Source organism: Oncorhynchus masou, unplaced genomic scaffold (genome assembly GCF_036934945.1).
Source record: "Oncorhynchus masou masou isolate Uvic2021 unplaced genomic scaffold, UVic_Omas_1.1 unplaced_scaffold_1732, whole genome shotgun sequence".
Lineage (NCBI taxonomy): Eukaryota > Metazoa > Chordata > Actinopteri > Salmoniformes > Salmonidae > Oncorhynchus > Oncorhynchus masou.
In genome coordinates this window covers 1-117,586 of record NW_027007463.1, presented here as the reverse complement: position 1 = coordinate 117,586, position 117,586 = coordinate 1, and the positions used below count along the sequence as shown (strand labels likewise).

At 48.2% G+C, this 117,586-nt stretch overlaps 1 protein-coding gene across 1 annotated transcript; it reads left to right on the top strand.

The window, feature by feature from the left end:
* The first annotated feature begins 780 nt into the window (after positions 1–780).
* LOC135532116 (TBC1 domain family member 30-like) lies at positions 781–75,088 on the top strand. The gene is made up of 16 exons (XM_064959741.1): positions 781–1,361; positions 3,321–3,352; positions 3,423–3,587; positions 11,170–11,231; positions 11,343–11,408; positions 14,376–14,501; positions 14,861–15,046; positions 15,701–15,869; positions 17,804–17,972; positions 19,359–19,464; positions 26,016–26,119; positions 26,486–26,625; positions 33,598–33,801; positions 39,250–39,590; positions 40,162–40,578; positions 74,960–75,088. Exons 1-16 carry the CDS (start codon positions 781–783, stop codon positions 75,086–75,088), a joined length of 2,997 nt encoding a protein of 998 aa, XP_064815813.1.
* The last annotated feature ends 42,498 nt before the right edge of the window (positions 75,089–117,586 follow it).

Genomic DNA, 117,586 nt, shown 5'->3' with positions numbered 1-117,586 from the left:
GGGTTAACTGGTCTGGGAACAGTGGGTTAACTGGTCTAGGAACGGTGGGTTAACTGGTCTAGGAACGGTGGGTTAACTGGTCTAGGAACGGTGGGTTAACTAACTGGTCTAGGAACGGTGGGTTAACTAACTGGTCTAGGAACGGTGGGTTAACTGGTCTAGGAACGGTGGGTTAACTGGTCTAGGAACGGTGGGTTAACTAACTGGTCTAGGAACGGTGGGTTAACTATCTGGTCTAGGAACGGTGGGTTAACTGGTCTAGGAACGGTGGGTTAACTGACTGGTCTAGGATACAGTGGGGGGAGTTTAGCGTAGATGATGAGATTATTATGAATGAGCGCGAGAATATTGTATTTGTCAAACGGCAGTCGATCATCATGTCACGAGACTCTCTATTGAAAATCGGCATCAAACTCATAGCGTGCACTTTGAATACCCTGTGAAGTTGATCATCATGTATTTTAATCTGTAGCCTAAGAAACGACATGGTCGTAGTGGAGGACTGCACACCTTATTATCACTCCCACATTTGATCTGAGCTTTATCTTGGCCAGGTGGCAGTTTTAAATGAGGACTTCTTCTCAGCTAGCCTACCTGGTTAAATAAAGGTCAAATATAAATGTCTGTATAAATGTCTTTGTGTATATAGGCGTTTCCACGGCCATATCTCGCATAATACATTTACACAAAGGTCCCATGTAATATGAACATGATCTGTAACCATTTTATAAAATTGTACTGAAATGTTGTTAATTTTTTGTATGGTATGGCTTTACTGGCATGAAACCTGTGTCTGGAAACGTGGTCTACAACGGGCCGCAGAGTCTACAACGGGCCGCAGAGTCTACAACGGGCCGCAGAGTCTACAACGGGCCGCAGAGTCTACAACGGGCCGCAGAGTCTACAACGGGCCGCAGAGTCTACAACGGGCCGCAGAGTCTACAACGGGCCGCAGAGTCTACAACGGCCGTAGAGTCTACAACGGGCCGCAGAGTCTACAACGGGCCGCAGAGTCTACAACGGGCCGCAGAGTCTACAACGGGCCGCAGAGTCTACAACGGGCCGCAGAGTCTACAACGGGCCGCAGAGTCTACAACGGGCCGCAGAGTCTACAACGGGCCGCAGAGTCTACAACGGGCCGCAGAGTCTACAACGGGCCGCAGAGTCTACAACGGGCCGCAGAGTCTACAACGGGCCGCAGAGTCTACAACGGGCCGCAGAGTCTACAACGGGCCGCAGAGTCTACAACGGGCCGCAGAGTCTACAACGGGCCGCAGAGTCTACAACGGGCCGCAGAGTCTACAACGGGCCGCAGAGTCTACAACGGGCCGCAGAGTCTACTACGGGCCCTACTACGGGCCGTAGAGTCTACTACGGGCCGCAGAGTCTACTACGGGCCCTACAACGGGCCGTAGAGTCTACAACGGGCCGTAGAGTCTACAACGGGCCGTAGAGTCTACAACGGGCCGTAGAGTCTACAACGGGCCCTACAACGGGCCGTAGAGTCTACAACGGGCCCTACTACGGGCCGTAGAGTCTACAACGGGCCGTAGAGTCTACTACGGGCCCTACTACGGGCCGTAGAGTCTACTACGGGCCCTACTACGGGCCGTAGAGTCTACTACGGGCCCTACTACGGGCCGTAGAGTCTACTACGGGCCCTACAACGGGCCGTAGAGTCTACAACGGGCCGTAGAGTCTACAACGGGCCGTAGAGTCTACAACGGGCCGTAGAGTCTACAACGGGCCGTAGAGTCTACAACGGGCCGTAGAGTCTACAACGGGCCGTAGAGTCTACAACGGGCCCTACAACGGGCCGTAGAGTCTACAACGGGCCCTACTACGGGCCGTAGAGTCTACAACGGGCCGTAGAGTCTACTACGGGCCGTAGAGTCTACTACGGGCCGTAGAGTCTACTACGGGCCCTACTACGGGCCGTAGAGTCTACTACGGGCCGTAGAGTCTACTACGGGCCCTACAACGGGCCGTAGAGTCTACAACGGGCCGTAGAGTCTACAACGGGCCGTAGAGTCTACAACGGGCCGTAGAGTCTACGGGCCGTAGAGTCTACAACGGGGCCGTAGAGTCTACAACGGGCCGTAGAGTCTACAACGGGCCCTACAACGGGCCGTAGAGTCTACAACGGGCCCTACTACGGGCCGTAGAGTCTACAACGGGCCCTACTACGGGCCGTAGAGTCTACAACGGGCCGTAGAGTCTACTACGGGCCCTACTACGGGCCGTAGAGTCTACTACGGGCCCTACTACGGGCCGTAGAGTCTACTACGGGCCCTACTACGGGCCGTAGAGTCTACTACGGGCCCTACAACGGGCCGTAGAGTCTACAACGGGCCCTACAACGGGCCGTAGAGTCTACAACGGGCCCTACAACGGGCCGTAGAGTCTACAACGGGCCCTACAACGGGCCGTAGAGTCTACAACGGGCCCTACTACGGGCCGTAGAGTCTACAACGGGCCCTACTACGGGCCGTAGAGTCTACAACGGGCCATAGAGTCTACTACGGGCCCTACTACGGGCCGTAGAGTCTACAACGGGCCGTAGAGTCTACAACGGGCCGTAGAGTCTACAACGGGCCGTAGAGTCTACAACGGGCCGTAGAGTCTACAACGGGCCGTAGAGTCTACAACGGGCCGTAGAGTCTACAACGGGTCAGAGTCTACTACGGGCCCTACTACGGGCCGTAGAGTCTACTACGGGCCCTACTACGGGCCGAGTCTACTACGGGCCCTACTACGGGCCGTAGAGTCTACTACGGGCCCTACTACGGGCCGTAGAGTCTACTACGGGCCCTACTACGGGCCGTAGAGTCTACTACGGGCCCTACTACGGGCCGTAGAGGTCACAACGGGCCCTACGGGCCGTAGAGTCTACAACGGGCCCTACTACGGGCCGTAGAGTCCAACGGGCCCTACTACGGGCCGTAGAGTCTACAACGGGCCGTAGAGTCTACTACGGGCCGTAGAGTCTACTACGGGCCCTACTACGGGCCGTAGAGTCTACAACGGGCCCTACTACGGGCCGTAGAGTCTACTACGGGCCGTAGAGTCTACTACGGGCCCTATTACGGGCCGTAGAGTCTACTACGGGCCCTACTACGGGCCGTAGAGTCTACTACGGGCCGTAGAGTCTACTACGGGCCCTACTACGGGCCGTAGAGTCTACTACGGGCACTACAACGGGCCATAGAATCTACTACCGGCCGTAAAGTCTACTACAGGAAGAGTAGCTGCTGCCTTGGCAGGAAGTAATGCCATATATCTATAATATCTATATCTGTAATATCTATATTGTGTTTCAGCACCAGAAGAGTTGAGCTGTATCATAGGAGAGGTACGCTACAGGACCGGTCTCCAGTCAGCCAAGCTGATCTATATATCTATATATCTATATTGCATTTCAGCACCAGAAGAGTTGAGCTGTATCATAGGGGAGGTACGCTACAGGACCGGTCTCCAGTCAGCCAAGCTGCTGCGCCAGCTGAAGAGGAGAGACCGCCTCAGTCACAAGCTCCAGAAGAACTATGACATCATCACCGCCTGTCTGCAGGCCGTGTCCCAGAAGAGAAGTAAGGAGTAGTGTCATGCTTCTATTGACTGTGTAGTGTCATGCTTCTATTGACTGTGTAGTGTCATGCTTCTATTGACTGTGTAGTGTCATGCTTCTATTGACTGTGTAGTGTCATGCTCCTATTGACTGTGTAGTGTCATGCTTCTATTGACTGTGTAGTGTCATGCTTCTATTGACTGTGTAGTGTCATGCTCCTATTGACTGTGTAGTGTCATGCTCCTATTGACTGTGTAGTGTCATGCTTCTATTCCCTGTGTAGTGTCATGCTTCTATTCCCTGTGTAGTGTCATGCTTCTATTGACTGTGTAGTGTCATGCTTCTATTGACTGTGTAGTGTCATGCTCCTATTGACTGTGTAGTGTCATGCTCCTATTGACTGTGTAGTGTCATGCTTCTATTGACTGTGTAGTGTCATGCTTCTATTGACTGTGTAGTGTCATGCTTCTATTGACTGTGTAGTGTCATGCTTCTATTGACTGTGTAGTGTCATGCTTCTATTCCCTGTGTAGTGTCATGCTTCTATTCCCTGTGTAGTGTCATGCTTCTATTGACTGTGTAGTGTCATGCTTCTATTGACTGTGTAGTGTCATGCTCCTATTGACTGTGTAGTGTCATGCTTCTATTGACTGTGTAGTGTCATGCTTCTATTCCCTGTGTAGTGTCATGCTTCTATTCCCTGTGTAGTGTCATGCTTCTATTGACTGTGTAGTGTCATGCTTCTATTGACTGTGTAGTGTCATGCTCCTATTGACTGTGTAGTGTCATGCTCCTATTGACTGTGTAGTGTCATGCTTCTATTGACTGTGTAGTGTCATGCTTCTATTGACTGTGTAGTGTCATGCTTCTATTGACTGTGTAGTGTCATGCTTCTATTGACTGTGTAGTGTCATGCTTCTATTGACTGTGTAGTGTCATGCTCCTATTGACTGTGTAGTGTCATGCTTCTATTGACTGTGTAGTGTCATGCTTCTATTCCCTGTGTAGTGTCATGCTTCTATTCCCTGTGTAGTGTCATGCTTCTATTGACTGTGTAGTGTCATGCTTCTATTGACTGTGTAGTGTCATGCTCCTATTGACTGTGTAGTGTCATGCTCCTATTGACTGTGTAGTGTCGTGCTTCTATTGACTGTGTAGTGTCGTGCTTCTATTGACTGTGTAGTGTCGTGCTCCTATTGACTGTAGTGTCGTGCTCACTGTTCCCTGTGTAGTGTCGTGCTCCTATTGACTGTGTAGTGTCGTGCTCCTATTGACTGTGTAGTGTCGTGCTCCTATTGACTGTGTAGTGTCGTGCTCCTATTGACTGTGTAGTGTCATGCTCCTATTGACTGTGTCGTGTCGTGCTCCTATTCGCTATATTACCCTGACCACAACCTCCAGACGGTGTGCCCGGGCCCTCCAGGCGGTGTGCCCGGGCCCTCCAGGCGGTGTGCCCGGGCCCTCCAGGCGGTGTGCCCGGGCCCTCCAGGCGGTGTGCCCGGGCCCTCCAGGCGGTGTGCCCGGGGCCTCCAGGCGGTGTGCCCGGGGCCTCCAGGCGGTGTGCCCGGGGCCTCCACTTTTTCCACATTTTATTGTTACAGCCTGAATTTAAAATGGATTCAATTTAGGTTGTTTTTTTGCTGCGTACCGGTGTTCCCTATATTTATATATTTATAGTTATATATTTATAGTTATATATTTTTATATATTTATAGTTATATATTTATATATTTTTGGGGGGCAATGAGCACATTTTATGTCTTGTGAGCGGAATCTCGAACATTGAGAATGTTCAGTGTTAGACAGTAGCCAATAGGCTGTACCCTTACAGTTTCAGTAGCCAATAGGCTGTACCCTTACAGTTGTAGACAGTAGCCTATAGGCTGTACTCTTACAGTTTTAGACAGTAGCCAATAGGCTGTACCCTTACAGTTGTAGACAGTAGCCAATAGGCTGTACTCTTACAGTTGTAGACGGTAGCCAATAGGCTGTGCCCTTACAGTTTTAGACTGTAGCCAATAGGCGGTGCCCTTAGTTTTAGACTGTAGCCAATAGGCGGTGCCCTTAGTTTTAGACTGTAGCCAATAGGCGGTGCCCTTAGTTTTAGACTGTAGCCAATAGGCTGTGCCCTTAGTTTTAGACTGTAGCCAATAGGCTGTGCCCTTAGTTTTAGACAGTAGCCAATAGGCTGTGCCCTTAGTTTTAGACAGTAGCCAATAGGCTGTTGTGGCTATTTGAGCATAATGTAGTCCTACCAACAAAACCAATGGAACAAATTCCATAACATGTTCACATGCCGATAGCTTCTGATTTCTACGGCCTACAGTCGTCTGTCTATATGTGGTGTTCAATTCAGGCCTACGTTGCATGAGACTTTTAAAAACGTTTTTACATTTTGATGGGCTTGACATTAATGATAGATTTTACTTGATCTCTAACGCCATGGGTCTGTACATTGTGTTGTATGATGCGAGAAACCACGTTACAAAATTAAATGTATTGTTATTACCATGCAGTAAAGTAGACGACATTGTGGGCTACACTTCCGCCTATTGGCTTATTTGCATATTCAAGCCTGTCTCAAAACACTGCCCCTTTAAGACGTAAGCTTGTTTACGTCGACTGTCTTTTCAGACTGCTTGAAATGTAGCCGACACGTGTTGTGCTTTGGAAGCAGTAACTCCCCATTGCTGATACTTATCTATACTTGGGCTAATAACTCGCTAACTAGCAAAGAATATCGACGATAGTGCACTGGTCTGAATAGCGCATTCACTCGCTGGTGATGGGAAGACCGCTGGTGGACAACCCCCACCAATAGAGTTGCGCTCTGCCTACAACAACATCGCAGATTCAATCTAGCGAAGTTACATTTGTTTTGTTTCATTGAAAAGGGCCTGATTTTATTATGTTGATTTGATCACAGAAAAAAATGGTTGATCTGCAAACTAATGGAGTGAATTTCCGTCTCTTGCGTCTCTGCGTGCAGCATGGCGTTAAACCAGCAGTCCAGGAGGAAGTGCGCAGCCGCATTGTTGCCTACAACAAACAATACGCCATAATGTCAACGGGATAATGCTTTTTGAAATTTTTACAAATTACTAAATGAAAAGCTTAAAAGTCTTGTCATAAGTATTCGATCCCATTGTTATGAGAAGCCTAAATAAGTTCAGGAGTAAACATTTGCTTAACAAGTCACATAATAAGTTGCATGGACAATAATAGGGTTTAACATGTTGTTTTTAATGACTTCCTCATCTCTGCTTTCCACCAGACACTGGGAGATAAATTCACCTTTCAGTTGGACAATAACCTGAAACGAGCTCAGATCTACACTGGAGCTGCTTACCAATTAGACAGTGAATGTTCCTGAGGGGTCTAGTTACCGTTTTGACTTAACTCTGCTAGAAGATCTATGGCAAGACTTGGAAATGGCTGTCTAACAATGATCAACAACCAACTTGAGTTTGAACATAAAAAAACAAGTTTTCAAATGTTTTATAATCCAGCTGTAGAGCTGAGATTTACCCATAACGACCCACAGCTGTAGAGCTGAGATTTACCCATAACGACCCACAGCTGTAGAGCTGAGATTTACCCATAACGACCCACAGCTGTAGAGCTGAGATTTACCCATAACGACCCACAGCTGTAGAGCTGAGATTTACCCATAACGACCCACAGCTGTAGAGCTGAGATTTACCCATAACGACCCACAGCTGTAGAGCTGAGATTTACCCATAACGACCCACAGCTGTAGAGCTGAGATTTACCCATAACGACCCACAGCTGTAGAGCTGAGATTTACCCATAACGACCCACAGCTGTAGAGCTGAGATTTACCCATAACGACCCACAGCTGTAATCGCTGTCAAAGGTGATTATGTATTGACTCGGGGGTGTGTATACTTATGTATTCAGATTTGTTTTCATTTTCCAAAAAACGTGCTAACATTTCTAAAAACATGTTTTCACCTTGTCATCATGGGGTTTTGTGGGTAAATGGGGGGGATTAATGCTGTAACACAACAAAATGTGGATTAAGTCAAGGGGTATGAATATGTTCTGCTGTCTGTTCTCTGCCCCCACACACCCAGTTGACCCCCCCCTTCAGTTGGTGATGTCATTATCTTCAGGGTGGATGGATGTCCCCCCCCCCCCTTCAGTTGGTGATGTCATTATCTTCAGGGTGGATGGATGTCATTGTCTTCAGGGTGGATGGATGTTTCCCCCCCCTCAGTTGGTGATGTCATTGTCTTCAGGGGTGGATGGATGTCCCCCCCCTTCAGTTGGTGATGTCATTGTCTTCAGGGGTGGATGGATGTTGGCTGTGCAGGTTTGCTCTTATTAACCAGGAAGTGGTATGGGTGTTTCCCCCAGAGAGCTGAGTAGACGAGCATGTTCCACGTCTCAGCACCATATTATAACCTACATACACCATTCCTCAATATCCTGCCCAGTGCCCACCCAGACGGGGATCTAAGTCTGCTTGGATAGGTTGTTTTCACACAGTACTTTCCAGCAAGGCTCCATGATCTACAGTAGATGTGGAACTGTAGACAGGCAAGTGCAGGATCTGTACATCTGGTTACTCCATTCTTACAGCTACTTTTCTTAATGTCTTTCTCTGTTTGATCAACATGCAGCATGGCACCTACCATGGAGGTATAGTATGTAGGAACAGGGATCAACATGGCACCTACCATGGAGGTATAGTATGTAGGAACAGGGATCAACATGGCACCTACCATGGAGGTATAGTATGTAGGAACAGGGATCAACATGGCACCTACCATGGAGGTATAGTATGTAGGAACAGGGATCAACATGGCACCTACCATGGAGGTATTGTATGTAGGAACAGGGATCAACATGGCACCTACCATGGAGGTATAGTATGTAGGAACAGGGATCAACATGGCACCTACCATGGAGGTATAGTATGTAGGAACAGGGATCAACATGGCACCTACCATGGAGGTATAGTATGTAGGAACAGGGATCAACATGGCACCTACCATGGAGGTATAGTATGTAGGAACAGGGATCAACATGGCACCTACCATGGAGGTATAGTATGTAGGAACAGGGATCAACATGGCACCTACCATGGAGGTATAGTATGTAGGAACAGGGATCAACATGGCACCTACCATGGAGGTATAGTATGTAGGAACAGGGATCAACATGGCACCTACCGTGGAGGTATAGTATGTAGGAACAGGGATCAACATGGCACCTACCGTGGAGGTATAGTATGTAGGAACAGGGATCAACATGGCACCTACCGTGGAGGTATAGTATGTAGGAACAGGGATCAGCATGGCACCTACCGTGGAGGTATAGTATGTAGGAACAGGGATCAACATGGCACCTACCGTGGAGGTATAGTATGTAGGAACAGTGTGTAAAGTGGGACTTGTCTTCTCACAGGACCAGCAGCATGTTACAGTACCTCTACCTGAAGTCATCTGGCTGAGACATGCCTTGTTATCTAGTGATGTAGCAGCGATGACTCTCTCTCTCATTCACAATGGCTCTCTTTTTGGGGTTGTTGCTCTGCCGAGCTTCCCCTCTCCACCCCTCCCTTTACATTACTTCATCACGGCTTTCTTCTCCTCCCGCCACCATACCGCATCCTTTCCTCCCTCCCTCCCTGTGACGCTGGGTAGGGGTGTATACCCAGGCAGCAGCTCCTGAGACCGCTGCAGAGCCGCATCTCCTCCGTATGGTTAGAGGGAGATCTGATCATCGATTAAGACAGATCTATATATTCTAGCAACTCTTGAATCAATGTTTTAAAGGCATAATTGCGCGCCATTTCCTCCTGGATGGATCGGACATCAAGGCCATTTCCTGTGTGCGCGAGACTGTTGACAGTTCTTGGGTTGGACCGGAGACGGAAAGATCAATGTGATTGATCAACCTCCCTGCTCCCTGGAAGACATCGGGCTGTCGTGGAGCAGCTGGGTAACGGGATTCGCGTGGGACGGAGGGAATAACGGACATTTTTAGATTGAAGCAGCGCACAAAGGGGAATAAACATCAATGTAGTCTACCAACAATAACTTTTAGACTACACGGTGCGTGTTTCGGTTTGATTGGGAAATGAAGCAGGCCCGGTTTAACGCGGGGAGGAGGGCCCGGTCTGGGCCGTGTGTGTTGCGGCAGGGTTCGAGCGGTGTCGGTAACATCATCAGTAACGTCCTGAAGAAAAGGAACGGAATCTCCCGGAGAGCGCCCCGTCTGCTCTGCACGCTCGAGCCAGGTGACCGAACGGAGCCCGTTCAGCTCCAGCCTGATTGATACTCTGTTCGTTTTTGTCTCAGGGGAGGGAACGCTGTGGTCTTGTCTGTACAGAATAACATGTCACTGCTAGTTGTGGTGGCGTCATGGGGGTTGTAAATTCATTGTGGTTCTGAAATCATGGCGCTAGTTTACAAGGCGTTTCATTCATGTGATTCCCTATCAACCTTGTGTTAGGGCTGATATGACTGATATAACTAAAGCCCTGTAGTTGAATTCCTTCATGTCGTATTGGATGCTGCTGTCCGATGTAGCCTAGCTACATGTAGCCTAGCCCATAGGTCTAGTCATATCTATCTCTAGGAGGAGGGTGTCAGGGTCGCTGTAATGTAAACACAGTGTCGGGGCGACTCTGGTGGCCAGCTATAGAAGACCTGACCAGATCTCAACATGGAGGAGACAGACAGCGCTCAGAGAGACCCAGGTTGGAGCTATACTCTAAACTGTATAAAAGGTTAGTGTAGGTGGGGAGAGTTAGAGAGACCGGTGTGAGCTGGTAGCATGAAGCCGTGCGGGGCAAATGGCGGCTGTGTGGTCGCTGGCTGGCCGCCAGACAGGTTGGGGCTGGAGGAACGGGTTCAGTCTGAATCATTCTCTTTCCCGTTTGTTTCATTTAAGGATGCTCTGATCTGGGTTATAGTTTCGTTACTTCCGTTGTGTGAGTTTCAGAGCGTCAGGTTGTGGTCGTTAGGACTTGTTGTAGTGTAACTCGAGAGCGAAACCGGAAAGGATTCAGCACCACAGTGGCGGACAGCAACATCTAATAAAACCACAACTTGGGGTGAATTCGTCATGGAAACGTTTACCGTTTAAGAACCAAACGGAGACAAACAGAGCAAAACGATAGTTTTTATTGGACAAATCCGGGTAGATGCCACCCTGTTTTAGTTCTGTTTGCTCCCGTTTTAAGAAACGTTTTGCAACAGAATTAGCTTAATGAATAGCCCCAGAGAGCCTAGCACCTCACAGCTGTTCGGTGGTGCTGAAAACAGATTAAGAGTAAATCATTGGAAGAACGCAAAGTCATTGTCACTAATATATTTCCACATCGCCATGTGCCCAGGTGCACACGGATAGCAGTGACGTCATTACATGTGATTTGTTGAGCCCAGGTGCACACGGATAGCAGTGACGTCATTAGTAATGGACGCGCTTATTTTCCTCCCCGCATGTCACTGTACTGAGACTGATGATATCATGTACCTGATTAGTCAGTAGGCCTCGTTAGAGAGCTTGTGTGTGGTGACTGACCGGTCTGCTACTGTGGAGTTCTTTAGTCTGTACATTGTTCTCTGTAGGAGTGGACACCAGGTTAAAGTTCACCATCGAACCTTCTCTGGGCAAGAACGGCTTCCAACAGGTCAGTATGGTCGTGTCCCATCACACCTTTAGCCCCGTTTCAGGTGTCTGTGTATCATATTTATGTGGATCTGATCTGTGTGAATCTGATCTGTGTGTTCTCTCTCCCCAGTGGTATGATGCTCTGAAGGCTGTGGTCAGACTTCCTACAGGCATCCCTAAAGAGTGGAGGAAGAGGGTACGTCATTGTAGTGCTACTGATATAACCGATGTGATGGTTCTTCCCATCTCTCTAGTGCTGTTTATTCTGACTGTCCAGCCAGGGGTCCCAGTTGATTGGTGTTTATTCTGACTGTCCAGCCAGCGGTCCCAGTTGATTGGTGTTTATTCTGACTGGCCAGCCAGCGGTCCCAGGTGATTGGTGTTTATTCTGACTGGCCAGCCAGCGGTCCCAGTTGATTGGTGTTTATTCTGACTGGCCAGCCAGCGGTCGCAGTTGATTGGTGTTTATTCTGACTGGCCAGCCAGGGGTCCCAGTTGATTGGTGTTTATTCTGACTGTAGACAGAAGGAAACATATCAGATGTGCAGGACAAGCAGTATTTTGATGGCTGTAGGTTTGTCTGTTACCATGGCAATACCTGTGCATTAGCTAGGTGGTAATGCAGCCATTACAACTCGAGCATGCTAGCTAACTCCTGTAGAACACTGTGAGGGCCCACTGGGACAGGCTGAATTTCTTCAGCTTCCTGAGGTTGAAGAGTCGCCGTCGTGCCGCCTTCGCTACGGTGTCAGTGTGGTTTGACCATTTCAGCTCCTCTGAGATGGGTACGCAGAGGAACTTGAGGTTTTTTGACAGTCTTCACGGATGCCGAATGATGAGGACGGGGACATGCCCAGCCTGGTACCTCCTGAAGTCCACAATCAGCTTCTTTGCTGATGTTCAGGGAGAGGTTGTTTACCTGACACCACACCGTCAGACTGCCTACCTCCTCTCTGTAGGCCGTCTGGTCAACCAGTTTAGTTAATTATCGCTTACCCATTTATTACATTGATCAACGCTGAGAAGGCTTCTTGACCTGAGTTCTAATCGTGCCTACCTCTGAACTAGTGGAATCATGAATGGTTCATGCATGCTCATTATGTTCGACTGCTCCCTCTGAATCATGAATGATTCATGCGTGCTCATTATGTTCGACTGCTCCCTCTGAATCATGAATAATATGTGCTCGTTATGTTCCCCTGGATTTGCCTTGTTAGCAGGTCAATCATTCACCACTCTGTCCGACAGGAAACGCCGCCCACGACATACAGTAGGCAGAGAGGGGAAAAGAAATAGCTTAGTCCAGGCCTAAAGTGTCAGATAGTGGGGATTTTTAAAAACTGCCCTTGACACTATCACATCTATTTTGTGAAGTGCACCAGTCCCTCCTGCAGCAAAGCACCCTCACAACATGATGCTGCCACCCCCGTGCTTCACAGTTAGGATGGTGTTCTTCGGCTTGCAAGCCTCCCCTTTTTCCTCCAAACATAACGATGGTCATTATGGCCAAACAGTTCTATTTTTGTCTCATCAGACCAGAGGACATTTCTTCAAAAAGTATGATCTTTGCCCCTATGTGCAGTTGCAAACCGTAGTCTGTTTTTTTATAGTGGTTTTGGAGCAGTGGCTTCTTTCTTGCTGAGCGGCCTTTCAGGTTATGTCGATTTAGGACTCGTTTTACTGTGGATATAGATACTTTTGTACCCGTTTCCTCCAGCATCTTCAAGGTCCTTTGCTGTTGTTCTGGGATTGATTTGCACTTTTCACACAAAACTACATTCATCTCTAGGAGACCGAACGCGTCTCCTTCCTGAGCGGTATGATGGCTGCGTGGTCCCTTGGTGTTTCTACTTGCGTACTATTGTTTGTACAGATGAACTTGGTACCTTCAGGCATTTGGAAATTGCTCCCGAGGTTGAACCAGACTTGGGGGGGTCTACAATTTTTTTTCTGAGGTCTTGGCTGATTTCTTTTGATTTTCCCATGATGTCAAGCAAAGAGGCACGGAGTATGAAGGTCAGCCTTGAAATACATCCACAGGTAAACCTCCAATTGACTCAAATTATGTCAATTAGCCTATCAGAAGCTTCTAAAGCCATGACATAATTTTCTGGAATGTTCCAAGCTGTTTAAAGGCACAGTCAACTTAGTGTATGCAAACTTCTGACCCACTGGAATTGCGATACAGTGAATTACAAGTGAAATTATCTGTCTGGAAACAATAGTTGGAAAAATTACTTATGTAATGCACAAAGTAGATGTCCTAAACGACTTAGGAGCCTCTGCCACAAACGCCTCGTGTCCGACCCGCTCAATTGCTCCTCCACTTTGTCCTATACTTCTGCTTTGCCATCTTGATCAATCTGCGTAGGTCATATTTGTTCTGTTTAACCAAACTAGTGTCCCTGGTCACCTTGCCCGAAGCACCATCTCTCTCCTTCAGAGACGGCCCCTGGCTTCTTCACCTGCGGGGTCGTCTTAGACCAGCCGAACAACTGATGAAACTGAGGAGTATTTCTGTCTGTAATAAAGACCCTTTGTGGGAACAGAGTAATTCTGATTGGCTGGGCCTGGCTCCCCTGTGGGTGGCACTATGCCCACCCATTGCTGTGCGCCTGCCCAGTCATGTGAAATCCATAGATTAGGCCCTCATTTATTTATTTCAGTTGACTGATTTCCTTCTGTGAACTATAACTTGTTATGTTTTGTATTTTTATGTATATCTACTGTGTGTCTCCTCTGTCAGGACTCTTTACTGTGTGTCTCCTCTGTCAGGGCTCTTTACTGTGTGTCTCCTCTGTCAGGGCTCTTTACTGTGCGTCTCCTCTGTCAGGGCTCTTTACTGTGCGTCTCCTCTGTCAGGGCTCTTTACTGTGCGTCTCCTCTGTCAGGGCTCTTTACTGTGTGTCTCCTCTGTCAGGGCTCTTAACTGTGAGTCTCCTCTGTCAGGGCTCTTTACTGTGTGTCTCCTCTGTCAGGGCTCTTTACTGTGTGTCTCCTCTGTCAGGGCTCTTTACTGTGAGTCTCCTCTGTCAGGGCTCTTTACTGTGTGTCTCTGTCAGGGCTCTTTACTGTGTGTCTCTGTCAGGGCTCTTTACTGTGTCGTCTAAGCACTAGTGTGTACAGTATTACTGTGTAAATATGAATACTCTGTGTTCTCCAGGTATGGCTGACTCTAGCTGATCAGTACCTCCACAGTATCTCTATCGACTGGGACAAAACTCTCCGCTTCGCTTTCAACGAACGCAGTAACCCTGACGATGACTCACTGGGCATCCAGATTGTTAAGGTAACACCCAGACTGATGTTTGTGTAGCAGGATATTTGTACATGGAATGCATCATGGAAAACAACAGCTGTTCCCTCCTTCCCTTGTTCAGAGAGAACCATGAATTAGCAGGACAAGGTCCATACCCCTCTCCTTTCTGTCTCTCCTTTCTGTCTCTCCTTTCTGTCTCTCCTTTCTGTCTCTCCTTTCTGTCTCTCCTTTCTGTCTCTCCTTTCTGTCTCTCCTCTCTGTCTCTCCTTTCTCTGTGTCTCTGTCTCTCTGTCTCTCTGTCTCTCTGTGTGTGTGTGTAAAACTGTGTTGTGTTATATCATTAAATGCAGTCCTCTGGTTTGGATGAATAAAGTCTTGTTGTTCATTAGGACCTACACAGGACAGGTTGTAGTTCATACTCCGGCCAGGAGGGGGAGCAGGACCGGGTGGTGCTGAAGAGGGTACTCCTGGCGTACGCTCGCTGGAATAAGGCTGTAGGATACTGTCAGGGCTTCAACGTACTGGCAGCGCTCATACTGGAGGTTACAGAGGGCAACGAGAGCCACGCACTCAAGGTACACAACAACACTGCTGTGAAAGGGGATGATTTATTACACTCCAACACTGCTGTGAAAGGGGATGATTTATTACACTCCAACACTGCTCTGAAAGGGGATGATTTATTACACTCCAACACTGCTGTGAAAGGGGATGATTTATTACACTCCAACACTGCTCTGAAAGGGGATGATTTATTACACTCCAACACTGCTGTGAAAGGGGATGATTTATTACACTCCAACACTGCTCTGAAAGGGGATGATTTATTACACTCCAACACTGCTCTGAAAGGGGTTGATTTATTATACTCCAACACTGCTCTGAAAGGGGATGATTTATTACACTCCTACACTGCTGTGAAAGTGGATGATTTATTACACTCCATCACTGCTGTGAAAGGGGATGATTTATTACACTCCAACACTGCTGTGAAAGGGGATGATTTATTACACTCCAACACTGCTGTGAAAGGGGATGATTTATTACATTCCAACACTGCTGAGAAAGGGGATGATTTATTACACTCCAACACTGCTCTGAAAGGGGATGATTTATTACATTCCAACACTGCTGAGAAAGGGGTTGATTTATTACACTCCAACACTGCTCTGAAAGGGGTTGATTTATCTGTTGTAGTCATTCTAACTGATCCTCCGTCTCTCCTCCAGGTGATGATCTACCTGATAGACAAGGTGCTACCAGAGAGTTATTTTGCCAACAACCTGCGTTCTCTGTCTGTGGACATGGCTGTGTTTAGAGATCTCCTGAGGATGAAGCTGCCTCATCTCTCACAGCACCTACACCTCCTGCAGAAGACTGCTGATAGAGAGGCTGGAGGTGGGTCTGTCTGTCTCTGTCATACGGACCTCTACAACTCCCCTGACTAATGCCAGTATGTGACACGGACCACTACAACTCCCCAGACTAACACCAGCGTGTGATACGGACCTGACTAACGCCAGCATGTGATACGGACCTGACTAACGCCAGCATGTGATACGGACCTGACTAACGCCAGCGTGTGATACGGACCAGACTAACGCCAGCGTGTGACACGGACCTGACTAACGCCAGCGTGTGATACGGACCACTACAACTCCCCTGACTAACGCCAGCGTGTGATACGGACCTGACTAACGCCAGCGTGTGATACGGGCCACTACAACTCCCCTGACTAACGCCAGCGTGTGATACGGACCTGACTAACGCCAGCGTGTGATACGGGCCACTACAACTCCCCTGACTAACGCCAGCGTGTGATACGGACCAGACTAACGCCAGCGTGTGATACGGACCTGACTAACGCCAGCGTGTGATACGGACCTGACTAACGCCAGCGTGTGATACGGACCTGACTAACGCCAGCGTGTGATACGGACCACTACAACTCCCCTGACTAACGCCAGCGTGTGACACGGACCTGACTAACGCCAGCGTGTGATACGGACCACTACAACTCCCCTGACTAACGCCAGCGTGTGATACGGACCTGACTAACGCCAGCGTGTGATACGGGCCACTACAACTCCCCTGACTAACGCCAGCGTGTGATACGGACCTGACTAACGCCAGCGTGTGATACGGACCTGACTAACGCCAGCGTGTGATACGGACCTGACTAACGCCAGCGTGTGACACGGACCTGACTAACGCCAGCGTGTGACACGGACCTGACTAACGCCAGCGTGTGACACGGACCTGACTAACGCCAGCGTGTGATACGGACCACTACAACTCCCCTGACTAACGCCAGCGTGTGATACGGACCAGACTAACGCCAGCGTGTGATACGGACCTGACTAACGCCAGCGTGTGACACGGACCTGACTAACGCCAGCGTGTGACACGGACCTGACTAACGCCAGCGTGTGACACGGACCTGACTAACGCCAGCGTGTGACACGGACCTGACTAACGCCAGCGTGTGACACGGACCTGACTAACGCCAGCGTGTGACACGGACCTGACTAACGCCAGCGTGTGACACGGACCTGACTAACGCCAGCGTGTGACACGGACCTGACTAACGCCAGCGTGTGACACGGACCTGACTAACGCCAGCGTGTGACACGGACCTGACTAACGCCAGCGTGTGACACGGACCTGACTAACGCCAGCGTGTGACACGGACCTGACTAACGCCAGCGTGTGACACGGACCTGACTAACGCCAGCGTGTGACACGGACCTGACTAACGCCAGCGTGTGACACGGACCTGACTAACGCCAGCGTGTGACACGGACCTGACTAACGCCAGCGTGTGATACGGACCACTACAACTCCCCTGACTAACGCCAGCGTGTGATACGGACCTGACTAACGCCAGCGTGTGACACGGACCTGACTAACGCCAGCGTGTGACACGGACCAGACTAACGCCAGCGTGTGACACGGACCTGACTAACGCCAGCGTGTGACACGGACCTGACTAACGCCAGCGTGTGACACGGACCTGACTAACGCCAGCGTGTGACACGGACCAGACTAACGCCAGCGTGTGACACGGACCAGACTAACGCCAGCGTGTGACACGGACCTGACTAACGCCAGCGTGTGGTTCGGACCAGACTAACGCCAGCGTGTGATACGGACCACTACAACTCCCCTGACTAACGCCAGCGTGTGATACGGACCTGACTAACGCCAGCGTGTGATACGGACCACTACACCTCCCCTGACTAACGCCAGCGTGTGATACGGACCACTACACCTCCCCTGACTAACGCCAGCGTGTGATACGGACCTGACTAACGCCAGCGTGTGTCTTACAGGCAGCTACGAGCCTCCCCTGACCAACGTGTTCACGATGCAGTGGTTTCTGACCATGTTTGCTACGTGCCTGCCCCCCAACACCGTGCTAAAGATCTGGGACTCTGTGTTCTTCGAAGGTTCTGAGGTTCTGCTGAGGGTGGCTCTGGCCATCTGGTCTCACCTAGGGGAGTGAGTACCCTAACCCCTACACACTGTATCCCTAACCCCTACACACTGTATCCCTAACCCCTACACACTGTATCCCTAACCCCTACACACTGTATCCCTAACCCCTACACACTGTAACCCTGACCCCTACACACTGTAACCCTGACCCCTACACACTGTAACCCTAACCCCTACACACTGTATCCCTAACCCCTACACACTGTATCCCTAACCCCTACACACTGTATCCCTAACCCCTACACACTGTATCCCTAACCCCTACACACTGTAACCCTGACCCCTACACACTGTAACCCTAACCCCTACACACTGTATCCCTAACCCCTACACACTGTAACCCTAACCCCTACACACTGTATCCCTAACCCCTACACACTGTATCCCTTACCCCTACACACTGTATCCCTTACCCCTACACACTGTATCCCTTACCCCTACACACTGTATCCCTTACCCCTACACACTGTATCCCTAACCCCTACACACTGTATCCCTTACCCCTACACACTGTATCCCTGACCCCTACACACTGTATCCCTAACCCCTACACACTGTATCCCTAACCCCTACACACTGTATCCCTTACCCCTACACACTGTATCCCTTACCCCTACACACTGTATCCCTTACCCCTACACACTGTATCCCTTACCCCTACACACTGTATCCCTTACCCCTACACACTGTATCCCTTACCCCTACACACTGTATCCCTTACCCCTACACACTGTATCCCTTACCCCTACACACTGTATCCCTAACTCCCACACACTGTATCCCTTACCCCTACACACTGTATCCCTAACCCCTACACACTGTATCCCTAACCCCTACACACTGTATCCCTAACCCCTACACACTGTATCCCTAACCCCTACACACTGTATCCCTAACCCCTACACACTGTATCCCTAACCCCTACACACTGTATCCCTTACCCCTACACACTGTATCCCTTACCCCTACACGCTGTATCCCTAACTCCTACACACTGTATCCCTTACCCCTACACACTGTAACCCTAACCCCTACACACTGTAACCCTAACCCCTACACACTGTAACCCTAACCCCTACACACTGTAACCCTAACCCCTACACACTGTATCCCTACACACTGTATCCCTTACCCCTACACACTGTATCCCTAACTCCTACACACTGTATCCCTACACACTGTATCCCTAACCCCTACACACTGTATCCCTAACCCCTACACACTGTAACCCTAACCCCTACACACTGTAACCCTAACCCCTACACACTGTAACCCTAACCCCTACACACTGTATCCCTTACCCCTACACACTGTATCCCTTACCCCTACACACTGTAACCCTAACCCCTACACACTGTATCCCTAACCCCTACACACTGTATCCCCCAGGCATATAGAGTACTGTCAGACAGCAGACGACTTCTACAGCACCATGGGATGGATCACTCAGGAGATGTTGGAGAACAGCCTCATAGACTGTAGCCACCTCATGCAGGTGAGAGATGTTGGAGAACGGCCTCGCAGACTGTAGCCACCTCACGTGGGTTGGAGATGAAAAGCCGAAATATCTAATTTACATAAGTATTCACACCCCTGAGTCAATACGTTGTCTTGTTAGACTTCAGTGCAGATCTTGACATGATTGATCATAGTCTGCTGCTGGAAAGACATGTGTTATGGCTTTACACCCCCTGCTATAATGTGGATGAAGAATTACATGTTTAACAGAACACAGAGGGTGTTCTTTAATGGAAGCCTCTCCAACATCATCCAGTTAGAATCAGGCATTCTCCAGGGCAGCTGTTTAGGACCCTTGCTGTTTTCAATGTTTACTAACGACACGCCATTGACTTTGATTAAAGCCTGTGTCTATGTTTTCGGATAACTCAACACTATACATGTCAGCTACGACAGCGACTGAAATGACTGCAACACTTAACAAAGAGCTGCAGTTAGTTTCAGAGTGGGTGGCAAGGAATAAATTAGCCTTAAATATTTATAAAACTAAAAGCATTGTATTTGGATCAAAACTCTCACTCAACCTCAACTAAAACTTGTAATATATAATGTGGTAATTGAGCAAGTTGAGATGACTAAACTTCTTGGAGTAACACTAGATTGTAAACTGTCATGGTCAAAACATATTGATACAACAGTAGCTAAGATGGGGAGAAGTCTGTTCATAATAAAGCTCTGCTCTACCTTCTTAACATCACTATCAACAAGGCAGGTCCTACAGGCCCAAGTTTCAACCTTCTTAACATCACTATAAACAAGGCAGGTCCTACAGGCCCTAGTTTCTACCTTCTTAACAGCACTATCAACAAGGCAAGTCCTACAGGTCCTAGTTTTGTCGCACCTTGACTACTCTTCAGTCATGTGGTCAGGTGTCACAAAAAGGGACATAAGGAAAATTACAAATGGCTCAGAACACAGCAGCACAGCTGGCCCTTGGATGTACACAGAGAGCTAATATTAATAATATGCATGTCACTCTCTCCTGGCTGAAAGTGGAGTAAAGATTGACGACTTCATCACTACTTGTATTTATGAGAGGTATTGACATGTTGAATGCACCGAGCTGTCTGTTTTTAAACTACTGGCACACAGCTCAGACACCCGTGCATACCCCACAAGACATGCCACCAGAAGTCTCTTCACAGTCCCCAAGTCTAGAACAGACTATAGGAGGTGCACAGTACTACATAGAGCCATGACTACATGGAACTCTATTCCACAGTACTACATAGAGCCATGACTACATGGAACTCTATTCCACAGTACTACATAGAGCCATGACTACATGGAACTCTATTCCACAGTACTACATAGAGCCATGACTACATGGAACTCTATTCCACAGTACTACATAGAGCCATGACTACATGGAACTCTATTCCACATCAGGTAACTGATACAAGCAGTAGAATTACATTTAAACAGATAAAATACACCTTATGGGACAGCGAGGACTGTGAAGCAACACAAACATAGGCACAGACACATGCATACACACACACACGTATGATAACATACGCGCTATGAACACACGTACACATGGATTAAGTACTGTAGATATGTGGTAGTGGTGGAGTAGGGGCCTGAGGACACACAGTGTGTTGTAGATATGTGGTAGTGGGGGCCTGAGGACACACAGTGTGTTGTAGATATGTGGTAGTGGTGGAGTAGGGGCCTGAGGACACACAGTGTGTTGTAGATATGTGGTAGTGGTGGAGTAGGGGCCTGAGGACACACAGTGTGTTGTAGATATGTGGTAGTGGTGGAGTAGGGGCCTGAGGGGACACAGTGTGTTGTAGATATGTGGTAGTGGTGGAGTAGGGGCCTGAGGGGACACAGTGTGTTGTAGATATGTGGTAGTGGGGGCCTGAGGACACACAGTGTGTTGTAGATATGTGGTAGTGGTGGAGTAGGGGCCTGAGGGCACACAGTGTGTTGTAGATATGTGGTAGTGGTGGAGTAGGGGCCCGAGGGCACACAGTGTGTTGTAGATATGTGGTAGTGGTGGAGTAGGGGCCCGAGGACACACAGTGTGTTGTAGATATGTGGTAGTGGTGGAGTAGGGCCTGAGGACACACAGTGTGTTGTAGATATGTGGTAGTGGTGGAGTAGGGGCCTGAGGACACACAGTGTGTTGTAGATATGTGGTAGTGGTGGAGTAGGGGCCTGAGGGGACACAGTGTGTTGTAGATATGTGGTAGTGGTGGAGTAGGGGCCTGAGGACACACAGTGTGTTGTAGATATGTGGTAGTGGTGGAGTAGGGGCCTGAGGACACAGTGTGTTGTAGATATGTGGTAGTGGGGGCCTGAGGGCACACAGTGTGTTGTAGATATGTGGTAGTGGTGGAGTAGGGGCCTGAGGGGACACAGTGTGTTGTAGATATGTGTTAGTGGTGGGAGTAAGGGCCTGAGGGCACACAGTGTGTTGTAGATATGTGGTAGTGGTGGAGTAGGGGCCTGAGAACACACAGTGTGTTGAAGATTAGTGGTGGAGTAGGGGCCTGAGGGCACACAGTGTGTTGTAGATATGTGGTAGTGGTGGAGTAGGGGCCTGAGGGCACACAGTGTGTTGTGAAATCTTTGAATGTATTGTAATGTTTGGAAAATTGTATAAACTGCAATAACTTTGCTGGACCCCAGGAAGAGTAGCTGCTGCTTTGGCAGGAACTAATGGGGATTCATAATTCAACCCACACCTTTATTTAAATTTTTTAAATCTTTATTTAACTAGGCAAGTCAGTTAAGAACAAATTCTTATTTTCAATGATGGCACTAGGAACAGTTTAGCTACCTTGTTCAGGGGCAGAACGGCAGAACGTCAGCTCAGGGATTCGATCTTGCAACCTTTCAGTTACTAGTCCAACGCTCTAACCACTAGGCTACGCTGCCAAAAAATACAAATACTTTGTAGAAGCACCTTTGGCAGCGTTTACAGCTGTGAGTCTTTCTAAGTGAGATTCTAAGAGCTTTGCACACCTGGATTGTACAATATTTGCACATTATTCTTCAAGCTCTGTCAAGTTGGTTGTTGATCATTGCTAGACAGCAATTTTCAAGTCTTGCCATAGATTTTCAAGACAATAAAAAAATTAATATTTAATTTATTTTTTATTCTTTTATTTTAAGTCAAAACTGTAACTAGGCTGCTCAGAAACATTCACCACAATGTCTTCTTGGTAAGCAACTCCAGTGTAGATCTGGCCTTGTGTTTTAGGTCGTTGGTGAGCAACTCCAGTGTATATCTGGCCTTGTGTTTTAGGTCGTTGGTAAGCAACTCCAGTGTATATCTGGCCTTGTGTTTTAGGTCGTTGGTAAGCAACTCCAGTGTATATCTGGCCTTGTGTTTTAGGTCGTTGGTAAGCAACTCCAGTGTATATCTGGCCTTGTGTTTTAGGTCGTTGGTAAGCAACTCCAGTGTATGTCTGGCCTTGTGTTTTAGGTCGTTGGTAAGCAACTCCAGTGTATGTCTGGCCTTGTGTTTTAGGTCGTTGGTAAGCAACTCCAGTGTATGTCTGGCCTTGTGTTTTAGGTCGTTGGTAAGCAACTCTAGTGTATGTCTGGCCTTGTGTTTTAGGTCGTTGGTAAGCAACTCCAGCGTATGTCTGGCCTTGTGTTTTAGGTCGTTGGTAAGCAACTCCAGCGTATGTCTGGCCTTGTGTTTTAGGTCGTTGGTAAGCAACTCCAGTGTATGTCTGGCCTTGTGTTTTAGGTCGTTGGTAAGCAACTCCAGTGTATGTCTGGCCTTGTGTTTTAGGTCGTTGGTAAGCAACTCCAGCGTATGTCTGGCCTTGTGTTTTAGGTCGTTGGTAAGCAACTCCAGTGTATGTCTGGCCTTGTGTTTTAGGTCGTTGGTAAGCAACTCCAGTTTATGTCTGGCCTTGTGTTTTAGGTCGTTGGTAAGCAACTCCAGTGTATTTCTGGCCTTGTGTTTTAGGTCGTTGGTAAGCAACTCCAGTGGATATCTGGCCTTGTGTTTTAGGTCGTTGGTAAGCAACTCCAGTGGATATCTGGCCTTGTGTTTTAGGTCGTTGGTAAGCAACTCCAGTGTATGTCTGGCCTTGTGTTTTAGTTCGTTGGTAAGCAACTCCAGTGTATGTCTGGCCTTGTGTTTTAGGTCGTTGGTAAGCAACTCCAGTTTATGTCTGGCCTTGTGTTTTAGGTCGTTGGTAAGCAACTCCAGTGTATTTCTGGCCTTGTGTTTTAGGTCGTTGGTAAGCAACTCCAGTGGATATCTGGCCTTGTGTTTTAGGTCGTTGGTAAGCAACTCCAGTGGATATCTGGCCTTGTGTTTTAGGTCGTTGGTAAGCAACTCCAGTGTATTTCTGGCCTTGTGTTTTAGGTCGTTGGTAAGCAACTCCAGTGGATATCTGGCCTTGTGTTTTAGGTCGTTGGTAAGCAACTCCAGTGGATATCTGGCCTTGTGTTTTAGGTCGTTGGTAAGCAACTCCAGTGTATTTCTGGCCTTGTGTTTTAGGTCGTTGGTAAGCAACTCCAGTGGATATCTGGCCTTGCGTTTTAGGTCGTTGGTGAGCAACTCCAGTGGATATCTGGCCTTGTGTTTTAGGTCGTTGGTAAGCAACTCCAGTGTATGTCTGGCCTTGTGTTTTAGGTCGTTGGTAAGCAACTCCAGTGGATATCTGGCCTTGTGTTTTAGGTCGTTTTAATTCAGTGGCTTGTTGGAAACAGGATGCATGTTCTCTCCACTCTGTCTTATCGATTACTATTGTGGAGTAACTACAATGTTAATCCGTCCTCAGTTTTCTATCACAGCCATTAAACTCTAACTGTTTTAAAGTCACCTTTGGCCTCGTGGTGAAATCCCTGAGCGGTTTCCTTCCTCTTCGGCAACTGAGTTAAGGATGCCTGTATCGTTGTAGTGACTGGGTGTATTGATACACCATCCATTGTGTAGTAACTACACCGTGCTCTAACGGATATTCAATGTCAGACTGAGTTAAGGATGCCTGTATCGTTGTAGTGACTGGGTGTATTGATACACCATCCATAGTGTAGTAACTACACCATGCTCTAACGGATATTCAATGTCTGCTTTTTATTTTTACCCATCTAACAATAGGTGCCCTTTGCGAGGCATTGGAAAACCTCCCTGGTCTTTGTGTTTTGAAATTCTGTGCTTGACTGAGGGACCTGACAGATAATTGTATGTGTGGAGAACAGACATGAGGTAGTCGTTCAGAAATCATGTTGAACACTATGCACACAGAGTCCAGGCAACTTGTGACTTGTTGAGCACATTTTGACTCCTGAACTTATTTAGGCATAAATCAAATCAAATTTATATAGCCCTTCGTACATCAGCTGATATCTCAAAGTGCTGTACAGAAACCCAGCCTAAAACCCCAAACAGCAAGCAATGCAGGTGTAGAAGCACGGTGGCTAGGAAAAACTCCCTAGAAAGGCCAAAACCTAGGAAGAAACCTAGAGAGGAACCAGGCTATGTGGGGTGGCCAGTCCTCTTCTGGCTGTGCCGGGTGGAGAGGAACCAGGCTATGTGGGGTGGCCAGTCCTCTTCTGGCTGTGCTGGGTGGAGATTATAACAGAACATGACACAGGGGTGAATACTTATTGACTGAAGACATTTCAGCTTTTATATATATTTTAACGTAATTTGTAAACATTTCAAAATATATAATTTGTCTGACTTGTTGTGTGTGTAGGCCAGTAATAAAACCTTTATTTCATCCATTGTAAATTCAGTAGTCATCTATCTATTCTGAACACACTGTGTATCCAACACAAAGCCTTTATTTACATCCACAAATGTTACATGAGTCATTTAGCAGACTCTCTTATCCAGAGTCACTATAGTATTGAGTCATTTAACAGACTCTCTTATCCAGAGTCACTACAGTAGTGAGTCATTTAGCAGACTCTCTTATCCAGAGCCACTACAGTAGTGAGTCATTTAGTAGACTCTCTTATCCAGAGCCACTACAGTAGTGAGTCATTTAGTAGACTCTCTTATCCAGAGCCACTACAGTAGTGAGTCATTTAGCAGACTCTCTTATCCAGAGCCACTACAGTAGTGAGTCATTTAGTAGACTCTCTTATCCAGAGCCACTACAGTAGTGAGTCATTTAGCAGACTCTCTGATCCAGAGCCACTACAGTAGTGAGTCATTTAGCAGACTCTCTTATCCAGAGCCACTATAGTATTGAGTCATTTAACAGACTCTCTTATCCAGGGCCACTACAGTAGTGAGTCATTTAGCAGACTCTCTGATCCAGAGCCACTACAGTAGTGAGTCATTTAGCAGACTCTCTGATTCATAGCCACTACAGTAGTGAGTCATTTAGCAGACTCTCTTATCCAGAGAGACATTTTCATATTTGTTGGTACTGGTCCCTCGTGGGAATCGAACCCACAACCCTGCCGCTGCAACTGCCAACTGAGCCACACGGGATCAATCAGAATGCATGGATGTAATATCGTAGGAAAAAGCCCTTTCTCCTCCTATGTGTTTCCCAGCTGTTTAAGCTGCCACCCTGATCCCTCTTTTCTCTCCAGACGGTGTACTCCATGGCTGTGTTTCCATTCCCTCAGCTGGCTGAACTCCGAGAGAAATACACCTACAACATCACCCCCTTCCCCACCTCCAACCCCAACGGCAGGTTGGTTAATGTCCCTACAACATCACCCCCTTCCCCACCTCCAACCCCAACGGCAGGTTAGTCAATGTCCCTACAGCATCACCCCCTTCCCCACCTCCAACCCCAAAGGCAGGTTGGTCAATGTCCAAGGTCTCTGGGGCTGGTAAAGTGATGATGATGATGTATCCTAGAGGAGGTCTCTGGGGCTGGTAAAGTGATGATGATGATATATCCTAGAGGAGGTCTCTGGGGCTGGTAAAGTGATGATGATGATGTATCCCAGAGGAGGTCTCTGGGGCTGGTAAAGTGATGATGATGATGATGTATCCCAGAGGAGGTCTCTGGGGCTGGTAAAGTGATGATGATGATGATGATGATGTATTCCAGTGGTGGTCTAGGTGGCTGGGAGGGTGATGAAGACGAGGATGAAGATGAAGATGCAGTGGTGACAGCAGCGTTGGGATGTTTGGGTCCTCTGGGGGGGCTGTTAGCTCCAGAACTACAACGGTACCAGAGACACATTAAAGGTTGGTCTGACTCCTGACCTCTTACCTGTTATCATGTACAGGACCCATAAGTCAGCATTTCACTGTTAGTTGTACCAGTGTCTCTCTACCCCTGCTGGCCTGCACAGAGCCCTGACCTCAACCCATCGAACACGTTTGGGATGAATCGCCCAACATCAGTGTCCGACCTCACTAATGCTCTTGTTGCTGAATGGGAGCAAGTCCCCGCAGCAATGTTCCTACATCTAGTGGAAAACCTTACCAGAAGAATAGAGGCTGTTATAGCAGCAATGTTCCAGCATCTAGTGGAAAGCCTTCCCAGAAGAGTGGAGGCTGTTATAGCAGCAATGTTCCAGCATCTAGTGGAAAGCCTTCCCAGAAGAGTGGAGGCTGTTATAGCAGCAATGTTCCAACATCTAGTGGAAAGCCTTCCCAGAAGAGTGGAGGCTGTTATAGCAGCAATGTTCCAACATCTAGTGGAAAGCCTTCCCAGAAGAGTGGAGGCTGTTATAGCAACAATGTTCCAACATCTAGTGGAAAGCCTTCCCAGAAGAGTGGAGGCTGTTATAGCAGGAAAGGGGGGACCGTCTCCACATTAATGCCCATGATTTTGTAAGGAGATGATGGCTGAGCAGGTTTCCACATACTTTTACAGTGCAGGGTATGTAGACCTAGAGTCCTGCTCTCTCCTCCAGCCAGGTCCATTAGTTTAATATAGACAGGACTCCAGCCAGGTCCCATTAGTGTAATGTAGTGGTAGACAGGACTCCAGCCAGGTCCATTAGTTTAATGTAGTGGTAGACAGGACTCCAGCCAGGTCCATTAGTGTAATGTAGTGGTAGACAGGACTCCAGCCAGGTCCCATTAGTTTAATGTAGTTGTAGAAAGGACTCCAGCCAGGTCCATTAGTTTAATGTAGACAGGACTCCAGCCAGGTCCCATTAGTGTAATGTAGTGGTAGACAGGACTCCAGCCAGGTCCATTAGTGTAATGTAGTGGTAGACAGGACTCCAGCCAGGTCCATTAGTGTAATGTAGTGGTAGACAGGACTCCAGCCAGGTCCCATTAGTTTAATGTAGTTGTAGAAAGGACTCCAGCCAGGTCCATTAGTTTAATGTAGACAGGACTCCAGCCATGTCAATTAGTTTAATGTAGACAGGACTCCAGCCAGGTCCCATTAGTTTAATGTAGTGGTAGACAGAACTCCAGCCAGGTCCCATTAGTTTAATGTAGACAGGACTCCAGCCAGGTCCATTAGTGTAATGTAGACAGGACTCCAGCCAGGTCCCATTAGTGTAATGTAGTGGTAGACAGGACTCCAGCCAGGTCCATTAGTTTAATGTAGACAGGACTCCAGCCAGGTCCATTAGTGTAATGTAGTGGTAGACAGGACTCCAGCCAGGTCCATTAGTGTAATGTATTGGTAGACAGGACTCCAGCCAGGTCCATTAGTGTAATGTAGTGGTAGACAGGACTCCAGCCAGGTCCATTAGTTTAATGTAGACAGGACTCCAGCCAGGTCCATTAGTTTAATGTAGTGGTAGACAGGACTCCAGCCAGGTCCATTAGTGTAATGTAGACAGGACTCCAGCCAGGTCCATTAGTGTAATGTAGTGGTAGACAGGACTCCAGCCAGGTCCATTAGTGTAATGTAGTGGTAGACAGGACTCCAGCCAGGTCCATTAGTGTAATGTAGTGGTAGACAGGACTCCAGCCAGGTCCATTAGTTTAATGTAGTGGTAGACAGGACTCCAGCCAGGTCCATTAGTGTAATGTAGTGGTAGACAGGACTCCAGCCAGGTCCATTAGTGTAATGTAGTGGTAGACAGGACTCCAGCCAGGTCCATTAGTGTAATGTAGACAGGACTCCAGCCAGGTCCATTAGTGTAATGTAGACAGGACTCCAGCCAGGTCCATTAGTGTAATGTAGTGGTAGACAGGACTCCAGCCAGGTCCATTAGTGTAATGTAGTGGTAGACAGGACTCCAGCCAGGTCCATTAGTTTAATGTAGTGGTAGACAGGACTCCAGCCAGGTCCATTAGTTTAATGTAGTGGTAGACAGGACTCCAGCCAGGTCCATTAGTGTAATGTAGTGGTAGACAGGACTCCAGCCAGGTCCATTAGTTTAATGTAGTGGTAGACAGGACTCCAGCCAGGTCCATTAGTGTAATGTAGTGGTAGACAGGACTCCAGCCAGGTCCATTAGTTTAATGTAGACAGGACTCCAGCCAGGTCCCATTAGTGTAATGTAGTGGTAGACAGGACTCCAGCCAGGTCCATTAGTTTAATGTAGTGGTAGACAGGACTCCAGCCAGGTCCATTAGTTTAATGTAGACAGGACTCCAGCCAGGTCCATTAGTGTAATGTAGTGGTAGACAGGACTCCAGCCAGGTCCATTAGTGTAATGTAGTGGTAGACAGGACTCCAGCCAGGTCCATTAGTGTAATGTAGTGGTAGACAGGACTCCAGCCAGGTCCATTAGTTTAATATAGACAGGACTCCAGCCAGGTCCATTAGTTTCATGTAGTGGTAGACAGGACTCCAGCCAGGTCCATTAGTTTAATGTAGACAGGACTCCAGCCAGGTCCCATTAGTTTAATGTAGTGGTAGACAGGACTCCAGCCAGGTCCATTAGTGTAATGTAGTGGTAGACAGGACTCCAGCCAGGTCCATTAGTGTAATGTAGTGGTAGACAGGACTCCAGCCAGGTCCATTAGTGTAATGTAGTGGTAGACAGGACTCCAGCCAGGTCCATTAGTTTAATGTAGTGGTAGACAGGACTCCAGCCAGGTCCATTAGTGTAATGTAGTGGTAGACAGGACTCCAGCCAGGTCCATTAGTGTAATGTAGACAGGACTCCAGCCAGGTCCATTAGTGTAATGTAGTGGTAGACAGGACTCCAGCCAGGTCCATTAGTTTAATGTAGTGGTAGACAGGACTCCAGCCAGGTCCATTAGTTTAATGTAGTGGTAGACAGGACTCCAGCCAGGTCCATTAGTGTAATGTAGACAGGACTCCAGCCAGGTCCATTAGTGTAATGTAGTGGTAGACAGGACTCCAGCCAGGTCCATTAGTGTAATGTAGTGGTAGACAGGACTCCAGCCAGGTCCATTAGTGTAATGTAGTGGTAGACAGGACTCCAGCCAGGTCCATTAGTGTAATGTAGTGGTAGACAGGACTCCAGCCAGGTCCATTAGTGTAATGTAGTGGTAGACAGGACTCCAGCCAGGTCCATTAGTGTAATGTAGTGGTAGACAGGACTCCAGCCAGGTCCATTAGTTTAATGTAGACAGGACTCCAGCCAGGTCCATTAGTGTAATGTAGTGGTAGACAGGACTCCAGCCAGGTCCATTAGTTTAATGTAGACAGGACTCCAGCCAGGTCCATTAGTGTAATGTAGTGGTAGACAGGACTCCAGCCAGGTCCATTAGTGTAATGTAGTGGTAGACAGGACTCCAGCCAGGTCCATTAGTGTAATGTAGTGGTAGACAGGACTCCAGCCAGGTCCATTAGTGTAATGTAGTGGTAGACAGGACTCCAGCCAGGTCCATTAGTTTAATGTAGACAGGACTCCAGCCAGGTCCATTAGTGTAATGTAGTGGTAGACAGGACTCCAGCCAGGTCCATTAGTGTAATGTAGTGGTAGACGGGACTCCAGCCAGGTCCATTAGTGTAATGTAGTGGTAGACGGGACTTCAGCCAGGTCCATTAGTGTAATGTAGTGGTAGACAGGACTCCAGCCAGGTCCATTAGTTTAATGTAGTGGTAGACAGGACTCCAGCCAGGTCCATTAGTTTAATGTAGTGGTAGACAGGACTCCAGCCAGGTCCATTAGTGTAATGTAGTGGTAGACAGGACTCCAGCCAGGTCCATTAGTTTAATGTAGACAGGACTCCAGCCAGGTCCATTAGTGTAATGTAGTGGTAGACAGGACTCCAGCCAGGTCCATTAGTGTAATGTAGTGGTAGACAGGACTCCAGCCAGGTCCATTAGTGTAATGTAGTGGTAGACAGGACTCCAGCCAGGTCCATTAGTGTAATGTAGTGGTAGACAGGACTCCAGCCAGGTCCATTAGTGTAATGTAGTGGTAGACAGGACTCCAGCCAGGTCCATTAGTGTAATGTAGTGGTAGACGGGATCCAGCCAGGGTCCATTAGTGTAATGTAGTGGTAGACAGGACTCCAGCCAGGTCCATTAGTGTAATGTAGACAGGACTCCAGCCAGGTCCATTAGTGTAATGTAGTGGTAGACAGGACTCCAGCCAGGTCCATTAGTGTAATGTAGTGGTAGACAGGACTCCAGCCAGGTCCATTAGTGTAATGTAGTGGTAGACAGGACTCCAGCCAGGTCCATTAGTGTAATGTAGTGGTAGACGGGATCCAGCCAGGGTCCATTAGTGTAATGTAGTGGTAGACAGGACTCCAGCCAGGTCCATTAGTGTAATGTAGTGGTAGACAGGACTCCAGCCAGGTCCATTAGTGTAATGTAGTGGTAGACAGGACTCCAGCCAGGTCCATTAGTTTAATGTAGACAGGACTCCAGCCAGGTCCATTAGTGTAATGTAGTGGTAGACGGGACTCCAGCCAGGTCCATTAGTGTAATGTAGTGGTAGACAGGACTCCAGCCAGGTCCATTAGTGTAATGTAGTGGTAGACAGGACTCCAGCCAGGTCCATTAGTGTAATGTAGTGGTAGACGGGATCCAGCCAGGGTCCATTAGTGTAATGTAGTGGTAGACAGGACTCCAGCCAGGTCCATTAGTGTAATGTAGACAGGACTCCAGCCAGGTCCATTAGTGTAATGTAGTGGTAGACAGGACTCCAGCCAGGTCCATTAGTGTAATGTAGTGGTAGACAGGACTCCAGCCAGGTCCATTAGTGTAATGTAGTGGTAGACGGGATCCAGCCAGGGTCCATTAGTGTAATGTAGTGGTAGACGGGATCCAGCCAGGGTCCATTAGTGTAATGTAGTGGTAGACAGGACTCCAGCCAGGTCCATTAGTGTAATGTAGTGGTAGACAGGACTCCAGCCAGGTCCATTAGTTTAATGTAGTGGTAGACAGGACTCCAGCCAGGTCCATTAGTGTAATGTAGTGGTAGACAGGACTCCAGCCAGGTCCATTAGTGTAATGTAGTGGTAGACAGGACTCCAGCCAGGTCCATTAGTGTAATGTAGTGGTAGACAGGACTCCAGCCAGGTCCATTAGTGTAATGTAGTGGTAGACGGGATCCAGCCAGGGTCCATTAGTGTAATGTAGTGGTAGACAGGACTCCAGCCAGGTCCATTAGTGTAATGTAGTGGTAGACAGGACTCCAGCCAGGTCCATTAGTGTAATGTAGTGGTAGACAGGACTCCAGCCAGGTCCATTAGTGTAATGTAGTGGTAGACAGGACTCCAGCCAGGTCCATTAGTGTAATGTAGTGGTAGACAGGACTCCAGCCAGGTCCATTAGTGTAATGTAGTGGTAGACAGGACTCCAGCCAGGTCCATTAGTGTAATGTAGTGGTAGACAGGACTCCAGCCAGGTCCATTAGTGTAATGTAGTGGTAGACAGGACTCCAGCCAGGTCCATTAGTTTAATGTAGTGGTAGACAGGACTCCAGCCAGGTCCATTAGTGTAATGTAGTGGTAGACAGGACTCCAGCCAGGTCCATTAGTGTAATGTAGTGGTAGACGGGACTTCAGCCAGGTCCATTAGTGTAATGTAGTGGTAGACAGGACTCCAGCCAGGTCCATTAGTGTAATGTAGTGGTAGACAGGACTCCAGCCAGGTCCATTAGTGTAATGTAGACAGGACTCCAGCCAGGTCCATTAGTGTAATGTAGTGGTAGACAGGACTCCAGCCAGGTCCATTAGTGTAATGTAGTGGTAGACAGGACTCCAGCCAGGTCCATTAGTGTAATGTAGTGGTAGACAGGACTTCAGCCAGGTCCATTAGTTTAATGTAGTGGTAGACAGGACTCCAGCCAGGTCCATTAGTGTAATGTAGTGGTAGACAGGACTTCAGCCAGGTCCCATTAGTGTAATGTAGACAGGACTCCAGCCAGGTCCATTAGTGTAATGTAGTGGTAGACAGGACTTCAGCCAGGTCCCATTAGTGTAATGTAGTGGTAGACAGGACTCCAGCCAGGTCCCATTAGTGTAATGTAGTGGTAGACAGGACTCCAGCCAGGTCCATTAGTTTAATGTAGACAGGACTCCAGCCAGGTCCATTAGTGTAATGTAGTGGTAGACAGGACTCCAGCCAGGTCCATTAGTGTAATGTAGTGGTAGACAGGACTCCAGCCAGGTCCATTAGTGTAATGTAGTGGTAGACAGGACTCCAGCCAGGTCCATTAGTTTAATGTAGTGGTAGACAGGACTCCAGCCAGGTCCATTAGTTTAATGTAGTGGTAGACAGGACTCCAGCCAGGTCCATTAGTGTAATGTAGTGGTAGACAGGACTCCAGCCAGGTCCATTAGTGTAATGTAGTGGTAGACAGGACTCCAGCCAGGTCCATTAGTTTAATGTAGACAGGACTCCAGCCAGGTCCATTAGTGTAATGTAGTGGTAGACAGGACTCCAGCCAGGTCCCATTAGTGTAATGTAGTGGTAGACAGGACTCCAGCCAGGTCCCATTAGTTTAATGTAGTGGTAGACAGGACTCCAGCCAGGTCCATTAGTGTAATGTAGTGGTAGACAGGACTCCAGCCAGGTCCATTAGTGTAATGTAGTGGTAGACAGGACTCCAGCCAGGTCCATTAGTGTAATGTAGTGGTAGACGGGACTCCAGCCAGGTCCATTAGTGTAATGTAGTGGTAGACGGGATCCAGCCAGGGTCCATTAGTGTAATGTAGTGGTAGACGGGGTTATCTGGGAAGGTGTCATGTCAACTGCTGTTGATGTCAGACCTGAAAACACAGGAACAGCTGTGTCTCTCTACATGGTGTCAACACTGAGGTCATTTCCGCTTGGGCTTTCCGAGGTGTGATATTTGAATCTCTCCTCTCCAGACCAGCGTGGGGGGGAGCCGGGCGGGAACATGGCAGACCTGAGTCCCGGGGCGGTGGATGGTGGCGGCAGAGCGGAGCATCAAGCGGCCATCAACAGCATGCTGCAGGAGAGGATGAGTACTGACATCAGCGCTCTGAAGAAACAATACTCACGAATCAAGAGACATCAGCAACAACAGGCCAGGCAGCTGTACATACACACAGGTAACACACTGTCAACTCTACACAACAACAGGCCAGGCAGCTGTACATACACACAGGTAACACACTGTCAACTCTACACAACAACAGGCCAGGCAGCTGTACATACACACAGGTAACACACTGTCAACTCTACACAACAACAGGCCAGGCAGCTGTACATACACACAGGTAACACACTGTCAACTCTACACAACAACAGGCCAGGCAGCTGTACATACACACAGGTAACACACTGTCAACTCTACACAACAACAGGCCAGGCAGCTGTACATACACACAGGTAACACACTGTCAACTCTACACAACAACAGGCCAGGCAGCTGTACATACACACAGGTAACACACTGTCAACTCTACACAACAACAGGCCAGGCAGCTGTACATACACACAGGTAACACACTGTCAACTCTACACAACAACAGGCCAGGCAGCTGTACATACACACAGGTAACACACTGTCAACTCTACACAACAACAGGCCAGGCAGCTGTACATACACACAGGTAACACACTGTCAACTCTACACAACAACAGGCCAGGCAGCTGTACATACACACAGGTAACACGCTGTCAACTCTACACAACAACAGGCCAGGCAGCTGTACATACACACAGGTAACACGCTGTCAACTCTACACAACAACAGGCCAGGCAGCTGTACATACACACAGGTAACACACTGTCAACTCTACACAACAGGCCAGGCAGCTGTACATACACACAGGTAACACACTGTCAACTCTACACAACAGGCCAGGCAGCTGTACATACACACAGGTAACACACTGTCAACTCTACACAACAACAGGCTTGGCAGCTGTACATACACACAGGTAACACACTGTCAACTCTACACAACAACAGGCCAGGCAGCTGTACATACACACAGGTAACACACTGTCAACTCTACACAACAACAGGCCAGGCAGCTGTACATACACACAGGTAACACGCTGTCAACTCTACACAACAACCGGCCAGGCAGCTGTACATACACACAGGTAACACGCTGTCAACTCTACACAACAACAGGCCAGGCAGCTGTACATACACACAGGTAACACGCTGTCAACTCTACACAACAACAGGCCAGGCAGTTGTACATACACACAGGTAACACACTGTCAACTCTACACAACAACAGGCCAGGCAGCTGTACATACACACAGGTAACACGCTGTCAACTCTACACAACAACAGGCCAGGCAGCTGTACATACACACAGGTAACACGGTCAACACGCTGTCAGGCTGTACATACACACAGGTAACACGCTGTCAACTTTACACACAGGCCAGGCAGCTGTACATACACACAGGTAACACGCTGTCAACTCTACACAACAACAGACCAGGCAGCTGTACATACACACAGGTAACACGCTGTCAACTCTACACAACAACAGGCCAGGCAGCTGTACATACACACAGGTAACACGCTGTCAACTCTACACAACAACAGGCCAGGCAGCTGTACATACACACAGGTAACACGCTGTCAACTCTACACAACAACAGGCCAGGCAGCTGTACATACACACAGGTAACACGCTGTCAACTCTACACAACAACAGGCCAGGCAGCTGTACATACACACAGGTAACACGCTGTCAACTCTACACAACAACAGGCCAGGCAGCTGTACATACACACAGGTAACACGCTGTCAACTCTACACAACAACAGGCCAGGCAGCTGTACATACACACAGGTAACACGCTGTCAACTCTACACAACAACAGGCCAGGCAGCTGTACATACACACAGGTAACACGCTGTCAACTCTACACAACAACAGGCCAGGCAGCTGTACATACACACAGGTAACACGCTGTCAACTCTACACAACAACAGGCCAGGCAGCTGTACATACACACAGGTAACACGCTGTCAACTCTACACAACAACAGGCCAGGCAGCTGTACATACACACAGGTAACACGCTGTCAACTCTACACAACAACAGGCCAGGCAGCTGTACATACACACAGGTAACACGCTGTCAACTCTACACAACAACAGGCCAGGCAGCTGTACATACACACAGGTAACACGCTGTCAACTCTACACAACAACAGGCCAGGCAGCTGTACATACACACAGGTAACACGCTGTCAACTCTACACAACAACAGGCCAGGCAGCTACACACACAAACGTACGTATATTGATCCGTATACCACGGGTATTACAAAGCATTTGATTTATACTGTTATAATTACGTTGGTAACCAGCAACACATCTGTATACATCTATACAGACAGATGGTCACATCTATACAGACAGATGGTCACACCAACACATCTATACAGACAGATGGTCACACCAACACATCTATACAGACAGATGGTCACAGCAACACATCTGTATACATCTATACAGACAGATGGTCACACCAACACATCTATACGACAGATGGTCACAGTAACACATCTATACAGACAGATGGTCACATCTATACAGACAGAAGGTCACACCAACACATCTGTATACATCTATACAGACAGATGGTCACATCTATACAGACAGATGGTCACAGCAACACATCTGTATACATCTATACAGACAGATGGTCGCATCTATACAGACAGATGGTCACACCAACACATCTATACAGACAGATGGTCACGGCAACACATCTGTATACATCTATACAGACAGACGGTCACGGCAACACATCTGTATACATCTATACAGACAGACGGTCACGGCAACACATCTGTATACATCTATACAGACAGACGGTCACGGCAACACATCTGTATACATCTATACAGACAGACGGTCACGGCAACACATCTGTATACATCTATACAGACAGACGGTCACGGCAACACATCTGTATACATCTATACAGACAGACGGTCACGGCAACACATCTGTATACATCTATACAGACAGACGGTCACGGCAACACATCTGTATACATCTATACAGACAGACGGTCACGGCAACACATCTGTATACATCTATACAGACAGACGGTCACGGCAACACATCTGTATACATCTATACAGACAGACGGTCACGGCAACACATCTGTATACATCTATACAGACAGACGGTCACGGCAACACATCTGTATACATCTATACAGACAGATGGTCACACCAACTGTAGATGGAGGATGTGGTGGTGTCTATAGATGGATGCTGCTAGCTGGTCTGGGGTGAGGATCTGCCGTTAGCTGGTCTGGGGTCAGGATCTGCCGTTAGCTGGTCTGGGGTCAGGATCTGCCGTTAGCTGGTCTGGGGTCAGGATCTGCCGCTAGCTGGTCTGGGGTCAGGATCTGCCGCTAGCTGGTCTGGGGTCAGGATCTGCCGCTAGCTGGTCTGGGGTCAGGATCTGCCGCTAGCTGGTCTGGGGTCAGGATCTGCCGTTAGCTGGTCTGGGGTCAGGATCTGCCGTTAGCTGGTCTGGGGTCAGGATCTGCCGTTAGCTGGTCTGGGGTCAGGATCTGCCGTTAGCTGGTCTGGACTGAGGATCTGCCGTTAGCTGGTCTGGGGTCAGGATCTGCCGTTAGCTGGTCTGGGGTCAGGATCTGCCGTTAGCTGGTCTGGGGTCAGGATCTGCCGCTAGCTGGTCTGGGGTCAGGATCTGCCGCTAGCTGGTCTGGGGTCAGGATCTGCCGTTAGCTGGTCTGGGGTCAGGATCTGCCGTTAGCTGGTCTGGGGTCAGGATCTGCCGCTAGCTGGTCTGGGGTCAGGATCTGCCGCTAGCTGGTCTGGGGTCAGGATCTGCCGTTAGCTGGTCTGGGGTCAGGATCTGCCGCTAGCTGGTCTGGGGTCAGGATCTGCCGCTAGCTGGTCTGGGGTCAGGATCTGCCGCTAGCTGGTCTGGGGTCAGGATCTGCCGTTAGCTGGTCTGGGGTCAGGATCTGCCGTTAGCTGGTCTGGGGTCAGGATCTGCCGCTAGCTGGTCTGGGGTCAGGATCTGCCGTTAGCTGGTCTGGGGTCAGGATCTGCCGCTAGCTGGTCTGGGGTCAGGATCTGCCGTTAGCTGGTCTGGGGTCAGGATCTGCCGCTAGCTGGTCTGGGGTCAGGATCTGCCGCTAGCTGGTCTGGGGTCAGGATCTGCCGTTAGCTGGTCTGGGGTCAGGATCTGCCGTTAGCTGGTCTGGGGTCAGGATCTGCCGTTAGCTGGTCTGGGGTCAGGATCTGCCGCTAGCTGGTCTGGGGTCAGGATCTGCCGTTAGCTGGTCTGGGGTCAGGATCTGCCGTTAGCTGGTCTGGACTGAGGATCTGCCGTTAGCTGGTCTGGGGTCAGGATCTGCCGTTAGCTGGTCTGGGGTCAGGATCTGCCGTTAGCTGGTCTGGGGTCAGGATCTGCCGCTAGCTGGTCTGGGGTCAGGATCTGCCGTTAGCTGGTCTGGGGTCAGGATCTGCCGCTAGCTGGTCTGGGGTCAGGATCTGCCGCTAGCTGGTCTGGGGTCAGGATCTGCCGCTAGCTGGTCTGGGGTCAGGATCTGCCGCTAGCTGGTCTGGGGTCAGGATCTGCCGTTAGCTGGTCTGGGGTCAGGATCTGCCGCTAGCTGGTCTGGGGTCAGGATCTGCCGCTAGCTGGTCTGGGGTCAGGATCTGCCGCTAGCTGGTCTGGGGTCAGGATCTGCCGTTAGCTGGTCTGGGGTCAGGATCTGCCGTTAGCTGGTCTGGGGTCAGGATCTGCCGTTAGCTGGTCTGGGGTCAGGATCTGCCGTTAGCTGGTCTGGACTGAGGATCTGCCGTTAGCTGGTCTGGGGTGAGGATCTGCCGTTAGCTGGTCTGGGGTGAGGATCTGCCGTTAGCTGGTCTGGGGTCAGGATCTGCCGTTAGCTGGTCTGGGGTCAGGATCTGCCGTTAGCTGGCCGGGGGTTGGATGGTGCTGGTCTGGGGTTGGATGGTGCTGGTCTGGGGTCAGGATCTGCCGTTAGCTGGTCTGGGGTCAGGATCTGCCGTTAGCTGGTCTGGGGTCAGGATCTGCCGTTAGCTGGCCGGGGGTTGGATGGTGCTGGCCGGGGGTTGGATGGTGCTGGCTCTTCTCTGTGACTGACAGGAGAGTGTCAGTCTGTCTGGCCTGTTGGCTCCCCATCTAAACACGGCATCACCTAATGGGAATCTACTACTTGTGTAACAGACTTCCATTGGATTTGGCTCCAGAGCTTCTATTCCCCAAACTATTTTTCTAACTCCCAGATGCGTCTGTCTTCAGTAATCAGGACTCAAAGCTCCTTATAACGCAAAGCAGTATTTTATGTAACTCTGTAAGCTTCTTCATCTTGTTCCCATGATAAATGTAAGCTCTGTGCTGAGGTCTGAGGTTGGGGCAGAGCCAGATTGTTGTCGTAATGCTAGATGTTTCTTATTGCTACATGTGGAATCCTCTTTATATTCACGTCATGCTACGGTGTTATTATTGTCCTGCTGCTGCAGTAGGCAGACAGAACATTGACCTGTGTGTGTTCTCTCTGTAGATCGATGTCCAGCCACCAGCGTGTTAGCATCTCAGCTACATCCTTCTCCTGTCGTCAACCACCTGTTGCTAGGCAGGAAGCCCAGGAACAGCCTGAAACACCCTCCCTCCAGCCTACGAGGTGTTCCCCTGCCTCAGGACAGCCCTGCCACCCCTGGCCCCGCCCCTAACCCCGCCCCTAGCGGGGAGAGGGGGAGGAACAGCCTGAAACACCCTCCCTCCAGCCTGCGAGGTGTCCCCCTGCCTCAGGCACAGTCCAGCCCTGCCACCCCTGGCCCCGCCCTAACCCCGCCCCTAGCGGGGAGAGGGGGAGGAACAGACTGGTATCTCAGGCTGAAGACTGTCAGAGCAGGGTGGGGTCCCCTGGCGCGCCCACGTACGTGCCCACCGCAGGAACATAGCCCGGGCACGGGTACAGCTAGGGTTTGGAGACATGGAGGAAAGACACCCTCGTCAGGGGAGGAGGACAGACACCCTCGTCAGGGGAGGAGGACAGACACCCTCGTCAGGGGGAGGAGGACAGACACCCTCGTCCAGGGGGAGGAGGACAGACACCCTCGTCAGGGGGAGGAGGACAGACACCCTCGTCAGGGGGAGGAGGACAGACACCCTCGTCAGGGGGAGGAGGACAGACACCCTCGTCAGGGGGAGGAGGACAGACACCCTCGTCAGGGGAGGAGGACAGACACCCTCGTCAGGGGAGGAGGACAGACACCCTCGTCAGGGGGAGGAGGGACAGACACCCTCGTCAGGGGAGGAGGACAGACACCCTCGTCAGGGGGAGGAGGACAGACACCCTCGTCAGGGGGAGGAGGACAGACACCCTCGTCAGGGGGAGGAGGACAGACACCCTCGACAGGGGGAGGAGGACAGACACCCTCGTCAGGGGGAGGAGGACAGACACCCTCGTCAGGGGGAGGAGGACAGACACCCTCGTCAGGGGGAGGAGGACAGACACCCTCGCCAGGGGGAGGAGGACAGACACCCTCGCCAGGCGGAGGAGGACAGACACCCTCGCCAGGCGGAGGAGGACAGACACCCTCGCCAGGGGGAGGAGGACAGACACCCTCGCCAGGGGGAGGAGGACAGACACCCTCGCCAGGCGGAGGAGGACAGACACCCTCGCCAGGCGGAGGAGGACAGACACCCTCGCCAGGCGGAGGAGGACAGACACCCTCGCCAGGGGGAGGAGGACAGACACCCTCGCCAGGGGGAGGAGGACAGACACCCTCGCCAGGCGGAGGAGAGAGATGGGGGGGGTGAGGGGAAGGCTGATGATGATGAGGGTAGTCACCTCCCTGTGTCTCCTGCCCAGGCCTCCAGTAAGGAGGTGCCAGCTGTGGTGGAAGAGGAGGAGCACCTGTTATCTCTAGAGCTGGACTCTGGATCAGAACTAAACCAGACCCCACCTCCACTACCCTCCTCTCCTAGAGAGACTGACCCAGACACACTACCCTGCTCTCCTAGAGAGACTGACCCAGACACACTACCCTGCTCTCCTAGAGAGACTGACCCAGACACACTACCCTGCTCTCCTAGAGAGACTGACCCAGACACACTACCCACCTCTCCTAGAGGGACTGACCCAGACACACTACCCTCCTTTACCACCATCCCAGAGCTGCCTGTCCTGCCTCCTCTTCCTCGACCACCCTCATCACACCACCACCACCATCAACAGTCTGACCCTTCATTCTCCTCTCAGAACATCTACTGTATGAGACTCTCTCCTGGTAGCCCTGTTACCCTCTCTAACCCCCCTCCCCCTGTTACCCTCTCTAACCCCCCTACTCCTGTTACTCTCACGAAACCCCCACCCCCTGTTACCCCCACTAACCCTCCTCCTCCTGTTACCCTCACTAACCCCCTCCCCCTGTTACCCTCTCTAACCCCCTCCTCCTGTTTCCCTCTGTAACCCCCCTACTCCTGTTACCCTCTCTAACCCCCCTCCCCCTGTTACCATTACTAACCCCCCACCCCCTGTTACCATTACTAACCCCCACCCCCTGTTACCCTCACTAACCCCTCCCCCTGTTACCCTCTCTATCCCTCCTCCCTCTCTAACCCACCTACTCCCTCTCTAACCCCCCTACTCCCCTCACTAACCCTCCTCCTGGTACCCTCTCTAACCCCCCTACTCCCCTCTCTAACCCCCCTACTACCCTCTCTAACCCCCCTCCCCCTGTTACCCTCACTAACCCCTCTCCCCCTACTCCTCTCTCTAACCCCCCTACTCCCTCTCTAACCCCCCTACTCCCCTCTCTAACCCCCCTACTCCCCTCTCTAACCCCCCTACTCCTCTCTCTAACCCCCTACTCCCCTCTCTAACCCCCCTACTCCCTCTCTAACCCCCCTACTCCCCTCTCTAACCCCCCTACTCCCCTCTCTAACCCCCCTACTCCCCTCTCTAACCCCCTACTCCTGATACACCACTATCCCCCTCCCTCCCTCTCTCCTGCCCCCTCCCTCCCTCTCTCCTGCCCCTCCCTCCCTCTCTCCTGCCCCTCCACGCCCCCAGGACCAACCCGGGGCCACCCCCAGCAGGTGTTCTCTCCCTTCCCGAGTGTGAAACAGCACAGGAGGTCAGCTGCAGCCCGTAACCTGGGTCTCTACGGTCCCACAGCCAGAACCCCCACAGTTCACTTCCCTCAGCTCAGCCTGAACCGTCCCTCCTCCACTCTCCCACCAGGAAGCGCTAGAGGCCACGCTTCACTGACTGACTGGCTCTGGAAAATATACAGCCTGATTCTCTCTGATGGTCTGGATCTGTGGCATTGGGACAGGGGACTGTCCCTGAGAGGAACAGGCAGGGACAGTATCAGCTATGGTCTGATCCACTGCTGTAGTTAGGCCCTTAACTCTTCACAGTGTAGGTCACTCCCCTCTCAACCACTGGGAGAGGTAGAGCTGCTATGAAACCCACTATGTTGTAGTCATCTCCCTGCAGGAAGCTGTAAACTGGGTCTGGCTGAATGTCATCATGGGACGTCTCTGTCCACTCACCTTCTCTTCCAGGTTCTCTTCACCATAACACAATGTTGAACCCTTAAATCTCCTTCCTCCTCTCAGCTGATTTCTGTTTCCACTTCCTGTCTGCCTGTTACTTCCTGTCAATGTCTCTCCACAGTAAGACTCCATACTAAAAGATCCATAGACCATATCATGCCAATGATCTGATTGTATTGTTCTCTACACTCTGTCATTGATCTGATTGTATTGTTCTCTACAGTCTGCCATTGATCTGATTGTATTGTTCTCTACAGTCTGCCATTGATCTGATTGTATTGTTCTCTACAGTCTGCCATTGATCTGATTGTATTGTTCTCTACAGTCTGCCAATGATCTGGTTGTATTGTTCTCTACAGTCTGCCAATGATCTGGTTGTATTGTTCTCTACAGTCTGCCAATGATCTGATTGTATTATTGGTAAATGAACCCCCACCATCCTGGTGTCAGAGGTCACTGCACTCCTAATAAAGAAGGTGAAAGGATGCTGTTGGCTCTTTCATTTCATCTTGGTAAGAGCTCCATTCAATCTGCCTATGAAATGTCAATGTTCTGAGACGAGAACGCAGACCTTCCATGCTGCAGGTTGACCGTCTCGCCCGGTTTCACTGCTTTAGAGAGCTGGAAATGAACAGGTACTTTCCCATTGAGCAGATATATGCAGCGTGTACCGTAAACGCTGTCTCCACTAACGCTGTCTTTAAACTTCAATAACAAGTACTTTCCCATTGAGCAGATATATGCAGCGTGTACCGTAAACGCAGTCTCCACTAACGCTGTCTTTAAACTTCAATAACAAGTACTTTCCCATTGAGCAGATATATGCAGCGTGTACCGTAAACGCTGTCTCCACTAACGCTGTCTTTAAACTTCAATAACACTGTAGCTCTGAACTCAGACCATATAACACTGTAGCTCTGAACTCAGACCATATAACACTGTAGCTCTGAACTCAGGCCGTACGGATTGAATCGAGCCCTCCGTCTCCTTGAGATCTATTGCTTCAACCTGGGCGACTATAAAAAGGTTCAGGCCAAAAGGAAGGTACAGATTTACCAGTGATTGGATAGGTGGGATAGGTGTACCAGTGATTGGATAGGTGTAAGGCTCTGTGATTACCTCCGAGAAGGTAGGATGCATTTAATTAGTGATGTATTGAAACAGAACCCTGGTAACTGTTTCCAACCCAGAATGATACGTCGCTGCTGTTTAAAAATACTGGTGTTTAGGACGGAACACCACAACTACAAAGCACATTCCTGTCCGAGCCAGGGTGGTCTAGGGGAGGAGCCAGGGTGGTCTAGGGGAGGAGCCAGGGTGGTCTAGGGGAGGAGCCAGGGTGGTCTAGGGGAGGAGCCAGGGTGGTCTAGGGTAGGGGCCAGGGTGGTCTAGGGGAGGGGCCAGGGTGGTCTAGGGGAGGGGCCAGGGTGGTCTAGGGGAGGGGCCAGGGTGGTCTAGGGGAGGGGCCAGGGTGGTCTGGGGGGGAGCCAGATGGGGACAGGAGAAACATTAGCAAGAGGAACTTCACAGGGGAAAGGGTGTGTGCCAGTGTGTGTAGCATTTCGTAAACCAAAGGAATGTCCCATCTAGATGATGAGGGGTCATTAAACATGGAAAGTCATTAAGCTCTTCTGTCCACATACTGGTTATAATGGATATTACTGCTGTACTCTACATGGTTATAATGGATATTACTACTGTCCTCCTCATGGTTATAATAGGTATTACTGCTGTCCTCCTCATGGTTATAATGGATATTACTACTTTCCTCCTCATGGTTATAATGGGTATTACTGCTGTACTCTACATGGTTATAATGGATATTACTGCTATCCTCCTCATGGTTATAATGGGTATTACTGCTGTCCTCCTCCTGGTTATAATGGGTATTACTGCTGTCATCATGGTTATAATGGGTATTACTGCTGTACTCTACATGGTTATAATGGATATTACTGCTGTCCTCATGGTTATAATGGATATTACTGCTGTCCTCCTCATGGTTATAATGGGTATTACTGCTTACCAACAACGACGTGACGGCCTACAGGGAGGAGGTGAGGGCCCTCGGAGTGTGGTGTCAGGAAAATAACCTCACACTCAACGTCAACAAAACTAAGGAGATGATTGTGGACTTCAGGAAACAGCAGAGGGAACACCCCCCTATCCACATCGATGGAACAGTAGTGGAGAGGGTAGTAAGTTTTAAGTTCCTCGGCATACACATCACAGACAAACTGAATTGGTCCACCCACACAGACAGCATCGTGAAGAAGGTGCAGCAGCGCCTCTTCAACCTCAGGAGGCTGAAGAAATTTGGCTTGTCACCAAAAACACTCACAAACTTCTACAGATGCACAATCGAGAGCATCCTGTCGGGCTGTATCACCGCCTGGTACGGCAACTGCTCCGCCCTCAACCGTAAGGCTCTCCAGAGGGTAGTGAGGTCTGCACAACGCATCACCGGGGCAAACTACCTGCCCTCCAGGACACCTACACCACCCGACGTTACAGGAAGGCCATAAAGATCATCAAGGACATCAACCACCCGAGCCACTGCCTGTTCACCCCGCTATCATCCAGAAGGCGAGGTCAGTACAGGTGCATCAAAGCTGGGACCGAGAGACTGAAAAACAGCTTCTATCTCAAGGCCATCAGACTGTTAAACAGCCACCACTAACATTGAGTGGCTGCTGCCAACACACTGACTCAACTCCAGCCACTTTAATAATGGGAATTGATGGGAAATGATGTAAATATATCACTAGCCACTTTAAACAATGCTACCTTATATAATGTTACTTACCCTACATTATTCATCTCATATGCATACGTATATACTGTACTCTATATCATCGACTGCATCCTTATGTAATACATGTATCACTAGCCACTTTAACTATGCCACTTTGTTTACATACTCATCTCATATGTATATACTGTACTCGATACCATCTACTGTATCTTGCCTATGCTGCTCTGTACCATCACTCATTCATATTTCCTTATGTACATATTCTTTATCCCCTTACACTGTGTATAAGACAGTAGATTAGGAATTGTTAGATTACTTGTTGGTTATTACTGCATTGTCGGAACTAGAAGCACAAGCATTTCGCTACACTCGCATTAACGTCTGCTAACCATGTGTATGTGACAAATAAAATTTGATTTGATTTGCTGTCCTCATGGTTATAATGGGTATTACTGCTGTCCTCCATGGTTATAATGGATATTACTGCTGTCCTCCTCATGGTTATAATGGATATTACTGCTGTCCTCCATTGTTATAATGGGTATTACTGCTGTCCTCCTCATGGTTATAATGGGTATTACTGCTGTCCTCCTCATGGTTATAATGGGTATTACTGCTGTACTCTACATGGTTATAATGGGTATTACTGCTGTCCTCCTCATGGTTATAATGGGTATTACTGCTGTCCTCCTCCTGGTTATAATGGATATTACTGCTGTCGTCCTCATGGTTATAATGGGTATTACTACTGTCCTCCTCATGGTTATAATGGGTATTACTGCTGTCCTCCTCATGGTTATAATGCATATTACTGCTGTACTCTACATGGTTATAATGGGTATTACTGCTGTCCTCATGGTTATAATGGGTATTACTGCTGTCCTCCTCCTGGTTATAATGGATATTACTGCTGTCTTCCTCCTGGTTATAATGGGTATTACTGCTGTCCTCCTCCTGGTTATAATGGATATTACTGCTGTCTTCCTCCTGGTTATAATGGGTATTACTGCTGTCCTCCTCCTGGTTATAATGGGTATTACTGCTGTCCTCCTCCTGGTTATAATGGATATTACTGCTGTCCTCCTCCTGATTATAATGGATATTACTGCTGTCCTCCTCCTGGTTATAATGGATATTACTACTGTCCTCCTCATGGTTATAATAGGTATTACTGCTGTCCTCCTCATGGTTATAATGGATATTACTACTTTCCTCCTCATGGTTATAATGGGTATTACTGCTGTACTCTACATGGTTATAATGGATATTACTGCTATCCTCCTCATGGTTATAATGGGTATTACTGCTGTCCTCCTCCTGGTTATAATGGGTATTACTGCTGTCATCATGGTTATAATGGATATTACTGCTGTACTCTACATGGTTATAATGGATATTACTACTGTCCTCATGGTTATAATGGGTATTACTGCTGTACTCTACATGGTTATAATGGGTATTACTGCTGTCCTCATGGTTATAATGGATATTACTGCTGTCCTCCTCATGGTTATAATGGGTATTACTGCTTACCAACAACGACGTGACGGCCTACAGGGAGGAGGTGAGGGCCCTCGGAGTGTGGTGTCAGGAAAATAACCTCACACTCAACGTCAACAAAACTAAGGAGATGATTGTGGACTTCAGGAAACAGCAGAGGGAACACCCCTATCCACATCGATGGAACAGTAGTGGAGAGGGTAGTAAGTTTTAAGTTCCTCGGCATACACATCACAGACAAACTGAATTGGTCCACCCACACAGACAGCATCGTGAAGAAGGTGCAGCAGCGCCTCTTCAACCTCAGGAGGCTGAAGAAATTTGGCTTGTCACCAAAAACACTCACAAACTTCTACAGATGCACAATCGAGAGCATCCTGTCGGGCTGTATCACCGCCTGGTACGGCAACTGCTCCGCCCTCAACCGTAAGGCTCTCCAGAGGGTAGTGAGGTCTGCACAACGCATCACCGGGGGCAAACTACCTGCCCTCCAGGACACCTACACCACCCGACGTTACAGGAAGGCCATAAAGATCATCAAGGACATCAACCACCCGAGCCACTGCCTGTTCACCCCGCTATCATCCAGAAGGCGAGGTCAGTACAGGTGCATCAAAGCTGGGACCGAGAGACTGAAAAACAGCTTCTATCTCAAGGCCATCAGACTGTTAAACAGCCACCACTAACATTGAGTGGCTGCTGCCAACACACTGACTCAACTCCAGCCACTTTAATAATGGGAATTGATGGGAAATGATGTAAATATATCACTAGCCACTTTAAACAATGCTACCTTATATAATGTTACTTACCCTACATTATTCATCTCATATGCATACGTATATACTGTACTCTATATCATCGACTGCATCCTTATGTAATACATGTATCACTAGCCACTTTAACTATGCCACTTTGTTTACATACTCATCTCATATGTATATACTGTACTCGATACCATCTACTGTATCTTGCCTATGCTGCTCTGTACCATCACTCATTCATATTTCCTTATGTACATATTCTTTATCCCCTTACACTGTGTATAAGACAGTAGATTAGGAATTGTTAGATTACTTGTTGGTTATTACTGCATTGTCGGAACTAGAAGCACAAGCATTTCGCTACACTCGCATTAACGTCTGCTAACCATGTGTATGTGACAAATAAAATTTGATTTGATTTGCTGTCCTCCTCATGGTTATAATGGGTATTACTGCTGTCCTCCATGGTTATAATGGATATTACTGCTGTCCTCCTCATGGTTATAATGGATATTACTGCTGTCCTCCATTGTTATAATGGGTATTACTGCTGTCCTCCTCATGGTTATAATGGGTATTACTGCTGTCCTCCTCATGGTTATAATGGGTATTACTGCTGTACTCTACATGGTTATAATGGGTATTACTGCTGTCCTCCTCATGGTTATAATGGGTATTACTGCTGTCCTCCTCCTGGTTATAATGGATATTACTGCTGTCGTCCTCATGGTTATAATGGGTATTACTACTGTCCTCCTCATGGTTATAATGGGTATTACTGCTGTCCTCCTCATGGTTATAATGCATATTACTGCTGTACTCTACATGGTTATAATGGGTATTACTGCTGTCCTCATGGTTATAATGGGTATTACTGCTGTCCTCCTCCTGGTTATAATGGATATTACTGCTGTCTTCCTCCTGGTTATAATGGGTATTACTGCTGTCCTCCTCCTGGTTATAATGGATATTACTGCTGTCTTCCTCCTGGTTATAATGGGTATTACTGCTGTCCTCCTCCTGGTTATAATGGGTATTACTGCTGTCCTCCTCCTGGTTATAATGGATATTACTGCTGTCCTCCTCCTGATTATAATGGATATTACTGCTGTCCTCCTCCTGGTTATAATGGATATTACTGCTGTCCTCCTCATGGTTATTATGGGTATTACTGCTGTACTCTACATGGTTATAATGGATATTACTGCTGTACTCTACATGGTTATAATAGCTATTACTGCTGTCCTCTTGGTTATAATGGGTATTACTGCTGTCCTCCTCATGGTTATAATGGATATTACTGCTGTCCTCCTCACTGTTATAATGGGTATTACTGCTGTCCTCCTCCTGGTTATAATGGGTATTACTGCTGTCCTCCTCCTGGTTATAATGGGTATTACTGCTGTACTCTACATGGTTATAATGGGTATTACTGCTGTCCTCCTCCTGGTTATAATGGATATTACTGCTGTCCTCATGGTTATTATGGGTATTACTGCTGTCCTCCTCATGGTTATAATGGTTATTACTGCTGTCCTCCTCCTGGTTATAATGGATATTACTGCTGTCCTCCTCATGGTTATAATGGATATTACTGCTGTACTCTACATGGTTATAATGGGTATTACTGCTGTACTCTACATGGTTATTATGGGTATTACTGCTGTACTCTACATGGTTATAATGGGTATTACTACTGTCCTCCTCCTGGTTATAATGGGTATTACTGCTGTACTCTACATGGTTATTATGGGTATTACTGCTGTACTCTACATGGTTATTATAGTTATCACTGCCGCCCGTCTAGCATCACTACTCTGGACGGTTATGACTCGGTTCTGAAGATGTGGAGAACTACAAATACCTAGGTGTCTGGTTAGACTGTAAACTCTCCTTCCAGACTCACATTAAGCATCTCCAATCCAAAGCTAAATCTAGAATCGGCTTCCTATTTTGAAACAAAGCATCCTTCACTCATGCTGCCAAACATACTCTCGTAAAACTGACTACTCCCTAGAAAGGCCAGAACCTAGGAAGAAACCTAGAGAGGAACCAGGCTATGAGGGGTGGCCAGTCCTCTTCTGGCTGTGCCAGGTGGAGATTATAACAGAACATGGCCACGATGTTCAAATGTTCGTAGATGACCAGCAGGGTCAAATAATAATAATCTCAGTGGTTGTAGAGTGTGCAACAGGTCAGCACCCCGAGTAAATGTCAGTTTGCATTTCATAGCTGAGCATTGAGAGTATCTCTACCGCTCCTGCTGTCTCTAGAGAGTTGAAAACACAGCAAGGTAGCACGTCCAGTGAACAGGTCAGGGTTCCATAGCCACAGGCAGAACAGTTGAAACTGGAGCAGCAGCACGGCCAGGTGGACTGGGGACACCAAGGAGTCATCATGCCAGGTAGTCCTGCGGAATGGTCCTAGGGCTCAGGTCCTCCGAGAGAAAGACAGAGAGAGAACTAGAGAGAGCATACTTAAATTCACACAGGACACCGGAGAAATACTCCAGATATAATAGACTGACCCTAGCCCCCGACACATAAACTACTGCAGCATAAATACTGGAGGCTGAGACAGGAGGGGTCAGGAGACGATACCCCCGGACAGGGCCAGGCAGGATATAACCCCACCCACTTTGCCAAAGCACAGCCCCCACACCACTTGAGGGATATCTTCAACCACCAACTTACCATCCTGAGACAAGGCCGAGTATAGCCCACGAAGATCTCCCCCACGGCACAAACCCAAGGGGGGCGCCAACCCAGACAGGAAGATCACGTCAGTGACTCAACCCACTCAAGTGACACACCCGTCCTAGGGATGGCATGAAAGAGCACCAGTAAGCCAGTGACTCAGCCCATGTAATAGGGTTGGAGGCAGAGAATCCCAGTGGAAAGAGGAGAACCAGCCAGGCAGATACAGCAAGGGCGGTTCGTTGCTCTAGTGCCTTTCTGTTCACCTTCCCACTCCTGGGCCAGACTACACTCAATCATATGACCCACTGAAGAGATGAGTCTTCAGTAAAGACTTAAAGGTTGAGACTGAGTCTGCGTCTCTCACATGGGTAGGCAGACCATTCCATAAAAATGGAGCTCTATAGGAGAAAGCCCTGCCTCCAGCTGTTTACTTAGAAATTCTAGGGACAATTAGGAGGCCTGCGTCTTGTGCCCGTAGCGTACGTGTAGGTATGTACGGCAGGACCAAATAGGAAAGATAGGAAGGAGCAAGCCTATGTAATGCTTTGTAGGTTAGCAGTGAAACCTTGAAATCAGCCCTTGCCTTGACAGGAAGCCAGTGTAGGGAGGCTCGCACTGGAGTAATATGATCAAATTTTTTGGTTCTAGTCACTAACTGAAGTTTATTTAGAGCTTTATCCGGGTATCTGGAAAGTAGAGCATTGCAGTAGTCTAACCTAGAAGTAACAAAAGCATGGATTAATTTTTCTGCGTAATTTTTTGACAGAAAGCTTCAGACTTTTGCATTGTTACGTAGATGGAAAAAAGCTGTCCTTGAAACAGTCTTGATATGTTCGTCAAAAGATAGATCAGGGTCCAGAGTAATGCCGAGGTCCTTCACAGTTTTATTTGAGACGACTGTACAACCATCAAGATTAATTGTCAGATCCAACAGAAGATCTCTTTGTGTCATGGGACGTAGAACAAGCATCTCTGTTTTGTCAGAATATAAAAGTAGAGCATTTGCCGCCATCCACTTCCTTATGTCTAAAACACAGGCTTCTAGGAGGGCAATTTTGGGGCTTCACCATGTTTCATTGAAATGTACAGCTGTGTGTCATCCGAATAGCAGTGAAAGTTAACATTATGTTTCTGAATGACATCACCAAGAGGTAAAATATATAGTGAAAACAATAGTGGTCCTGAAACAAAGCCTTGAGGAACACCGACATTTACAGTTGATTTGTCAGAGGACAAACCATCCACAGACAAACCAATATATATATAATAGTGGTCCTGAAACAAAGCCTTGAGGAACACCGACATTTACAGTTGATTTGTCAGAGGACAAACCATCCACAGACAAACCGATATATATATAATAGTGGTCCTGAAACAAAGCCTTGAGGAACACCGACATTTACAGTTGATTTGTCAGAGGACAAACCATCCACAGACAAACCGATATATATATAATAGTGGTCCTGAAACAAAGCCTTGAGGAACACCGACATTTACAGTTGATTTGTCAGAGGACAAACCATCCACAGACAAACCGATATATATATAATAGTGGTCCTGAAACAAAGCCTTGAGGAACACCGACATTTACAGTTGATTTGTCAGAGGACAAACCATCCACAGACAAACCGATATATATATAATAGTGGTCCTGAAACAAAGCCTTGAGGAACACCGACATTTACAGTTGATTTGTCAGAGGACAAACCATCCACAGACAAACCGATATATATATAATAGTGGTCCTGAAACAAAGCCTTGAGGAACACCGACATTTACAGTTGATTTGTCAGAGGACAAACCATCCACAGACAAACCGATATATATATAATAGTGGTCCTGAAACAGTGCCATGATGGGGTCGAAAACCAACCAAAACATTGTTTGTCTTCAGGAAGGCAGTGAGTTGCGCAACAGCTTTTCCTAACATGTTTGAGAGGAATGGGAGATTCGATATAGGCTGATTAGTTTTTTATGTTTTCTGGGTCAAGGTTTGGCTTTTTCAAGAGAGGCTTTATTACTGCCACTTTTAGTGAGTTTGGTGCACATCCGGTGGATAGAGAGATGTTTATTATGTTCAACATAGGAGGGCCAAGCACAGGAAGCAGCTCTTTCAGTAGTTTAGTTGGAATAGGGTCCAGTATGCAGCTTGAAGGTTTAGAGGCCATAATTATGTTCATCATTGTGTCAAGAGATATAATACTAAAACACTTGCGTGTCTCCCTTGATCCTAGGTCCTGACAGAGTTGTACAGACTCAAAACAACTGAGCTTTGGAGGAATACGCAGATTTAAAGAGGAGTCCGTAATTTGCTTTCTAAGGTTCATGATCTTTTCCTCAAAGAAGTTAATGAATTTATCACTAATGAAATGAAAGCCATCCTCTCTTGGGGAATACTGCTTTTCAGTTAGCTTTGCGACAGTATCAAAAATACATTTTGGATTGTACTTATTTTCCTCAATTAAGTTGGTAAAATAGGACGATTGAGCAGCAGTGAGGGCTCTTCGGTACTGCACGGTACTGTCTTTCCAAGCTCGTCGGAAGATTTCCAGTTTGGTGTGGCGCCATTTCCGTTCCAATTTTCTGGAAGCTTGCTTCAGCGCTCGGGTATTTTCTGTGTACCAGGGAGCTAGTTTCTTCTTTTTTGTTTTTAGGGGTCTGCATCAAGGGTATTGCGCAAGGTTAAATTGAATTCCACAGTTAGGTGGGTAACTGATTTTTGTCCTCTGGCGTCCATGGGTAGACAGAGGGAATCTGGAAGGACATCAAGGAATCTTTGTGTTGTCTGTGAATTTATAGCACGACTTTTGATGTTCCTTGGTTGGGGTCTGAGCAGATGTTTTTGTTGCAATTGCAAACGTAATAAAATGGTGGTCCGATAGTCCAGGATTATGAGGAAAAACATTAAGATCCACAACATTTATTCCACAGGACAGTGAGTAGGTCCAGGGACATGTTGGACAAAACCCACTGAGTCGACGATGGCTCCCAAAGCCTATTGGAGTGGGTCTGTGGATTTTTCTATGTGAATTTTAAACTCACCAAAAATTTGAATGTTATCTGCTATGACTACAAGGTCTGATAGGAATTCAGGGAACTCAATGAGGAATACTGTATATGGCCCAGGAGGCCTGTAAACAGTAGCTATAAAAAGTGATTGAGTAGGCTGCATAGATTTCATGACTAGAAGCTCAAAAGACGAAAATGCAGTCTTTTTTTTTGTAAATTGAAATTTGCTATCATAAATGTTAGCAACACCTCCGCCTTTGCGGGATGCACGGGGGGTATGGTCACTAGTGTAACCAGGAGGTGAGGCCTCATTTAACACAATCAATCAGGCCAATCACGTCAAGATTATGATCAGTGATTAGTTAATTGACTATAACTGCCTTGGAAGTAAGGGATCTAACATTAAGTTGCCCTATTTTGAGATGTGAGGTGTCACAATCTCTTTCAATAATGGCAAGAATGGAGGAGGTCTTTATCCTAGTGAGATTGCTAAAGCGAACACCTCCATGTTTAGTTTTGCCCAACCCAGGTCGAGGCACGGACATGGTCTCAATGAGGATTGCTGAGCTGACTACTGTACACTGACTGTGCTAGTGGCAGACTCCACTAAGCTGGCAGGCTTGCTAACAGCCTGCTGCCTGGCCTGCACCCTATCTCATTGTGGAGTTAGAGCCCTGTCTATGTTGGTAGATAAGATGAGAGCACCCCTCCAGCTAGGATGGAGTCTGTCACTCCTCAGCAGGCCAGGCTTGGTCCTGTTTGTGGGTGAGTCCCAGAAAGAGTGCCAATTATCTACAAATTCTATCTTTGGGTGGGGCAGAAAACAGTTTTCAACCAGCGATTGAGTTGTGAGACTCTGCTGTAGAGCTTATCACTCCCCCTAACTGGGAGGGGGCCAGAGACAATTACTCGATGCCGTCACATCTTTCTAGCTGATTTACACGCTGAAGCTATGTTGCGCTTGGTGATCTCTGACTGTTTCATCCCAACATCGTTGGTGCCGACGTGGATAACAATATCTCTATACTCTCTACACTCGCCAGTTTTAGCTTTAGCCAGCACCATCTTCAGATTAGCCTTAACGTCGGTAGCCCTGCCCGCTGGTAAACAGTGTATGATCGCTGGATGATTCGTTTTAAGTCTAATACTGCGGGTAATGGAGTCGCCAATGACTGACTAGGGTTTCAATTTGTCAGAGCTAATGGTGGGAAGCTTCGTCGTCTCAGACCCCGTAACGGGAGGAGTAGAGACCAGAGAAGGCTCGGCCTCTGACACCGACCCGTTGCTTAATGAGGAGAACCGGTTGAACGTTTCTGTTGGCTGAATGAGCGACACCGGTTGAGCGTTCCTACAGCATTTCCTTCCAGAAACCGTGAGAAAGTTGTCCGGCTGCGGGGACTGTGCCAGGGGATTTATACTACTATCTGTACTTACTGGTGGCACAGACGCTGTTTCATCCTTTCCTACACTGAAATGACCCTGCCTAACGATTGCGTCTGAAGCCAGGCTTGTAGCACAGCTATCCTCGCCGTAAGGCGAGTACAGCGACTGCAATTAGAAGGCATCATGTTAATGTTACTACTGAGCTTCGGCTGTTGGAGGTCCTGACGAACCATGTCCACATAAAGCGTTCAGAGTGAAAAAGTTGAATGAAAAAAAAGTTGAGCGAGTGGAAACAATAAAAATATAAAACGGTAATTAATAAAGTAAAAACTGTAAAGCTGGCAGTTAGCAAAGTAATGTTAGTAACAAACCTCACAGCAGCACGTAAACATGGGTAGAACTACTACCATCCTGTCTGACTGATGGGTAGAACTACTACCTCCCTGTCTCACTGATGGGTAGAACTACTACCACCCTGTCTGACTGATGGTAGAACTACTACCACCCTGTCTGACTGATGGTAGAACTACTACCACCCTGTCTGACTGATGGGTAGAACTACTACCACCCTGTCTGACTGATGGTAGAACTACTACCACCCTGTCTGACTGATGGGTAGAACTACTACCACCCTGTCTGACTGATGGGTAGAACTACTACCACCCTGTCTGACTGATGGGTAGAACTACTACCACCCTGTCTGACTGATGGGTAGAACTACTACCTCCCTGTCTGACTGATGGGTAGAACTACTACCACCCTGTCTGACTGATAGTAGAACTACTACCACCCTGTCTGACTGATGGGTAGAACTACTACCACCCTGTCTGACTGATGGGTAGAACTACTACCACCCTGTCTGACTGATGGGTAGAACTACTACCACCCTGTCTGACTGATGGTTAGAACTACTACCACCCTGTCTGACTGATGGGTAGAACTACTACCACCCTGTCTGACTGATGGGTAGAACTACTACCACCCTGTCTGACTGATGGGTAGAACTACTACCACCCTGTCTGACTGATGGGTAGAACTACTACCACCCTGTCTGACTGATGGTAGAACTACTACCACCCTGTCTGACTGATGGGTAGAACTACTACCACCCTGTCTGACTGATGGGTAGAACTACTACCACCCTGTCTGACTGATGGTAGAACTACTACCACCCTGTCTGACTGATGGTAGAACTACTACCACCCTGTCTGACTGATGGGTAGAACTACTACCACCCTGTCTGACTGATGATAGAACTACTACCACCCTGTCTGACTGATGGGTAGAACTACTACCACCCTGTCTGACTGATGGGTAGAACTACTACCACCCTGCCTGACTGATGATAGAACTACTACCACCCTGTCTGACTGATGGGTAGAACTACTACCACCCTGTCTGACTGATGGTAGAACTACTACCACCCTGTCTGACTGATGGGTAGAACTACTACCACCCTGTCTGACTGATGGGTAGAACTACTACCACCCTGTCTGACTGATGATAGAACTACTACCACCCTGTCTGACTGATGATAGAACTACTACCACCCTGTCTGACTGATGGGTAGAACTACTACCACCCTGTCTGACTGATGGTAGAACTACTACCACCCTGTCTGACTGATGGGTAGAACTACTACCACCCTGTCTGACTGATGGTAGAACTACTACCACCCTGTCTGACTGATGGTATAACTACTACCACCCTGTCTGACTGATGGGTAGAACTACTACCACCCTGTCTGACTGATGGTATAACTACTACCACCCTGTCTGACTGATGGTATAACTACTACCTCCCTGTCTGACTGATGGTATAACTACTACCACCCTGTCTGACTGATGATAGAACTACTACCACCCTGTCTGACTGATGGGTAGAACTACTACCACCCTGTCTGACTGATGGTATAACTACTACCACCCTGTCTGACTGATGGGTAGAACTACTACCACCCTGTCTGACTGATGGTAGAACTACTACCACCCTGTCTGACTGATGGTATAACTACTACCACCCTGTCTGACTGATGGGTAGAACTACTACCACCCTGTCTGACTGATGATAGAACTACTACCACCCTGTCTGACTGATGGTAGAACTACTACCACCCTGTCTGACTGATGGTAGAACTACTACCACCCTGTCTGACTGATGGTAGAACTACTACCACCCTGTCTGACTGATGGGTAGAACTACTACCACCCTGTCTGACTGATGGTATAACTACTACCACACTGTCTGACTGATGGTATAACTACTACCACCCTGTCTGACTGATGGTAGAACTACTACCACCCTGTCTGACTGATGGGTAGAACTACTACCACCCTGTCTGACTGATGGTATAACTACTACCACCCTGTCTGACTGATGGGTAGAACTACTACCACCCTGTCCGACTGATGGGTAGAACTACTACCACCCTGTCTGACTGATGGGTAGAACTACTACCACCCTGTCTGACTGATGGGTAGAACTACTACCACCCTGTCTGACTGATGGGTAGAACTACTACCACCCTGTCTGACTGATGGTATAACTACTACCACCCTGTCTGACTGATGGGTAGAACTACTACCACCCTGTCTGACTGATGGTAGAACTACTACCACCCTGTCTGACTGATGGTATAACTACTACCACCCTGTCTGACTGATGGGTAGAACTACTACCACCCTGTCTGACTGATGGTATAACTACTACCACCCTGTCTGACTAATGGTAGAACTACTACCACCCTGTCTGACTGATGGTATAACTACTACCACCCTGTCTGACTGATGGGTAGAACTACTACCACCCTGTCTGACTGATGGGTAGAACTACTACCACCCTGTCTGACTGATGGGTAGAACTACTACCACCCTGTCTGACTGATGGTAGAACTACTACCTCCCTGTCTGACTGATGGTAGAACTACTACCACCCTGTCTGACTGATGGTATAACTACTACCACCCTGTCTGACTGATGGTAGAACTACTACCACCCTGTCTGAATGATGGGTAGAACTACTACCTCCCTGTCTGACTGATGGTAGAACTACTACCTCCCTGTCTGACTGATGGGTAGAACTACTACCTCCCTGTCTGACTGATGGTATAACTACTACCACCCTGTCTGACTGATGGTAGAACTACTACCACCCTGTCTGACTGATGGTATAACTACTACCACCCTGTCTGACTGATGGTAGAACTACTACCTCCCTGTCTGACTGATGGTAGAACTACTACCTCCCTGTCTGACTGATGGGTAGATCTACTACCACCCTGTCTGACTGATGGTATAACTACTACCTCCCTGTCTGACTGATGGTAGAACTACTACCACCCTGTCTGACTGATGGTATAACTACTACCACCCTGTCTGACTGATGGTAGAACTACTACCACCCTGTCTGAATGATGGGTAGAACTACTACCTCCCTGTCTGACTGATGGTAGAACTACTACCTCCCTGTCTGACTGATGGGTAGAACTACTACCTCCCTGTCTGACTGATGGTATAACTACTACCTCCCTGTCTGACTGATGGTAGAACTACTACCACCCTGTCTGACTGATGGTATAACTACTACCACCCTGTCTGACTGATGGGTAGAACTACTACCTCCCTGTCTGACTGATGGTAGAACTACTACCTCCCTGTCTGACTGATGGGTAGAACTACTACCTCCCTGTCTGACTGATGGTATAACTACTACCTCCCTGTCTGACTGATGGTAGAACTACTACCACCCTGTCTGACTGATGGTATAACTACTACCACCCTGTCTGACTGATGGGTAGAACTACTACCACCCTGTCTGACTGATGGTAGAACTACTACCACCCTGTCTGACTGATGGTATAACTACTACCACCCTGTCTGACTGATGGGTAGAACTACTACCACCCTGTCTGACTGATGGTAGAACTACTACCACCCTGTCTGACTGATGGTATAACTACTACCACCCTGTCTGACTGATGGTAGAACTACTACCACCCTGTCTGACTGATGGTATAACTACTACCACCCTGTCTGACTGATGGTATAACTACTACCACCCTGTCTGACTGATGATAGAACTACTACCACCCTGTCTGACTGATGGGTATAACTACTACCACCCTGTCTGACTGATGGTAGAACTACTACCACCCTGTCTGACTGATGGGTAGAACTACTACCACCCTGTCTGACTGATGGGTAGAACTACTACCACCCTGTCTGACTGATGGTAGAACTACTACCACCCTGTCTGACTGATGGGTAGAACTACTACCACCCTGTCTGACTGATGGGTAGAACTACTACCACCCTGTCTGACTGATGGTAGAACTACTACCACCCTGTCCGACTGATGGGTAGAACTACTACCACCCTGTCTGACTGATGGGTAGAACTACTACCACCCTGTCTGACTGATGGTAGAACTACTACCACCCTGTCTGACTGATGGGTAGAACTACTACCACCCTGTCTGACTGATGGTAGAACTACTACCACCCTGTCTGACTGATGGTAGAACTACTACCACCCTGTCTGACTGATGGGTAGAACTACTACCACCCTGTCTGACTGATGGTAGAACTACTACCACCCTGTCTGACTGATGGGTAGAACTACTACCACCCTGTCTGACTGATGGTAGAACTACTACCACCCTGTCTGACTGATGGGTAGAACTACTACCACCCTGTCTGACTGATGGGTAGAACTACTACCACCCTGTCTGACTGATGGTAGAACTACTACCACCCTGTCTGACTGATGGGTAGAACTACTACCTCCCTGTCTGACTGATGGTATAACTACTACCACCCTGTCTGACTGATGGGTAGAACTACTACCACCCTGTCTGACTGATGGTAGAACTACTACCACCCTGTCTGACTGATGGGTAGAACTACTACCACCCTGTCTGACTGATGGGTAGAACTACTACCACCCTGTCTGACTGATGGTATAACTACTACCACCCTGTCTGACTGATGGTATAACTACTACCACCCTGTCTGACTGATGGTATAACTACTACCACCCTGTCTGACTGATGGGTAGAACTACTACCACCCTGTCTGACTGATGGGTAGAACTACTACCACCCTGTCTGACTGATGGGTAGAACTACTACCACCCTGTCTGACTGATGGGTATAACTACTACCACCCTGTCTGACTGATGGGTATAACTACTACCACCCTGTCTGACTGATGGGTAGAACTACTACCACCCTGTCTGACTGATGGTATAACTACTACCACCCTGTCTGACTGATGGGTAGAACTACTACCACCCTGTCTGACTGATGGGTAGAACTACTACCACCCTGTCTGACTGATGGGTAGAACTACTACCACCCTGTCTGACTGATGGGTAGAACTACTACCACCCTGTCTGACTGATGGGTAGAACTACTACCACCCTGTCTGACTGATGGGTAGAACTACTACCACCCTGTCTGACTGATGGTATAACTACTACCACCCTGTCTGACTGATGGGTATAACTACTACCACCCTGTCTGACTGATGGGTAGAACTACTACCACCCTGTCTGACTGATGGGTAGAACTACTACCACCCTGTCTGACTGATGATAGAACTACTACCACCCTGTCTGACTGATGGTAGAACTACTACCACCCTGTCTGACTGATGGGTAGAACTACTACCACCCTGTCTGACTGATGGTATAACTACTACCACCCTGTCTGACTGATGGGTATAACTACTACCACCCTGTCTGACTGATGGGTATAACTACTACCACCCTGTCTGACTGATGGTATAACTACTACCTCCCTGTCTGACTGATGGTATAACTACTACCACCCTGTCTGACTGATGGTAGAACTACTACCTCCCTGTCTGACTGATGGGTAGAACTACTACCACCCTGTCTGACTGATGGTATAACTACTACCACCCTGTCTGACTGATGGGTATAACTACTACCACCCTGTCTGACTGATGGGTAGAACTACTACCACCCTGTCTGACTGATGGTAGAACTACTACCACCCTGTCTGACTGATGGGTAGAACTACTACCACCCTGTCTGACTGATGGGTAGAACTACTACCACCCTGTCTGACTGATGGTAGAACTACTACCACCCTGTCCTCTTTCTGAGGATCTCTTCATCTCACTAACCTTGCCAGTCCGTCTGTTCTGTTCTGGAGGATTCTTTACTGAGATCTAATTAAACCATTAATCTGTTTCTAATCTGACTCACACAGCCCGAGATAGCTCCTTGCCAGTCACACACAGCCCGAGATAGCTCCTAGGCAATCCCGCACAGCTCTAGATAGCCCCTAGCCAGTCACACACAACCATAGATAGCTCCTAGGCAGTCACACACAACCCTAGATAGCTCCTAGGCAGTCCCGCACAGCCCTAGATTGCTCCTAGCCAGTCACACACAGCCCTACAGAGCTCCTAGCCAGTCCTACACAGCCCTACAGAGCCCCTAGCCAGTCCCACACAGCCCTACAGAGCCCCTAGCCAGTCACACACAGCCCTACAGAGCCCCTAGCCAGTCACACACAGCCCTACAGAGCCCCTAGCCAGTGAGACACAGCTCTACAGAGCTCCTAGCCAGCCAGACTCCCAGAGACAGCATCTAGCTAGTCACACAAACACACACACCCTTACATATTCCCACAACCCTGAGTGGCCCCTAGCCAGTCCCATCCAGTAAATATCCCGTAAAGACCTGACTCTGGAGGGGAGATGGTAACAGAGAGGCATCAGGAGTCTCATGGGAGAGCTGTCTCCAGCTGTTTCTCAAACATTTAACAAGACTCCTAGACACTCTCACATAGAGAGACATAGTGGCACGGAGGGATGCAGATATCTACAGGGAAGAGAGACTACACCCAGACCAGACATACATTACTGTGTTCTACTCTACTGTCTCCATACACTACTGTCTCCGTACATGACTTTGTTCTACACTACTGTCTCTGTACATTACTGTGTTCTACTCTACTGTCTCCATACATTACTGTGTTCTACACTACTGTCTCTGTACACTACTGTGTTCTACACTACTGTCTCCGTACATTGCTGTGTTCTACACTACTGTCTTTGTACATTACTTTGTTCTACACTACTGTCTCTGTACATTACTTTGTTCTACACTACTGTCTCTGTACATTACTTTGTTCTACACTACTGTCTCTGTACATCACTTTGTTCTACACTACTGTCTCTGTATATTACTGTGTTCTACACTACTGTCTTTGTACATTACTTTGTTCTACACTACTGTCTCTGTACATTACTGTGTTCTACTCTGTCTCCATACATTACTGTGTTCTACACTACTGTCTCTGTACACTACTGTGTTCTACACTACTGTCTCCGTACATTGCTGTGTTCTACACTACTGTCTCCATACATTACTGTTTTCTACACTAGTGTCTCCATACATTACTTTGTTCTACACTACTGTCTCCGTACATTACTGTGTTCTACACTACTGTCTCCATACATTACTGTGTTCTACACTAGTGTCTCCATACATTACTTTGTTCTACACTACTGTCTCCGTACATTACTGTGTTCTACACTACTGTCTCCGTACATTACTGTGTTCTACACTACTGTCTCCGTACATTACTGTGTTCTACACTACTGTCTCCGTACATTACTGTGTTCTACACTACTGTCTCCGTACATTACTGTGTTCTACACTACTGTCTCCGTACATTACTGTGTTCTACACTACTGCCTCCGTACATTACTGTGTTCTACACTACTGCCTCCATACATTACTGTGTTATACTGTCTCGTACATTGCTGTGTTCTACTCTACTGTCTCCGTACATTGCTGTGTTCTACACTATTGTCTACTGTGGATGTGTCTCAAATGGAACCCTACTCCATATATAGATCCCTATGGGCCCTGCCTAAATGTTGTGCACTACTAAGGGAATAGGGTGCCATTTTGATGTGAGGAGGAAGGGACTGGTGTCCCCTCAGCGCGTCTTGTGTTGTTTTTCCTCAGTGTGCGTACCAACACCACCACCAGTCTATCAGGGGATGCTGGTGGACAATGGGAGAATTGTTATAGAGGGGCTGGGTGTGGATTGGGGCTGGTCCCAAAAGGCAACCTATTCTCTATATAGTGCACTACTTTTGCCCAGGACCCATAGGGAATAGGATGCTATTTGTAGCAGGGGCTGGCTGCTGGCGGGACGGAGAGTGATGACGTCACAGCTCTTATAACAGACCACATGGACCTAATTAACACTACAGCCTCTCTGTCTGGACCAGGAGAAACAACAGACATTAAACACAGCTACAGACACTAACGACAGCCTCTCTGTCTGGGCCAGGAGAAACAACAGACTCTACAGACACTAACGACAGCCTCTCTGTCTGGGCCAGGAGAAACAACAGACTCTACAGACACTAATGACAGCCTCTCTGTCTGGACCAGGAGAAACAACAGACTCTACAGACACTAACGACAGCCTCTCTGTCTGGGCCAGGAGAAACAACAGACTCTACAGACACTAATGACAGCCTCTCTGTCTGGACCAGGAGAAACAACAGACTCTACAGACACTAACGACAGCCTCTCTGTCTGGGCCAGGAGAAACAACAGACTCTACAGACACTAATGACAGCCTCTCTGTCTGGACCAGGAGAAACAACAGACTCTACAGACACTAACGACAGCCTCTCTGTCTGGGCCAGGAGAAACAACAGACTCTACAGACACTAATGACAGCCTCTCTGTCTGGACCAGGAGAAACAACAGACTCTACAGACACTAACGACAGCCTCTCTGTCTGGACCAGGAGAAACAACAGACTCTACAGACACTAATGACAGCCTCTCTGTCTGGACCAGGAGAAACAACAGACTCTACAGACACTAATGACAGCCTCTCTGTCTGGACCAGGAGAAACAACAGACTCTACAGACACTAATGACAGCCTCTCTGTCTGGACCAGGAGAAACAACAGACCCTACAAACACAAACGACAGCCTCTCTGTCTGGTCCAGGAGAAACAACAGACATTAAACACAGCTACAGACCCTACAGACACTAATGACTCTTTGTCTGGACCAGGATGGACACTGACACAATAGACACTAACGACAGTCATTCTGTCTCTCTTGTTTGCAACAAGGCACTAAAGCACTACTGCAAAAAATGTGGCAAAGCAATACATTTTTTGTTCTGAATACAAACTGTTGTCTTTGGGGTAAATACAATACAACACCTTACTGAGTACCACTCCATATTTTCAAGGAAAGTGGTGGCTGCATCATGTTATGGGTATGCTTGTAATCGTTAAGGACTGGGGAGTTTTTCAGGATAAAAACAAAACGGAATTAAACTAAGCACATGAAAAATCCTAGAGGAAACTTGGTTCAGTCCACCAGACACTGGGAGATGAATGGCACCTTTCAGCAGGACAATAACCTGAAACACAAGGCCAAATCTACACTGGGAGATGAATGGCACCTTTCAGCAGGACAATAACCTGAAACACAAGGCCAAATCTACACTGGGAGATGAATGGCACCTTTCAGCAGGACAATAACCTGAAACACAAGGCCAAATCTACACTGGGAGATGAATGGCACCTTTCAGCAGGACAATAACCTGAAACACAAGGCCAAATCTACACTGGGAGATGAATGGCACCTTTCAGCAGGACAATAACCTGAAACACAAGGCCAAATCTACACTGGGAGATGAATGGCACCTTTCAGCAGGACAATAACCTGAAACACAAGGCCAAATCTACACTGGGGTAGTTTACAAATAAGACCATGAGTTACAATTTTACTTACATCTGCTTGAAAATATATGGCAAGACCATATATAAGACAATATAGTGTACCAGTCTGTCCACCATTCATAGTGACAATATAGTCTACCAGTCTGTCTATCCTGCCCTCTGTCCACCATTCATAGTGACAATATAGACTACCAGTCTGTCTATCCACCATTCATAGTGACTATATAGACTACCAGTCTGTCTATCCACCATTCATAGTAACAATATAGACTACCAGTCTGTCTATCCACCATTCATAGTAACAATATAGTCTACCAGTCTGTCTATCCTACCCTCTGTCCAACTTTCATAGTGACAATATAGACTACCAGTCTGTCTATCCACCATTAATAAAAAACAATATAGTCTACCAGTCTGTCTATCCTGCCCTCTGTCCAACTGTCATAGTAACAATATAGACTACCAGTCTGCCCTCTGTCCACCATTCATAGTAACAATATAGACTACCAGTCTATCTATCCACCATTCATAGTGACTATATAGACTACCAGTCTGTCCCCTGTCCACCATTCATAGTAACAATATAGACTACCAGTCTGTCTATCCACCATTCATAGTGACTATATAGACTACCAGTCTGTCCCCTGTCCACCATTCATAGTGACAATATAGACTACCAGTCTGCCCTCTGTCCACCATTCATAGTAACAATATAGACTACCAGTCTGTCTATCCACCATTCATAGTGACAATATAGTCTACCAGTCTGTCTATCCTGCCCTCTGTCCACCATTCATAGTAACAATATAGACTACAAGTCTGCCCTCTGTCCACCATTCATAGTAACAATATAGACTACCAGTCTGTCTGTCCACCATTCATAGTAACAATATAGACTACCAGTCTGTCTATCCACCATTCATAGTGACAATATAGTCTACCAGTCTGTCTATCCTGCCCTCTGTCCACCATTCATAGTAACAATATAGACTACAAGTCTGTCTATCCACCATTCATAGAAACAATATATTCTACCAGTCTGTCTGTCCACCATTCATAGTAACAGTGTAGACCACCAGTCTGTCTATCCACCATTCATAGTAACAATATAGACTACCAGTCTGTCTATCCTGCCCTCTCTCCACCATATCCTACAACACTACAATACAATGAATGTTGTTTTCAAGTGAGTATAAAATTCTACTTTAGGAGGCAGTTAAAATGCCATCAATAACATCTACTAAACATGTGTATGAGACCAATAACATCTACTAAACATGTGTATGAGACCAATGCCATGTACTAAACATGTGTATGAGACCAATAACATCTACTAAACATGTGTATGAGACCAATAACATCTACTAAACATGTGTATGAGACCAATAACATCTACTAAACATGTGTATGAGACCAATAACATCTACTAAACATGTGTATGAGACCAATAACATCTACTAAACATGTGTATGAGACCAATAACATCTACTAAACATGTGTATGAGACCAATAACATCTACTAAACATGTGTATGAGACCAATGCCATGTACTAAACATGTGTATGAGACCAATAACATCTACTAAACATGTGTATGAGACCAATGCCATGTACTAAACATGTGTATGAGACCAATGCCATCTACTAAACATGTGTATGAGACCAATGCCATCTACTAAACATGTGTATGAGACCAATGCCATGTACTAAACATGTGTATGAGACCAATGCCATGTACTAAACATGTGTATGAGACCAATGCCATGTACTAAACATGTGTATGAGACCAATGCCATGTACTAAACATGTGTATGAGACCAATGCCATGTACTAAACATGTGTATGAGACCAATGCCATCTACTAAACATGTGTATGAGACCAATAACATATACTAAACATGTGTATGAGACCAATGCCATCTACTAAACATGTGTATGAGACCAATAACATCTACTAAACATGTGTATGAGACCAATGCCATCTACTAAACATGTGTATGAGACCAATAACATATACTAAACATGTGTATGAGACCAATAACATCTACTAAACATGTGTATGAGACCAATAACATCTACTAAACATGTGTATGAGACCAATGCCATCTACTAAACATGTGTATGAGACCAATAACATCTACTAAACATGTGTATGAGACCAATGCCATCTACTAAACATGTGTATGAGACCAATAACATCTACTAAACATGTGTATGAGACCAATAACATCTACTAAACATGTGTATGAGACCAATGCCATGTACTAAACATGTGTATGAGACCAATAACATTTCCTAAACATGTGTATGAGACCAATAACATCTACTAAACATGTGTATGAGACCAATAACATCTACTAAACATGTGTATGAGACCAATAACATCTACTAAACATGTGTATGAGACCAATAACATCTACTAAACATGTGTATGAGACCAATAACATCTACTAAACATGTGTATGAGACCAATAACATCTACTAAACATGTGTATGAGACCAATGCCATGTACTAAACATGTGTATGAGACCAATGCCATGTACTAAACATGTGTATGAGACCAATGCCATGTACTAAACATGTGTATGAGACCAATGCCATCTACTAAACATGTGTATGAGACCAATAACATATACTAAACATGTGTATGAGACCAATAACATCTACTAAACATGTGTATGAGACCAATAACATCTACTAAACATGTGTATGAGACCAATGCCATCTACTAAACATGTGTATGAGACCAATAACATATACTAAACATGTGTATGAGACCAATAACATCTACTAAACATGTGTATGAGACCAATAACATCTACTAAACATGTGTATGAGACCAATGCCATCTACTAAACATGTGTATGAGACCAATAACATCTACTAAACATGTGTATGAGACCAATGCCATCTACTAAACATGTGTATGAGACCAATAACATCTACTAAACATGTGTATGAGACCAATAACATCTACTAAACATGTGTATGAGACCAATGCCATGTACTAAACATGTGTATGAGACCAATAACATTTCCTAAACATGTGTATGAGACCAATAACATCTACTAAACATGTGTATGAGACCAATAACATCTACTAAACATGTGTATGAGACCAATAACATCTACTAAACATGTGTATGAGACCAATAACATCTACTAAACATGTGTATGAGACCAATAACATCTACTAAACATGTGTATGAGACCAATAACATCTACTAAACATGTGTATGAGACCAATAACATACCTACAGACTGTCATCATGTCATCACAGCCTTTTACCTACAGACTGTCATCACAGCCTTTTACCTGCAGACTGTCATCACAGCCTTTTACCTGCAGACTGTCATCACAGCCTTTTACCTGCAGACTGTCATCACAGCCTTTTACCTGCAGACTGTCATCATGTCATTACAGCCTTTTACCTGCAGACTGTCATCACAGCCTTTTACCTGCAGACTGTCATCACAGCCTTTTACCTGCTGACTGTCATCACAGCCTTTTACCTGCAGACTGTCATCACAGCCTTTTACCTGCAGACTGTCATCACAGCCTTTTACCTGCAGACTGTCATCATGTCATCACAGCCTTTTACCTGTAGACTGTCATCACAGCCTTTTACCTGCAGACTGTCATCACAGCCTTTTACCTGCTGACTGTCATCACAGCCTTTTACCTGCTGACTGTCATCACAGCCTTTTACCTGCAGACTGTCATCACAGCCTTTTACCTGCAGACTGTCATCACAGCCTTTTACCTGCAGACTGTCATCACAGCCTTTTACCTGCAGACTGTCATCACAGCCTTTTACCTGCAGACTGTCATCATGTCATCACAGCCTTTTACCTGTAGACTGTCATCACAGCCTTTTACCTGCAGACTGTCATCATGTCATCACAGCCTTTACCTGCAGACTGTCATCATGTCATCACAGCCTTTTACCTGCAGACTGTCATCATGTCATCACAGCCTTTTACCTGCAGACTGTCATCACAGCCTTTTATCTGCAGACTGTCATCACAGCCTTTTACCTGCAGACTGTCATCACAGCCTTTTACCTGCAGACTGTCATCATGTCATCACAGCCTTTTACCTGCAGACTGTCATCACAGCCTTTTACCTGCAGACTGTCATCACAGCCTTTTACCTGCAGACTGTCATCACAGCCTTTTACCTGCAGACTGTCATCACAGCCTTTTACCTGCAGACTGTCATCACAGGCTTTTACCTGCAGACTGTCATCACAGCCCTTTACCTGCAGACTGTCATCACAGCCTTTTACCTGCAGACTGTCATCACAGCCTTTTACCTACAGACTGTCATCACAGCCTTTTACCTGCAGACTGTCATCACAGCCTTTTACCTGCAGACTGTCATCACAGCCTTTTACCTACAGACTGTCATCACAGCCTTTTACATGTAGACTGTCATCACAGCCTTTTACCTGCAGACTGTCATCACAGCCTTTTACCTGCAGACTGTCATCACAGCCTTTTACCTGCAGACTGTCATCATGTCATCACAGCCTTTTAACTGCAGACTGTCATCACAGCCTTTTACCTGCAGACTGTCATCACAGCCTTTTACCTGCAGACTGTCATCACAGCCTTTTACCTGTAGACTGTCATCACAGCCTTTTACCTGCAGACTGTCATCACAGCCTTTTACCTGCAGACTGTCATCACAGCCTTTTACCTGTAGACTGTCATCACAGCCTTTTACCTGCAGACTGTCATCACAGCCTTTTACCTGCAGACTGTCATCACAGCCTTTTACCTGCAGACTGTCATCATGTCATCACAGCCTTTTACCTGCAGACTGTCATCACAGCCTTTTACCTGCAGACTGTCATCACAGCCTTTTACCTGCAGACTGTCATCACAGCCTTTTACCTGCAGACTGTCATCACAGCCTTTTACCTGCAGACTGTCATCATGTCATCACAGCCTTTTACCTGCAGACTGTCATCACAGCCTTTTACCTGCAGACTGTCATCACAGCCTTTTACCTGCAGACTGTCATCACAGCCTTTTACCTGCAGACTGTCATCACAGCCTTTTACCTGCAGACTGTCATCATGTCATCACAGCCTTTTAACTGCAGACTGTCATCACAGCCTTTTACCTGCAGACTGTCATCATGTCATCACAGTCTTTTACCTGTAGACTGTCATCACAGCCTTAAACCTGCAGACTGTCATCACAGCCTTTTACCTGCAGACTGTCATCACAGCCTTTTACCTGCAGACTGTCATCACAGCCTTTTACCCGCAGACTGTCATCACAGCCTTTTACCTGCAGACTGTCATCACAGCCTTTTACCTGCAGACTGTCATCATGTCATCACAGCCTTTTACCTGCAGACTGTCATCACAGCCTTTTACCTGCAGACTGTCATCACAGCCTTTTACCTGCAGACTGTCATCACAGCCTTTTACCTGTAGACTGTCATCACAGCCTTTTACCTGCAGACTGTCATCACAGCCTTTTACCTGCAGACTGTCATCACAGCCTTTTACCTGCAGACTGTCATCACAGCCTTTTACCTGCAGACTGTCATCACAGCCTTTTACCTGCAGACTGTCATCATGTCATCACAGCCTTTTACCTGTAGACTGTCATCACAGCCTTTTACCTGCAGACTGTCATCATGTCATCACAGCCTTTTACCTGCAGACTGTCATCATGTCATCACAGCCTTTTACCTGCAGACTGTCATCATGTCATCACAGCCTTTTACCTGCAGACTGTCATCACAGCCTTTTATCTGCAGACTGTCATCACAGCCTTTTACCTGCAGACTGTCATCACAGCCTTTTACCTGCAGACTGTCATCATGTCATCACAGCCTTTTACCTGCAGACTGTCATCACAGCCTTTTACCTGCAGACTGTCATCACAGCCTTTTACCTGCAGACTGTCATCACAGCCTTTTACCTGCAGACTGTCATCACAGCCTTTTACCTGCAGACTGTCATCACAGGCTTTTACCTGCAGACTGTCATCACAGCCCTTTACCTGCAGACTGTCATCACAGCCTTTTACCTGCAGACTGTCATCACAGCCTTTTACCTACAGACTGTCATCACAGCCTTTTACCTGCAGACTGTCATCACAGCCTTTTACCTGCAGACTGTCATCACAGCCTTTTACCTACAGACTGTCATCACAGCCTTTTACATGTAGACTGTCATCACAGCCTTTTACCTGCAGACTGTCATCACAGCCTTTTACCTGCAGACTGTCATCACAGCCTTTTACCTGCAGACTGTCATCATGTCATCACAGCCTTTTAACTGCAGACTGTCATCACAGCCTTTTACCTGCAGACTGTCATCACAGCCTTTTACCTGCAGACTGTCATCACAGCCTTTTACCTGTAGACTGTCATCACAGCCTTTTACCTGCAGACTGTCATCACAGCCTTTTACCTGCAGACTGTCATCACAGCCTTTTACCTGTAGACTGTCATCACAGCCTTTTACCTGCAGACTGTCATCACAGCCTTTTACCTGCAGACTGTCATCACAGCCTTTTACCTGCAGACTGTCATCATGTCATCACAGCCTTTTACCTGCAGACTGTCATCACAGCCTTTTACCTGCAGACTGTCATCACAGCCTTTTAGCTGCAGACTGTCATCACAGCCTTTACCTGCAGACTGTCATCACAGCCTTTTACCTGCAGACTGTCATCATGTCATCACAGCCTTTTACCTGCAGACTGTCATCACAGCCTTTTACCTGCAGACTGTCATCACAGCCTTTTACCTGCAGACTGTCATCACAGCCTTTTACCTGCAGACTGTCATCACAGCCTTTTACCTGCAGACTGTCATCATGTCATCACAGCCTTTTAACTGCAGACTGTCATCACAGCCTTTTACCTGCAGACTGTCATCACAGCCTTTTACCTGCAGACTGTCATCATGTCATCACAGTCTTTTACCTGTAGACTGTCATCACAGCCTTTTACCTGCAGACTGTCATCACAGCCTTTTACCTGCAGACTGTCATCACAGCCTTTTACCTGCAGACTGTCATCACAGCCTTTTACCCGCAGACTGTCATCACAGCCTTTTACCTGCAGACTGTCATCACAGCCTTTTACCTGCAGACTGTCATCATGTCATCACAGCCTTTTACCTGCAGACTGTCATCACAGCCTTTTACCTGCAGACTGTCATCACAGCCTTTTACCTGCAGACTGTCATCACAGCCTTTACCTGTAGACTGTCATCACAGCCTTTTACCTGCAGACTGTCATCACAGCCTTTTACCTGCAGACTGTCATCACAGCCTTTTACCTGCAGACTGTCATCATGTCATCACAGCCTTTAACTGCAGACTGTCATCACAGCCTTTTACCTGCAGACTGTCATCATGTCATCACAGCCTTTTACCTGCAGACTGTCATCACAGCCTTTTACCTGCAGACTGTCATCACAGCCTTTTACCTGCAGACTGTCATCACAGCCTTTTACCTGCAGACTGTCATCACAGCCTTTTACCTGCAGACTGTCATCACAGCCTTTTACCTGCAGACTGTCATCATGTCATCACAGCCTTTTAACTGCAGACTGTCATCACAGCCTTTTACCTGCAGACTGTCATCATGTCATCACAGCCTTTTACCTGCAGACTGTCATCACAGCCTTTTACCTGCAGACTGTCATCACAGCCTTTTACCTGCAGACTGTCATCATGTCATCACAGCCTTTTACCTGCAGACTGTCATCACAGCCTTTTACCTGCAGACTGTCATCATGTCATCACAGCCTTTTAACTGCAGACTGTCATCACAGCCTTTTACCTGCAGACTGTCATCATGTTATCACAGCCTTTTAACTGCAGACTGTCATCACAGCCTTTTACCTGCAGACTGTCATCACAGCCTTTTAACTGCAGACTGTCATCACAGCCTTTTACCTGCTGACTGTCATCATGTCATCAGTCTTTTACCTGTAGACTGTCATCACAGCCTTTTACCTGCAGACTGTCATCACAGCCTTTTACCTGCAGACTGTCATCACAGCCTTTTACCTGCAGACTGTCATCACAGCCTTTTACCCGCAGACTGTCATCACAGCCTTTTACCTGCAGACTGTCATCACAGCCTTTTACCTGCAGACTGTCATCATGTCATCACAGCCTTTTACCTGCAGACTGTCATCACAGCCTTTTACCTGTAGACTGTCATCACAGCCTTTTACCTGCAGACTGTCATCACAGCCTTTTACCTACAGACTGTCATCACAGCCTTTTACCTACAGACTGTCATCATGTCATCACAGCCTTTAACCTGCAGACTGTCATCATGTCATCACAGCCTTTTACCTACAGACTGTCATCATGTCATCACAGCCTTTTACCTGCAGACTGTCATCACAGCCTTTTACCTGCAGACTGTCATCACAGCCTTTTACCTGCAGACTGTCATCACAGCCTTTTACCTGCTGACTGTCATCACAGCCTTTTACCTGCTGACTGTCATCACAGCCTTTTACCTGCTGACTGTCATCACAGCCTTTTACCTGCTGACTGTCATCACAGCCTTTTACCTGCAGACTGTCATCACAGCCTTTTACCTGCAGACTGTCATCACAGCCTTTTACCTACAGACTGCCATCACAGCCTTTTACCTGCAGACTGTCATCATGTCATCACAGCCTTTTACCTGCAGACTGTCATCACAGCCTTTTACCTGCAGACTGTCATCACAGCCTTTTACCTGCAGACTGTCATCACAGCCTTTTACCTGCAGACTGTCATCACAGCCTTTTACCTGCAAACTGTCATCACAGCCTTTTACCTGCAGACTGTCATCACAGCCTTTTACCTGCAGACTGTCATCACAGCCTTTTACCTGCAGACTGTCATCACAGCCTTTTACCTACAGACTGTCATCACAGCCTTTTACCTGCAGACTGTCATCATGTCATCACAGCCTTTTACCTGCAGACTGTCATCACAGCCTTTTACCTGCAGACTGTCATCACAGCCTTTTACCTGCAGACTGTCATCACAGCCTTTTACCTGCAGACTGTCATCACAGCCTTTTACCTGCAGACTGTCATCACAGCCTTTTACCTGCAGACTGTCATCACAGCCTTTTACCTGTAGACTGTCATCACAGCCTTTTACCTGTAGACTGTCATCACAGCCTTTTACCTGTAGACTGTCATCATGTCATCACAGCCTTTTACCTGCAGACTGTCATCACAGCCTTTTACCTGCTGACTGTCATCATGTCATCACAGCCTTTTACCTGTAGACTGTCATCACAGCCTTTTACCTGTAAACTGTCATCACAGCCTTTTACCTGCAGACTGTCATCACAGCCTTTTACCTGCAGACTGTCATCACAGCCTTTTACCTACAGACTGTCATCACAGCCTTTTATCTACAGACTGTCATCACAGCCTTTTGTCTGCAGACTGTCATCATGTCATCACAGCCTTTTACCTGCAGACTGTCATCACAGCCTTTTACCTGCAGACTGTCATCATGTCATCACAGCCTTTTACCTGCAGACTGTCATCATGTCATCACAGCCTTTTACCTGCAGACTGTCATCACAGCCTTTTACCTGTAGACTGTCATCACAGCCTTTTACCTGCAGACTGTCATCACAGCCTTTTACCTGCAGACTGTCATCATGTCATCAAAGCCTTTTATATGTAGACTGTCATCACAGCCTTTTACCTGTAGACTGTCATCACAGCCTTTTACCTGCAGACTGTCATCACAGCCTTTTACCTGCAGACTGTCATCACAGCCTTTTACCTGCAGACTGTCATCACAGCCTTTTACCTGCAGACTGTCATCACAGCCTTTTACCTGTAGACTGTCATCACAGCCTTTTACCTGCAGACTGTCATCACAGCCTTTTATCTGCAGACTGTCATCACAGCCTTTTACCTGCAGACTGTCATCACAGCCTTTTATCTGCAGACTGTCATCACAGCCTTTTACCTGTAGACTGTCATCACAGTCTTTTACCTGTAGACTGTCATCACAGCCTTTTACCTGCAGACTGTCATCACAGCCTTTTACCTGCAGACTGTCATCACAGCCTTTTACCTGCAGACTGTCATCACAGCCTTTTACCTGCAGACTGTCATCACAGCCTTTTAACTGCAGACTGTCATCACAGCCTTTTACCTGCAGACTGTCATCACAGCCTTTTACCTGCAGACTGTCATCACAGCCTTTTACCTGCAGACTGTCATCACAGCCTTTTACCTGCTGACTGTCATCACAGCCTTTTACCTGCAGACTGTCATCACAGCCTTTTATCTGAAGACTGTCATCACAGCCTTTTATCTGCAGACTGTCATCACAGCCCTTTACCTGCAGACTGTCATCACAGCCTTTTACCTGCAGACTGTCATCATGTCAACACAGCCTTTTATCTACAGACTGTCATCACAGCCTTTTACCTGCAGACTGTCATCATGTCAACACAGCCTTTTATCTACAGACTGTCATCACAGCCTTTTATCTACAGACTGTCATCACAGCCTTTTACCTGCAGACTGTCATCACAGCCTTTTACCTGCAGACTGTCATCACAGCCTTTTACCTGCAGACTGTCATCACAGCCTTTTACCTGCAGACTGTCATCACAGCCTTTTACCTGCAGACTGTCATCACAGCCTTTTACCTACAGACTGTCATCACAGCCTTTTACCTGCAGACTGTCATCATGTCATCACAGTCTTTTACCTGTAGACTGTCATCATGTCATCACAGCCTTTTACCTGCAGACTGTCATCATGTCATCACAGCCTTTTATCTACAGACTGTCATCACAGTCTTTTACCTGTAGACTGTCATCACAGCCTTTTACCTGCAGACTGTCATCACAGCCTTTTACCTGCAGACTGTCATCACAGCCTTTTACCTGCAGACTGTCATCACAGCCTTTTACCTGCAGACTGTCATCACAGACTTTTAACTGTTGGAGATTGCCAAGCCTTCGCTGGGCCTACAAGGTACAAATCCAAACCATGATATTAAAGTTCCCGTAGACATCATGCTTGTTTATTGGTTGTGTGGTGCATTGGCACAGAAACCTGTTGGTGGGGAAATTCTTTGCATATATTTAATTTAATTCTAAATATGGCATCAATGTTGGAAATCAGATTTTTCCCCTAGCTGATCATTGATCATAGTGTAATGAAACAAGCAGGAAGCGAACCCTCAACCTTCAAAATTCAGCCTGAAGCAACAATTACACCAAAATACCCGCAGCCCCTGTTTGAGGTTCTCGCCACAATCCAGGCCCCCTCCGTAAGAGACCGACGGTGGCCAATTTGTGAGGAGGATCAGAAACTGACTGGGTCCAGGCCCCCTCAGTGGGAGGTCAAAAGTGGCCAATTTGTGAGGAGGATCAGAGTCCGGGAAGCACTGAAGCATTGTGCTTTTTATGAGTCAATGCAGGAAAAATGGAAGTTAAACAGGTGTGGTCTATAAAAATGACTTGTTTGTTCTTTTGTTTGCAAGGTTAGGCCTCCCAGATTATTTGACATTGCCTGTAGCCTAAATGTGTGTGTAAAATGCTATTATACATTTGTTTGGCTGGGTCTTGAGAACCAGTCTGCTACAATTAGATATGGCCTACATACAATTCACTATAGGTACTCAGAAACAATCAGAAACAATCAGAAACAATCTCAGAAATATTAAACCCTATTTGGGTTTAGAGACATTAGTGTCTAGGAGACAGGGAGAGGGACTGAGGTTGGGTCTATAGACTAGTGTCTAGAAGGAGACAGGGAGAGGGGCTGAGGTTGGGTCTATAGACTAGTGTCTAGTAGACAGGGAGAGGGACTGAGGTTGGGTCTATAGACTAGTGACTAGAAGGAGACAGGGAGAGGGGCTGAGGTTGGGTCTATAGACTGGTGTCTAGGAGACAGGGAGGGGGACTGAGGTTGGGTCTATAGACTAGTGTCTAGAAGGAGACAGGGATAGGGACTGAGGTTGGGTCTATAGACTATTGTCTCGGAGACAGGGAGCAGGACTGAGGTTGGGTCTATAGACTGGTGTCTAGAAGGAGACAGGGAGAGGGGCTGAGGTTGGGTCTATAGAGGAGTGTCTAGTCGGAGACAGGGATCGGGACTGAGGTTGGGTCTATAGACTAGTGTCTAGAAGGAGACAGGGAGAGGGACTGAGGTCGGGTCTATAGACTATTGTCTCGGAGACAGGGAGCAGGACTGAGGTTGGGTCTATAGACTGGTGTCTAGAAGGAGACAGGGAGCGGGACTGAGGTTGGGTCTATAGACTAGTGTCTAGAAGCAGACAGGGAGCGGGACTGAGGTTGGGTATATAGACTATTGTCTAGAAGGAGGCAGGGAGGGAGAGGGGCTGAGGGTTTCTGCAGACTGTAGTGTCTATTAGAGGCAGGGAGAGGGGCTGGGGGTTTCTACAGACTGTAGTATCTATTAGAGACAGGGGGAGGGGCTGGGGGTTTCTACAGACTATAGTATCTATTAGAGGCAGGGAGAGGGGCTGGGGGTTTCTACAGACTGTAGTGTCTAGTAAGGGACAGGGAGAGGGGCTGGGGGTTTCTACAGACTGTAGTGTCTAGTAAGAGCCAGGGAGAGGGGCTGGGGTTTCTACAGACTATAGTATCTATTAGAGACAGGGAGAGGGGCTGAGGGTTTCTACAGACTGTAGTATCTATTAGAGACAGGGAGAGGGGCTGGGGGTTTCTACTGACTGTAGTATCTATTAGAGACAGGGAGAGGGGCTGGGGGTTTCTACAGACTGTAGTATCTATTAGAGACAGGGAGAGGGCTGGGGGTTTCTACAGACTGTAGTATCTATTAGAGACAGGGAGAGGGGCTGGGGGTTTCTACTGACTGTAGTATCTATTAGAGACAGGGAGAGGGGCTGGGGGTTTCTACAGACTGTAGTATCTATTAGAGACAGGGAGAGGGGCTGGGGGTTTCTACAGACTGTAGTATCTATTAGAGACAGGGAGAGGGGCTGGGGGTTTCTACTGACTGTAGTATCTATTAGAGACAGGGAGAGGGGCTGAGGGTTTCTACAGACTGTAGTATCTATTAGAGACAGGGAGAGGGGCTGGGGGTTTCTACTGACTGTAGTATCTATTAGAGACAGGGAGAGGGGCTGAGGGTTTCTACAGACTGTAGTATCTATTAGAGACAGGGAGAGGGGCTGGGGGTTTCTACAGACTGTAGTATCTATTAGAGACAGGGAGAGGGGCTGGGGGTTTCTACAGACTGTAGTATCTATTAGAGACAGGGAGAGGGGCTGGGGGTTTCTACAGACTGTAGTGTATATTAGAGACAGGGAGAGGGGCTGGGGGTTTCTACAGACTGTAGTGTCTAGTAAGGGACAGGGAGAGGGGCTGGGGGTTTCTACAGACTAGTGTCTAGTAAGGGACAGGGAGAGGGGCTGGGGGTTTCTACAGACTGTAGTGTCTATTAGAGACAGGGAGAGGGGCTGAGGGTTTCTACAGACTGTAGTATCTATTAGAGGCAGGGAGAGGGGCTCGGGGTTTCTACAGACTGTAGTATCTATTAGAGGCAGGGAGAGGGGCTCGGGGTTTCTACAGACTGTAGTATCTATTAGAGGCAGGGAGAGGGGCTCGGGGTTTCTACAGACTGTAGTATCTATTACAGGCAGGGAGAGGGGCTGGGGGTTTCTACAGACTGTAGTATCTATTACAGGCAGGGAGAGGGGCTGGGGGTTTCTACAGACTGTAGTATCTATTAGAGGCAGGGAGAGGGGCTCGGGGTTTCTACAGACTGTAGTATCTATTAGAGGCAGGGAGAGGGGCTGAGGGTTTCTACAGACTGTAGTATCTATTAGAGGCAGGGAGAGGGGCTCGGGGTTTCTACAGACTGTAGTGTCTAGTAAGGGACAGGGAGAGGGGCTGGGGGTTTCTACAGACTGTAGTATCTATTAGAGGCAGGGAGAGGGGCTGGGGGTTTCTACAGACTGTAGTATCTATTACAGGCAGGGAGAGGGGCTGGGGGTTTCTACAGACTGTAGTATATATTAGAGACAGGGAGAGGGCCTGAGGGTTTCTACAGACTATAGTATCTATTAGAGGCCGGGAGAGGGCCTGGGGGTTTCTACAGACTATAGTATCTATTAGAGACAGGGAGAGGGGCTGGGGGTTTCTACAGACTGTAGTATCTATTAGAGACAGGGGGAGGGGCTGGGGGTTTCTACAGACTGTAGTGTCTCGTAATTGACAGGGAGAGGGGCTGAGGGTTTCTACAGACTATAGTATCTATTAGAGACAGGGGGAGGGGCTGGGGGTTTCTGCAGACTATAGTATCTATTAGAGACAGGGAGAGGGGCTGGGGGTTTCTACAGACTATAGTATCTATTAGAGACAGTGAGAGGGGCTGGGGTTTCTACAGACTGTAGTATCTATTAGAGACAGGGCGAGGGGCTGGGGGTTTCTACAGACTGTAGTATCTATTAGAGACAGGGGGAGGGGCTGGGGGTTTCTACAGACTATAGTATCTATTAGAGACTGAGAGGGGCTGGGGGTCTCTACAGACTGTAGTATATATTAGAGACAGGGAGAGGGGCTGGGGGTTTCTACAGACTATAGTATCTATTAGAGGCAGGGAGAGGGGCTGGGGGTTTCTACAGACTGTAGTATATATTAGAGACAGGGAGATGGCCTGGGGGTTTCTACAGACTATAATATCTATTAGAGACAGGGGGAGGGGCTGGGGGTTTCTACAGACTATAGTATCTATTAGAGACTGAGAGGGGCTGGGGGTCTCTACAGACTGTAGTATATATTAGAGACAGGGAGAGGGCCTGGGGGTTTCTACAGACTATAGTATCTATTAGAGGCAGGGAGAGGGGCTGGGGGTTTCTACAGACTATAGTATCTATTAGAGACAGGGAGAGGGGCTGGGGGTTTATACAGACTGTAGTATATATTAGAGACTGAGAGGGGCTGGGGGATTCTACAGACTATAGTATCTATTAGAGACAGGGAGAGGGGCTGGGGGTTTCTACAGACTGTAGTATCTATTAGAGACAGGGCGAGGGGCTGGGGGTTTCTACAGACTGTAGTATCTATTAGAGGCAGGGAGAGGGGCTGGGGGTTTCTACAGACTGTAGTGTCTCGTAAGGGACTGTGAGAGGGGCTGAGGGTTTCTACAGACTGTAGTATATATTAGAGACAGGGAGAGGGGCTGGGGGTTTCTACAGACTGTAGTGTCTCGTAAGGGACAGGTAGAGGGGCTGGGGGTTTCTACAGACTATAGTATCTATTAGAGGCAGGGAGAGGGCCTGGGGGTTTCTACAGACTATAGTATCTATTAGAGACAGGGCGAGGGGCTGGGGGTTTCTACAGACTGTAGTATCTATTAGAGGCAGGGAGAGGGGCTGGGGGTTTCTACAGACTGTAGTATCTATTAGAGACAGGGAGAGGGGCTGAGGGTTTCTACAGACTGTAGTGTCTATTAGAGACAGGGAGAGGGGCTGGGGGTTTCTACAGACTATAGTATCTATTAGAGGCAGGGAGAGGGCCTGGGGGTTTCTTCAGACTGTAGTATCTATTAGAGACTGAGAGGGGCTGGGGGTTTCTACAGACTATAGTATCTATTAGAGACTGAGAGGGGCTGGGGTTTCTACAGACTATAGTATCTATTAGAGGCAGGGAGAGGGGCTGGGGGTTTCTACAGACTATAGTATATATTAGAGGCAGGGAGAGGGCCTGGGGGTTTCTACAGACTGTAGTATCTATTAGAGGCAGGGAGAGGGGCTGAGGGTTTCTACAGACTATAGTATATATTAGAGGCAGGGAGAGGGCCTGGGGTTTCTACAGACTATAGTATCTATTAGAGACTGAGAGGGGCTGGGGGTTTCTACAGACTATAGTATCTATTAGAGGCAGGGAGAGGGGCTGGGGGTTTCTACAGACTGTAGTATATATTAGAGACAGGGAGAGGGCCTGGGGGTTTCTACAGACTATAGTATCTATTAGAGACAGGGGAAGGGGCTGGGGTTTCTGCAGACTGTAGTGTCTAGTAAGAGCCAGGGAGAGGGGCTGGGGGTTTCTACAGACTATAGTATCTATTAGAGACTGAGAGGGGCTGGGGGTTTCTACAGACTATAGTATCTATTAGAGACTGAGAGGGGCTGGGGGTTTCTACAGACTATAGTATCTATTAGAGGCAGGGAGAGGGGCTGGGGGTTTCTACAGACTGTAGTATATATTAGAGACAGGGAGAGGGCCTGGGGGTTTCTACAGACTACAGTATCTATTAGAGACAGGGGGAGGGGCTGGGGGTTTCTACAGACTATAGTATCTATTAGAGACTGAGAGGGGCTGGGGGTCTCTACAGACTGTAGTATATATTAGAGACAGGGAGAGGGCCTGGGGGTTTCTACAGACTATAGTATCTATTAGAGGCAGGGAGAGGGGCTGGGGGTTTCTACAGACTATAGTATCTATTAGAGACAGGGAGAGGGGCTGGGGGTTTATACAGACTGTAGTATATATTAGAGACTGAGAGGGGCTGGGGGATTCTACAGACTATAGTATCTATTAGAGACAGGGAGAGGGGCTGGGGGTTTCTACAGACTGTAGTATCTATTAGAGACAGGGAGAGGGCCTGGGGGTTTCTACAGACTGTAGTATATATTAGAGACAGGGAGAGGGCCTGGGGGTTTCTACAGACTGTAGTATATATTAGAGACAGGGAGAGGGCCTGGGGGTTTCTACAGACTGTAGTATCTATTAGAGACAGGGAGAGGGGCTGGGGGTTTCTACAGACTGTAGTATCTATTAGAGACAGGGAGAGGGGCTGGGGGTTTCTACAGACTATAGTATCTATTAGAGACAGGGAGAGGGGCTGGGGGTTTCTACAGACTGTAGTATCTTTTAGAGGCAGGGAGAGGGGCTGGGGGTTTATACAGACTATAGTATATATTAGAGGCAGGGAGAGGGCCTGGGGGTTTCTAGACTAGTTGTTGAAGCCAAACCCAGGAATTCATTATGTTCTATTAAAACTGTTTCCAGCGTTAGACAGAGATAATCTTGCTGTTGCACGGAGAGAGAGTCACAACTCACGCTTGGATTCAATTAACACTTCATTGTGAACAAAACAAACTATTTTCAAAAAACACAAAATGCTTCCTTGGGAGAGTAGAAAAACCTGGAAATGATCTGAACATCAAGGCAGGGATCCTAGGGCTCCTCGTCTGATTGGTTCGGTTGTTTGACAGCTGTATTGGCTCAGGGCCAGATGTCTTTGTTTCAGTTGAGTAATCACACACACATAGTTGAACCTCGTCCAGCTTCTCCCTGGTTCTCTCTCTTCTCCCCTCGTTTCTACATTCTGTGACCATAATGAACCACATCAGCCCTGTTTTCTCCATCAGCTCGGTCGTTCCCAAGAAAATACATGTTCCACTAGTAAGCTATATAGCTACTACATCAGATAAGGATAATACAGTAAGGTAGGCCTACGTCCCAAATGGCACCTTATTCCCTTTATAGTGCACAGGCTCTGGTCAATAGTAGTGCACTACATAGGGAATAGAGGACCATTTAGGACAGTCTAAATTAGGACTGGAAGGAAAACAACAAACTGACGTGAGAAACAGAACGAGGATAGCCCGGTCCCAGGTCTGTAACAGAACGAGGATAGCCTGGTCCCAGGTCTGAAACAGAACGAGGATAGCCTGGTCCCAGGTCTGTAACAGAACGAGGATAGCCTGGTCCCAGGTCTGTAACAGAACGAGGATAGCCTGGTCCCAGGTCTGTAACAGAACGAGGATAGCCTGGTCCCAGGTCTGAAACAGAACGAGGATAGCCTTGTCCCAGGTCTGTAACAGAACGAGGATAGCCTGGTCCCAGGTCTGAAACAGAACGAGGATAGCCTGGTCCCAGGTCTGTAACAGAACGAGGATAGCCTGGTCCCAGGTCTGAAACAGAACGGGGATAGCCTGGTCCCAGGTCTGAAACAGAACGAGGATAGCCTGGTCCCAGGTCTGTAACAGAACGAGGATAGCCTGGTGCCAGGTCTGTAACAGAACGAGGATAGCCTGGTCCCAGGTCTGTAACAGAACGAGGATAGCCTGGTCCCAGGTCTGTAACAGAACGAGGATAGCCTGGTCCCAGGTCTGTAACAGAACGAGGATAGCCTGGTCCCAGGTCTATAACAGAACGAGGATAGCCTGGTCCCAGGTCTGTAACAGAACGAGGATAGCCTGGTCCCAGGTCTGTAACAGAACGAGGATAGCCTGGTCCCAGGTCTGAAACAGAACGAGGATAGCCCGGTACCAGACCTGTTTGTGCTCTAACTCAATTTCAGTGTAAAACTAGAACCCAGGCTAGAACTAGGAGGCCTTGGTTCAGAGATTGTGACCCTCAGATAGAGAGGCAGGAAGTCGTTACAGAACTGTTGGGTTAACATCACGAGTCGAAACCAACGAGTGGGATTGAACAGCAGACACGTGAACACACACACACACTCCCTTTAAACCCCCCCCCCCCCCACACACACACCCTCTCTGATCAGAGCGTGTTTCACCGCTCCGTCTCTTCGGAGCGGAAGGCAGGAAGTGTTCCCTGTGTGATGTCACGCTGGGATTACGGCCCACCACCACCTCTCTGGTAGATGATCTCTACATTAGGACAGACAGATAAACCCTAACCCATCATATACACTACAGTCCTCTCCTCCATCTCACACCCCCCTTCTCATATCTCCCTGCTCAGGGCCAGTCCTGCTGTGTGGGGAGAGGGGCGATAATCCCTGCATACATGCAGGACTGCAGAGAGAGAAAGTGAAGGGGTGAGTGAATTGGAGAGAGAGAGGGAGAATTATAGCGTAGGGGTGGGGAGAGACTGAGTGAATTGGAGAGAGAACAAAAGAGTGAATGAGAGAGGTAGAGAGAGTTGGTGAATGAGCAGAGAGAAAAGTAGAGCAGGATAGTGTGATTTATGTTCCAGATTATTTCCTGTGGATTACAGAGTGATGCGTAGAGAAGCTGTCCCCAAGAGGAAGTCTCCAATTATGGAGCTTATCACAATAGAGACACACCCAGCTCAGGAGTGTGTGTGGGGGGGTTTAAAGGGTGTGTGTGTGTGTGTGTGGGGGGGGTTTAAAGAGAGTGTGCCTCGGTGCTCTGAACACAGCGTGGGTGGATGTCAGTACAGAAAGACCTCTACCTCTAAATCCCCTTCATCCATCCATCCATCTGACTAGCAGACTGGGATGGTGATGTACCCAGACTGACTGACCGGCTGGGATGGTGCTGTACCCTGACAGGCTGGGATGGTGCTGTACCCTGACAGGCTGGGATGGTGCTGTACCCTGACAGGCTGGGATGGTGCTGTACCCTGACAGGCTGGGATGGTGCTGTACCCAGACTGACTGACAGGCTGGGATGGTGCTGTACCCAGACTGACTGACAGACTGGGATGGTGCTGTACCCACACTGACTGACCGGCTGGGGTGGTGCTGTACCCTGACAGGCTGGGATGGTGCTGTACCCACACTGACTGACCGGCTGGGGTGGTGCTGTACCCTGACAGACTGGGATGGTGCTGTACCCTGACAGGCTGGGATGGTGCTGTACCCAGACTGACTGACAGACTGGGATGGTGCTGTACCCTGACAGGCTGGGATGGTGCTGTACCCAGACTGACTGACAGGCTGGGATGGTGCTGTACCCACACTGACTGACCGGCTGGGGTGGTGCTGTACCCTGACAGGCTGGGATGGTGCTGTACCCAGACTGACTGACAGGCTGGGATGGTGCTGTACCCACACTGACTGACCGGCTGGGGTGGTGCTGTACCCTGACAGGCTGGGATGGTGCTGTACCCAGACTGACTGACAGACTGGGATGGTGCTGTACCCTGACAGGCTGGGATGGTGCTGTACCCAGACTGACTGACAGGCTGGGATGGTGCTGTACCCACACTGACTGACCGGCTGGGGTGGTGATGTACCCAGACTGACTGACAGACTGGGATGGTGCTGTACCCTGACAGGCTGGGATGGTGCTGTACCCTGACTGACTGACAGGCTGGGATGGTGCTGTACCCTGACAGGCTGGGATGGTGCTGTACCCTGACAGGCTGGGATGGTGCTGTACCCTGACAGGCTGGGATGGTGCTGTACCCAGACAGGCTGGGATGGTGCTGTACCCTGACAGGCTGGGATGGTGCTGTACCCTGACAGGCTGGGATGGTGCTGTACCCTGACAGACTGGGATGGTGCTGTACCCTGACAGGCTGGGATGGTGCTGTACCCTGACAGGCTGGGATGGTGCTGTACCCTGACTGACTGACAGGCTGGGATGGTGCTGTACCCTGACAGGCTGGGATGGTGCTGTACCCTGACAGGCTGGGATGGTGCTGTACCCAGACTGACTGACAGGCTGGGATGGTGCTGTACCCAGACTGACTGACAGGCTGGGATGGTGCTGTACCCTGACAGGCTGGGATGGTGCTGTACCCAGACTGACTGGGATGGTGCTGTACCCTGACAGGCTGGGATGGTGCTGTACCCTGACAGGCTGGGATGGTGCTGTACCCAGACAGGCTGGGATGGTGCTGTACCCTGACAGGCTGGGATGGTGCTGTACCCTGACAGGCTGGGATGGTGCTGTACCCTGACAGACTGGGATGGTGCTGTACCCTGACAGGCTGGGATGGTGCTGTACCCTGACAGGCTGGGATGGTGCTGTACCCTGACAGGCTGGGATGGTGCTGTACCCTGACAGGCTGGGATGGTGCTGTACCCTGACAGACTGGGATGGTGCTGTACCCTGACAGGCTGGGATGGTGCTGTACCCTGACAGACTGGGATGGTGCTGTACCCAGACTGACAGACAGGCTGGGATGGTGCTGTACCCTGACAGACTGGGATGGTACTGTACCCAGACTGACTGGGATGGTGCTGTACCCTGACTGGCTGGGATGGTGCTGTACCCAGACTGACTGGGATGGTGCTGTACCCTGACAGGCTGGGATGGTTCTGTACCCTGACTGACTGGGATGGTGCTGTACCCTGACAGGCTGGGATGGTGCTGTACCCAGACTGACTGGGATGGTGCTGTACCCTGACAGGCTGGGATGGTGCTGTACCCTGACAGGCTGGGATGGTGATGTACCCTGACAGGCTGGGATGGTGCTGTACCCTGACAGGCTGGGATGGTGCTGTACCCTGACAGGCTGGGATGGTGCTGTACCCTGACAAGCTGGGATGGTGCTGTACCCTGACAGACTGGGATGGTGCTGTACCCTGACAGGCTGGGATGGTGCTGTACCCAGACTGACTGGGATGGTGCTGTACCCTGACAGGCTGGGATGGTGCTGTACCCTGACAGGCTGGGATGGTGCTGTACCCTGACAGGCTGGGATGGTGATGTACCCTGACAGGCTGGGATGGTGCTGTACCCTGACAGGCTGGGATGGTGCTGTACCCTGACAGGCTGGGATGGTGCTGTACCCAGACTGACTGGGATGGTGCTGTACCCTGACAGGCTGGGATGGTGCTGTACCCAGACTGACTGACAGGCTGGGATGGTGCTGTACCCTGACAGGCTGGGATGGTGCTGTACCCTGACAAGCTGGGATGGTGCTGTACCCTGACAGACTGGGATGGTGCTGTACCCTGACAGGCTGGGATGGTGCTGTACCCAGACTGACTGGGATGGTGCTGTACCCTGACAGGCTGGGATGGTGATGTACCCTGACAGGCTGGGATGGTGCTGTACCCTGACAGGCTGGGATGGTGATGTACCCTGACAGGCTGGGATGGTGCTGTACCCTGACAGGCTGGGATGGTGATGTACCCTGACAGGCTGGGATGGTGCTGTACCCTGACAGGCTGGGATGGTGCTGTACCCAGACAGGCTGGGATGGTGATGTACCCTGACAGGCTGGGATGGTGCTGTACCCTGACAGACTGGGATGGTGCTGTACCCTGACAGGCTGGGATGGTGCTGTACCCTGACAGACTGACAGGCTGGGATGGTGGTGTACCCTGACAGGCTGGGATGGTGCTGTACCCTGACAGGCTGGGATGGTGCTGTACCCTGACAGGCTGGGATGGTGCTGTACCCTGACAGACTGGGATGGTGCTGTACACTGACAGGCTGGGATGGTGCTGTACCCTGACAGACTGGGATGGTGCTGTACCCTGACAGGCTGGGATGGTGCTGTACCCTGACAGACTGACAGGCTGGGATGGTGGTGTACCCAGACAGGCTGGGATGGTGCTGTACCCAGACTGACTGACAGGCTGGGATGGTGCTGTACCCTGACAGGCTGGGATGGTGCTGTACCCTGACAGGCTGGGATGGTGCTGTACACTGACAGGCTGGGATGGTGCTGTACCCTGACAGACTGGGATGGTGCTGTACCCTGACAGGCTGGGATGGTGCTGTACCCTGACAGACTGACAGGCTGGGATGGTGGTGTACCCAGACAGGCTGGGATGGTGCTGTACCCTGACAGGCTGGGATGGTGCTGTACCCTGACAGGCTGGGATGGTGCTGTACCCTGACAGGCTGGGATGGTGCTGTACCCTGACAGGCTGGGATGGTGCTGTACCCTGACAGACTGGGATGGTGCTGTACACTGACAGGCTGGGATGGTGCTGTACCCTGACAGACTGACAGACTGGGATGGTGCTGTACCCTGACAGGCTGGGATGGTGCTGTACCCTGACAGGCTGGGATGGTGCTGTACCCTGACAGGCTGGGATGGTGCTGTACCCTGACAGGCTGGGATGGTGCTGTACCCTGACAGGCTGGGATGGTGCTGTACCCTGACAGACTGGGATGGTGCTGTACACTGACAGGCTGGGATGGTGCTGTACCCTGACAGACTGACAGACTGGGATGGTGCTGTACCCTGACAGGCTGGGATGGTGCTGTACCCTGACAGACTGGGATGGTGCTGTACCCTGACAGGCTGGGATGGTGCTGTACCCTGACAGACTGACAGACTGGGATGGTGCTGTACACTGACAGACTGACAGGCTGGGATGGTGCTGTACCCTGACAGACTGGGATGGTGCTGTACCCTGACAGGCTGGGATGGTGCTGTACCCTGACAGACTGACAGACTGGGATGGTGCTGTACACTGACAGACTGGGATGGTGCTGTACACTGACAGGCTGGGATGGTGCTGTACCCTGACAGGCTGGGATGGTGCTGTACCCAGACTGACAGACAGGCTGGGATGGTGCTGTACCCAGACAGGCTGGGATGGTGCTGTACCCAGACAGGCTGGGATGGTGCTGTACCCTGACAGGCTGGGATGGTGCTGTACCCTGACAGGCTGGGATGGTGCTGTACCCTGACAGGCTGGGATGGTGCTGTACCCTGACTGGCTGGGATGGTGCTGTACCCTGACAGGCTGGGATGGTGCTGTACCCTGACAGACTGGGATGGTGCTGTACCCTGACTGGCTGGGATGGTGCTGTACCCTGACAGACCCATGTGTTTTATGGAGTCAGTCAACATGACCCAGGTGTTTTATGGAGTCAGTCAACACTGAACATGACCCAGGTGTTTTATGGAGTCAGTCAACACTGAACATGACCCAGGTGTTTTATGGAGCCACCGAACATGACCCAGGTGTTTTATGGAGTCAGTCAACATGACCCAGGTGTTTTATGGAGCCACTGAACATGACCCAGGTGTTTTATGGAGTCAGTCAACACTGAACATGACCCAGGTGTTTTATGGAGTCAGTCAACATGACCCAGGTGTTTTATGGAGTCAGTCAACACTGAACATGACCCAGGTGTTTTATGGAGTCAGTCAACATGACCCAGGTGTTTTATGGAGTCAGTCAACATGACCCAGGTGTTTTATGGAGTCAGTCAACACTGAACATGACCCAGGTGTTTTATGGAGTCAGTCAACACTGAACATGACCCAGGTGTTTTATGGAGTCAGTCAACACTGAACATGACCCAGGTGTTTTATGGAGTCAGTCAACACTGAACATGACCCAGGTGTTTTATGGAGCCAGACAACATGACCCAGGTGTTTTATGGAGCCACTGAACATGACGACCCAGGTGTTTTATGGAGTCAGTCAACATGACCCAGGTGTTTTATGGAGCCACTGAACATGACCCAGGTGTTTTATGGAGTCACTCAACACTGAACATGACCCAGGTGTTTTATGGAGTCAGTCAACACTGAACAGGACCCAGGTGTTTTATGGAGTCAGTCAACACTGAACATGACCCAGGTGTTTTATGGATTCAGTCAACACTGAACATGACCCAGGTGTTTTATGGAGTCAGTCAACACTGAACATGACCCAGGTGTTTTATGGAGTCAGTCAACACTGAACATGACCCAGGTGTTTTATGGAGTCAGTCAACACTGAACATGACCCAGGTGTTTTATGGAGCCAGACAACATGACCCAGGTGTTTTATGGAGCCACTGAACATGACGACCCAGGTGTTTTATGGAGTCAGTCAACATGACCCAGGTGTTTTATGGAGCCACTGAACATGACCCAGGTGTTTTATGGAGTCACTCAACACTGAACATGACCCAGGTGTTTTATGGAGTCAGTCAACACTGAACAGGACCCAGGTGTTTTATGGAGTCAGTCAACACTGAACATGACCCAGGTGTTTTATGGATTCAGTCAACACTGAACATGACCCAGGTGTTTTATGGAGTCAGTCAACACTGAACATGACCCAGGTGTTTTACAGTCAACACTGAACATGACCCAGGTGTTTTATGGAGTCAGTCAACACTGAACATGACCCAGGTGTTTTATGGAGTCAGTCAACACTGAACATGACCCAGGTGTTTTATGGAGTCAGTCAACACTGAACATGACCCAGGTGTTTTATGGAGTCAGTCAACACTGAACATGACCCAGGTGTTTTATGGAGTCAGTCAACACTGAACATGACCCAGGTGTTTTATGGAGTCAGTCAACACTGAACATGACCCAGGTGTTTTATGGAGTCAGTCAACATGAACATGACCAGGTGTTTTATGGAGTCAGTCTAACATGACCCAGGTGTTTTATGGAGTCAGTCTTGGGGTTAGTTACGAGGTCAGAATTCACTTTACACTGATATACTCTTTCTATATGTAACATAGTGCTCTATATACTGGGAGGGAGGGAGGGAGGGAGGGAGGGAGGGGGAGAGAGAGGGAGAGAGGGAGGGAGGGAGGGGGAGAGAGAGAGAGACAATCATGTCTTTAGAGGAGGACAATAGTCTGTTCACCTGGTCTAGTTTGCTGACCTTAGCAGAGATCTGAAGATCTCTCTGTCTGTCTCTGTTGCCCCACTCCTCAGTAGTCTTAATGTACTGTAGTAAGTGATACAGGGTGTGGGTAGGGGGTCGGAAGGGGGGCTCCTGAGGTTACCCAGCCTCTTGTTCTGAAGCAGGGCCATAGCAGAGAGGAGGAAGCTTACCCCTGGGAACTGGAAGAGAGTGAAACTGAGACAGTGTGAAAAGGGAGAGGGGGGAAGAGGGGGAAGGAGAGAGAGGGGGAAGAGGGGGAAGAAGTGGTTGAGCTCCTCCATATCAGCTCTATATTCTGTTGTTTTATCTTCAGCTGGGGAACATGCAATGCCGTCGGGGGCCAAATAAAAATGTGATTCACATAAAAAAAACAAAAAATTATTTGTATTTTATTTTGAAAAATGTAACTAATTCTTGACATTTTCAAACAGTCCATTTCTATTTTCCGAAGGGGCTATACATTTGGGTGACATTTTTCCTCTCGCCTGATCAGCCTCGTTTCACTGCCAAAAATCAAATCAAACCATCTACTGTTCAGTGAAATAACAACACAATGTCAAATACAGGTATCCTAGTCAAATAATTAACATACAATCACATTAACCAGGTATCCTAGTCAAATAATTAACATACAATCACGTTAACCATCCAATCACGTTAACCGTTACTCATCCAATCACGTTACTCATCCAATCACGTTACTCATCCAATCACGTTAACTGTTACTCATCCAATCACGTTACTGTCAGGACCCGGTTTCGAACCTGGGTCGCCGGAGTGAGAAACAGTCACTTAACCAACTGAGCCACGAATAGACAGCAGAACCCAGAAGATGAGGCAGACACAGCAGTACTTAAGACGGTGTATTTAATAAAGAAAAAATCCTAAAATACAAAAAATGGCAAATCCAAAAGGTGGTAGGAAAAACACAAAAAGACCTCAAAAGAAACTCACCAAAAATAAACAAAAACAAAAAACAGAATACCATAAGAACTTCACCCGGAATCGACAAGAGCACACAGAACACTAGGGCAGGGTGCTAACATACAAACACAGAGCACAGAACTGAGGGAAACAAAGGGTTTAAATACAATCAGGGGAAACGAGACACAGGTGCAAATAATAATGGGGATCAAGGGAAAACATAGGGACAAAAAGCACAATGGGGACATCTACTGACCAAAACCCGGAACAACCCTGGCCAAATCCTGACAGAATCCCCCCTAGAACGGCTCCTGACGTTCCTACCAGCTCTCTCAGGGTGGAGGACCCTGAACTGACGAATGAGGTCAGGGTCCAGGATGTCTTTGGCAGGAACCCAGGAGCGCTCCTCAGGACCGTAGCCTTCCCAGTCCACCAGATACTGCCAGGACCGCTGCACCCGGCGGGAATCCAGTATCCGGTGGACGGTATAAGCCGGCTGGCCTCCAATGACACGAGGCGGAGGGGGAGGTCTGTCTGCCGGGACAAGGGGAGAAAAACAACAGGTTTTAACAATGACACATGAAATGTGGGATTAATCTTAAGGGATCTGGGTAAGTGTAGGCGATAAGAAACTGGGTTAACTCTCCTGGCAACCTTGAAGGGACCGATGTATTTTTGGGACAGCTTGCGAGACTCCACCCGTAGAGGTAAGTCTCTTGTGGAAAGCCAGACTCTCTGGCCGGGCGCAGGGTAGGCCCGGGACGGCGACGTCTGTTGGCTTGTTGTTGATACCTCTGTGAGGAACGCATCAGATTAAGACGGGTCTTCCTCCACATAAGCCGACAGCGTCTGACGAACCTCAAGGCTGAAGGCACTCTGACTTCTGCCTCCTGGTCCGGGAACAATGGAGGAGCATAGCCAAACTGACACTCGTGCGGGGACATACCAGTGGAGGAGGAGCGCAAGGTGTTGTGCGCGTATTCGGCCCAAACAATAAAGGATGACCATGTGGACGGGTTGTCACGAGTCATACATCGGAGGGTGGTTTCCAGCTCTTGATTCATCCTCTCTGTTTGGCCGTTGGACTCCGGATGGTACCCTGAAGATAGACTGGCAGAAGCCCCCATGAGTTGGCAGAAGGCCTTCCAAAACCTTGAGGCGAACTGGGGACCTCTGTCAGAAACCACATCTTGAGGAATGCCGAAGACTCGGAACACATGATTAATTACCAACTCAGCCGTTTCCTTGGCAGAAGGTAACTTAGTCAGAGGGACGAACCTGGCCGCCTTTGAAAACCTGTCGATTATGACTAGGATAGTAGTATTGCCATGGGATGGAGGAAGTCCAGTAATAAAGTCCAATGAGATATGGGACCAGGGTCTGTGGGGAACAGGTAAAGGGTGAAGGAGTCCTTGAGGGCGGAGGTGAGAAGATTTGCCCTGGCAGCACACGGGGCAGGCATTGACGAAAGTGGCAACGTCTTCTCTTATGGTAGGCCACCAGAACTTACGCTGGATGAACTCCAAGGTGCGACCTACGCCCGGATGACAGGTGAGGCGAGAGGAGTGCCCCCACAGAAGGACCTGAGTCCTCACTGCCTTGGGGACAAACAACCGATTGGCAGGGCCTCCTTTAGGGTCCGGTTCGCTAGCTTGAGCACGTCTCACGGTATCCTCAACTTGCCACGAGATCGGAGCCACAATCTTAGCAGCAGGAAGGACAGGCATGTCCGTGTCATCTCGAATGGCAGGAGCGTAGACTCGGACAGGGCATCCGGTTTGAGATTCTTCGACCCGGGCCGATAGGTGAGGATAAACTGGAATCGATTGAAGAAAAGAGACCATCTAGCTTGTCTAGAGTTCAATCGCTTCGCCTGCTGGATATACTCCAGATTTTTGTGGTCCGTAAGCACTTGAAACGGGTGAGAAGCCCCTCGAGCCAGTGTCTCCATTCCTTCAATGCCATCTTAACCGCTAGGAGTTCACGATCCCCACATCGTAGTTCCTCTCAGTCGGGGTAAGCCGGTGTGAGAAGAAAGCGCACGGATGAAGCTTCTTGTCTTCACCCCTCTGAGACAGGACAGCTCCAACACCAACCTCTGATGCGTCTACCTCCACCACAAATGGTTCATCCGTAGTCGGTAGTATCAGGATGGGAGCAGAGAGGACGCGCTGCTTGAGTCCTTGGAAGGCCGTCTCAGCTTCTCTTCCCCACAAAAACCTTGCATTGCCACCTTTGGTTAAAGCTGAGAGAGGAGCTGCCACCAAACTGAAGTTCTTGATGAACTTGCGGTAAAAGTTTGTGAAGCCCAGGAAACGCTGAACATCCTTAACGGATTTGGGGGTGGGCCAATCCGCTACCGCCCCTACCTTCCTAGGGTCCATTTGGACTCGACCGGGTTCCACTACAAATCCCAGGAATTGTACTCGGGATGAATGGAATTCACATTTTTCCGGCTTAACGTACAGATGGCTGTCCAGGAGGCGTTTGAGTACTTGTCTGACATGCTTAGTGTGTTCTTGAAGGGAGCTCGAAAAGATGAGGATGTCATCCAAGTAAACGAACACAAATATGTTAAGCATATCCCTAAGCACATCGTTTATGAGCGCTTGGAACACCGCTGGGGCGTTGGTCAGGCCGAAGGGCATCACCAAGTATTCATAGTGACCAGTAGGCGTGTTGAAAGCGGTCTTCCACTCGTCACCAGGTCTGATCCGCACAAGATGGTATGCGTTCCGCAGGTCAAGCTTAGTGAAAACAACTGCTTCCTGGAGCAGCTCGAAGGCTGTGGCCATAAGGGGTAGCGGGTAACGGTTACGGACGGTTATGTCATTGAGTCCCCGGTAGTCGATGCAAGGACGTAATCCACCATCTTTCTTGGCCACAAAGAAAAACCCTGCTCCCGCCGGGGAGGTTGATGGACGCATGAGGCCTGCTTCCAGAGAGTCCTTGATGTAGGTATCCATAGCAGCTCGTTCGGGTGGAGATAGGGAAAAGATCCGACCCTGGGGGGCAAGTGCCCGGAAACAGGTCGATGGGGCAATCGTAAGATCTATGGGGTGGTAGCATGGTGGCCCTCTGTTTGCTAAACACCAGTTTGAGGTCATGGTAACACTCGGGAACTCGGGTCAGGTCGATGGATTCTAAAGACTCGGGAGTAGAACTCGGGGAATTCTGGAAAATACAAGTAGCTTGGCACGTAGGACCCCACTGCTTGATAGTGCCCACAGACCAGTCGATGTGAGGGTTATGGCTGTGAAGCCAGGGGTATCCAAGGACGAGAGGGAACTCGGAACAGGAGATCAAATGAAAGTTCATCAATTCCTGGTGTTGTGAAACTGAAAGTCTCAAGGAGGTAGTGACATGAGTGACAAGTCCAGATCCCAAAGGGCTTCCATCCAATGTAGTAACCCTCATGGGGTCACTTAGAGGTTCAGAGGGAACGCCATTCTCCTGCGCCCAGACACCATCCATGAAGTTACCTGCGGCTCCAGAGTCTACCAAGGCTTGAAGGTGAAGCTTGTGGTTGTCCCAGGAGAGGGTGACTGGAATGAGCAGACGGGAGTTGGACGGATGGGAGGAGGTTATGTTTCCCGTTACAGTTCCCCCGGTCTGTACGGGACAGAGCGTTTCCCTGGAGCCCGGGACACGTGGAACAGAAATGGCCCGGTTTGCCGCAATATAGACAGCGTCGCTCCTCATCCGGCGGTCTCTCTCAGCCTGGGAGATGCGTCCAATCTGCATGGGTTCCGGTGGAGCCAGCGATGATAAAGGTGGGGACTCGGAGCTGGGACTGATAGGGGCTAGAGGTCTACGGTTGAGTTCTCTCTCTCTCAGACGCTGGTCAATGCGTGAGGCCAACTTGATCAGGGACTCGAGATTGTCCGGTGGTTCCCGAGTGGCCAGTTCATCTTGGATAGTGTCGGAAAGGCCTTTCAGAAAGCACACCGTGAGCGCCTCGTTGTTCCAGCCACTCGCTGCTGCCACCGTGCGGAACTGGATGGCATAGTCCGTCACGCTGCGCCAACCTTGATGGAGAGTTAGGAGCTGTTTGGCTGAGTCAGAACCACTGCTTGGGCCTTGAAACACTCGTTTGAATTCCTCAGCAAAGGCAGAGTAGCTGGCACAGCAGGAACTATGGGCATCCCACACAGCAGTAGCCCAGGCCAGGGCTTTTTCCGACAGCAGGGTGATGATATATGCGATCTTAGACCGGTCGGTGGGAAACGACGAGGGTTGCAGCTCAAAGGAGAGAGAACATTGAGTGAGAAAGCCTTTACAAGCACTTGGATCACCTGAGAACCGTTGGGGAGGTGGAAGACGAGGTTCAGCCAGGGGGTTAACTGCCATGGGTACGTGAACCTGAGGTACTGGGACGGAAACTGTTGCCGGGGTAAGTCGATCAGATATTTGCTTAATGGAAGTCAGCATCTCCGACAGAAGATGAGAATGTCTAGCCATTAAGGCCTCTTGCTGAACCAGGGCGGCTTCGTGGCGTTGGACAGTCTCCTGGTGGTGGGACAGCGTGGCAAAAAGGTCCTGGGAACTGGCTGCCTCTGGGTTCATTCTTGGCTCTGTGTTTCTGTCAGGACCCGGTTTCGAACCTGGGTCTCCGGAGTGAGAAACAGTCACTTAACCAACTGAGCCACGAATAGACACAACAACACTCTGCTACCCACCACTCTGCCACTACATACCACCCTACATAATACACTGGTTCATTACAACACAATAACACTCTGCTACCCACCACTCTGCCACTACATACCACCCTACATAACACACTGGTTCATTACAACACAATAACACTCTGCTACCCACCACTCTGCCACTACAGACCACCCTACCATAACACACTGGTTCATTACAACACAATAACACTCTGCCACTACAGACCACCCTACATAATACACTGGTTCATTACAACACAATAACACTCTGCTACCCACCACTCTGCCACTACAGACCACCCTACATAACACACTGGTTCATTACAACACAATAACACTCTGCCACTACAGACCACTCTACATAACACACTGGTTCATTACAACACAATAACACTCTGCTACCCACCACTCTGCCACTACATACCAACCTACATAACACACTGGTTCATTACAACACAACAACACTCTGCTACCCACCACTCTGCCACTACATACCACCCTACATAATACACTGGTTCATTACAACACAATAACACTCTGCTACCCACCACTCTGCCACTACAGACCACCCTACCATAACACACTGGTTCATTACAACACAATAACACTCTGCTACCCACCACTCTGCTACTACAGACCACTCTACATAACACACTGGTTCATTACAACACAATAACACTCTGCTACCCACCACTCTGCCACTACATACCACCCTACATAATACACTGGTTCATTACAACACAATAACACTCTGCTACCCACCACTCTGCCACTACAGACCACCCTACATAACACACTGGTTCATTACAACACAATAACACTCTGCCACTACAGACCACTCTACATAACACACTGGTTCATTACAACACAATAACACTCTGCCACTACAGACCACTCTACATAACACACTGGTTCATTACAACACAATAACACTCTGCTACCCACCACTCTGCCACTACAGACCACCCTACATAACACACTGGTTCATTACAACACAATAACACTCTGCTACCCACCACTCTGCCACTACAGACCACCCTACATAACACACTGGTTCATTACAACACAATAACACTCTGCTACCCACCACTCTGCCACTACAGACCACCCTACATAACACACTGGTTCATTACAACACAATAACACTCTGCTACCCACCACTCTGCCACTACATACCACCCTACATAATACACTGGTTCATTACAACACAATAACACTCTGCTACCCACCACTCTGCCACTACATACCACTGCTCTCCTGCACATCAGCCTGGTCCAGCGACTCCACCGCCGCTGACCTCAAGGCTCTACAGAGGGTGGTAACACCAGGTGTCACAGGAAGGCCAAGAAGACCAGTGACCTCATCCATCCGAGCCACGGTTCACCCCACTTCCATCACTCAGACATGGGCAGTACAGGCGCATCATGACTAAAACTAACAGACTGGCCAATAGTTTCTACCCCCAGACCATCAGACTGTTGAATAGACACCACTAGTCAGCTGTTTCTACCATCAGGCTGCTGGATAGACACCACTAGTCAGCTGTTTCTACCATCAGGCTGCTGGATAGACACCACTAGTCAGCTGTTTCTACCATCAGACTGCTGAATAGACACCACTAGTCAGCTGTTTCTACCATCAGACTGCTGAATAGACACCACTAGTCAGCTGTTTCTACCATCAGACTGCTGAATAAACACCACTAGTCAGCTGTTTCTACCATCAGGCTGCTAAATAGACACCACTAGTCAGCTGTTTCTACCATCAGACTGTTGAATAGACACCACTAGTCAGCTGTTTCTACCCCCAGACCATCAGGCTGCTGAATAGACACCACTAGTCAGCTGTTTCTACCATCAGACTGCTGAATAGACACCACTAGTCAGCTGTTTCTACCCCCAGACCATCAGGCTGCTGAATAGACACCACTAGTCAGCTGTTTCTACCATCAGACTGCTGGATAGACACCACTAGTCAGCTGTTTCTACCATCAGACTGCTGGATAAACACCACTAGTCAGCTGTTTCTACCATCAGACTGCTGAATAGACACCACTAGTCAGCTGTTTCTACCCCCAGACCATCAGACTGCTGAATAGACACCACTAGTCAGCTGTTTCTACCATCAGACTGCTGAATAGACACCACTAGTCAGCTGTTTCTACCATCAGGCTGCTGAATAGACACCACTAGTCAGCTGTTTTTACCATCAGGCTGCTGGATAAACACCACTAGTCAGCTGTTTCTACCATCAGACTGCTGATTAGACACCACTAGTCAGCTGTTTCTACCATCAGACTGCTGGATAGACACCACAAGTCAGCTGTTTCTACCATCAGGCTGCTAAATAGACACCACTAGTCAGCTGTTTCTACCATCAGGCTGCTGAATAGACACCACTAGTCAGCTGTTTCTACCATCAGACTGCTAAATAGACACCACTAGTCAGCTGTTTCTACCATCAGACTGCTGAATAGACACCACTAGTCAGCTGTTTCTACCATCAGACTGCTGAATAGACCCCACTAGTCAGCTGTTTCTACCATCAGACTGCTGGATAAACACCACTAGTCAGCTGTTTCTACCATCAGACTGCTGAATAGACACCACTAGTCAGCTGTTTCTACCATCAGGCTGTTGAATAGACACCACTAGTCAGCTGTTTCTACCATCAGGCTGTTGAATAGACACCACTAGTCAGCTGTTTCTACCATCAGGTTGCTGAATAGACACCACTAGTCAGCTGTTTCTACCATCAGGCTGCTAAATAGACACCACTAGTCAGCTGTTTCTACCATCAGACTGCTGAATAGACACCACTAGTCAGCTGTTTCTACCATCAGGCTGCTAAATAGACACCACTAGTCAGCTGTTTCTACCATCAGACTGCTGAATAGACACCACTAGTCAGCTGTTTCTACCATCAGACTGCTGGATAGACACCACTAGTCAGCTGTTTCTACCATCAGACTGCTGAATAGACACCACTAGTCAGCTGTTTCTACCATCAGACTGCTGAATAGACACCACTAGTATGCTGTTTCTACCCCCAGATCATCAGGCTGCTGGATAGACACCACTAGTCAGCTGTTTCTACCATCAGACTGCTGAATAGACACCACTAGTCAGCTGTTTCTACCATCAGACTGCTGAATAGACACCACTAGTCAGCTGTTTCTACCATCAGACTGCTGAATAGACACCACTAGTCAGCTGTTTCTATCTCCAGACCATCAGGCTGCTGAATAGACACCACTAGTCAGCTGTTTCTACCATCAGGCTGCTGAATAGACACCACTAGTCAGCTGTTTCTACCATCAGGCCGCTGGATAGACACCACTAGTCAGCTGTTTCTACCATCAGACTGCTGAATAGAAACCACTAGTCAGCTGTTTCTACCATCAGACTGCTGAATAGACACCACTAGTCAGCTGTTTCTACCATCAGACTGTTGAATAGACACCACTAGTCAGCTGTTTCTACCATCAGACTGCTGAATAGAAACCACTAGTCAGCTGTTTCTACCATCAGGCTGCTGGATAGACACCACTAGTCAGCTGTTTCTACCATCAGACTGTTGAATAGACACCACTAGTCAGCTGTTTCTACCATCAGGCTGCTGAATAGACACCACTAGTCAGCTGTTTCTACCATCAGGCTGCTGAATAGACACCACTAGTCAGCTGTTTCTACCATCAGGCTGTTGAATAGACACCACTAGTCAGCTGTTTCTACCATCAGACTGCTGAATAGACACCACTAGTCAGCTGTTTCTACCATCAGGCTGCTGAATAGACACCACTAGTCAGCTGTTTCTACCATCAGGCTGCTGAATAGACACCACTAGTCAGCTGTTTCTATCATCAGGCTGCTGGATAGACACCACTAGTCAGCTGTTTCTATCATCAGGCTGCTGGATAGACACCACTAGTCAGCTGTTTCTATCATCAGGCTGCTGAATAGACACCACTAGTCAGCTGTTTCTACCATTAGGCTGCTGAATAGACACCACTAGTCAGCTGTTTCTATCATCAGGCTGTTGAATAGACACCACTAGTCAGCTGTTTCTATCATCAGGCTGTTGAATAGACACCACTAGTCAGCTGTTTCTACCATCAGACTGCTGAATAGACACCACTAGTCAGCTGTTTCTACCATCAGGCTGCTGAATAGACACCACTAGTCAGCTGTTTCTATCATCAGGCTGCTGAATAGACACCACTAGTCAGCTGTTTCTACCATCAGGCTGCTGAATAGACACCACTAGTCAGCTGTTTCTACCATCAGACTGCTGAATAGACACCACTAGTCAGCTGTTTCTACCATCAGGCTGCTGAATAGACACCACTAGTCAGCTGTTTCTACCATCAGACCATCAGGCTGCTGAATAGACACCACTAGTCAGTTGTTTCTACCCCCAGACCATCAGGCTGCTGAATAGACACCACTAGTCAGCTGTTTCTACCATCAGACTGCTGAATAGACACCACTAGTCAGCTGTTTCTACCATCAGGCTGCTGGATAGACACCACTAGTCAGCTGTTTCTACCATCAGGCTGTTGAATAGACACCACTAGTCAGCTGTTTCTACCATCAGGCTGCTGGATAGACACCACTAGTCAGCTGTTTCTATCCCCAGACCATCAGACTGCTGAATAGACACCACTAGTCAGCTGTTTCTACCATCAGACTGCTGAATAGACAACACTAGTCAGCTGTTTCTACCATCAGGCTGCTGGATAGACACCACTAGTCAGCTGTTTCTACCATCAGACTGCTGAATAGACACCGCTAGTCAGCTGTTTCTACCCCCAGACCATCAGACTGCTGAATAGACACCACTAGTCAGCTGTTTCTACCATCAGGCTGCTGAATAGACACCACTAGTCAGCTGTTTCTACCATCAGACTGCTGAATAGACACCGCTAGTCAGCTGTTTCTACCCCCAGACCATCAGACTGCTGAATAGACACCACTAGTCAGCTGTTTCTACCATCAGGCTGCTGAATAGACACCACTAGTCAGCTGTTTCTACCATCAGGCTGCTGGATAGACACCACTAGTCAGCTGTTTCTACCATCAGACTGCTGAATAGACACCGCTAGTCAGCTGTTTCTACCCCCAGACCATCAGACTGTTGAATAGACACCACTAGTCAGCTGTTTCTACCATCAGGCTGCTGAATAGACACCACTAGTCAGCTGTTTCTACCATCAGACTGCTGAATAGACACCACTAGTCAGCTGTTTCTACCATCAGGCTGCTGAATAGACACCACTAGTCAGCTGTTTCTACCATCAGGCAGCTGAATAGACACCACTAGTCAGCTGTTTCTACCATCAGACTGCTGAATAGACACCACTAGTCAGCTGTTTCTACCATCAGACTGCTGAATAGACACCACTAGTCAGCTGTTTCTACCATCAGGCTGCTGAATAGACACCACTAGTCAGCTGTTTCTACCCCCAGACCATCAGACTGCTGAATAGACACCACTAGTCAGCTGTTTCTACCATCAGACTGCTGAATAGACACCACTAGTATGCTGTTTCTACCCCAGATCATCAGGCTGCTGGATAGACACCACTAGTCAGCTGTTTCTACCATCAGGCTGCTGAATAGACACCACTAGTCAGCTGTTTCTACCATCAGACTGCTGAATAGACACCACTAGTCAGCTGTTTCTACCATCAGACTGCTGAATAGACACCACTAGTCAGCTGTTTCTATCTCCAGACCATCAGGCTGCTGAATAGACACCACTAGTCAGCTGTTTCTACCATCAGGCTGCTGAATAGACACCACTAGTCAGCTGTTTCTACCATCAGGCCGCTGGATAGACACCACTAGTCAGCTGTTTCTACCATCAGGCTGCTGGATAGACACCACTAGTCAGCTGTTTCTACCATCAGGCTGCTGGATAGACACCACTAGTCAGCTGTTTCTACCATCAGGCTGCTGGATAGACACCACTAGTCAGCTGTTTCTATCTCCAGACCATCAGGCTGCTGAATAGACACCACTAGTCAGCTGTTTCTACCATCAGGCTGCTGAATAGACACCACTAGTCAGCTGTTTCTATCTCCAGACCATAAGGCTGCTGAATAGACACCACTAGTCAGCTGTTTCTACCATCAGGCTGCTGAATAGACACCACTAGTCAGCTGTTTCTACCATCAGGCTGCTGAATAGACACCACTAGTCAGCTGTTTCTACCATCAGGCTGCTGAATAGACACCACTAGTCAGCTGTTTCTACCATTAGGCTGCTGAATAGACACCACTAGTCAGCTGTTTCTACCATCAGACTGCTGAATAGAAACCACTAGTCAGCTGTTTCTACCATCAGGCTGCTGGATAGACACCACTAGTCAGCTGTTTCTACCATCAGACTGTTGAATAGACACCACTAGTCAGCTGTTTCTACCATCAGGCTGCTGAATAGACACCACTAGTCAGCTGTTTCTACCATCAGGCTGCTGAATAGACACCACTAGTCAGCTGTTTCTACCATCAGACTGTTGAATAGACACCACTAGTCAGCTGTTTCTACCATCAGACTGTTGAATAGACACCACTAGTCAGCTGTTTCTACCATCAGACTGCTGAATAGACACCACTAGTCAGCTGTTTCTACCCCCAGACCATCAGACTGCTGAATAGACACCACTAGTCAACTGTTTCTACCATCAGGTTGTTGAATAGACACCACTAGTCAGCTGTTTCTACCATCAGACTGCTGAATAGACACCACTAGTCAGCTGTTTCTACCATCAGGCTGCTGAATAGACACCACTAGTCAGCTGTTTCTACCATCAGGCTGCTGAATAGACACCACTAGTCAGCTGTTTCTACCATCAGGCTGCTGGATAGACACCACTAGTCAGCTGTTTCTACCATCAGACTGCTGAATAGACACCACTAGTCAGCTGTTTCTATCATCAGGTTGTTGAATAGACACCACTAGTCAGCTGTTTCTACCATCAGACTGCTGAATAGACACCGCTAGTCAGCTGTTTCTACCCCCAGACCATCAGACTGTTGAATAGACACCACTAGTCAGCTGTTTCTACCATCAGACCATCAGGCTGCTGAATAGACACCACTAGTCAGCTGTTTCTACCATCAGGCTGCTGAATAGACACCACTAGTCAGCTGTTTCTACCCCCAGACCATCAGACTGCTGAATAGACACCACTAGTCAGCTGTTTCTACCATCAGACTGCTGAATAGACACCACTAGTCAGCTGTTTCTACCATCAGACTGCTGAATAGACACCACTAGTCAGCTGTTTCTACCATCAGGCTGCTGAATAGACACCACTAGTCAGCTGTTTCTACCCCCAGACCATCAGACTGCTGAATAGACACCACTAGTCAGCTGTTTCTACCATCAGACTGCTGTATAGACACCACTAGTCAGCTGTTTCTACCATCAGACTGCTGGATAGACACCACTAGTCAGCTGTTTCTACCATCAGACTGCTGAATAGACACCACTAGTCAGCTGTTTCTACCATCAGACTGCTGGATAGACACCACTAGTCAGCTGTTTCTACCCCCAGATCATCAGGCTGCTGGATAGACACAACTAGTCAGCTGTTTCTACCATCAGGCTGCTGGATAGACACCACTAGTCAGCTGTTTCTACCATCAGACTGCTGGATAGACACCACTAGTCAGCTGTTTCTACCATCAGGCTGCTGAATAGACACCACTAGTCAGCTGTTTCTACCATCAGGCCGCTGGATAGACACCACTAGTCAGCTGTTTCTACCATCAGGCTGCTGGATAGACACCACTAGTCAGCTGTTTCTACCATCAGGCTGCTGGATAGACACCACTAGTCAGCTGTTTCTACCATCAGGCTGCTGGATAGACACCACTAGTCAGCTGTTTCTACCATCAGACTGCTGAATAGACACCGCTAGTCAGCTGTTTCTACCCCCAGACCATCAGACTGTTGAATAGACACCACTAGTCAGCTGTTTCTACCATCAGGCTGCTGAATAGACACCACTAGTCAGCTGTTTCTACCATCAGACTGCTGAATAGACACCACTAGTCAGCTGTTTCTACCATCAGACTGCTGAATAGACACCACTAGTCAGCTGTTTCTACCATCAGGCTGCTGAATAGACACCACTAGTCAGCTGTTTCTACCATCAGGCAGCTGAATAGACACCACTAGTCAGCTGTTTCTACCATCAGACTGCTGAATAGACACCACTAGTCAGCTGTTTCTACCATCAGACTGCTGAATAGACACCACTAGTCAGCTGTTTCTACCATCAGGCTGCTGAATAGACACCACTAGTCAGCTGTTTCTACCCCCAGACCATCAGACTGCTGAATAGACACCACTAGTCAGCTGTTTCTACCATCAGACTGCTGAATAGACACCACTAGTATGCTGTTTCTACCCCCAGATCATCAGGCTGCTGGATAGACACCACTAGTCAGCTGTTTCTACCATCAGGCTGCTGAATAGACACCACTAGTCAGCTGTTTCTACCATCAGACTGCTGAATAGACACCACTAGTCAGCTGTTTCTACCATCAGACTGCTGAATAGACACCACTAGTCAGCTGTTTCTATCTCCAGACCATCAGGCTGCTGAATAGACACCACTAGTCAGCTGTTTCTACCATCAGGCTGCTGAATAGACACCACTAGTCAGCTGTTTCTACCATCAGGCCGCTGGATAGACACCACTAGTCAGCTGTTTCTACCATCAGGCTGCTGGATAGACACCACTAGTCAGCTGTTTCTACCATCAGGCTGCTGGATAGACACCACTAGTCAGCTGTTTCTACCATCAGGCTGCTGGATAGACACCACTAGTCAGCTGTTTCTATCTCCAGACCATCAGGCTGCTGAATAGACACCACTAGTCAGCTGTTTCTACCATCAGGCTGCTGAATAGACACCACTAGTCAGCTGTTTCTACCATCAGGCTGCTGAATAGACACCACTAGTCAGCTGTTTCTACCATCAGGCTGCTGAATAGACACCACTAGTCAGCTGTTTCTACCATTAGGCTGCTGAATAGACACCACTAGTCAGCTGTTTCTACCATCAGGCTGCTGAATAGACACCACTAGTCAGCTGTTTCTACCATCAGACTGTTGAATAGACACCACTAGTCAGCTGTTTCTACCATCAGACTGCTGAATAGAAACCACTAGTCAGCTGTTTCTACCATCAGGCTGCTGGATAGACACCACTAGTCAGCTGTTTCTACCATCAGACTGTTGAATAGACACCACTAGTCAGCTGTTTCTACCATCAGGCTGCTGAATAGACACCACTAGTCAGCTGTTTCTACCATCAGGCTGCTGAATAGACACCACTAGTCAGCTGTTTCTACCATCAGACTGTTGAATAGACACCACTAGTCAGCTGTTTCTACCATCAGACTGTTGAATAGACACCACTAGTCAGCTGTTTCTACCATCAGACTGCTGAATAGACACCACTAGTCAGCTGTTTCCACCCCCAGACCATCAGACTGCTGAATAGACACCACTAGTCAACTGTTTCTACCATCAGGTTGTTGAATAGACACCACTAGTCAGCTGTTTCTACCATCAGACTGCTGAATAGACACCACTAGTCAGCTGTTTCTACCATCAGGCTGCTGAATAGACACCACTAGTCAGCTGTTTCTACCATCAGGCTGCTGAATAGACACCACTAGTCAGCTGTTTCTACCATCAGGCTGCTGGATAGACACCACTAGTCAGCTGTTTCTACCATCAGACTGCTGAATAGACACCACTAGTCAGCTGTTTCTATCATCAGGTTGTTGAATAGACACCACTAGTCAGCTGTTTCTACCATCAGACTGCTGAATAGACACCGCTAGTCAGCTGTTTCTACCCCCAGACCATCAGACTGTTGAATAGACACCACTAGTCAGCTGTTTCTACCATCAGACCATCAGGCTGCTGAATAGACACCACTAGTCAGCTGTTTCTACCATCAGGCTGCTGGATAGACACCACTAGTCAGTTGTTTCTACCATCAGGCTGCTGAATAGACACCACTAGTCAGCTGTTTCTACCCCCAGACCATCAGACTGCTGAATAGACACCACTAGTCAGCTGTTTCTACCATCAGACTGCTGAATAGACACCACTAGTCAGCTGTTTCTACCATCAGACTGCTGAATAGACACCACTAGTCAGCTGTTTCTACCATCAGGCTGCTGAATAGACACCACTAGTCAGCTGTTTCTACCCCCAGACCATCAGACTGCTGAATAGACACCACTAGTCAGCTGTTTCTACCATCAGACTGCTGTATAGACACCACTAGTCAGCTGTTTCTACCATCAGACTGCTGGATAGACACCACTAGTCAGCTGTTTCTACCATCAGACTGCTGAATAGACACCACTAGTCAGCTGTTTCTACCATCAGACTGCTGGATAGACACCACTAGTCAGCTGTTTCTACCCCCAGATCATCAGGCTGCTGGATAGACACAACTAGTCAGCTGTTTCTACCATCAGGCTGCTGGATAGACACCACTAGTCAGCTGTTTCTACCATCAGACTGCTGGATAGACACCACTAGTCAGCTGTTTCTACCATCAGGCTGCTGAATAGACACCACTAGTCAGCTGTTTCTACCATCAGGCTGCTGAATAGCCACCACTAGTCAGCTGTTTCTACCATCAGGCTGCTGAATAGACACCACTAGTCAGCTGTTTCTACCATCAGACTGCTGAATAGACACCACTAGTCAGCTGTTTCTACCATCAGGCTGCTGAATAGACACCACTAGTCAGCTGTTTCTACCATCAGACCATCAGGCTGCTGAATAGACACCACTAGTCAGCTGTTTCTACCATCAGACTGCTGGATAGACACCACTAGTCAGCTGTTTCTACCATCAGGCTGCTGAATAGACACCACTAGTCAGCTGTTTCTACCCCCAGACCATCAGACTGCTGAATAGACACCACTAGTCAGCTGTTTCTACCATCAGACTGCTGAATAGACACCACTAGTCAGCTGTTTCTACCATCAGACTGCTGAATAGACACCACTAGTCAGCTGTTTCTACCATCAGGCTGCTGAATAGACACCACTAGTCAGCTGTTTCTACCATCAGGCTGCTGAATAGACACCACTAGTCAGCTGTTTCTACCATCAGACTGCTGAATAGACACCACTAGTCAGCTGTTTCTACCATCAGGCTGTTGAATAGACACCACTAGTCAGCTGTTTCTACCATCAGACTGTTGAATAGACACCACTAGTCAGCTGTTTCTACCCCCAGACCATCAGGCTGCTGAATAGACACCACTAGTCAGCTGTTTCTACCATCAGACTGTTGAATAGACACCACTAGTCAGCTGTTTCTACCCCCAGACCATCAGGCTGCTGAATAGACACCACTAGTCAGCTGTTTCTACCATCAGGCTGCTGGATAGACACCACTAGTCAGCTGTTTCTACCATCAGGCTGCTGAATAGACACCACTAGTCAGCTGTTTCTACCATCAGGCTGCTGAATAGACACCACTAGTCAGCTGTTTCTACCATCAGACTGTTGAATAGACACCACTCGTCAGCTGTTTCTACCATCAGACTGTTGAATAGACACCACTAGTCAGCTGTTTCTACCATCTGGCTCCTGAATGAATTCTGATGTAATAATGAGGACCTCTATCATCCTAATGGAGGTGTAGATTACATCACATTCTGATGTAATAATGAGGATGTCTATCATCCTAATGGAGGTGTAGATTACATCACATTCTGATGTAATAATGAGGACGTCTATCATCCTAATGGAGGTGTAGATTACATCACATTCTGATGTAATAATGAGGACGTCTATCATCCTAATGGAGGTGTAGATTACATCACATTCTGATGTAATAATGAGGACGTCTATCATCCTAATGGAGGTGTAGATTACATCACATTCTGATGTAATAATGAGGACGTCTATCATCCTAATGGAGGTGTAGATTACATCACATTCTGATGTAATAATGAGGACGTCTATCATCCTAATGGAGGTGTAGATTACATCACATTCTGATGTAATAATGAGGATGTCTGTGATCCTAATGGAGGTGTAGATTACATCACATTCTGATGTAATAATGAGGATGTCTATCATCCTAATGGAGGTGTAGATTACATCACATTCTGATGTAATAATGAGGACGTCTATCATCCTAATGGAGGTGTAGATTACATCACATTCTGATGTAATAATGAGGATGTCTGTGATCCTAATGGAGGTGTAGATTACATCACATTCTGATGTAATAATGAGAATGTCTATCATCCTATTGGAGGTGTAGATTACATCAAATCAAATCAAATTTATTTATATAGCCCTTCGTACATCAGCTGATATCTCAAAGTGCTGTACAGAAACCCAGCCTAAAACCCCAAACAGCAAGCAATGCAGGTGTAGAAGCACAGTGGTTAGGAAAAACTCCCTAGAAAGGCCAAAACCTAGAAAGAAACCTAGAGAGGAACCAGGCTATGTGGGGTGGCCAGTCCTCTTCTGGCTGTGCCGGGTAGAGATTATAACAGAACATGGCCAAGATGTTCAAATGTTCATAAATGACCAGCATGGTCGAATAATAATAAGGCAGAACAGTTGAAACTGGAGCAGCAGCACGGCCAGGTGGACTGGGGACAGCAAGGAGTCAACATGTCAGGTAGTCCTGGGGCATGGTCCTAGGGCTCAGGTCAGTTGAACCTGGAGCAGCAGCACGGCCAGGTGGACTGGGGACAGCAAGGAGTCATCATGTCAGGTAGTCCTGGGGCATGGTCCTAGGGCTCAGGTCCTCCGAGAGAGAGAAGGAGAGAATTAGAGAACACACACTTAGATTCACACAGGACACCAAATTGGACAGGAGAAGTACTCCAGATATAACAAACTGACCCCAGCCCCCCGACACATAAACTACTGCAGCATAAATACTGGAGGCTGAGACAGGAGGGGTCAGGAGACACTGTGGCCCCATCCGAGGACACCCCCGGGCAGGGCCAAACAGGAAGGATATAACCCCACCCACTTTGCCAAAGCACAGCCCCCACACCACTAAAGGGATATCTTCAACCACCAACTTACCATCCTGAGACAAAGCTGAGTATAGCCCACAAAGATCTCCGCCATGGCACAAACCAAGGGGGGGCGCCAACCCAGACAGGATGACCACATCAGTGAATCAACCCACTTACATCACATTCTGATGTAATAATGAGGATGTCTATCATCCTAATGGAGGTGTAGATTACATCACATTCTGATGTAATAATGAGGATGTATATAATCCTAATGGAGGTGTAGATTACATCACATTCCAGTGTTGAAAACAAGGCTGCATGGGATTTCTGAGAGGCCATCCGATGGCAATGTCTGCTTTAGGTCCCCATGTGTCGACAATACGCAATACCAACACAGGCTCTCCTCAGGGATGTGTTTTGTCCCCACTCCACCACCAACACAGTCTCTCCTCAGGGATGTGTTGTGTCCCCACTCCACCACCAACACAGTCTCTCCTCAGGGGATGTGTTGTGTCTCCACTCCACCACCAACACAGGCTCTCCTCAGGGATGTGTTTTGTCTCCACTCCACCACCAACACAGTCTCTCCTCAGGGATGTGTTTTGTCTCCACTCCACCACCAACACAGTCTCTCCTCAGGGATGTGTTTTGTCTCCACTCCACCACCAACACAGTCTCTCTTCAGGGATGTGTTGTGTCCCCACTCCACCACCAACACAGTCTCTCCTCAGGGATGTGTTTTGTCTCCACTCCACCACCAACACAGTCTCTCCTCAGGGATGTGTTTTGTCTCCACTCCACCACCAACACAGTCTCTCCTCAGGGATGTGTTTTGTCTCCACTCCACCACCAACACAGTCTCTCCTCAGGGATGTGTTTTGTCTCCACTCCACCACCAACACAGTCTCTCCTCAGGGATGTGTTGTGTCTCCACTCCACCACCAACACAGTCTCTCCTCAGGGATGTGTTGTGTCTCCACTCCACCACCAACACAGTCGCTCCTCAGGGATGTGTTGTGTCTCCACCCACCACCAACACAGTCTCTCCTCAGGGATGTGTTGTGTCTCCACTCCACCACCAACACAGTCTCTCCTCAGGGATGTGTTTTGTCTCCACTCCACCACCAACACAGTCTCTCCTCCTCAATGACTGATGAGTGGCTGAAATTAATGGATAAAAAGAAGATTGTGGGAGCTGTTAGATTTCCCTGCAGCCTTTGATATTATTGACCATAACCTGTTGTTAAGAACAATGTAAGCATTATGGATTCTCTGCTTTTTCTGCTCTGTCATGGATAGAGAGCCATCTAATAGCACAGGGTTTTGGTTAATGGAAGCTTCTCTAACTTAAAGCATGGGAACTGTGGTATCCCACAAGGGAGCTGTCTTAGTCCTTTACTCTTCTATTGTTACTAATAATCTACCACTAGCCTTAAACAAAGCCAGTGTGTCTATGTACAGTGCCTTGCAAAAGTATTCACCCCCATTGGTGTTTTTTCTATTTTGTTGCCCAATAACCTGGATTTGAAATGGATATTTATTTGGATTTCATGTAATGGACATACACAAAATAGTCTAAATTGGCAAAGTGAAATGAAAAAATTACTTGTTTAAAAAAATGTAAAAACTGAAAAGTGATGCATGCTATGAAGCCCCTAAATAAGATCTGGTGAAACCAATCACCCTCAAAAGTCACATAATTAGTTAAATAAAGTCCGCCTTGTGCAATCTAAGTGTCACATGAGCTGTCACATGATCTCAGTATATATACACCTGTTCTGAAAGGCCCCAGAGTCTGCAACACCACTAAGCAAGAGGCACCACCAAGCAAGCAGCACTATGAAGACCAAGGAGCTCTCCAAACAGGTCAGAGTCAAACTGGTGGAGATGCACAGATCAGTGTTGGGTTATACAAAAATATCCAAAACTTTGAACATCCCACGGAGCACCATTAAATTCATTATTAAAAAATGGAAAGACTATGGCACCACAACAAACCTGTCAAGAGAGGGCCGCCTACCAAAACTCACCCACCAGGCAAGGAGGGCATTAATCAGAGAGGCAACAAAGAGACCAAAGATAACCCTGAAGGAGCTGCAAAGCTCCACGGCGGAGATTGGAGTATTTGTCCATAGGACCACTTTAAGCCGTACACTCCACAGAGCTGGGCTTTACAGAAGAGTGGGCAGAAAAAGCTATTGCTTAAAGAAAAAATAAGCAAACACGTTTGGTGTTTGCCAAAAGGCATGTGGGAGACTCCCCAAACATATGGAAGAAGGTACTCTGGTCAGATGAGACTAAAATGTAACGTTTTGGCCATCAGGGAAAACGCTATGTCTGAAGCAATCCCAACACCTTTCATCACCCCGAGATTACCATCCCCACAGTGAAGCATGGTGGTGGCAGCATCATGTTGAGGGGATGTTTGTTATCTGCAGGGACTTGGAAACAGGTAAGAATTGAAGAAATGATGGGTGGCACTAAATACAGGGAGAATCTTAAATAAATGTCTTGGAATGGCCAAGTTGTCTCCTTGACGCTACCCATCCCTGTTGCGTGATCATTTTCGTCATCAACCGCTGAATAGCATAGCGCAGCAGTCAAATAATATTACTAAAAAATATTCATATTCATGAAATCACATGTGCAATATTGCAAAACACATCTTAGCCTTTTGTTAATCCACCTGTCGTCTCAGATTTTGAAATTATGCTTTACAGCGAAAGCAATCCAAGCATTTGTGTAAGTTTATCGATAGCCTAGCATGGCATTATGTACACATAGCATCAGGAAGCTTGGTCACAAAAATCAGAAAAGCAACCAAATCAACCGTTTACCTTTGATGATCTTCGGATGTTTTCACTCACGAGACTCCCAGTTACACAACAAATGTTCCTTTTGTTCCATAAGGATAATTTTTATAACCAAAATACCTCCGTTTGTTTGTCGCGTTATGTTCAGAAATCCACAGGAAAGAGCGGTCACGACAACGCAGATGGAAATTCCAAATAGTCTCCATAATGTCCACAGAAACATGTCAAATGTTTTTTATAATCATTCCTCAGGTATATATTCGATAAAATATCAACCGAGTGTGTAGGTTTTTCAATAACAGCAGGAGGAACAATGGCGGCTTTACTCAGTTGCGCAACAACTCACTCTGAGAGCCCCCACCTATCCACTTACGCAATGTGATCTTTCACGCTCATTTTTCAAAATAAAAGCCTGAAACTATGTCTAAAGACTGTTGACACCTTAGGGAAGCCATAGAATATCTGGTTGATATCCCTTTAATTGGAGGATAGGCATGCATAGCAACAGAAGGTTTTGAAAATAAGAAGCACTTCCTGATTGGATTTTCCTCGGGGTTTCGCCTGCAATATCAGTTCTGTTATACTCACAGACAATATTGTGACAGTTTTGGAAACTTTAGAGTGTTTTCTATCCTAATCTGTCAATTATATGCATATTCTAGCATCTGGTCCTGAGAAATAGGTTGTTATTTTTCCAAACATAAAAATAGTGCCCCCTAGCTTCAAGAGGTTATAGCTCAGACTTCAATCCAATTGAGAAGCTGTGGTATGACTGAAAGATTGCAGTACACCAGCAGAACCCATCCAACTTTTAATTTTTTTAAATTTTACCTTTATTTAACTAGGCAAGTCCGTTAAGAACAAATTCTTATTTTCAATCACGGCCAAGGAACAGTGGATTAACTGCTTGTTCAGGGGCAGAACGACATATTTGTACCTTGTCAGCTCGGGGATTTGAACTTACAACCTTCCGGTTTCTAGTCCAACGTATTAACTTTGGGTGGGGGTGGGGGTGGGGGTAAATAGTTATGCACACTCAAGTTTTCAGTTTTTTTGTCTAATTTCTTGTTTGTTTCACAATAAAAAATATTTTGCATCTTCAAAGTGGTAGGCATGTTGTGTAAATCAAATGATACAACCCCCCCAAAAAAATCTATTTTAATTCCAGGTTGTAAAGGCAACAAAATATGAAAATGCCAATAAGGGTGAATACTTTCGCAAGCCAATGTACACAGAGAATTCAACATTATACATGTCAGCACCTTCAGCTAGTGAAAACACTGCAACCCTAAACAAAGAGTTGCAGTCAGTTTTAGAATGGGTAGCCAGTAATAAACTGGTCCTGAACATATTTAACATCAAAAGCATTTGTATTTGATACCATTCACTCCCTAAGTACATCTGAATCTAGTAATGAATGGTGTGGCTGTTGAAGAAGTTGAGAGGACTAAATTACTTGGTGTTACCTTTTTGTGAACTGTCGTTGTCAAAGCAGATTGATTCTATTATTGTACAAATGGGGAGAGGTGTTATGAACTTGAGTGAAGACCCAAACGCGGTTTTAACAGAAAACAGAGTTCTTTAATAAAAAACAGGAATGGCATAAATCCTCTTCCAACGTAGTCAATGGAACAAAAGAACGTAGTATAATGCAGGTTGCACCTGCCATGCAGACTCCGACAGGACAGGACAAGGTGGAAGCAAACGAGACGACAGCTTGCTTCTGGCATCAAAAAACACAAACAAGAATCAGACACTGAAAGTAGCAGGAACAGAGAAAGAAATAGAGACCTAATCAGAGGGGGAAGAGAGAACAGGTGGGGAAAGAGAGAATGAGCTAGTTAGAGAAATGTAGAACAGCTGAGGGATGAGAGACAGAGAAGGTAACCTAAAAAGACCAGCAGAGAGAGAGAATGAAGAGAAAGGACAGGAACAGACATAACAAGACATGACAGTACCCCCCACTCACCGAGCGCCTCCTGGCGCACTCGAGAGGAAACCTGGCGGCAACGGAGGAAATCATCGATCAGCGAACGGTCCAGCACGTCCCGAGAGGGAACCCAACTCCTCTCCTCAGGACCGTACCCTCCCAATCCACTAGGTACTGATGACCACGGACCCGAGGGCGCATGTCCAAAATCTTACGAACCCTGTAGATGGGTGCGCCTCGACAAGGATGGGGGGAGGGACGAGCGGGGCGCGAAGAACGGGCTTAACACAGGAGACATGGAAGACCGGGTGAACGCGACGAAGATAGCGCGGGAGAAGAAGTCGCACTGCGACAGGATTAATGACCTGGGAAATACGGAACGGACCAATGAACTGCGGGCCAACTTGCGAGAAGCTGTCTTAAGGGGAAGGTTCTGAGTGGAGAGCCATACTTCTGACCGCAACAATATCTAGGACTCTTGGTCCTACGCTATTAGCGGCCCCTCACAGTCTGCGCCCTATTACGGCAAAGTGCCGACCTGACCCCTTCCAGGTGCGCTCGCAACGCTGGACAAAAGCCTGAGCGGAGGGGACGCAGGACTCGCGAGCTGAGATGAGAACAGCGGAGGCTGGTACCCGAGCTACACTGAAAAGGGGATAGACCGGTGCAGACGAGGGAAGCGAGTTGTGGGCGTATCTGCCCAGGGGAGCTGTTCTGACCAAGACGCAGGGTTACGAAAAGAAAGACTGCGTAAATGCGACCAACAGTCTGATTGGCCCGTTCGGCTTGACCGTTAGACTGGGGATGAAAGCCGGACGAGAGACTGACGGAAGCCCCAATCAAACGGCAAAACTCCCTCCAAAATTGAGACGTGAACTGCGGGCCTCTGTCGGAAACGACGCCAGACGGAAGGCCATGAATTCGAAAACATTCTCGATAATGATCTGAGCCGTCTCCTTAGCAGATGGGAGCTTATCGAGAGGAATGAAATGAGCCGCCTTAGAGAATCTATCGACAACCGTAAGAATAACTGTCTTCCCCGCTGATGAAGGCAGTCCGGTGATAAAATCTAAAGCGATGTGAGACCACGGTCGAGAGGGGAATGGGAAGCGGTCTGAGACGGCCGGCAGGAGGAGAGTTCCCAGATTTAGTCTGCGCGCAGACCGAACAAGCGGCGACAAATCGACGCGCGTCACGTTCCCGAGTGGGCCACCAGAAACGCTGGCGAATGGAAGCGAGCGTACCCCGAAGGCCGGGGTGGCCGGCTAACTTGGCAGTGTGGGCCCACTGAAGAACGGCCGGACGAGTAGGAACGGGAACGAACAGAAGGTGTTCCTAGGGCAAGCTCGCGGCGACGGAGTGTGAGCGAGTGCTTGCTTTACCTGCCTCTCAATTCCCCAGACAGTCAACTCGACAACACGCCCTCAGGGAGAATCCCATCGGGGTCGGTGGAGACCTCAGAAGAACTGAAGAGACGAGATAAAGCATCAGGTTTGGTGTTTTTTGAGCCCGGACGATAAGAAATAACAAACTCGAAACGAGCGAAAAACAGAGCCCAACGAGCCTGACGCGCATTAAGTCGTTTGGCTGAACGGATGTACTCAAGGTTCCTATGGTCAGTCCAAACGACAAAAGGAACGGTCGCCCCTCCAACCACTGTCGCCATTCGCCTAGGGCTAAGCGGATGGCGAGCAGTTCGCGATTACCAACATCATAGTTACGTTCTGACGGCGATAAGCGATGAGAGAAAAACGCGCAAGGATGGACCTTGCCGTCAGAGAGAGAGCGCTGAGAAAGAATGGCTCCCACGCCCACCTCTGACGCTAAATCAACCTCAACAACAAACTGTCTAGAGATGTCAGGTGTAACAAGAATAGGTGCGGATGTAAAACGATTCTTAAGAAGATCAAAAGCTCCTGGGCGGAAACGGACCACTTAAAGCACGTCTTAACAGAAGTAAGGGCTGTGAGAGGAGCTGCCACCTGACCGAAATTACGGATGAAACGACGGTAGAAATTAGCGAAGCCCAGAAAGCGCTGCAGCTCGACGCGTGACTTAGAACGGGCCAATCAATGACAGCCTGGACCTTAGCGGGATCCATCTTAATGCCCTCAGCGGAAATAACGGAACCGAGAAAAGGGACAGAGGCGGCATGAAAAGTGCACTTCTCAGCCTTCACATAAAGACAGTTCTCCAAAAGGCGCTGGAGGACGTTGCCGCACGTGCTGAACATGAATCGAGAGAGACGGTGAAAAAATCAGGATATCATCCATGTAAACGAAAACAAAAATGTTCAGCATGTCTCAGGACGTCGTTAACTAGTGCCTGAAAGACAGCTGGAGCGTTAACGAGGCCGAAAGGAAGAACCCGGTATTCAAAGTGCCCTAACGGAGTGTTAAACGCCGTCTTCCACTCGTCCCTCCCTGATGCGCACGAGATGGTAGGCGTTACGAATGTCCAATTTGGTGAAAAACCTGGCTCCCTGCAGGATCTCGAAGGCTGAAGACATAAGAGGAAGCGGATAACGATTCTTAACTGTTATGTCATTCAGCCCTCGATAATCCACGCATGGGCGCAGGGACCCGTCCTTCTTCTGAACAAAAAGAACCCGCGCCGGCGGGGGAGGAGGAGGAGACTATGGTACCGGCGTCGAGCGAAACCGACAAATAATCCTCGAGAGCCTTACGTTCGGGAGCCGACAGAGAGTATAATCTACCCCGGGGGGGGAGTAGTTCCCGGAAGGAGATCAATACTACAGTCATACGACCGGTGTGGAGGGAGAGAAGTGGCCTTGGAACGACTGAACACCGTGCGCAGATCGTGATACTCCTCCGGCACCCCTGTCAAATCGCCAGGCTCCTCCTGTGAAGAAGAGACAGAGGAAACAGGAGGGATAGCAGACATTAAACAGGTTACATGACAAGAAACATTCCAGGATAGGATAGTATTACTAGACCAATTAATAGAAGGGTTATGGCGCACTAGCCAGGGATGACCCAAAACGACAGGTGTAAAAGGTGAACGAAAAATTAAAAAAAAATGGTTTCGCTATGATTACCAGAGACAGTGAGGGTTAAAGGCAGCGTCTCACGCTGAATCTTGGGGAGAGAACTACCATCTAAAGCGAACAAGGCCCTGGGCTCCCTAACTGTCTGAGAGGAATGTCATGTTCCCGAGCCCAGGTCTCGTCCATAAAACAGCCCTCCGCCCCAGAGTCTATCAAGGCACTGCAGGAAGCAGATGAACCGGGCCAGCGGAGATGGACCGGAAAGGTAGTGCGTGATCCAGAAGGAGAGGCCTGAGAAGTTGCGCTCACCAGTAGCCCTCCTCTTACTGATGAGCTCTGGCCCTTTACTGGACATGAGGTGACAAAATGACCAGCGGAGCCGCAGTAGAGACAGAGGCGATTGGTGATTCTCCGTCCCTCTCCTTGGCCGAGATGCGAATACCCCCAGCTGCATAGGCTCAGCATCCGAGCCGGCGGGGAGGGTGGCAGTGATGCAGGTGGCAGTGATGTGGAGAGGGAGCAACGGAGAACGTGAGCTCCTTTCCACGAGCTCGGCGACGAAGATCAAACCGTCGCTCTATGCGAATAGCGAGAGCTATTAAGGAGTCCAGACTGGAAGGAACCTCCCGGGAGAGGATCTCATCCTTAACCTCGACGTGGAGACCTCCAGAAAACGAGCGGCAAAGCCGGCTCGCTCCAGTCACTAGAGGCAGCGAGAGTGCGAAACTCAATAGAATAACTGTTATGGATCTATTCCCTGACATAGGGAAGACAGGGCCCTGGAAGCCTCCTCGCCAAAAAACAGAACGGTCAAAAACCCGTATCATCTCCTCCTTAAAGTCCTGATACTGGTTAATACACTCAGCCCTCGCCTCCCAGACTGCCGTGCCCCACTCACGCGCCCGTCCGGTAAGGAGAGAAATGACGAGGCGATGCGGGCTGCGCTCCTGGAGTAAGTGTTGGGCTGGAGAGAGAACACCACATCACACTGAGTGAGGAATGAGCACTCAGTGGGCTCCCCAGAGTAACACGGCGGGTTGTTGATCCTGGGCTCCGGAGACTCCGGAAACCCTGGAAGTGGGCGGTGGATCGAGGTGGAGTTGGTGAACCCGTCTTGTGAGGTCGGAGACTTGACGGGCCAGGGTCTCAACGGCATGTTGAGCAGCAGACAATTCTCCTCGTGTCTGCCTAGCATCGCTCCCTGGATCTCGACGGCGGAGTGAAAAGGGTCCGGAGCCGCTGGGTCCATTCTTGGTCTGATTCTTCTGTTATGAACTTGAGTGAAGACCCAAACGCGGTTTTAACAGAAAACAGAGTTCTTTAATAAAAACAGGAATGGCATAAATCCTCTTCCAACGTAGTCAATGGAACAAAAGAACGTAGTATAATGCAGGTTGCACCTGCCATGCAGACTCCGACAGGACAGGACAAGGTGGAAGCAAACGAGACGACAGCTTGCTTCTGGCAACAAAAAACACAAACAAGAATCAGACACTGAAAGTAGCAGGAACAGAGAAAGAAATAGAGACCTAATCAGAGGGGGAAGAGAGAACAGGTGGGGAAAGAGAGAATGAGCTAGTTAGGAGAAATGTAGAACAGCTGAGGGATGAGAGACAGAGAAGGTAACCTAAAAAGACCAGCAGAGAGAGAGAATGAAGAGAAAGGACAGGAACAGACATAACAAGACATGACAAGAGGTTTGTCTGTCACAAGGAGATGCTCTGCTTTTTAATATATATTTGTACAGATGAGGAGGGGTTCGTCGTTCAAAGAGATGCTCTGCTTTTTAATATATATTTGTTCA

Bases quoted from the DNA above. Each gene is read 5' to 3' on its own strand.
- LOC135532116 (XM_064959741.1), top strand. From the start codon at position 781: ATGAAACCTGTGTCTGGAAACGTGGTCTACAACGGGCCGCAGAGTCTA. The intron at 1,362-3,320 runs GTAGAGTCTACT...ATTGTGTTTCAG, and splicing joins TACGGGCCCTACTACGGGCC to CACCAGAAGAGTTGAGCTGT. The intron at 40,579-74,959 runs GTGCCAGCTGTG...TTTTACCTGTAG, and splicing joins CCCAGGCCTCCAGTAAGGAG to ACTGTCATCACAGCCTTTTA.